We start from the raw sequence: 144,179 nt of genomic DNA on the forward strand, positions 1-144,179 counted from the left end.
CAATGTGAATTCTTGGTTTATGATTTTATGCTTAATATTGATTAAAATCCAACATCTTATTTTTTCTGAAAATTAAGGATCATATGAAAGTACACTACTTGCATTTAAAAAATAATACAAACTTTCATGATGATCATTTAAATAAAAATTCTTTATTTTGTGGTAGAAATTTCTGAGTTTCATGTTACCACCATCATGGATTGGAATTTTTTGTAGCAGCAGTGGTCATCCATGGATGTTGATAAATGGTTCAGCTTTCAAACTAAAGTAAGTTGTTTTTTAAATACTGCATAAGAAATACAAAAAGGAGACATTTAAACGAGTATTATGAATACATTTGTTTTAGTTGAATTATAAACTTGAAGAATGAAGTTCAAAGTTAATGAAATGTTGATATAAATATTAAAGAATGAATACCCAGTTTTCCTAATAACCAGTTCTTACTAATATTATGTGAAGAGTATCATTACCTATTTTCAAAATGTTTTCCTATTACGCTTATATGAAAAATGCTATTTATTGTTTCATGGATTGTCTCCATACACGATAACAACAAAATTATGCATTTTTCTTAGTTACAGAATAGCAGAACTATCATCTGATAAAGGTGACTGTGTTCTGCTACACCTATCTGGCCTCACATCATGGAGTTGTGGAGCTTCAAAAATATATAGTTGCAAACATAAGCTTTAGAGGTAAAATACCTGAGTTTGGATTCTGTCGGGTAACTTTATTTTTCTTGAAATGGAAATAGTATTATTTGCATAACTCTTTTTTTGCATAACTCTTAAAATGAATTATATTATTTGTTCTAATACTGAAAAATTCCTTAACAATTATTAGAGAATAATATACACATTCAAATGTACAGATATCATTAATTTTAGTTTCTGACTTTTGTTTTGTTCAACATTATGTTTGTGGCATTCAGCCTTTCTGACCAATCACATTGTGAGGCAAACCCACAGCGGCACAAAGTGAATTGGTGGTTGCCAAGTGTTGAAGAGAGGTGGGAATAAGAAATGACTGAAAATTGGCACACTATTTGGGGGCTGAACGTTTTCTAAATTTTGATCATGGTGACAGTTGCAAACTCTGGGAATATGCTAAAAATCACTGGTATATACGTACACTCTGAATGGATGAATTTTATGCTCTGTAAATTACACCTTAATAAAACAGTTAAAAACACTTGGGGTTATATTTGGGACAGCATTTAAAAATTAATTTATAAAGATTAGTCATTTTACAGTATTGATTATTCTAACTAATATCATGCTTTATCCTTCTATGTATTAAGTTTGCTTTAATTTATCTACTATATTTTTAATTTTCCTATATTGAAGTCCTACAGAAACATGGATATTTTATGGTCACAATTTTGTAAATGACATTTTTATTTTTTTTAATGTTTAGTAATTTTTGCTGCTTCAAACAGAAAAACACTTGAGCTTTGGGACAGCATGGATAGACCTGGAAAATATTATGCCAAGTGAAATAAGCCAATCTGCCCTAACTCGTTTGGCTCAGTGGATAGAGCGTCGGCCTGCAGACTCAAGGGCCCCAGGTTCGATTCTGGTCAAGGGCATGTACCTTGGTTGCGGGCACATACCCAGTAGGGAGTGTGCAGGAGGCAGCTGATCGATGTTTCTCTCTCATCGATGTTTCTAACTCTCTGTCCCTCTCCCTTCCTCTCTGTAAAAAATCAATAAAATATATAAAAAAAAGGAAATAAGCCAATCTGAGAAAAAGAATTATCACATGATCTCACTTATTTGTGGAGTCTAATGAACAAAATGAATTGATCAGCAAAATAAGACCCAAAGCATGGAGGCATGGAACAGACTGACATACCTTGATGTGGGGTTGGGGGAGACTAGAAGAGATAAACCAAAGAAGTTATATATTTATATGCATAGCTCGTGGACATGAGCAATAGGGTATTGAAGGCCTGGGGCGGGGGTAGGGGCAAGGAGAAGGGTGATAAAGGGAGAATGGGAGATACCTGTAATACTATCAAAAATAAAAGTATATTTTTAAAAAGACAATTGAGGTTTACATGTTGATCTTGTATCCATTGACTTCACTGATTTTTTCAATTTTATTAAATTTAGTGGAGTAACATTCATTAGTAAAATTACATAGGTTTCAAGTGTGTCCTATGATACATCATCTGTATATTTCATTGTGTGCCCACCACCCAAAATCAAATATTTCATCACCATACACTTGACCCTCTCTACTCTTCACTATCCCCCCGCACTCCCTTCGTTCTGGTAACCACCGTTCTGTTGTCTGTGTCTATGAGCTTTTGTTTTTTTGTTTGTCTTGTTTGTTCATTTGCTGCTTTCAGTTTTATATTCCACATATGGGTGAAATCATATGGTTATTGAATTTTTCTGTATGATTTATTTCACTTAACATGATATTTTCAAGATCCACCCATGTTGTTGTAATAAAATATACAGATGATGTATTATAGAATTGTACACTTGAAACCTATATACTTTTATTAATCAATGCCATCTTTATAAATTCAATAAAAACTTTAAAAATTACTTGTATACATGTATATAAGCCAAACCAATGGACATGGACAACAGGGGGATGGGAGCATGAGTGTGTGTGGGGGGGGGAGGTTGGGGGTTAATGGGGGGGATGAGGACACATTTGTAATACCTTAACTAATAATAATAAAAAAATAAAATAAAATAAGAAAAAAAATTAAAAATTAGATGTAAAAAGTAAAGGTTCTGCTCAACAAAGGTAGTTATCTACAAAATTAGAGAAAATATTTGCAGATCACATACATGGTAAGGAGTTAATATCCAAAACATACCAGGAACTCATACAACGCAATAGCATGAAAAAATAATCCTATTAAAAACGGGGAAAGGTCCCAAATAGACATTTTACCAAAGATATACAAATGGATAAAAGGTTCATGCAAAGGTGCTCACCATCACTAATCATCAGGGAAATACAAATCAAAACCTTAATAAGATATCAAATCACAAAAATACAAGAGATTACAAATGCTTGTGAGGATGTGGGGAAAAGGGGAGCCCTTGAGCACTGTTGGTGGGAATGTACACTAGAACTGCCATTATGGAAACCAGTATGGAGATTCCTCAAAAACTTAAAAATAGAGCTATCACTTCATACAACAATCCCACTTTTGAATATATATCCAAATTAAATGAAGTTAGGGTATCTGTACTCCCATGTTCATTACAGTATTATTCACAATAGCTAACATTTAAAGACAGCATAAGGGTCTACCAACAAATGAACGGACAAAGAAGATGTGGTATATTTAAATGTATGCAATGGATTACTATTCAGCCATGAGGAGAAAGAACTCTTGTCATTTTTTATCTTATTCTTTAAGTGCGGCTTATAATAGCCCTGTGAACAAAGCATTACTCATTACCTACTGTATTCTGAGAAGTATAAAAATGTGTGGTAAAAATATGGGGTCTTTAAACCTGTAATTTAATGACACAGAAGAACAGAAAAGGCAACACAAATAATTTTCCCTAAGTGATAATATACTTATTCAAGGAACTGAATAGAATTTTTATGAAAAAAAATGCCTACAGATATATTGAATAATAAATATGTGGCAACAGAGATAGCATTTCAAATCCTGAGAAAAGAATGGTCATTCAATAAAGGTGATGGGAAAAGTCATTACTCTGTGGAAAATATTGACTAGCAAAGATCTAATTATGAAAAAAGTCCTCACAAGTTTAATAGAAAATATAGTAAAATGCCTCAAGATCTTTAGTTAAGGATACATTTTTCAGTCAAATTCCAAAACAACCAAATTATAAATGAAAATAATGCAAGAAAATAAGTAATAAAAAAACACCATGATGCTAATAAAAATCTGAAGTCATCTGATTTGTATGTCATGAATGTGATTTACTTCAGAACAATTTTGAAAAGATTTATTATTTATATGACTGTTTATTTATAAATTCTAAGATAATACCATAGGGAAATTTTTTTCTTTTATTCCGTTATATGATATAGATTGATATTAAAAAACAAAAAACAAAAATTAAGTTGTCTAGCATGGGCTAAGTTAATGTAATGAAAACATTTCTTTGTGAAAGAAATTACATCTCAATAGAATTGCTTATTTTTAGAATTATAGAAAGTTTCAACTGAGATGGGGACGAGAAATTTCTCCACTACTAGCTCAGGAAATTATGCCAAACAATATTAGTTGGCAAGATGCTGACCTGTTCTACTTCCTGTTCCATCAAAGTATACATTTAAGATTTGTGGGATCTCTGTCATGTGTTCATCCTGTTACAATGTTCTAGTTGACACTGTACATGCCCCACCAGTGCATTATACCTAGCTGAATGTTCTGAATTAATATGTTAGGTTGTAATAAATAGATTCTAAATTCATATTTGTTAAAGTATGTTTACAGACTATTGGCTGTTATATTGCTCAACTTGTCACTTCTGATTCAGTATACCCATGCATATCCAGACTCAGCTCTATTTCTTCCAGTTCATTTTATTTATTTATTACTCATGTGAATTTTAGAATTTGCCTTTTGGGCATGTCCTTATTAAATTAAATACATTTACAGAAAAGTCGAGCTACAACAGTTTAATTTTTCAAAACCGTACATATTATGCTTTTATTTCTTGTCAACTATCCACAAACACTTCTGACCACGGTTTTAGTGTCACAACTTGGCGTGACCACCCTGCCAGGAGGACTGTTGCTCAAAGTTGCACTGTGGTCTCCTTACCTCCTCCCCTGATGGTAGCCACACAGGAAGGGCTGAACACATCATCAGCCATTTAAGTTAGATTGTATCATATTTGCCAAGAAGGCCAGTTGATTAGGCCTAGGTGGTATTCTCACTTAAGAAAAGTAATTTGTAAATAGTTTCTTGAGGTGATGGTGGTGGGTCACAAATGATTTGAAACCAGGCCTTTGGAAAATATGATTTTCTTTCCCTTGTAGTTTCAAGAGGTCAGATAAATATTCAAAAATGAGACCCATACATGTATTTTTAGTCAAGTTATTGTTTCTACATACATTCATTTTTGTTGGTTTTATTGCATTTGTTAGAAAGTATGTTTTCTGAAATCTATGTCATGTACTTTTGCAATTTGTATCACTGAAGCATCACTAATGTTCAGCAAATCCTCAATAGATGTCCCATTATGGCAGAGTGAGTATATGCTCACCACTGAGAAGGAAATTCTAATTTCTTTGTACATAGTATTTCTTTATACAAGTAAGGTTCATTTTTAATTCAACCCCTCCCTTTTAATTTTTTTTAAGTCAACATCTGGGACTCAGAATATGTTTCTCCCAGAATCCATAAAACTGGATCTCAACTAGCTTATTGTGGTGATCATTTCTCAATATATACCATTACACACACACACACACACACACACACACACACACACACACCCTTCATCAGAGAAGGAACAACCAGTTTCTTGTGAAAAATTTAGACATGTCCTGCCTGGGGCGGGGTGGGCGTGGGCCTGAAGGGGTCAATGGGGGAAAAAGTGAGATATGTAATACTTTCAACAATAAAGATTTAAAAATAAATAAGTAAATCACTTTGGCTTCAGGATTTTCTAAAAGACTGCTAATATCTTGAAGTAAAGAATGATGTTGCCATTTAGAACATTACTCACAGTGGGCAATACATGAAAACAATGAAAATGTCCTTTGATAGATGATTGGATTAAGAAATATGTATAATAAATAGAATACTACTCAGCCGTAAGAAAAGATTAAATACTACCATTTGGGACTGCCGGAGTCCAACCCCAGCAGGTCCAGGGGTCTCCAAAGGTGTGGATGGAGTCGGCGAAGAAGGAATGACATGGAGACAGCGTTCAGTTGATCAGCAGCCTAGCCAGGATCTCTAGCCAGGATCTCCAGCCAAGTTCTGGTCTGGATCTCCAGAGAGGTTCTGCTCTGGATCTCCAGCGAAGTTCTGGTTAGGATCTCCAGCCAGGTTCTGTGTCCATGTTCTCTTGCTAGGTTCTCCAGGTTCTCCAGCCAGGTTATGTAGCCATGTTCCCTCGCTAGGTTCTCCAGCCAGGTTCTGTCCAGGTTCTCCAGCCAGGTTCAGTCACCAGGTTCTAGTCAGGTTCTCTTACCAATTTCTGTAGTCAGGTTCAGTCCAGGATCTTTTGCCATGTTCTCTCGCTAGGTTCTGTCTCTAGGTTCTGAGGCCAGTTTCTGTCCGGGAACTTTTGCCATGTTCTCTCCAGCGAAGTTCTTCTGTCTCTAGAGAACGTTCTGTGTAGGTTCTGTGCCTAGGTTCCGTCTCTCAGTTCTGTGTTCTAAGTTCTGTGTTCTAAGTTCTGTGTCTTGCTGTCTTATTACATCTGTATTTATACCAGTTGATTCAATCCTATCAATCTCTATTACAAAGGTTAGGGCGTTTCTTATCTCCATTCCAGGGAGTAAAGATTATGTAGCTTAAGCATGATTGTTCGTAGTTAAAGTGATTAATTACCCACCTGGCACTAGTTAAGAGGTTTTATTCCCTCCCTAACTTCAGGGGAAAATCCCTACCTGGGGAAACAACCTTTCTCAGAGACCTTGGTTAAAACACATAGTGCCAAGAAGGTGAGCAAACATATTAAGAACATATATGCCAGGTCCCTTGAAATAGCAAGCATGGACCGGCTCCCGGCATGGGACAGCATAGAAAGACTCTGAGAATATTATACTAAGTGGAATAAATCAGTCAGAAAAAGCTAATAGCCATATGATTCCACTCCTATGTGGGATATAAAATGGAAACTCACAGACACAGACAACAGGGATGGGGGTTAATAAAGGATAAAGGAGGCCACGTTTATGGTGATAGAAGATTATTTGACTTGGGGTGGTGGGCACACAATGTAACACACAGATCATGTATCATAGAAATGTCCACTTGAAACTTATATAATCTTATTAATCAATGTCACCTCCATAAATTGACTTAAAAATAAAATAGTAAAAAAAAAATCACTCCCCCCAAAAAAACAATGAGGTTTATATAGATCAGCGATTTTCAACCAGTGTGTCTCAGCACCCACATTGGTGTGCTGCAAGAATTTTTTAAACATGCAATACCTATTTACGCAGGGGCACTGACCTCTTTTCCTGTAGATTGTAAAAAACAATGATAACAGCCAACACAATAGCCTTCCAGTGTGAATGAATCAAAATTACATCTATTTTTGTCAGATTGGCAAAAATATATATTTTTGGTATGTTGTGGAATTTTAGTAATTAGTCTGTATCTATCTGTGCCATGAGATGAAAAATGTTAAAAATCGCTGATATAGATCCTAGCACATATGCTAAAGATTGTTTTTATCATGAAAAGGTGTTGAATTATATAGTAAATGTGTTTTCCATGTTGATATATGCAAGTTCTTTCCATTTTTAATCTACTGTTTATAGAAAGTTACATTTAATAATTTTTCTTTCAATGAGAAAAAAAAACTCAATTTGGTCATCTATATTAGTTTTATATACACTGGTTTGGTTTAACATTGTTTTGGGATGTTACAATGGTTTTCATAAATGAGATTGACTTTCGTTTTCCTTTCTGAACATGTTCTCATCCTGAGTATCAAAGTAAATCTAATTTTAGTGAAAGAAATTTCAACTATTCATTTTCTCCCTACTGATTGGAAGAGTTTGTGTAAGTTATAATGATCTCTTTCTTGAAAATTCATTATTTCTCTCCTGTGGATACTATTTGCCTTTTGTGTTATCCATAAGCAAAATGTTTATGTAACCTACTGATTGCATAACAATTTTTTTAGCTTTATCAAACATTGCAGCATCAACTTGTGCCTGTGTTAACTTTATCTCACACGTAGTGTAAAAGTAAATATGGTCTATTTGTTCTATTAGCTGAAGTTGGTTGCATAAAATTATCTCATTGTTAAATAAAGTGTGTATTCACTGATTTAACTTTTGTTTTCATGAGCACATGTTTAGTGAGAGTTAATGTGAGTGACTGCATTTTTAGTTGTTTCCCTCAGCTTTCTTCTTCAAAGTGCCTATGTGTATTATTATTATAACGTTCACAAGAAGCTCCAATTATTTTGTAAATAAACTTTTTATTTCAGAATACCTTTAAATTTACAAAAAAATTGTAAAACTAGTACAGAAAGTTCTCATATACCCTATATACTCAGTTCCCCTTATTTATTAAGTTATATTAATACTAGAGGCCCGGTGCATGAAATTCGTGAACTGGGGGAGGGAGGAGTGTCCCTCAGCCTACCTGTAACCTTGCCAATCTGGGAACCCTCGGGGGATGTCCTATTGCCGGTTTAGGCCCGATCCCTGTGAATTCAGGCCTAAACCGGCAGTCAGACATCCCTCTCACAATCTGGGACTGCTGGCTTCTAATCGCTCACCTGCCTGCCTGCCCTAACCACTCCCCTGCCAACCTGGTTGATGCCTAACTGCTCCCCTGCCAGCCCGATCACCCTCAACTGCCCTCCCTTGCTGGCCTGGTCACCCATAACTGTCCTCCCCTGCTTGCCTGATTGCCCACAACTGCCATTCCCTGTAGGCTATCTTATGGCTGTGTGCGCCACCATCTTTGAAGGCGAACCAGTCAATTAGTATATTCTTTCCTTAATGGCTGTGGGCACTGCCATCTTTGAGGATGGGGTAGTCAATTAGCATATTCCCTCCTTATTGGCTGTGGGCTCTGCAATCTTTGCAACAGTGTAAGGGTCAATTAGCATATTCCTTCTTTATTAGATAAGATGGTACATTTGTCACAGAGAACTGATGATATTAATGCACTATTAATAAATAAAGAATGTACTTTATTCAGATTTTCTTAGTTTTTACATAATGTTATTTTTCGGTCCATTATCTCATCCATTACATTTAGTCATTATATCTCTTTAGGCTCCTTTATCTGTGATAGTTTCCTTATCATTTTATAAAGTAGCACAAATTATGAGTAGCTAAAAATCAGAACATTCAGACATTCATTATGTTCTTATTCTGCGTAAGATTTGGTGATATGGTTTTGAATAATAATGAGGAGTAATATAATAAGTGATGTTCACAAGAAAAAATAAGAAAAGGGACCAGAGATTGATCTGAGACACCCACCTATATAAAAAATGAAAATAATAATGGCCATAATTGACCATATGGCTAAGCAAATGATGATTTATCATAGAATTTTTATTTTGTATACATTTTACATTTTCAATGTTAGATCATGTATGGATACATATGTAGACATCTATACTAATAAAAGGCTAGGTGGTCCTCGCATCCTCACAGGTGATGTTGTCACAAGATGGTTACCACAAGATGGTCACCACAAGATGGCCACATTCACAGTGGAGGCAAAGCCCAGTGGCCACTCCACGTAGTGAGGCCGGGTTTCTGTGGGTCTGCGTGGCACGGAGAAGGCTGGTCCAGGCGTCTCTGCCACCTCACAGGGAGGAGGCTGGTCCTGGGGGAAGAGGAGGGTCACAGCAGGGAGGGCAGTTGTGGGTGATTGAGCCAGCAGGGAAGCAGTTAGTTGTCATCAGGCTGGCAGGAGAGTAGTGAAGGGGCGATCAGGCTGGCAGGCTGAAGCTGTTAGGGGCAATCAGTCAGGCAGGCAGGCAAAGGGTTAGGAGCCAGCCATCCCAGATTGTGGAGGGTGCAGGCCTGGCTGAGGAACACCCCCCTAACTGCAATACACAAATTTTGTGCACTGGGCTTCTAGTAAATATATGTCTTTGTGACTGTGCACATATTATATCTAATAAGGAGGGAATATGCTACTTGACTGCCCCGCCCTCAAAGATGGTGGTGCCCACAGCCAATAAGGAGGGAATATGCTAATTGACTGTCACGCTCTTAAAGATGGTGGCGCCCACAGCCACAAGATGGCAGTGCCCAGTCCCCTCAGCCCCGCCAGGGTGGCAGGCACTGCAAGGCCGGGCCCACCCCCAGTCTGGCCCAGCCACTCTGTGCACCTGACTCCAGAGTCTGCCAGTACCCTCAGCCCACCAGCTGCCCAGGGCTGGCCTGAGGCACAGGTAACCAGGGCAGGCTGAGGCTTGCTCTGCCAGGATTGGAAGCAGCAGGGGTGTGGTCGGGTGTTGCCTTCCCCTGATCGCCAGGTCACCTCTCGCCCCTGAAGTCTCCTGGACTGTGAGAGGGGGCAGGCCAGGCTGATGAACTCCTCTCTAGTGCATGAATTTTCATGTAAAATTATATAATTTGAATTTACATGACACAGCATACTTGATTCCACTCAAACTTATGTGCACAGGATGATTAAAAAGTTTAATTTTCTTTTCTGTTTTCTTTAACACAGTTAATTTACAACCATGTTTCATAACTTTTTACGTTTGATTCAGAAAGAGATTATGTAATCTTACCATCTGCTTCTCAAAACCTTGGGACACTTTTTATCACTGAATTCAACATTTATAAATCATAAAATGCTATTAGGACCTAATATTTGTTTCACCAAAAATCTTCTCTGTAGTGAAGAGACAGATGGGAGTACTATGATTTATGCTTTTTTTTTTTTCCAACAGGAAAGTGAGGTTAGAATAACTGTCAGTTTTTCTAAGTTGATTGAATATCTCTTCTTAAAGTTCTAAATTGGGAACTCAGGACATTGCACCACTTTCAATCTTTAACAAGAAGTGCCGGGGTCCAACCCCAGCAGGTCCAGGGGTTCCCAAAGGCATAGACGGAGTCGGTGAAGAAGGAAGGACACGGAGACAGTGTTCAGTTGATCGGCAGCCTAGCCAGGATCTCCAGCCAGGATCTCCAGCCAAGTTCTGGTCTGGATCTCCAGAGAGGTTCTGCTGTTTATTGTCTTGTTACATCCGTATTTATACCAGTTGATTTTAATCCTGTCAATTTCTATTCCAAAGGTTAGGGCGTTTCTTATCTCCATTCCAGGGAGTAAAGATTATGTAGCTTAAGCATGATTGTTTGTAGTTAAAGTGATTAACTACCCGCCTGGCACTTAGTTAAGGAGTTTCATCCCCTCCCTAACTTCAGGGAAAAATCCCTGCCTGGGGAAACAACCTTTCTCGGAGAGGTGACCTTGGTTAAAACACACAGCGCTAAGGGGAGCAAAAATATTAAGAACAGCATGCTATATACACCAGGTCCCTTGAAACATATGCCGTGCAGATGTTTCTATCCTGCAGCGACTGTGTGAAGCAGCAAGGATGGACCTCCTCCGGCAAAGAAGCATGACGATCCTTTTCTGATCAGGTACGTGTGCATGTGTGTTTGTGTGGTGTGTGTGTGTGTGTGTGTATTTCTAACATTATTATTCAAAAAAGGAGAAACTCTTGAGGTTTAAACCTCAAGAAAGTATTTCCAAAAATATTTACACAATAAAGTAATTTTAATTGTTTTTTAGGTGGTAATATAGAATTGCTCATGGCAAGGACTGCTATTACTTCCAAAGTGTAGTCTTTCTCACTTTATTCAATTATAGATAAGTAGGATATATTTTTTAAAGAATCAAAAGTTAAGATGAGCCTTTTCTCTAAACAAAACCAGAAGAATGACTCTTAACATTTGGGAATTTAAAAAAAAATGAATTTCAATTTGAATTTTCATCTTTATGAGTGTTGTGCTCTTATGCAAGGCACTCATCTTACATGATAGACAACTTTACTTACAAAATAAAATAAATTATATCTGTTGCTTTCAATTATCATGTTTAAATATGAAACTAGTTTATTTTTAAAATCTAAGCACTATGCATATTTATTAAATAGCTATTATTTTCCAAGAGTTCTTCTACACACTGAAAATGTTAGTAAACAAAGGCGAGATTATGTTTGTTAATGATAATGCTGATAATAACTTGTAAATAAGTAAAAAGATGATAGGGACAGAAGTTGAATTAATATGTACTAAGAAAAGACATTCAACAAAAATTCATTTACGTACCTTACCCAAATTTACCTTGCAAAGAAAGCAATTATCACCAAATAAAATAAATTTATACATATAAAACTATCATTCAATGTCAATGACGGGAACATTTTTAATTAAGTATCTTAAAGTAGGTGAATTTAAACGAACTCATATATTTTTCCACTTTAAAAATAATTGTTTTTTATTTTATAACAAAAATAAATTTAAAAATAATTTTACATTGTTTGATATGAGTCTTCATTTTCTTTCTTCCCTTTTTATAACTATATGCGGGAAATTTTTATGTATTCTCACTTCTCCCATAAAATAGATGATCACCTCACTGGAAGAAAACAGAAAGCAGTTTAATAAAGGTGAGATTTTATTTTATTCAGGAACGTTTGTACATAAAGACTTTGGATTCATCTCTGTGGTAGATAAACAGTCATAATTCGATGATGGGGCTGGTCTGAGATCAGTGGGCTCCGCACAGCATGGGTATGTACTAGTACTCTCCACATAAATATATAGTTTGGCCTGTGTGTAATTTCAATATACCCATAATTTGATATAAGCATGTAATGTGTAGAAAAGCAATTTATTCGTATTGACTTTTCATTTTATGTTCATTTTACATTATGTTAATATTATATTTTAAATCTAGTCTCAAAAGCTAGAAAGGTTTTTTTTCCTAGCCTGAAATAGTGACAGCATCACAATTTGTAGTTAAAAGAAATGAACTTAATCCAACTTTCAGCCGTCTCTAGTTTTGAGATCTGGGACAATCCCCTACCTCTCTGTAAATAAATTTTCTTTTCTGGGAAGTAGAGATATAAAACATATGACATTTATCTTAATAGATTTTATGATATTGAAATAAAATGACATGTATTTGAATGTGCTTCTAAAACTAAAAGTACTATAAATTACTCACAGTTGGTAACATTATATTAAACTAGGGGCCCAGCGCACAAAATTGTGTGCAGGTAGGGTCCCTAGGCATAGCCTGCAATCAGAGCCATCTTTTGCCTGCTCTCCAGTCCCCAGTCCTGCCCCACTGCCACCACCCACCCGGTTTCCCTTGCCAGTCCCCAGTCCTGCCCCGCTGCTGCCACCCACCCTGGCTCTCCGTGGTTCCCTATTCACCATCCAGTGATCTGAGCCTGCAGGCCAGGGAGAGGAACCAAGAGGTGATCAATGCACCTCATAGCGACTGTTAGAGCAGTTGATCTGGTCAGTATGCCTTTTTGGTCACTGGGCTGTTATTATCTAGGATAAGCAATAAATTATTGGCCACCTCTAAGATTCAATTTCTGAATTCATAAAATAATGCCTACTTTCTTCATATTTTTAATAATTAACTTACATATTATCTGTACAATGTTTTAGCTTAATTTTAGTTATAAAAAGTAATTCACATTAGCATTCTATATAAGAAAGACGTAATATGCAAATTGACCATCACTCCAACATACAAGATACCCACCACCATAAGGTCAAAGATGGCCACCACAAGATGGCCATCAGGGGAAGGCATTTGGGAGGGATCAGGCCTGAAAGGGAGGGCAGTTGGGGGCGATCAGGCCTGCAGGCAGAGGCTGTTAGGGGCAATCAGTCATATATATCCTATCTAATAAAAGACAAAAAGGGTAATTAACCATACCTCCACTATGCTTCCCATTGGTTAATCAGGATGATATGCAAATTAACTGACAACCAAGATGGCGGCTGGCAGCCAGGCAGCTGAAGCAAACAGGAGGCTTGCTTTCTCCAGTGATGGAGGAAGCCAAGATTCCCTGCCTGCCGTGGCCTGGCTCTGAGCTCCGGAAGCAACAATGTTTCAATTATAGAAGCTAAACAAACCCCAGATACCTGATTTCAGCCTGCCACGGCCTCAGAGCTGGAGCGAACAGGACAGCAACAATGTTTCAATTATAGAAGCCAAACAAACCCCAGATACCTGCTTTCAGCCAGCCGAGGCCTCAGAGCTGGAGTCGGCTCTCAGCTCCAGTGACAGCTATAGAAGGTAAATAAATCCCAGAATAAAAAAAAAAAGAAAAAAAGGAGAGGTTGGGAGCTTCAGTCACCTGCCAGCCTGAAAACAGCCCTCAGCCTCTCACCCAGACTTGCCAGACACCCCAGTGGGGACCCCTACCTTGAAGGGGGTGTGACCACCTGCAAACAGCCATCAGCCCCTCATCCAGGCTGGCCAGGCACCCAAGCGGGACCCCCACCCTGACCCGGGACACCCTTCAGGGTAAACCAGCCAGCCCCCAACCATGCACCAGGCCTCTATCTTATATAGTAAAAGGGTAATATGCAAACTGAACCTAACAGCAGAAAGACTAGGAATGACTGGTCACTATGACACACACTGACCACCAGGGGGCAGAGGCTCAATGCAGGAGCTGCCCTCTGGTGGTCAGGGCACTCTCACATGTGGGAGCTCTGCTCAGCTACAAGACAAGCTGATGGCTGCCAGTACAGCAGTGGTGGTGGGAGCCTCTCCTGCCTCCTCAGCAGGGCTAAGGATATCTGACTGCAGCTTAGGTCTGCTCCCCGCTGGAAAGTGGACATCCCCCGAGGGCTGCCAGGCTGTCAGAGGGATGTCTTTTTGCCTTCTTGGGCCCAATCCCCTGGGGAGCAGGCCTAAGCCAGCAAGTGGTCATCCCCCAAGGGGTCTCAGACTTCGAGAAGGCACAGGCCGGGTTGAGGGACCCTCCACCCTGAGTGCACAAATTTTTGTGCACTGGGCCTCTAATATATATATATATAAACTCCAGGCCTCTAATCTAATAAAAGAGAAACATGCAAATTGATCATATCTTCACTACACCCCAAGCCATGCCCACTAGCCAATCAGAGCAATTATATGCCAATTAACCCAACCAAGATGGCTTCCAGCAGCCATGGAGGTGGAACAAGCAGGAGGTTTGGCTGCCCTGGTCGGCTCTGGCCTCCACTGAAGGCAACAAAGTTTCCATTATAGAAGATAAATAAACCCCAGATACTTGCTTCCAGCCAGCCTCCACTGGGAGCTTGGGTAGCTGGAAGCTGTGGCAAGCCTGCAAACATCCATCAGCTCCTCACACAGACTGGCCAGGCACCCCAGCAGGACCACCCCCATTGTGAAGGGACTATGGTCAGCCTGAAAACTGCCATCAGCCCCTCACTCAGGCTGGTCATATCTTCATGGGGTGAGGGTCCACACTGGGGTCTTGGCAAGCCTGAAAGCAGCCATCAACCACTCACCCAGGCTGGCCAGGCACCCCAGCAGGACCACCCCCATCGTGAAGGGACTGTGGCCAACCTGTAAACAGCCATCAACCCCTCACCCAGGCTGGCCAGGCACCCCAGTGGGGAACCCCACACTAAAGAGGCTGTGGCCAGCCTGCAAACAGCCATCAGCTCCTCACCCAGGTTAACCAGGTACCCCAGGGGGGACCCCTAACCTGAATGGGCTGTGGCCAGCCTGCAAACAGCCATCATTCCCTCACCTAGGCTGGCCAGGCACCCCAGCGGGGACCCCCACCCTGAAGGGGCTGTGTCCAGCCTGCAAACAGCCATCAGTCACTCACCCAGGCTGGCCAGGCAACCCAGTGAGACCCCCACCATGATCTGAGAAACCCTTCAGGGAAAACCAGCTGGCCCCCACCATTCACCAGGCTTCTATCATATGAAATGGGGCCTTGACTTACAAGTGTCCTAATGAGTTTTTCGAGATATGAGCCATCTCTTGGCCGATTTTTTGCTTTGAATTGAGTTGCGAGCTAAAATTCGGGTTACAAGCCAGCTTCAGATACCCCACCGCTAGTTGGTGCAGCAAATGTCACAGTGATTTGACATAGGAGTAATTTGAGTTACGAGCTCCATCACAGAATGAATTAAACTCATAAGTCAAGGCTCCACTGTATAATAAAAGGGTAATATGCAAATTGACTGTAACAGCAGAACGACTGGGAATGACTGGTAACTATGACACCCACTGACCACCAGGGGGCAGACACTCAATGCAGGAGCTGCCCTTTGGTGGTCAGTGTGCTCCCACAGGGGGAGCTCTGCTCAGCCACAAGCCAGGCCAAAGGCTGCCAGTATAGCACTGGTGGTGGGAGCCTCTCTCGCCTCCTCAGCAGCATTAAGGATGTCTGACTACAGCTTAGGCCTGCTCCCCGCTGCCAATTGGGCATCCCCCGAGGGCTCCCGGGCTGCCAGAGGGATGTCTGACTGCCAGCTTAGACCCAATCCCCTTGGGGAGCGGGCCTTGGCCAGCAGGTGGTTATCCCCCGAGGGGTCCCAGACTGAACGAGGGCACAGGCCGGGCTGAGGGAAACCCCTCCCCAAGTGCACAAATTTTTGTGCATCAGGCCTCTAGTATCTATTAAGGAGGAGATATGCTAATTGCTACCTCACCCTCAAATATGGTGGAGCCCACAGCCAATACAAGATGGAAATGCCCAGTCCCCTCAGCCCCACCAGGGTGGCAGGCAGAGCAAGGCCGGGCCCACTTCCAGTCAGGCCCAGCCACTCTGTGCGCCTGCCTCCGGAGTCTGCCAGTACCCTCAGCCCATCAGCCTCCCAGGGCCGGCCTGAGGCACAGGCAAACCTCGGATAGCAGCAGACCAGCCACCCAGGGCTGAATTGAGGCACAGGTAACCAGGGCTGGCTGAGGCTTGCGCCTCGGGCAGTGGCCGCAAAAGAGGTGTGGTGAGGTGTCGCCTTCCCCTGATAGCCATGTCCCCTCCTGCCCCAGAGGTCTCCTGTACTATGAGAGGGGGTAGGCCGGGCTGAAGGACTCTGCTTCCAATGTATGAATTTTCATGCACTGGGCCTCTAGTATGTTTATATACATGAAAAATATCTATAAATCCAATTTACATGATAAAGCATACTTGATTCCACTAAAACTTATGTGCACAGGATGATTAAAAAGTTTAATTTTCTTTTCTGTTTTCTTTAATACGGTTAATTTACAACCATTTTTCATAACTTTTTACTTTTGATTCAGAAAGAGATTATGTAATCTTAGCATCTGCTTCTTAAAACTTTGGAACACTTTTTATCACTGAATTCAATATTTATAGGTCATAAAATACTGTTAGGACCTAATATTTATTTCACCAATTAGCAAAATCTTCTCTGTAGTGAAGAGACAGATGGGAGTACTATGATTTATGCTTTTTTTCTTTTCAACAGGAAAGTGAAGTTAGAACAACTGTCATTTTTTCTAAGTTGATTGAACATTTCCTGTTTCAGTTCTAAATTGGGAACTCAGGACATTGCACCACTTTCAATTTTCACAAGAAGCAGGACGATCCTTCTCTGATGAGGTGCGTGTTTTTGTGTGTGTGTGTCTGAATGTGCACGCGTGTGTGTGTATGTGCATGTATGTGTGCGTGTACGTTTATGTGTGTGTGTGTGTGTGTCTGTGTGTGTTTCTAACACTATTTTTTTAAAAAAGGAGAAACTCTTGAGGTTTAAACCTCAAAAAATATTTCCAAAAATATTTACACAACAAAGTAATTCTAATCGTTTCTTAGGTGTTAAAATTTCTGAAGGCAAGGAGTGGTATTACTTCCAAAGGGTACCCTTGCTCACTTTATTCAATTATAGATAAGTAAGATTCGTTTTTTTTAAAGAATCGAAAGTTAAGATGAGCCTTTTCTCTAAACAAAACCAGAAGAATGACTCTTAACATTTGGGAATTTAAAAAAAATAAATTTCAATTTGAATTTTCATCTTTATGAGTGTTGTTCTCTTATGCAAGGCACTCATCTTACATGATAGACAACTTTACTTATAAAATAAAATAAATTATATCTGTTGCTTTCAATTGTCATGTTTAAATATGAAACTAGTTTTATTTTTTAAATCTAAGCACTATGCATATTTATTAAGTTGCTATTTTTTTTTCCAAGAATTCATCTAGACACTGAAAATGTTAGTATTTAAACAAAGCTGAGATTACTTTGATAATGATAATGCTGATAATAACTTGTTGTAAATAAGAAAAGGGATGATAGGGGTGGAATTTGAATTAATATGTACAAAGAAAAGTAATTCAACAAAAATTCATTTAGGTATCTTACCCAAATTTACCTTGCAAGGAAAGCAATTATCACCAAATAAAATAAAATTGTAAATACAAAACTATCAGTCAATATCAGTGATGGGAACATTTTTATTAACTATCTTAAAGTAGGTGAATTTAAACAAAATATATTTTTCAACTTTAAAAATAATTGTTTTATATTTTATAACAAAAATAAATTTAAAAATAATTTTACATTGCTTGATATGAGTCTGCATTTTCATTCTTTCATATATATATATATATATATATATGCCATGGGGAAATTTTTCTATATACAACTTCTCCATCAAAATAGATGATCATCACACTGAAAGAAAACAGAAAGCAATTTAATAAAGGTGTGATTTTATTTTATTCAGGAACGTTTGTACATGAAGACTTTGGATTAATCTCTGTGGTAGATAAACAGTCATAATTCGATGATGGGGCTGGTCCGAGATCGGTGGGCTCCTCACAGCATGGGTATGTACTAGTACTCTCCACATAAATATATAGTTTGGCCTGTGTATAATTTCAATATACCCAGAATTTGATACAAACATGTAATGTGTAGAAAAGCAATTTATTCGTATTGACTTATGTTCATTTTATGTTCATTTTACATTATGTTAATATTATATTTTAAATCAAGTCTCAAAAGCTTGAAAGGTTTTTTGCCTAGCCTGAAATAGTGACAGCATCACAATTTGTAGTTAAAAGAAATGAATTTAGTCCAACTTTTAGCAGTCTCTAGATTTGAGATCTGGGACAATCCCCTACCTCTCTGTAAATAAATTTTCTTTTCTGGGAAGTAGAGATATAAAACATATGACATTTATCTTAATAGATTTTATGATATTCAAATAAAATGACATGTATTTGAATATGCTTCTAAAACTAAAAGTACTATAAATTACTCACAGTTGGTAACATTATATTGGACTAGGGGCCCAGCGCACAAAATTGTGTGCAGGTAGGGTCCCTAGGCATAGCCTACAATCAGAGCCATCTTCTGCCTGCTCGCCAGTCCCCAGTCCTGCCACCACCCACCCGGTTCCCCTTGCAAGTCCCTAGTCCTGCCCCCCTGCTGCCAACCACCCTGGTTCCCTGTGGTTCCCTATTCACCATCCAGTGATCTGAGCCTGCAGGCCAGGGGGAGGAACCAAGAGGTAATAAATGCACCTCATAGCGACTGGTAGAGGCGTTGATCTGGTCAGTATGCCATTATGGTCACTGGGCTGTTATTATCTAGGATAAGCAATAAATCATTGGCCACCTCTAAGATTCAATTTCTTCATTCATAAAATAATACCTACCTTCTTCATATCTACACTAATAAAAGACAAACATGTAAATTGACCATAACTTCACTATGCCTTAAGCCACACCCACCAGCCAATCAGAGCAACTATATGCAAATTAACCCAACCAAGATGGCGGCTGGCAGCTACAGAGCTGGAGCGAGAAGGAGGCTTGCTTGCTCCAGTGATGGAGGAAGCCAAGCTTCCCCGCCTACCACAGTCAGCTCTGAGCTCCACTGAAAGCAACAAAGTTTCAATTATAGAAGGTAAATAAATCCCAGATACCTGCTTTCAGCCAGCCATGACCACGGAGCTGGAGCGAGCAGGAGTGGGTTGCCCCTGGTGATGGAAGAATCCAAGCTTTTGCATGCCTTCGCTAAAGGCAACAAAGTTTCAATTATAGAAGGTAAATAAATCCCATAGTAAAAAAAGAAAAGTAAAGAAAAAAGGAGAGGCTGGGAGTTTACGTCACCAGGGGGCTTGGCCAGCCTGAAAACAGCCCTCAGCCTCTCACCCAGACTGTCCAGGCACCCCAGTTTTGGACCCCCCACCCTAAAGGGGTGTGACCAGCCTGAAAACAGCCATCAGCCCCTCACCCAAACCTCCATGAGGTAAGGGTCCCCACTGGGGTGGACATCCTCTGAGGGGTCCCACACTGCAAAAGGGCATAGGCACCCCCAGAGTGCACAAATTTTTGTGTACCGGGCCTCTAGTGTTTAATAATTAACTTACATATTATCTGTACAGCTTAATTTTAGTTATAAAAGGTAATTAACATTAACATTCTATATAATAAAGAGGTAATATGCAAATTGACCATCACTCCAACACACAAGATGGCCACCACCATATCGTCAAAGATGGCCACCACAAGATGGCCAGCAGGGGAGGGCAGTTGGAGGGAACCAGGCCTGCAGGGGAGGAAAGTTCGGGGGAACCAGGCCTGCCAGGATTGGGCCTAAATGGACAGTCAGACATCCCTCGAGGGGTCCCAGATTGAAGAGGGTGCAGGCTGGGCTGAGGGACAACCCCCCGCTCCCCCGTCATGCACTAATTTTGTGCACCAGGCCTCTAGTTTTATTTATAGAAGGCTTTTACATACTTAATAATTTTGACTACTTCAAGAATTACTTCTTTTTTTTTTGCTCATAAGCAAGATTTTTTGTCACTATCCTAAAGCTTTAGACTACTATTTTATTTTTTGTATATCCTTCACTATGAAGAAAATTAGACACACTAGCCTTTATTGTGGCTGACATTGTTGATACTAAGTGCATATTATTTTATTTCACTTTTAAAAATAGCCATACCAGGTTGTATTGACATCCTTTGTTCCTTCTTTCTTTTCTTTCATTTTTGTTCAATTTGTGAAGTTATTAACTTAGTAAATGGCCTTTGTAAAATAAACATGTCTAACTCCCTAAGTAAGGCACTGTCTTTTTCACTATACTGTGTCTTTATTTCAATGTTAAATTTTATTACACATTAAGAACTAACTAGTTTTAATAGCACATAGGATCTTCCTAAACATATTTTGCTATTGAATAAATATAATCTTATTTATACTACAAAGTGTAAAAATCATAATGAATTAACATAAAACAAACCTACATTGATGTTATACTTCAAAAAGAAATGGCAAGTTAAGGCTTATAAAAATTATAACCCAAGTGACAGAAAGGCCATGACTCATCCTGTCTAAATTGTTTTTCTCCAGAGACACATGAATCCCATAATTATAAATTTAAACTTGTAAATCATGCTGCTTCTACACCACGGGAGAAGAAAAGATCCACATTAATCACAAATACATGTGGAGAAAACTGTAAGTAATATGTTTCATTCATCATCTTGAGGTGAAAATTGGGAACTCTGTGGTTATCAGTGGTAAACATTCAGTATATTTTACCTTTATGAGAAAAGCAGAAGTGAGATTTAATTCTAATATAATATTGGAATATATAATAAAATGAGCAAAAACTATTGAGTTTAGAATTTTTCCATGCCTTAAAAATTATAAGATTATCATAATAATGACAATTGAGACAGCAATTTCTAAGGGATCACTGAACATTTAGCTGTAAGGAGGAGTAAATAGAAATGGAAAACAGAAAAGATATACAAAATATTCTTCAGTGTTATGTATTTAAAGAATATTGCAGCAAAGATTTCTGTGTGGTGAAGAAGATATGCTCTCTATCCTTTATCAAGGCAGAGTATGATTGAAAATGAAGCCTGAAATAGTTTACACAAAAAAAGAAAACAACAGACTAATCTCATTATAAATTTAAATTAAATCAGGGGTGGGGAACGTCGAGCCCACAGGCTACATAAGGCCTGAGAAATCATTTGGTCTGGGGTGACTCAATTAAATGTTTGATCAAATATAGCAGGGTACGTTTTAAGTTGATAATTTTGTATGGCCCGTGAATGATGTTGTAAATATCCAAATGGCCCTTGCTGAAAAAAAGGTTCCAGGCCCTGAATTAAATGTTAAAAAATAAATTATTATCAAATAGCAACACTTTCAAGAGTTAACTATAGAAATGAAAATGTGCTAGATGTAATAATCAAGGATTATAGATCATGTGCATAATGCTGAAAAGGTTTTGGATAAAAAATCAATACGAATTATTTTTTTAAATTAGTTTTTAGAGAGAGAAAGGGAGTGGGGAAGAGAGAAACATCCATGTGAGAGGGAAAGATTGATAGGTTGCCTCCTACACGCCCCCTAGTGGAGATCCAGCCTGAAACCTGGGAATGTGCCCTGACCAGGAAAAGACCTACAACCTTTTGGTGCACAGGGTGGCGCCCGCCCAACCAACTGAGCCACACCAGCCAGGGCTCAATATGAATTCTTAATTCAAAAGCACTTAACTTTTAAAATATATTTTATTGATTTTTTACAGAGAGGAAGGGAGAGGGATAGAGAGTTAGAAACATCGATGAGCGAGAAACATCAATCAGCTGCCTCCTACACACTCCCCACTGGGGATCTGCCCGCAACTAAGGTACATGCCCTTGACCGGAATTGAACCCGGGACCCTTGAGTCTGCAGGCCAATGCTCTATCCACTGAGCCAAACCGGTTAGGGCAAGAACTTAACTTTTAAAACCATTAGAACATAAGCCCTACTTTAAGATTTATGTTCAAAAGCTATCATTATACTTATTGATAAATGTTAATAGCATTTTCATTATAGTTAGAAAAAGGCAATAATTTTTATTATTATTATTGATTAACATTGATTGCTTTGTTGGTGCTAGCCAACATACATAACCAAGAAAATAAAAAAGCAAATAATCTGAAATTAGAATAAAAGGCAAAATTAATATTATTAGCAAAAAAATATATGATTTTAAATATTTTAAGAGCCTTTAAAAGCTTCATGCCAAAAAATTACAAACAGTAAGGAAATCTGATGTGTGGATTTGTTTAAAAATAATAGGTAAAAATTAACTGTCTACTAAACTACAAAAGTCAGGAAAATGTGATAAAAAGGAAAATGCCATATTTATAAGGCCAAAAATCAGAGATAAACAATTTAATGAAAAATACTGGAAGTAAATTTATTACTTTAAAATTGTACAAATGAACATAAAATAAGACATACATAATGGAAAAAGACACTATTCAAGGATAAAAGACAGTTTAAAGATGTAAGTTATCTCTCTATACATTTACTGTGATTCTGTTGAAATATATATTTAAAATTGGTTTCAGAGAGAGATGAAGAGGAAAGGAGAGAGAGTGGGAGAGAGGGAAAGAGAGATGCCAGGAGCCGGTCCATCCTTGCTGTTTCAAGGGACCTGGCGTCTATGGCATACTGTTCTTAATATGTTTGCTCACCTTCTTGGCGCTTTGTGTTTTAACCAAGGTCACCTCTTTGAGAAAGGTTGTTTCCCAGGTAGGGATTTTCCCCTGAAGTTAGGGAGGGAATAAAACCCCTTAACTAAGTGCCAGGTGGGTAGTTAATCACTTTAACTACGAACAATCATGCTTAAGCTACATAATCTTTACTCCCTGGAATGGAGATAAGAAACTCCCTAACCTTTGTAATAGAGATTGATAGGATTGGAATCAACTGGTATAAATACAGATTTAACAACACAGAACTTAGAAGACAGAACTTAGAAGACAGAACTTAGAAGACAGAATTTAGAAGACAGAACCAAGAAGACAGAACCTACACAGAACCTGGAGACAGAGGAACTTCGCTGGAGAGAACATGGCAAAAGATCCTGGACTGAACCTGACTACAGAAATTGGCAAGAGAACCTGACTAGAACCTGGTGACTGAACCTGGCTGGAGAACCTGGACAGAACCTGGCTGGAGAACCTAGCGAGGGAACATGGCTACAGAACCTGGCTGGAGAACCTAGCAAGAGAACATGGACACAGAACCTGGCTGGAGATCCTAACCAGAGCTTCGCTGGAGATCCAGACCAGAACTTGGCTGGAGATCCTGGCTAGAGATCCTGGCTAGGCTGCTGATCAACTGAACGCTGTCTCCATGTCATTCCTTCTTCGCCGACTCCGTCCACACCTTTGGGGACCCTTGGACCTGCTGGGGTTGGACCCCGGCAGAGAGAGAGAAAAGCAAAACATTGAGAAACATCCATCAGTTGCCTCCCATAGGCACCCAACTGGGATCAACACGAAACCATTTTGATGTATAGAGCAATGTTCAACCAACTGAGCAACCAGTGGGGCTAATGTACTATATTTTAACATAGTAGGTTCTTGAAAAGCTCATTTTAAGGTTTTTAAGGCATAATGAAGTGCAATGATTGATAATATATTTTTCAAAAAGAAATGTAATATAATATTGTGGACACTATAAGTACTCAAGTATACTATTAAAGAGGGATATTTTATATGTAGTTTGAGTGGAAAGACAGATTAGAGAATATAGGAAAAATTTAAACACATAAGAATGTATTATATGCTAAAGGTAATATTTCATATCAATGAGAATATATTGATTTATTCACTAAATAGGATTAGAAAAATTCAGTAACCATTTGGAAAATAAAATTTTTTATAAATTTGAGTTTCTACCTCATTTATTACACACACACATACACACACCAAATAGACCCAATTAAAAAAGGAAGCTATATAACTTATGATGGAAGCTTTATTTTATAAACTCAAAATAAACAAAGCATTTTATTAATATCAAACAAGATTAATGGTTTGAGCAAGTCAACTATTATCCATTTAAACACCCCTAAGTATCATAAGTTAAGTTAAAACAAAAATGAAATCTAAGATGAATATTGCAAAACATATGACAATAAATGAACTAATATTCTCAACTTAAAAGTGAGAAAAAACTTAATACAAATATGAGAAGTCTCAAAGAAATAAAATAAGCACATGACAATCATAATACAAGATGTGTAATCCTTTGTTGTCTTTTTATTTATAACAAGAAAAATGAAGTTATAAAACTTTAAATAATATTGCTCATCAGATTTATATATTTAAAATTCTAAATAATGTTTAATGCAGAAAAAAAGAGTGAGCAAAAAGGCTTTGAAATCTATATTTGGTACAACATTAGTTGATAGAGCCTCTTTGGACTGAAATTTTCAATCTTTTAAAAAATTTTTAAAAAATGTTCTGTGACTCAGTAATAATTCTTATGGAATTTTTCCTAGAGGGTTACTAAAACAGTTGCATGGGTGTGTATGAAATATTATGTATATAATTATTCCTTAGTGAAAACTAAGAAACAATTTAAATATGCATTGGAAAAATTTCAAAGTCTTTCAATAATAAGATTTTTGTCCATATAGCAATAAAACACAATGCAAGCAGCTATTTATAAAAATTTGACAGCTTCATAAGACATGATTAGAATAATGACTACGGTATTCTCTTAAGTAAAAATAATCATAGAATATTTTGTATAGTTTCTTAAATATATGTTTTTAAAAGGGGTTTAGAGAAACTGTCCATTTTTCTCACAGTTGGAAAGAATGCATTCTGTCTTCTGGCAGAATTCCAACTTAAACAACACACATATAATGCCTGCAATTTCTGTGCTTTCTTTTTTTAATACATAGGGATTTGGGATTGGTGTCACAGAAATTTAAAAAATGTAAATTTAACCATGAGTTATTCTGGGGAACTTGTAGAGAGAAATAGGAGAAAATAGTAGATTTTAAAATTTTATTTTTAATAATTTACAAAGTACTTCTTTTACCTGTCCTGAGAAAATATATGAGGAAAAAACACTAGTATCACTCCTACATAGAAAACACTCTAATGTCTACATTAAACATAAAAATACCAGAACCCTTTCTGCTTTTTCTCACTCTTTTTTCTTTAACAGCATCTGCATTTTTCCTTACCCGGTGCATTGCTGTAGCTCTGGGAATCCGTTTCATTGTAATGGTAACGATATGGAGTGCCATCATCATAAATTGTAAGTGATAACAGAGACATAGATAGCATTGTTGATCTAACGAATGTACTACATTACTTTGATTAATATTCAGCAGGACAGAAACATAAACTAGCAACATTTAATGTGCCTTTATATTTTAGCTATTAGTCCAGAAACTTGTCATATATTTTTATTTTTGCTTGAACTATGTCACAACACATAACTTTCCAATAATTATGATTATTTTAACAGCGTTATTCAACCAAGCAGTGCCAATTTCCTTGAACGGTAAGAGAAAGTTTTCTAATATCTGGAAGCACAAATTGCATGTATCTATGTATACAGGGGTTTAGGCATGTATCCAATGCTGCTGACAGAAAAGTTTATAAGAAAGATCATGTATTATAGAAATCTACACTTGAAACCTATATAATCTTATTAACCAATCTCACCCCAATAACTGTAATAAAAAGAAAATGTAAAAGAAAATGAATTCTGGTCCACAATTCACTATTCCACTTTATTTTATTTATTTTTTTAAAATATATTTTATTCATTTCTTACAGAGAGGAAGGGAGAGAGATAGAGAGTCAGAAACATCAATGAGAGAGAAACATGGATCAGCTGCCTCCTGCACACCCTTACTGGGTATGTGCCCGCAACCAAAGTACATGCCCTTGACTAGAATCGAACCTGGGACCTTTCAGTCCTCAGGCCAATGCTCTATCCACTGAGCAAAACCAGACAGGGCCAATACGGCTTTTTAAATTTTATTTTATTTTTTACAGTGAAGGAGTAATTTTAAAAAGTAGAAAACATAGTTTTGGCATATCTATCTATAAATATAGACATATGTCAGTGGGTATGACCATAATGGTCTAATATTTGGAATTGTAGAGTTAGAATAAAAAAAGTATTTACTCTGTCTCAAAAAAAAAAATCTAATATAATATTTAGACATGTGCAGAATTAGTAACATATTCTCACTTTCTAGAAAGTTACTGTGGCCCATGTCCTAAAAACTGGCTATGTTACGGAAACAACTGCTACAAGTTTTTTAATGAGAGCAAGAACTGGTTTCAGAGCCAAGCTTCCTGCATGTCTCAAAATTCTAGTCTCCTGAAGATATACAGCCAAGAGGACCAGGTAAAATATTGTTTTAATTCATCTGCCTATATTCAGTCCTACCATATGTGGCAACTCTCTGGAATATGAACCTGAATATTATATTGAAATATAATAGAGGCACAAGGCTCTGATACATCAACTCCATATTCTTCTATATTAAAAATAAAAAATCACAAAAATTTCAGGAATTATATAGTATATGTGTTGTTGAAGTTAGAATTCTGAAAGAGGACAGAATGCAGTTTCCTCAACTGTGGGGAAAATGATTAAATGATTTGTATTTAATCATAGCCTTGTATTTAATACAATTCTGAGAATTGACTTTATTTGTGATTTCCAATAGGATATCTTTAAATTGCTAAAGTCCTACCATTGGATGGGACTGAAAAAGAATTCCACAAACGGAAACTGGCAGTGGGAAGATGGCTCCATTCTGGCTTCTGATCAGTAAGTCTGTACCTATAGTAGGTCTCTAGTTGTGGATTTGCCTCTAAGCTATTCTTATGATCACTGAACCACCACATTTTCCTTGACACAATGCCAGGACATCCCATATGCCAGTGGTCGGCAAACTGCAGCTCGCGAGCCACATGTGGCTATTTGGCCCCTTGAGTGTGGCTCTTCCACAAAATACCGACTTCTGCGCATGGGCCACGAAGTTTCAATCTCACTGTATGTCCGTGTCTGCACATGGTATTCTGTGGTAGAGCCACACTCTAGGGGCCAAAGAGCTGCATGTGGCTCACCAGCTGCAGTTTGCCGACCACTGCCATATGCTAATAGTCAGTCCAAAACTGCCATATGCTAATTGAGTCAGGCCTAGATTTAGTACAGTGGGAAGCAGCCAGTACCCATAAAAATGAGTAAAATTAAGTGTTTGCTATGTGCTAAATACTGTGCAAGCTACTTGCTATGAACATATGTGTGCAAGACATTGTATGAGCAGAGGCTCTTCTTTTTCTTACATAAATACGCAGGAGAGAAACAGATGGGTCTTATAATAAATACTAGAGGTCGGGTGCACAAAAATTTGTGCACTCGGCTGAGTCCCTCAGCCTGGCCTGTGCCCTCTCGCAGTCTGGGACCCCTCAGGGGATGTCCACCTGCTGGCTTAGGTCCGCTCCCAGGGAGATCAGACCTAAGCTGGAAGTCAGACATCCCTCTGGCAGCCGGAGCTCTTGGGGGATGTCCACTTGCCAGCGGGAAGCAGGCGTAAGCTGCAGTCAGACATTCTTAGCACTGCTGAGGAGGCGGGAGAGGCTCCCACCACCACCGCTGTGCTGACAGCCTACAGCCTGGCTTGTGGCTGAGCAGGCTCCTTCTGTGGGAGTGCACTGACCACCAAGGGGCAGCTCCTGCATTGAGCGTCTGCACCCTGGTGGCCAGTGTGTCATAGGTGGCCAGTCATTCCCAGTTGTTCTGCTGTTGGGGTCAATTTGCATACTACCCTTTTATTATATAGGATAGAGGCCTGGTGCACGGGTGGAGCTGGCTGGTTTGCCCTGAAGGGTGTCCTGGATCATGGGAGGGTCCTCCTGGGGTGCCTAGCCAGCCTGGGTGAGGGGCTGATGGCTGTTTGCAGGCTGGCCACACCCCCAAGCAGCCCAAATTCCAGCCTCTCCTTTTTTTTCTTTATCTTTTTTTTCTGGGATTAATTTATCTTCTATAACTGAAACTTTGTAGCCTTGAGCAGAGTGGAGGGCCAGCCAAGGCAGGCGGGAAGCTTGGCTTCCTCTATCACCAGGGGCAATCCAAGCCTCCTGCTCTCTCCAGCTCCATGGCCAATGCCATCTTTGTGATGGTGTGATGGAGTAATGGTTAATTTGCATATTACTCTTTAATTAGATAGAATATGTTTAACTATTTAAGAGACTGCCAGACTGTTATCCAAAAGGCTTGTGCAATTTTACAATCCAATTAGCAGTGTGTGAGACTTAAGAGTTGCTCAACATCTTGGTCAATAATTGTTATGATCAGTTTCTTAAATTTTATCCATTCTAATGTGTATAGTGGTTTGAATTTTGCATTTTCTTCATGACTAATGATATTGAGCATCTTTTCTGTGCTAATTTAACATTCATCTTTCATTTTTTATTTAATTAATTTCTGCTCTGATCTTTATTATCTTCTAACTCAGGGCTAACTTTTCTTTCTCTAGTTTCTTATCACAAAAACTAACATATGGGTAGGATCCATATATTAGATATTTTCTAATCAAAGCATTCATGCTACTAATATTTGAGATGATTTTGCAGAATTCCCACATTTCTGAGCTATTTATTTTCATTTTCATTCATTCCAAAATAGTTCTAAATTCCCTTTTACATTGTTCTCTGATGCATGAAATTTTCAAGTGTTAGTTTATAACATTTGAGAATTTCCCAGAGATATTTGTTATCAATGTCTAATTCCATTTTGATCAACAAACATACTTTGTGACTTGAATCTACTTGCAATTATTGATATTGTTTTTTATGGATCGGACTCTGATCTAACTTTTTTTTAATGTTGACTCTATTACAGATGTTCCTCACTTTCTCTCCCTTTTCTTTTCTCCACCCTGCCTCCACCCCATCTAGGCGTTCATCACATTATTTTTCATGTCCATGGGTTAAGCCTATCTATACTAATAAAAACATAATATGCTAATTAAACTGGACAGCTGAATGACCTTCTGGACATCATTCCAGACATCCATCTGGACTAAGCCGAGGTGGCAGGGGCTGAGGCAGAGGGGGTTAGGGATGATCAGGCAGACAGGGGAGCAATTAGGGGCATCAGGCTGGTAGGCAGGCAGAGGCAGTTAGGGGTTATCAGGTAGACAGGCAGAGTGGTGAGGGGAATCAGGCAGGCAGGAGAGCTGTTAGGGGCATCATGCAGGCAGAGGCAGTGAGGGGTGATGAGGCAGGCAGGCAAGTGGATAGGGGCGATCAGTCAGGCAGGCAAGTGTTTAGGCGTGATCAGGCAGGCATGCAGAGGAGTCGGGGTGATCAGGCAGGCAGGCAGGCAGGCAGAATGATTAGGGGTGAACAGGCACAAGGCAGAGTGATTAGGGGCGATCAGGCAGGTAGGCAAGTGGTTGGGGCAATCAGGTAAGCAGGCAGGCAAGACGTTAGGAGACAGCAGTCCCAGATTGGGAGAGGGTGCAGGCTGAACTGAAGGACTCCCCCACTCCCCGTGCATGAATTTCATGCACCAGGCCTCTAGTATGTATATATATTCTTTGGTTGATCTCTTCCCATCCTCCCAATCTTCCTTCCCTCTGAGACCTGTCAGTCTGTTCTATTTATCCACACTTCACATACTATTTCTGAAATTTTGTATGGGTCCCTGTATAACTTAGAATTGATCTGTATGGATGACAAAAAAAGAGTTTGTTCTCTGGGACTACTAATAAGATTTTTTATCATTTTATCTCACTTTTATCCACTCTGCAAGTATAAAAATCCAGTTTGTAAATAAAACAACTAGCATACTAAACTTCTGTTTATGAATGTGACAAATACTGATTGAGTGCTACTCACTTTCCATAAACTATGCAGAGATAACTGCAGAGATCAATAGACCATAACTCTTTTAAAAGCTTCACACTTTAGTTAGAAATATAGTTAATATGTAAAGCCCATGTAACCCATATTCTGGCAGAAATGTGATGAGAATGGCATAGGTAAACAAACACAGAAATTAAAGAAACACATGAATAGAGTCAGATTAGAAAGAATGAGCTTCTAATGTGCATAGATTGAGACCAACTAAGAGCTGTTACCAAGTATACCTTAACTTTGTTCTCTGATAGTGGCTAGTTGTTTTTGTGTAGACAGAAATAATGATCTCTGTCTACACAAATCAGGCCACAGTCCTTTAGTGGTGTCAACTTCATATGGAAGTAAAATCGTCATTCTTTCCTCAGCCTTATCTTTCTACCTATTCCTGGCAGAAAACAAATCATTATTTATTACATTAACTATATAACTAAAAAAATACTGAAATCCTCGAGTAAAATAGATATACATGTATAATTATGCCTAACCACACACACACACACACACACACACACACACACACACACACACACCCTTATGTATGTATGTTTTGTATATACTGGAGGATTTTATAATAAAATTTTTAAAAGTAAAATTACACATATCTGAAGAATATTGTACATTTTTCACAAAACATGACATGGAATTCTAAATTTATTTCTAACCAAATATTTCTTTAAAAACATTTTAAAGCTTTTATTTCACACTAGAGGCCCAGTGCACAAATTTGTGCACCAGAGGAGACCCTCAGCCTGGCCTGCAGGATGGGGCTGAAACTGGCTCTGCAACATCCCCGAGGGGTTCCAGATTACAAGAGGGCACAGGTCAGGCCGAGGGAACTCACTGGTGAACAATCAAGGCTGGGGCAGGACGAAGGAGGTTGGTCAGCTGGGGAGGAACTGCGGGAGGGCTCCAGGGTGTGTCTGGCCCATCTCACTTTGTCCCGATTGGCCGGACTCCAGCAGCAAGCTAACCTACCGGTTAGAGCATCTGCCCCCTGGTGGTCAGTGCACATCATAGTGAGTGGTGAGTGGCCCTAGCATATCATTAGCATATTACTCTTTGATTGGTTGAATGGTCGACCAGACACCTGGACACAGCATATTAAGCTTTTATTATATAGGATGGGTACACATATAAAGAGATTCCAGACTTTCCACATTGACTAATTTCCAGTATATAAAAATAGTAGCACAGCCCTAACTGGTTTGGCTCAGTAGATAGAGAGTCAGCCTGCGGAGTGAAGGGTCCCAGGTTCAATTCCAGTCAAGGGCATGTACCTTGTTTGTGGGTGTGTGCAGGAGGCAGCTGATCAATGTTTCTCTTTGATCGATGTTTCTAACTCTCTATTCTTTCTCCCTTCTTCCTGTAAAAAAAATCAATAAAATATATTTTAAAAATAAAATAAAATAGTAGCACCTAATTTATAATAGAATGCAATTTTTACATTTATTACCTCAGTTGGTTATATTTTGCTTATCTATAAATTAAAAAGGCCAGGCATAGTTCTTAAATCTGCTATAATGATATTATTTCAGTACCTATACTTAAGTAAATAGTATTTAATTATTTTTCTGCATTAATGTAATCATACATGTAATTTCTTTTTTCTCTAATCTAGAATAACAATGGTTGACATGGCAAACGGAAGCTGTGCAGTTTACGGTTCAAGTTTTAAAGGTTACACAGAAAACTGTTTAACTCCAAACATATACATCTGCATGCAGAGGATTGTGTGAAGAGTTGATTTATAAAATATAAAGGATTTCAAAATAAAACGCCATTTTCTGACTTTCTTCATGAAGAAAACATTCAGAAGAAAATGCCACCAATATTTATTATATATTTTTTCATCTGACACGCCATAAGCCTTATATTTGCAGCAAATAAAAACTAACAATTAAATGATATATCTTCTGTAACAATGTTTCATTTATTTTTAAATTATTGAGTGATGAATAAATTCATTTTTAATTTTAATAAACTGTTGATAATACCTATGGTAGAAGTAAATTTTAAACTATGATTTAATATATTAAATATTCACAAATATTAAACTAATAAGGCTTTTAAAACTTTCAAACAATACATTTGAAAATTAAATACACTTAAAGCTGGATGAAAGGCATATGTGGATTTATTAAATTTGCTCTTTTTGAAGTATTTCTTAAAGTTAAAAATAATTCTGGAAAAGTTTCAATGTTTCCTCCTCTTTCTCTTTTTGTTAATTAAATTTATTGGGGTGACATAGAGCAATACAAGTATATAGGTTTCAAGTGTACAATTCTATGATACATCATCAATACATTGTATTATGTGCCCACCACCCAAAGTCAAATCTTCTTCCATCACACATTTGACCCCTTTTGCCCTTTACTACCTGCCACCCCCTTTCCTTCTGGTAGCCACCATACTGTTGTCTACATCTATGTGATTTTGTTTGTTTTTAGGTTTGTTCATTTGTTACTTTTGGTTTTGTATCCCACATATGGGTGATTCAATCTCCATATGTTGTCTTCTCACATAAACAATGACCAGGGTCTTCACAATTACCATCATATAACTGACCATTTTTCATATATTTGCAATGATTAGAGGCAATGTCAGGTTTTGTTAACTGGAGCCTAGAAGAGAAAAGAATTTCTATTTTTATTAAAAGTTATTCCATAGATCAATTCTATTCTTAAAGGTTATATGCATTAATCCTAACTGATAATAGACACACATGGTAATTGACCATACCTTCGCTATGCCTCCCGTTGGCTAATCAGCACAATATGCAAATTAACCACCAACAAAGATGGTGGTTAATTTGCATAAGTAGGCTGGCTCCAAGCGGCGGAGAGAAGACTGAAGGCGGCTCCGGCCGGAGCGAAAGCCTGGGTCCCGGGTGCCGGAGGAAAACCTGTGCTGGCAGCCAGGAGAAGGGAAGGCCTATTGTACGAATCTCTTCATGCAACAGGCCTCTAGTTGAAATATAAAGGAACATACATTTCTTTGGCAGATTTATGAATGTGTAAGTAATAAATAATATTTGTTCCATTCAACTCTTAAGGAAGGAAAATGGCAGAGTAAGGAACTCCAAAACACTGGTCCATTAATGCAATGATAAAGCTGACTATACCTTACTCAAAATTTTCAGAGATCTGGAATCTAATGAAAAAGTGACAACAAGCAAGTGCTTGTTAAAAGAAGAAAAAACCTTCTCTCTTTGGTAAGAGAGCATTTGTTTCATTCAAAGTAAATGAACCCAGGTCAGTGTTGCTCAGTTGGTTAGAGTGTTGCCCTGACACCAAACTGTGCAGGTTTCACTCCTGGTCAGAGGCAGCTGTCCAATATATCTCCTCTCTCTCTCTCTCTCTCTCCTTCCCTCTCTCTCTCTTTCTCTCTCTCTCTCCAAAAAAAAGTAAATAATGAGAGATACTAAAATTGTTTTAAATCCTGATTATTATCACCATTTGCTTGACATAAGAGTATCTTTTATATTTATCTTAATAACGTGGTAGGATGAATGGAGTACCTCCTACACAATAGCATTTTACTAAGAAAATTTAATAAGAGCAGTTTTCAAATTTTGTGTCAGGACTCCTTTCAACTATTAAAAATCATTCCAGAGACCAAAAGAAATTTTGTTATTTGGGATTTATCTATCCAAATTTATTATACTAAAAATTAATTCTGTTATAGTTACAAAGCATTCACTCTTGTATATGTAACAATGCGAAATACATGTACATTTTGTGTTAATATAAAAGTAATTATATTCCTTCCCAAAATGCTGCCAACATTTTCATATTTTTTAGTATATTTAGCAAATCTTTAATTGTCTAGCATAATTGACAAGTGAATTTTTATATTTGCTTCAGTGTTTAATCTTCTTTGATATAATGTTATAGAAATAAATCCATTCACTGATTAAAAAATGAAACTGAAAGAGAAAATCACATTTCAATATTATTTTGAACAGAGTTTTTTCTTCACAGTCCTCTCATAAGTGTCTTTGTACATTATGTAGTAAATTATTATGGTTCAGAGAAATAAAAAATAAGTCTATACCTAGAAAATCAGCTGGTTTCTACTAGGCTATAAACACTAGCCATCATACTAAACATCATTGTTATTCATTTCCAAAGGTCAAATATTTTAAGAGTTCTATGTGAGTTGGAGTAATCAGGTTTAATAGAAAACTTCAAATCGTGGAATTTAGCATCTAATTATATGCACACTAGATAATTAATTAATATTGCTATTCTGAGACTGGTGTTTTAAAATAGCTGGAAAAGCACAGCTGGTGGTTGAGGTCAAGGTTCAATTCCCAGTTAGGGCACATACCAGGATTGCTGGTTCAATTCCCAGTGTGGGGCGAGCAGGAGGCAGCCAATCAAGGAGTCTCTCTCATCAATAATGTTTCTGTCTCCCTCTCCCTTCCTCTCTGAAAACAATAAAAATATATTTAAAATAAACTAATCTGAAGATACTTACTTGTCCAAGGTAAAAGCTGAGCCATCCAGCCAAGCCCATTTCAGTTCACTGCTGTTGTAATATAAACTGATCTAAAACTTTCCTGCCCCAATATGACTTTCCTTCATTGAAAAATTTAGTACAAAATCCTGGATAGAATGAGAATGGGAAATAAAATAAATCTGATACCTTTGGTTGGTTGTCTATATATATAGAAATTAAAACTTTTATTTACTTCATTAAACACTAGAGGCCCGGTACACAAAAATTTGTGCAGTGGGGGGGAGGAGAGGGTGTCCCTCAGCCCAGCCTGTGCCCTCTTGCAGTCTGGGACCCCTCTGAGGATGACCACCTGCTGGCTTAGGCCCGCTCCCCAGGGGACTGGGCCTAAGCTGGCAGTCAGACATCCCTCTAGCAGCTCAGCAGCCCTCGGGGGATGTCCACTTTCCGGCAGGGAGCAGACTTAAGCTGCAGTCGGACATCCTTAGCGCTGCTGAGGAGGTAGGAGAGGCTCCTACCACCACCACTGTACTGGCAGCCATCAGCCTGGCTTGTGGCTGAGCAGAGCTCCCCATGTGAGAGCGCCCTGACCACCAGAGGGCAGCTCCTGCATTGAGCATCTGCCCCCTAGTGTTCAGTGTGTGTCATAGTGACCAGTCATTCCCAGCTTTTCTGCTGTTAAGGTCAGTTTGCATATTAGCCTTTTACTTATAGGATAGAGGCCTGGTGCATGGGTGGGGGTCAGCTGGTTTGCCCTGAATGGTGATCCGGATGAGGGTGGGGGTCCCGCTTGGGTGCCTGGCCAGCCTGGATGAGGGGATGATGGCTGTTTGCAGCTGATTGCACCCCCTTCAGGGTGGGGTCCCCACTGGGGTGCCTGGCCAGTCTGGGTGAGGGGCTGAGGGCCATTTTCAGGCTGGTGGGCGACCAAAGCTTCCAACCTCTCCTTTTATTTTATTCTGGGATTTATTTACCTTCTATGGCTGTCACTGGAGCTGAGAGCCGGCTCCAGCTCTGAGGCCTTTGCTGCTGAAAGCAGGTATCTGGGGTTTCTTTAGCTTCTATAATTGAAACACTGTTGCAGCTCTAGCTCTGAGACCTCAGCTGGCTGAAAGCAGATATCTGGGGTTTGTTTAGCTTCTATAATTGCAACATTGTTGCTTAGAGTGCAGCTTGGCTTCTTCCATCACTGGAGCAAGCAAATCTCGTGTTTGCTTCAGCAGCGTAGTTGCTGGCCGCCATCTTCGTTGGCAGTTAATTTGCATATCGCCCTGATTAGCCAATGAGAAGTGTATAAAGGTATGGTTAATTACTCTATTTGTCTTTTATTAGATAGGATTTTTATTTTTATCTGGAATTGTAACTCTATATTTAAAAAATGCTCTTGGGATTTTTTTGGAGACTCACTAATAATCAATAATTTATTCATTCATCAAACAACTATTATGGAGCCTTCATAATACTGTAATCATTGTGGTGCATATTGAGAATTGAAAGGCAGTAAGTAGACTTGTTACCTGTGAATTGAAGAAAGATACAAACCAATTAAGTAAGCCATTGCTACAAAAAAGGAAAGTACTGGATAAAATGAGAGGATTTAACAGGAACTCCTTTAGGACCAGGTGATCAAAATAAAAAGTTTTATATTGTAGACATTTTAGGATAAACCATAAAAGTAAATAGGCACTTATTAGGGTGAGGTTACAAAGGGTTGAGAAGAGGACAGTAAAATCATGAGAAGATTGAATTAAACTTTAACAAGTACATAAGTGAAGTATATTAAAATAAGTGGGTGAGGAAGTGGAAGTGATAAAAAATTATTGGTAACTAAGGAGGCTGGAGAAATAGGCAAGAGTTCAGACGGGAGTAAAGCCTGCACTAATATATGGCTTAACCCGGCAGTAGTTCTCAACCTTCTGGCCCTTTAAATACAGTTCCTCATGTTGTGACCCAACTGTAAAATTATTTTCGTTGCTACTTCATAACTGTAATGTTTCTCATCATAATGTAAATATCTGATATGCAGGATGGTCTTAGGCGACCCCTGTGAAAGGGTCTTTTGACCGCCAAAGGGGTCGTGACCCACAGGTTGAGAACCGCTGGCTTAGAGGCTTTAAAAGAGGCCCCAAGGAAGAGTTTCAAGAAAAGGGAACATTGGTTTGCACTGGGATGCGAAAGAAAAATATCCCTGTGCTTTCTGTCTGTCTTTGTGGCTACCCAGATTGAATAAGGGACTACATCTGCAAAAAAAAAAAAAAAGAAAAGAAAGAAAGAAAAGGGAGCAGCATAATCTGGTGTGTATCATGTGCCTTTCCCTGTGCTGAAACAGGGATATCAGAACAGACAAAACCTAAAGCCCAAGACATACCTCCTGGAGAAACTTACTAAAATTTAAGAAACAGAAATGTTTTTACCATTTCTTTTTCAGTATTTAGTTTAAGAAAACTTGAAGACCGAGTAGTACAATAAACTTCACAATTTCCCCAAGGACTTGGTTGTGTAGAAAGAGAGTAGCAGTTTTCCCCATGTTGGTGCCAGTTGTCCTCACAAGGGTGACATTCCCAACCTAAAGAAGAATTACAGTCAGTCTAAATGCCTCCTGTTAGTATACTTATATGTAGAAATATGGGTGTTTAAGTTGTGAAAAATAAGTTAAGAAGCAATACAGAAATTATATGACCAATTATATTCACCCATTTAAAACTGTTGTTCTGTTAACTAATGTGCATAATGCTAAGACATGACTATGCCATTGTAGTTTAATAGGACAATTATTACTATGTAAGCATTATTGACAACTTCCAAATTTAAGTGTATTTCTAGGAGATATATTTCTGGGTGTCTAACACTGCATGTTATGTGTGTAACATATTTAATTACTTAATTATTGTATATGTATAAATATATAAACACACAGATATTTTTATTTTCTAACTCTTAGGAAAGGTGACCTTATTCCTAATTACCATGAACTTTTGTCAGTAGTGGGGAAATCGCTGAATTTCCTGAAATCAATTCCTTCTGATCTGTTTCTTGACTGGAAGTGAGATTTCCTGAACATGGCTCTGTTTCTGAAGACAAAATCACAAATATCAGTGTGGTTTGCCACATGTGCCTGAAGATAAATGTGCTATTGCATAAGCACTTTATTTATTAGGTGACTACAAATACAGTGGGCCTTGACTTACGAGTGTCCCGACTAACGAGTTTTTTTTGAGATACCAGCCGTCTGTCGGCCGATTTTTTGCTTTGAGTTGCGAGATAAAATTCGGGTTACATACGAGCCAGCTTCAGATACCCCACCGCTAGTTGGCACAGCGAACATCACAGTGATTTGACATACGAGTAATTTGAGTTACGAGCTCGGTCACGGAATGAATTAAACTCGTAAGTCAAGGCCCCACTGTAGTAAAAATACATTAGCAATAATATTTAAAAGGCACAATATAATTGGAGGGAATACACAGACAAATTTAATAACAATAATACAATATTATGGGAAAATTAGCACAATATTGGTAAGATCACAGATTATAGAGAAATTGGTTCTGATAAGGAAACCCTGTGGGAGATTTCTCAGAAAAAGTAGTCCTGGTGTAGGTTTAAGTAAGAGAAAGAGATTAACTGGAAGAAAAAGAAAGAGGAGTTACTATTTCATGTGGATGGAATCTTATGAATGAAAGAACGAAGTGATGAAAGTTCAAGGTAAAGACATAGTAATTTGATGTGGTTCTGAAAATCACCTCTAGTACAGAGACAATAACATAAAAAAAAAAAAAAACCCAAAAAACGAAATGGTGCTGAGGATATTACCTTAGGAGATAAAAGACCATAACGAGATTCCTTTCCATGAGCAGTGAGCAAGCTGACTTCTTTTCTATCATAGAAACTTACTGTTTGTAGTTAAGATTCTAACAAACACAAGGAGCCCCAAGCAGATGACCCCCAGAACTGCTGAAAGTAACTTCCATGAAGACTGCTGGGCAGAATAGCCTTTAGAAAGAGGTCAGTAAGTTGCTTCTATATGCTTATTCACAGTTCTTTATTTTTTTCAGTTATAGTTTATTATCAGTATTATATTGTATTATTTCAAGTGTACGGCATTGTGGTTAGACAATCATATATTTTACAAAGTGCCCTCCGCCCCAATCCCTAATAATTCCAGTACCTACCTGACACCATACACAGTTATTACAATATTATTGACTATATTTCCTATGCTGTACTTTACTTCCCCAAAACTATTATATAATGACCAATCCCTTCACCTTTTTCATCCAGTTCCTTAACACCCTCCTCTCTGGCAACATTCAGCCTCTTCTCTGTATCTAGGAATCTTTTTCTGTTTTGTTTTTGAGTGTTTCATAGTGAAACTCCAAAGACATGTCTACAAGCCTTATCTGCCTGACAATTTATGTTGTAAAACTATTCTTGAGTTAATGGTCTTGATATTCATTTAAATATAAATGCAAGAATGAAATATCTATTCTCTTTTTAAAATAAAATGTTTAAAAGTTATATGCAATAATTTTATTCGATTAGAAAATTTGAGAAAAGATTAACAAGAAATAAAAAGCCAATTACTGCCCTAGCAGGTTTGGCTCAGTGTAGACAGTTGGCCTGTGGACTGAAGGGTCCTGGATTTACTCCTGGTTAAGGGAAGGTACCTCGGTTTCAGGCTCCTCTCTCTGTTCAAGAGCATGTGGAGGCAATCAATGGATTCACACAACTCAAGAGCAAAACAAATATGATTAAAAATTGGGCAGAAAATTGACATATGAAAAAATGCTCAATGTCACTTATCATCAAAGATATGTAAATTAAACTCACAATAAGATATCACCTCCAACCTGTCAGAATGGCTATCATCAATAAATCAACAAACAATAAGTGCTGGGAGAATGTGGAGAAAATGGAATCCTTATGCATTGTTGGTGGGAATGCAGACTGGTGCAGCCACTATGGGTTTTCCTCAAAAACTTAAAAATGGAACTGGCTTATGACCTGCAATTCCACTTCTGGGAATATATCCCAAAAAACACAAAACACTGGTTCAAAAGAGTATATGCACCCCTATGTTTATTGCAGTATTTACAATGGCCAAGATCTGGAAACAGCACAAGTGCCCATCAGCAGAGTGGATGAAAAAGCTGTGGTACATTAACACAATGGAGTATTCTTTGTCCATAAAAACAGGAAATCTTACCTATTATGACACATGGGTGTTCCTGGAGAGTATTACGCTAAGTGAAATAAGCCAGTCAGAAAAAGACAAATACCGTATGATCTCACTTATATGTGGAATCTAATGAACAAAATACACTGAAGAATAAAATAGAAACAGAGCCCTACTGGGTTTGGCTCAGTGGATTGAGCATCGACCTGCTGACTGAAGGGTCCCGGGTTTGATTCTTGTCAAGGGCATGTACCTATGTTGCAGGGTTGATTGCTGGCCATGGTTGGGGCACATGTGGGAGGCAACTAATCAATGTTTCTCTGTCACTTCGATGTTTCTCTCTGTCTCTCCCTTCAACTCTCTTTTAAAATCAATGGGGTGAAATATCATTGGGTGAGAATTATCTAAAAAACAAAACAAAATAGAAACAGAGACATGGACATATGGAACAGACTGACAGCTATCAGAGGGGAGAGGAGTAGAAGGATTAGAAGAAAGAGAGGGGATTAAGCAAAATATATATCCATATTTATGTATATCACAAAGTCACAGACAGCAGTGTGATGACAGCCAAAGGGAAAGAGGGTGGGGGTAGGTGGAAGTGGGCAAAGGGTGGGGGAAATGGGGACTGAAAGAGACTTTGCCTAGGGCAATGGGCTCATGAGGCAGTGTGCAGAGGATGCTTTTGACACTTGAAACTTGTATGCTTTTGTGAACCAATGTCAGCCCAACAAATTCAATAAAAATAAGAATGGAATAGAAAATATATCCCATAAACCATTTAAAAAATTGGGCAGAGGATCTGAATAGACATACAGGAAAGGAAACATACAGATGGCCAGGAGGTACCTGAAAGGGTACTCAGTCATGAGGGAAATGCAAATCAAAACCACAATGAGATATTACCTTATACCGGTTAGAATGGCTACTATGAAAAATAACAAATATTGGTGTGAATGTATAGAAAACTCAACCCTTGAGCACTGTTGGTGGGAATATAAATTGGTGCAGCTACTATGGAAAACAGTAAGGAGGTTCCTCAAAATGTTACAAATAGAACTACTATATGATCCAGCATGTATATGAACACATACAAACTCCAGTTATAAGTCATGAGGATGCAATGTACAGCATGGTGACTTCAGTTATTACTCTATTGCATACTTGAAAGGTGCTGAGGGAGTAAATCTTAAAAGTTCTCATCACATACACACAAAAAAAATTGGTAGGTACATTGATGGATGGTAACTAGAGTTATTGTGGTGATCATTTTGCAATATATACAAATATCAAATCACTATGTTGCACACATGAAACTAATTATATGTCCATTATATCTCAAAAGAAAGGAAAATCAACAACAAAAAAATGTACTGCATATTAATGCAGCCATCAAATCCATCACAGAACAAATAGCAAGCAGGAATGTGATACCATAGTCATCCTCAACCAACTATACTTGAGACCTTGATAGTTTTTCAATCTCATACATCTTGAGAAAAAGCATAATCCAGTTGTGGGTATTTTTTTTTCTGTTCATCAGATTATTTTTCACTTGATTCTTAGATTCACTTGTTGATAGATGCATATTTGTTGTTCATAATTTGTATCTTTACCTTTTTCTTCCTCTTCCTCTTCTTAAAGGATACCTTTCAGCATTTCATATAATCCTGGTTTGGTGGTGATGAACTCCTTTAGCTTTTCCTTATCTGTGAAGCTCTTTATCTGGCCTTGAATTCTGAATGATAGCTTTGCTGGATAAAGTAATCTTGGTTGTAGGTTCTTGGTATTCATCACTTTGAATATTTCTTGCCACTCCCTTCTGGCCTGCAAAGTTTCTGTTGAGAAATCAGCTGACAGTCATATGGGTATTCCCTTGTAGGTAACTGAGTTTCTTTCTCTTGCTGCTCTTAAGATTCTCTCTTTGTCTTTTGCTCTTGGCATTTTAATTATGATGTGTCTTGGTGTGGTCCTCTTTGGATTTCTTTTGTTTGGGGTTCTCTGCGCTTCTTGGACCTGTAAGTCTATTTCTTTCACCAGGTGGGGGAAGTTTTCTGTCATTATTTCTTCAAATAGGTTTTCAATATCTTGCTCTCTCTCTCATCTTCTGGCACCCCCATAATTCTGATGTTGGTACGCTTGAAGCTGTCCCAGTGGCTCCTTACACTATCTTCGTATTTTCGGATTCTTTTTTCATTTTGCTTTTCTGGTTGGGTGTTTTTTGCTTCTTCGCATTTCAAATCTTTGACTTGATTCTTGCGCTCCCCTGGTCTGCTGTTGGGAGTCTGTATAATATTCGTTATTTCAGTCGGTGTATGCTTAATTTCTAGTTGGTTCTTTATCACAACATTGAGGGTCTCATTAGATTTCTCAAGGATCTCATTAAGTTTATCGGCGGCTTCTAGACAGTTCTTGAGAGACCTTAAAAGTGTGGTTCTGAACTCTATATCTTCCATTGACAATTTTGTCCTGTTTCTTTGTCTCCGCATTTTGTGATGCTTCCTTGGTGCACCCCCTAGTGGTCTTTGTGCGCAGTCTTGTAGTTAAGCCTTGATTGTTGTAGCTAATACTAGGGGGGATTTGACCACCAGGCCAAGTGGCTGTGAGAATCAACTGTGTCTGCAGTAAGAGCCCAGTTGTGGGTTTTTTTTCAAATGTATTTTTATTGATTTCAGAGAGGAAGAGAGAGGGAGAGAGAGTTAGAAACACCAATGCTGAGAGAGAGTCAGTGAATGGCTGCCTCCTGCACACCTGCTACTAGGAATCCAGTCTGCAACCTGGGCATCTGCCCTTCACCAGAATCGAACCAGGCAATCGCTCTATCCATGAGCAAAACCAGTTAGGGCCATACTCCAGTTTTTACATGTGGTACTTGAGGCATATAAAACATGAAAGCAGTATATAGAGATTAAAAGTTTAAATAATTCATTTAAGTTAATTTGTCTGTACTAAGCACAAAATTGTTCAGACATGTACTTATTTACACCAGTGAAAATCTAAAGAGTTAGGTATCCAAGAGGATGATTGCATAAAAGATTAAGTATGCATCATTGTACTATTTACATAAGTTAAAATAAGGAAATAAACAACATTCTATTGACACTATTGCCCCTAACACATGTCATACATGACTAATAAATAATGAAAATAAAATTGTAGAGATAAAATAGAAACATACTAATGGTAAAATGTTGAGTGAAAAATATAGTTTTTGCTCAGCCTGGGTTGCTCAATGGATGATCATCAACATATTAACCAGGAGGGCACATGCCCAGGTTACAGGTTCAATCCCCAGTGTGTTGCATTCAGAAGGCAGCCGATCAATGATTCTCTCTCATTATTGATGCTTCTATCTCTCTGCCTTTTCCTTCCTCTCTGCGATCAATAAAAATATTTTTAAATATATATTTTATGTATTTGGTAATGGCAGGTGTAATTTTTATTTATTTTTCAATTACAGTTGACATTCAGTATTATTTTGTGTTAGTTTCAAATGTACAGCATGGTTGTTAGACAATCACATACTTTACAAAGTGATCCCACTGATATTTCAAGTACCTGACACCATACATAGTTATTACAATATTATGGACTGTATTCCCAATGATGTACTTTGCAACCCTGTGACTATTTTGTAACTGCCAATTTGTACTTCTCAATCCCTTCTTCTTTGTCATCCAGTCACCCAGCCTCCTTCCTCTCTGTCAACCATCAGTATGTTTTCTGTATCTATGAGTCTATTTCTATTTTGTTTGTTCATTTATTTTGTTCTTTAGAGTCCACATGTAAGTGAAATCATATGGTATTTGTCTTTCTCTGGAAGGTAGAATTTTTAAAATTAAGTAACCACAAATTCATAGAAGGTATGAATCAATGATTAATTTTCTTTATTTCTTAAATATTTAGTATTGGGAAAGTTTATCTTGACAAGATTAGATATGGTAAATTAAATAACCTTGTACAAAATGTTTTTGCCACTTGAAATGCATTTATTTAATCTAGAGCTAAGGCCATGTTGGACAGTGTATCATATATTTGCCATAATCCACAATCAAAGATTAGGGAGGTTATAGTTTCATTTGTGTGCAATTTTTTGCATTTGTCATGTTCAATTTCAGGCATATAGCAGATACTGCTTTTAAGTATCAAGTAAAACAATAAAAGTGAGAAAGCTACACACCTCGATGTTCAGAACACATGATCACTTTGGTTTCAGCGTAGACTGGTGCCCTTCTCTGCAGCTGGGATGAAGAAGAAACTCGCACCTCAAAGTAAGTCACGGCTTCTTCTCCTATTTCTGAAAAACAAACGTATGGAAAATAACATGAAAGCTTCTTATGACTTCCTTGGGCATAGAAGTGCCATAACTAAAATAAATGGTTCACAAAGAAGTTATCTTGATAATAGTAAAACCTAATAAATAATTTGGAGTTTCTTTCAATTTAGAGAATATTTTTAAGAACAGATGATCAGCCCTACCCAGTTTGGCTCAGTGGATAGAGCGTTGGCCTGCAGACTCAATGCTCTCAAGTTCAATTCTGGTCAAGGTCGTGTGCCTTGGTTGTGGGCCCATACCCAGTGGGGAGTGTGCAAGAGGAGGCTGATCGATGTTTCTCTTTCATCGATGTTTCTAACTCTCTATCCCTCTCCCTTCTTCTCTGCAAAGAATAAATAAAATATATATTTTTTAAAAAGAACAGATGATCATAAAGTTCAAAAACTATTTAGAAACAAATTTTTAAGGCATATCATTTTTTTATTACATTCAAGTTAAATATTTTTCTGAAATTTCAAATTACCAATTTCCAAATTGATGACATAAGTTGAATTAATGCTTGTCATTACATAACAAATAAAATATTTTTTAAAGCCTATCTATAAAAAATGTCCCAACTACTCTTACAGACCTTTATACTTCTCGTTAAAATCTTCTCTCTTTTTAGTATAAATTTATTTGCCTGTATTACTCCATTATCATCAGGTAATTATTTAAAATATGACTTAAATTCTACCTATGTCAAGAAAACTTTTCAGATCTTTCAGTAAGAATTTATCATGTCTTCGCACAAATTATCCTTTATAACACTTTTTTTTAAACCCATCATCACCTTTTGTTTTTGTTTATGCTGCTATTTCCTCACAAAGACACACTATGGTTGCAGAAATCACATCTTAATAATTTTGTTATTAATGCCATTATTTGTTAGGTTCCTTTATGCACTTTATAATTCCAACAACTTGACTTTGATACCAAACTGAATATTTTGTACATCAAATACATTGAACCTAAAAAGGAATCTTAAAATTTTAAAGGGAGCTTTGCATATGTTTCAGTACCTAAATAGTCTATGGCTATTCCATGTACTATTGAATGTACAAATCTAACAGTAAGTTTTCTGAACTTCTTTCCAGTATAATTTTGGGTTTCTTTATATTCTTTAAATATCTTTCCATATAGAATTAAGAATTTCCTTCCAAGTATTTCTAATGATCTTATTTCCAATGGTTATCATAATCAAGAAAATATATTTAAGTCTGTTCTAATCTGCCTTCCTACCATCTGTTTCTTTATCAATCAATCTATAGATCTTTCATCTATCTGAATATGTACCTTCTTACTGATAAATATCACTTTCCATGTTCTATTAAAATTATTTTGATCAAATTTTATTTAATAATTTTTATAATAATATATAGAAAGTAAAATACATTAATATCATAAAAAGTACCTGCTTTTTAGAGGAAGATGCGAGGATCTTTGTAGAATACATATTTTCCTGGGAAGAAGATTATAATTCTTGGGAAGAAGTCTGAATATAAGAATTCTTGATGACCCTTGGTATAAAATCCAACCCAGAATATAAGGAAAAGACAATAAATACATAGTATAATGTCTTTCTTTTGTCCTATACACAAAATAATATGTGAGAACAGAGTCTGAAAATAAGTGTTCTCATGATGCAACCACACAGGAAGTCCTTCTATCTAAAAACATCACCAGATTCGGGGCCTTTTATCAGTGTGAACTTTAGTAGCATCAAAATATGGTATGTTTTCAGTAATGATCAATATGGTTTACTCAACTGGATATTAAGACTTAAAAAATACAGATTTTTTTCAATTAGGAAAGTGACTCACTTTCACCAACACCCGCTTTTAAGTTTTCTGCAATGTATCTTATCAACTGTTTGGCTACAATAGCACATCAAAATTTTGCTAATAAATGTGCATAATTTATCACAGTCTATTATATTTCCTTTGTTTTATAGAATCATTTGGCATTTAAATTTTCAATGGAATTAAAAGTATCAGTCTTACCTATAAGCTGAGCTTGTAAAATTGAGTAGGAGTTAACTAAAGGGAGAAATAAGTAGAAAAAGTTTGGTAAGCAAAAGAAATAGCGTTTGCAAATTTCCTAAGCCAGGAATGAACATATGGGTAAAGTTTTGACACACAAAGTTGTGTAACCATCACAAGTGAAATAAATTTATCTGTCACCCATACACAGGATGGGACAAAATAGGCTTTCAGTTGTGAGTATGCAAAACACAGAGCTTATTCTTTTTAAAAAATATATTTTAGAATAATTTTGTTGAGTTTTTATTATCCCTTGTGTATTGGTGGAGTTATTTTTCGTATTTATTCCTAAATATTTCATTGTATTTATTATTATGTAAATAGGGTTTTCATCTTTTGTCTTCTAGTTGGTTTTATTTCTGTAAACTAATGCTATCTATTTTGTATATTTATTTCACAACCTGATAATTTGCTAAATTACTTATTATTTGAGCTGAATTTATCACTGATTCTCTCATATAATTTTCATACATTATCATGCCTTGTGGAAATAAAGAGTTTTTATTCCATTTTTATATTTTTATTTAGTTTTTCTAGCCTAGTTACATTGGCGAACATGACCAGAACAATGTTAATGAGTAGTGGAGATAATTGGCATTAATGCCATTTTCTTACTCTAATGCAATATCTCAAAGATTTTTCTGCAAAGTAGAACACTAGCTTTAGAATGCACACACACACACACACACACACACACACACACACAACATACATCTACATAAAGTGTATGTATGTACTTAATTCAGATAAAGTATGCAGATATTTTTACTTTTCTTGAGTTTCATATAAATACGTAAATATTAATTGTATGTAAATATATAAATAAATAAAGATCAATATATCTATTGAATAATGTTTGTAGGTGCTTCAGGTGCATTTGAAAAGGAGTTATATTTCTTATTATCAGTATATACTGGTCAATATATATCCAGAATATCTACCACACTGAAAATATTACTAAGATTATTTATAACATAACTTATTTTTGTCCAAATTTTCTGTCTTGTATTGAGATTGGCCTGTTAAAATCACCATTTTTTCTAGTTCAAAATGTTTTTATTATCCCCAATAAAACCCCAATAAGCAGTACTCTTCATTCTCCCTTCCTTCCTGGCAAACAGTAACCTGTTTTCTGTGGATTTACTTATTCAGAATCCTATATAATAAAGAGGTAATATGCATATTGACCATCACTCCAACACACAAGATGGCGGACCCCATTTGGTTAACGATGGCCACCAAAAGATGGCCAACAGGGAAGGGCAGTTGTGGGTGATCAGGCTAATAAGGGGAGGGCAGTTGGGGGCAACTAGGCCTACAGGAGAGGTCAGTTAGGGGTGACCAGGCTGGCAGGTAAGGGCAGTTAGGGACAATGAGGCCTACAGGGGAGGGCAGTTAGGTGTGACCAGGCCTGCAGGGGAGGGTAGTTAGGAGGGACCAGGCCTGCAGGGGAGGGTAGTTAGGAGGGACCAGGCCTGCAGGTGAGGACAATTGGGTGTGACCAAGCCTGTAGGGGAGAGCAGTTGGGAGGGACCAGGCCTGCAAGGGCAGACAGTTGGGGGTGACCGGGATGTCAGGGGAGGACAGTTGGGGTCTATCAGGCAGGCAGGAGAGCCTGATCAATGCCTAACTGCTATTGATCAGGCTGGCACAGGAGTGGTTAGGGGGTGATCAGGCTGGAATGCAGAGCCGATTAGGGGCAGTCAGTCAGGCAGGCAGGTGAGCAGTATGGGGCCAGCAGTCCTGGATTGTGAGGGATCCCAGATTGGAGAAGGTGCAGGCTGGGCTGAGGGACACCCACCCAATGCATGAATTTCATGCACCGGGCCTCTAGTTCTCTATAATAAAAGGCTAATCTGAAAATGGACTGAACAGTTGAATGACTGGTCACTATGACACACACTGACCACAAGAGGGCAGACGCTCAACACAGAAGCTGCCCCCTGGTGGTCAGTGCGCTCCCACAGGGGGAGCAACACTCAGCCAGAAGCCGGGTTCAAGGCAGTGGAGCTCAGCGGCAGTGCTGGGAGCGCTAAGGATATGTGACTGCTGGCTGAGGGAGCAGGCCTAAGCCAGCAGTTGGACATTCCCTGAGGGCTCCCAGACTGTGAGAAGGTGCAGCTAGGCGGAGTGACCCTCCTTTCACCCCCAGTGTATGAAATGTTATTTATGTAATTATTCCTTAGTGAAAACTAAGAAACAATTTAAATATACATTGGAAAAAATTCAAAGTCTATCAATAATAAGATTTTTAGTCATATACCAATAAAACACAATGCAAGCAGCTATTTATAAAAATTTGAAAACTTTATAAGACATGATTAGAATGACCAAAGGATATTTTCTTAAGTAAAAATAATCATAGGATATTTTGTATAGTTTATTAAATATATGTTTTTAAAATTAATTTAGGGAAACTGTCCATTTTTCTCACAGTTGGAAAGAATGCATTCTGTCTTCTGGCAGAATTCCAACTTAAACAATACACATATAGTACCTGCGATTTTTGTGCTTTCTTTTTTAATACAGAGGCATTTGTGGTTGGTGTCTCAGAAATTTTAAAAAATGGAAATTTAACCATGAGTTATTCTGGGGAACTTGCAGAAAGAGAAATAGGAGAAAATAGTAGATTTTAAAATCTTATTTTTAATAATTTACAAAGTACTAATTTTACCTGCAGAGAAAAATATATGAAGAAAAAAACACTAGTATCACTCCTACATAGAAAACACTCTCACGTCTACATTAAACATAAAAATACCAGAACCCTTTCTGCTTTTTCTCACTCATTTTTCTTTAACAGCATCTGCATTTTTCCTTACCCGGTGCATTGCTGTAGCTCTGGGAATCCGTTTCATTGTAATGGTAATGATATGGAGTGCCATCATCATAAATTGTGAGTGATAACAGAGACATAGATAGCATTGCTGATCTAACGAACATAATACATTACTTTGATTAATATTCAGCAGGACAGAAACTAGCAACATTTCATGTGTCTTTATATTTTAGCTATTAGTCCAGAAATATGTCACTTATTTTTATTTTTGCTTGAACTATGTCACAACACATAACTTTCTAATAATTGTGATTATTTTAACAGCATTATTCAACCAAGCAGTGCCAATTTCCTTGAAAGGCAAGAGAAAGTTTTCTAATATTTTGAAGCACAAGTTTCATGTATCTGTGTATACAGGGGTTTAGGCATGTATCCAGTGCTGCTGACAGGAAAGTTTATAAGACAGATCATTTATTATAGAAATCTACACTTGAAACCTATATAATCTTATTAACCAATCTCATCCTAATAACTGTAATAAAAAGAAAATGCAGCCCAAACTGGTTTGGCTCAGTGGATAGAGCGTCGGCCTGCGGACTGAAAGGTCCCAGGTTTGATTCCGGTCAAGGGCAGGTACCTTGGTTGCGGGCATATCTCCAGTAGAAGTTGTGCAGGAGGCAGCTGATCAATGTTTCTCTATCATTGATGTCTCTACCTCTCTATCCCTCTCCCTTCCTCTCTGTAAAAAATCAATAAAATATATTTTTAAAAAAAGAAAATGTAAAAGAAAATGAATTCTTGTATGCAATTCACTATTGCTTTTTAAATTTTATTTTATTGTTTACAATGAAGGAGTAATTGTAATAAGTAGAAAAAATAGTTTTGGCATATCTATCTATACATATGTAGAGGTATGTCAGTGGGTCTGATCATAATGGTCTAATATTTGGAATTGTAGAGTTAGAATAAAAAAACTATTTACCCTGCCTCGAAAAAAAAATCTGATATAATGTTCAGACATGTGCAGAATTAATAACATATTCTCCCTTTCTAGAAAGTTACTGTGGCCCATGTCCTAAAAACTGTCTGTTATAGAAACAGCTGCTACCAATTTTTTAATGAGAGCAAGAACTGGTTTCAGAGCCAAGCTTCCTGCATGTCTCAAAATTCTAGTCTCCTGAAGATATACAGCCAAGAGGACCAGGTAAAATATTGTTTTAATTCATCTGCCTATATTCAGTCCTACCATATGTGGCAACTCTCTGGAATATGAACCTGAAATATAATAGAGGCACAAGGCTCTGATACATCAACTCCATATTCTTCTGTATTAAAAATAAAAAATCACAAAAATTGCAGGAATTATATTGTATATGTGTTGTTGAAGTTAGAATTCTGAAAGAGGACAGAATGCAGTTTCCTCAACTGTGGGGAAAATGATTAAATGATTATAGCCTTGTATTTAATACAATTCTGAGAATTGACTTTATTTATGATTTCCAATAGGATATCTTTAAATTGCTAAAGTCCTACCATTGGATGGGACTAAAAAAGAATTCCACAAACGGAAACTGGCAGTGGGAAGATGGCTCCATTCTGGCTTCTGATCAGTAAGTCTGTACCTACAGTAGGTCTCTTGTTGTGGACTTGCCTCTAAGCTATTCCTGTGATCACTGAACCACCACATTTTCCTTGACACAATGCCAGGACATCCCATATGCTAATAGAGTCAGTCCAAAACTCTTAGGGCCTAGATTTAGTACTTTGGGAAGCAGCCAGTACCCATAAAAGTGAGTAAAATTAAGTGTTTGCTATGTGCTAAATACTGTGCAAGCTACTTGCTATGAACATATGTGTGCAAGACTTTGTATGAGCGTCGGCTCTCCTTTTTCTCTTACATAAATACCTAGGAGAGCAACAGATGAACCTTATAATAAGTATATGTTTAACTATTTAAGGGACTGCCAGACTATTATCCAAAAGGCTTGTGCAAGTTTGCAATCCCACTAGCAGTGTGTGACTTAGGAGTTGCTCAACATCTTGGTCAATACTTGTTACGATCAGTTTCTTAAATTTTATCCATTCTAATGTGTATAGTGGTATCTCATTGTGATTTAAATTTGCATTATCTTCATGACTAATGGTATTGAACATCTTTTCAGTGCTTATTTAACATTAATGTTTCAATTTTTATTTAATTAATTTATGCTCTGATTTTTTTAAATTCTTTATTAGTTAAGGTATTACAAATGTGTCTTTATCCGCCCCCCTATTAACCCCCCCCCCCCCACATTCATGCTCTCATCCCCCTGTAGTCCATGTCCATTGGTTTGGCTTATATGCATGCATACAAGTCCTTCGGTTGATCTCTTCCCCTTACCTGCTCCCTCCCCTACTTTCCCTTTGGGGATTGATAGTCTGATCGCTGTTTCTCTGTCTTTGGATCTGTCCCTGTTTATCAGTCTATGTTGTTCTCTATAATCCACAAATGAGTGAGATCATGTGGTATTTATCTTTCTCTGACTGGCTTATTTCACTTAGCATAATGCTCTCCAGTTCCATCCATGCTGTTGCAAAAGGTAAGAGATCCTTTTTTACCTCAGCATAGTATTCTTATTATCTTCTCACTCAGGGTTAAATTTTCTTTCTCTAGTTTCTTATCACAAAAACTAATATATGGATAGGAAACTTTTCTTCTTTTCTAATCAAAGCATTCATGCTATTAATATTTGAGATTATATTTGGCATCATTCCACATGTATGAACTATTTATTTTCATTCCAAAATAGTTTCTAAATTCCCTTTTACATTGTTTTTGATGCAGGAAATTTTCAGGTGTTAGTTTATAACTTTTGAGAATTTCCCAGAGGTATTTCTATTATCAATGTCTAATTCCATTTTGATCAACAAACATACTTTGTGACTTGAATATACTTGAACTTACTGATATTGGTTTTTATGGGTCAGACTATGGTCTATCTTTTTTTTAAGGTTGACTCTATTACAGATGTCCCCCCATTTTCTCTTCCTTTTCCTCCCTCCACCCTGCCCCCACCCCACCTGGGCCTTCATCACATTATTTTCTGTGTCCATAGGTTATGCCTACCTATAGTAATAAAAGTATAATATGCTAATTAAACTGAGAGCCAAACAACCGTCCAGATGTCATTCTCGGCATCCTTCTGGACTAAGCTTAAGGGGGCAGGGGCTGAGGCAGAGGTGGTTAGGGACAATCAGGCAGACAAGGGAGCAGTTAGGGGCATCAGGCAAGCAGGCAGGCAGAGGAAGTTAGGGGTGATCAGGCAGACAGGCAGAGTGGTGAGGGGCATCAGGCAGACAGTGGAGCAGTTAGGGGCATCATGCATGCAGAGGCAGTGAGGGCTGAGCAAGCAGGCTGGCAAATGGATAGGGGCAATCAGTCAGCCAGGCAAGTGGTTAGGGAGATCAGGTAAGCAGGCAAGTGTTTAGGCGTGATCAGGTAGGCATGCAGAGTGGTCAGGGGTGATCAGGCAGGCAGAGTGGTTAGGGATGAACAGGCACTAAGGCAGAGCGTTTAGGGGCGATCAGGCAGGCAGGCGAGTGTTTGAGGCAATCAGGCAGGCGGCCAGCTGTTAGTAGGCAGCAGTTCCAGATTGCAAGAGGGTGCAGGCCGAACTGAGGGACTCCCCCAATCCCCGTGCATGAATTGCGTGCACCGGGCCTCCCTCTAGTATGTACAGTGGGGCCTTGACTTACGAGTTTAATTCATTCTGCGATGGAGCTTGTAACTCTAATTACTCGTATGTCAAATCAAAAAGTGAATGAGTGAGACACGTGAAGCTGGGCTGATGTTGTGGCGTTCACTGTGACGTTCGCTGCGCCAACTAGCGGTGGGGTATCTGAAGCTGGCTCATAACCCGAATTTTAGCTCGCAACTCAAAGCAAAAAATCGGCCAAGAGATGGCTCGTATCTCAAAAAACTCATTAGTCGGGACACTCGTAAGTCAAGTCCCCACTGCATATATATTCTTTGGTTGATATCTTCCCATCCTCCCAACCTTCTTGCCCTTTGAGATCTGTCAGTCTTTTCCATTTATCCGTACCTCTCGTCCTATTTCTGAAATTTTGTATGTGTCCCTGGATAACTTAGAATTGATCTGTATGGATGAGATGTCACTTTTGACAAAAAAGAGTTTGTTCTCTGGGAATACTAATAAGATTTTGTATCATATTACCTCACTTTATCCACTCTGCAAGTATAAAAGTTCAGTTTCTAAATAAAACAACTAGCATGCTAAACTTGTGGTTATGAATGTAACAAATACTGACTGAGTGCTACTCGATTTCCATAAACTATGCAGAGATAACTACAGAGATCAATAGACCATAACTCTTTTAAAAGCTTCACACTTTAGTTAGAATATAATTATGAATGAATAAGTAAAGTCCATGTAATCCATATTCTGTCAGAAATGTGATGAGAATGGCATAGGAAAACAAACACAGAAATTAAAGAAACACATGAAGAGTTAGATTAGAAAGAATGAGTTTCTAATGTGCATAGATTGAGACCAACTAATAGCTGTTACAAAATATATCTTCTTTTTTTTCTCTTATAGTGGCTGGTTGTTTCTGTGTAGACAGAAATAATGATCTCTTCCTTTATAATATGTATACATATAATCAGGCCACAGTCCTTTATTGGTGTCAATTTCGTATGAAAGTAGAATCATCATTCTTTCCTCAGCCTTATCTTTCCTACCTGTTCCTGGCAGAAAACAAATCAGAATTTATTACATTACTTATATAACTCAAAAATACTCAAATTCTTGAGTTAAATAGATATACATGTATAATTATGCCTAACCACATACATACATACACACCCTTATGTATGTGTGTATATACTGGAGGATTTTATAATAAAAATTTATAATTTTTTTTAATATATTTTTATTGATTAAGATATTACCACGTTACCCTCTACCCCCCCCTCCCCCCCGCTCATGCCCTCAACCCCCCCCGCCCCCCGTTGTCCATGTCCATTGGTTAGGGCTATATGCCTGCATGTAAGTCCTTTGGTTGATCTTTCCCCCTTACCCCCACCCTCCCCTACCTTCCCTCCAAAGCCCGACAGTCCAATCAATGCCTCTCCATATCTGGATCAGTCCTTGTTCATCAGTTTATGTTGTTCATTATATTCCACAAATGAGTGAGATCATGTGGTATTTATCCGCTCTCCAGTTCCATCCATGCTGTAGCAAATGGTAAGACTTCCTTTTTCTTCTTCCTCTTCTTAAAGAATACCTTTCAGCATTTCATATAATGCTGGTTTGGTGGTGATGAACTCCTTTAGCTTTTTCTTATCCGTGAAGCTCTTTCTCTGACCTTCTATTCTGAATGATAGCTTTGCTGGATAAAGTAATCTTGGTTGCAGGTTCATGCTATTCATCACTTTGAATATTTCTTGCCACTCCCTTCTGGCCTGCATGGTTTCTGTTGAGAAATCAGCTGACAGTCGTATGGGTACTCCCTTGTAGGTAACTGAGTTTCTTTCTCTTGCTGCTTTTAAGATTCTCTCTTTGTCTTTTGCTCTTGGCATTTTAATTATGATGTGTCTTGGTGTGGTCCTCTTTGGATTCCTTTTGTTTGGGGTTCTCTACGCTTCCTGGACTTGGAAGTCTATTTCTTTCACCAGGTGGGGGAAGTTTTCTGTCATTATTTCTTCAAATAGGTTTTCAATTTCTTGCCCTCTCTCTCCTTCTGGTACCCCTATAATTCTGATGTTGGTAGGCTTGAAGTTGTCCCAGAGGCTCCTTACACTATCTTCATATTTTTGGAATCTCTTTTCTTTTTTCTTTTTCAGTTGGGTATTTTTTGTTTTTTTGTATTTCAAATCTTTGACTTGATTTTTGGGATCCTCTTGTCTGCTGTTGGATCTCCGTAGATTATTCTTTATTTCAGTCAGTGTATGCTTAATTTCTAGTTAGTCCTTTTTCATGTCCTCCATGGTCTCACTATACTTATTGAGGGACTCATTAAATTTATCGGCGGTTTCCATAAAATTCTTGAAAAACCTTATAAATGTGGCCTTGAACTCTATATCCAGTCGTTTGCCTTCCTCCATTTCTGCCATTTGTGACCTGTTTCTTTGTCTCTGCATTTTGGCTGCTTCCCTGTGTTGATAGAGTGGCTTTGTGTGCTAGGTGTCCTGTAGGGCCCAGTGGCTCAGCCTCCCCAGTTACCTGAGGTGGACACTCTTGGTGCACCCCTCGTGGGCTTTGTGCACAGTCTTGTTGTAGCTATGCCTTGGTTGTTGTAGGATCACTGGGAGGAATTGACCTCCAGGGCAATTGGCAGCGAGAATCAGCTGTGTCTGCAGTGGGAGAACTTCTGTGCTGAAGACACCCTTCTGGGGCAAGACTTGCTTCAGTGGGGCTTTGGTGCTCACTGAGTCTGCTCCCTGAGTGTGTCCCTTATGGATCTGAGGAGTTGTGATCTGGATGGTTCCCCTCTGACCACTGGGTACAGTGGCTCTTGGATCTAAGGAGGTGCTAATTTAGCCTCTGCCTGAGGTTACACAGCAGGAACTACGAAGAGAACTGCAGATTCCCCTTCCTTTTTTTTGGAGTTTGGAAGTGCCCTGATGATGCTCAGCTGTGTAGCATTGCAAGCCGCTGTGGGGCCTTGGGCCTTCTCTTGGAAGCTCTGGGTCTATCTGGCCCGGCTGCAGTTAGGTAATTACAGGTTGCAAATGGCCGGGGCATTCATATGCAAAAGCCTCTGCCGCAGCCTGGGCGGGGCGGGGTCTCAAGGAATCAAAGGGCAGAGAAAGCAGCTATGGCGGAGCCTCAGCCCTGCCCGAAGGAGTCCCGAGTCCCAGTGTCCCGGCAACGGCTGCAAGCACCTCTGAGGGAAAGCCGCTCTCAAGCTCGCCCGCTGCCAGAGAGTACAGTATCTCCCCGTATGAGTCCTGGGTCCCCAGAGACTTCCCGGAACCGGATTTCAGAGCCGTCGGGAGCTTGCGTCTCCCTCCGGATTCAAAAAGACAGCCGCGTCCTCAGGTGCCAGACCCTTTCCGCGCGCGAGCCCCCGCACCTCCGCACTCCACCTCCGCAGCTCCTCCCGCTCGCAGTGTGCTTTTCTTTCCTTCTAGTTGTAGAATTTACACTCAGCCAGCCCTCCTGTAGTTCTGGATGATGTCCACCTTGTGTTTTTGATGCATTTATCGATTGTTGTGGGAAGCAGCAATTTCCCGGTGTTTATCTATGCCGCCATCTTAGTTTCCTCCAAAAATTTATAATTTTTAAATTAAAAAAAATTAAATTTTTTAAAGTAAAATTGCATATATCTGAAGAATATTGTACATTTTTCACAAAACATGACAAGAAATTCTGAATTTATTTCTAACCAAATAATTCTTTAAAAACATGTTAAAGCTTTTATTTCACACTAGACGCTCACTGCACAAATTTGTGCACCAGAGAAGTTTCTCAGCCTGGCCTGTGGGATAGGGCTGAAACTGGCTCTGCAACATCCCCAAGGGTTCCGGATTACAAGAGGGTGCAGGTCAGGCTGAAGGACCCCAGTGGTGCACAATCAGGGTCAGGGAGGGAAGCAGGAGGTTGGCCAGCTGGGGAGAGACTCCAAGAGGACTGCAGGGTGTGTCTGACCTGTCTTGCTCAGTCCCAATCAGCCTGACCCCAGCAGCAAGCTGACCTACCGGTTAGAGCATCTGCCCCCTGGTGGTCAGTGCACGTCATAGCGAGCGGTTGAGTGGCTTAGCATATCATTAGCATATTACGCTTTGATTGGTTGAATGGCTGACTGGACAACCAGACACTTAGCATATTAGGCTTTTATTATATAGGATGGGTACACATATAAAAAGATTCCAGACTTTCTACATTGACTAATTTCCAGTATATAAAAGTAGTAGCACCTAATTTATAATAGAATGCAATTTTTACTTTTATTATCTGAGTTGGCTATATTTCTCTTATCTATAAATAAAAAGGCCAGGCATCTTCCTTAAATCTGCTACCGTGATATTATTTCAGTACCTATATTTAAGTAAGTAGTATTTAATTTTTTTCTGCATTAATGTAATCATACATGTAATTTGTTTTTCTCTCTAATCTAGAATAACAATAGTTGACAATTTACTGTGCAGTTTACGGCTCAAGTTTTAAAGGTTACACAAAAACTGTTTAACTCCAAACCCATACATCTGCATGCAGAGGATTGTGTGAAGAGTTTGTTATTTATAAAATATAAAGGATTTCAAAATAAAAACGCTATTCTCTGACTTTCTTCATGAAGAAAACTTCCAGAAGAAAATGCCACCAATATTTATTATATATTTTTTCATCTGACAGGCCGTAAACCTTATACTTGCAGCAAATAAAAACTAACAATTCAATATTTATCTTCTGTAACAATGTTTCATTTATTTTTAAATTATTGAGTGATGAATAAATTCATTTTTAAGTTTAATAAACTGTTAATAATACTTATGGTAAAACTAAATTTTAAACTATGATTTTATTAAATATTCACAAATATTAAGCTAATAAGCCTTTTAAAACTTTCAAACACAATACATTTAAAAATTAAATACACTTAAAGCTGGATGAAGGGTATATGTGGGTTTATTAAATTTCTATTTTTGAAGTATTTCTTAATGTTAAAAATAATCCTGGAAAAGTTTCAATGTTTACACCTCTTTCTCTTTTTGTTAATTCAATGTATTGGGGTAACATAGAGTAATACAATTATGTAGGTTTCATGTGTACAATTCTATGATGCATCATCAATACATTGTATTATGTGCCCACCACCCAAAGTCAAATCTTCTTCCATCACATATTTGACCCTCTCTGCCCTTTACTACCCCCCCCCCTTTCCTTCTGGTAGCCACCATACTGTTGTCTACATCTATGTGATTTTGTTTGTTTTTCAGGTTTGTTCATTTGTTGCTTTTGGTTTTATATCCTGCATATGAGTGATTTAATCTCCATATGCTGTCTTCTTACATATACAATAACCAGGGTCTTTACAATTTCCATCAAATAACTGACCATTGTTTATATATTTGCAATGATTAGAGGCAATGTCAGGTTTTGTTAACTGGAGCCTAGAAGAGAAAAGAATTTCTATTTTTACTAAAATTTATTTCATAGATCAATTCTATTCTTAAAGGTTACTATGCATTAATTGAAATATAAAGGAACATACATTTCTTTGGCAGATTTATTCATATGTAAATAATAAATAATATTTGTTCCATTCAACTCTTAAGGAAGGAAAATGGCAGAGTAAGGAACTCCAAAACACTTGTCCATTAATACAATGATAAAGCTGACTATACCTGACTCAAAATTTTCAGAGATCTGGAATCTAATAAAAAAAAAAGTGACAACACGTAAGTGCTTGCTTAATGAAGAAAAAAGCTTCTATCTTTTGGTGAGAGGGCATTTGTTTCATTCACAGTAAAGGAACCCAGGTCAGTGTTGCTCAGTTGGTTAGAGTGTTGTGCCTGACACCAAAACTTTGCAGGTTTCACTCCTGGTCAGAGGCAGCTGATCGATATATCTCTTCTCTCTCTCTCTCTCTCTCTCTCTCTCTCTCTCTCTCTCTCTCTCTCTCTCTCCCTCTCTCTCTCCTTGGTGAGGATTTAAAAAACAAGGAAATGAAAGAGGGATGCTAAAATTGTTTTTAGTCCTGATCATTATCCCCATGTGCGTGACAAAATAGAATCTTTTATATTTATCTTAATAACATGGTAGGATGAATGGAGTGCCTCCTACACATTAGCATTTTAATAAGAAAATCGGTGCTATAAGAGCAGTTTTCAAATTTTGTGTCCGGATTCCTTTCAACTATTAAAAATCATTCCAGAGACCCAAAGAAATTTTGTTATTTGAGATACATCTATCCAAATTTGTCATATTAAGAATTAATTCTGTTATAGTGAAAAAGATTCACTCACTTACATGTAACAATACTAAATACATGTACATTTTGTGTTAATATAAAAATAATTATATTCCCTCCCCAAATAGTGCCAACATTGTCATCTATACTAATAAAAGGGTAATATGCTAATTAGGCCAGGAAACCTTCTGAGAGGCCTTCCAGACAAAGCCATGGTGGCGGGGCTGAGGCAAAGGAGGTCAAGCCAGCAGGGGAGGGCAGTTGGGGGCCACGAGGTCAGCAGGCGAGTACAGTTGAGGGCGATCAGCCTGGCAGGGAAGGAAGTCGGGGATGAGCAGGCTGGCAGGTGGGAAATTTGGGGGTGATTAGGCCTGCGGTGGAGGGAAGCTGGGGGTGAGCAGGTCAGCAGGGGGAGCAGTAGGGGGCAAGCAAGCTAGCAGGGGGGGCAATTGGAAGCAAGAAGGACAGTGTGGGGGGCAGTTGGGGGCAATTAGGCCAGAGGGGGGGCATTTGGGGGCGATCAGGCCAGCAGGGGATAAGGTGGGGGTGAGCTGGCTGGCAGGGGGGCCCAGCTGTGGTCAAGCAGGCCAGTGGGGAAGGGCAGTTGGGGACAATCAGGCCAGCAAGAGGGGGGCAGTGGAGGGCCATGAAACTGGCAGGGAAGGGCAGTTGGGGACCATGAGACTGTTTGGAGAGGGAAGTTGGGGCCATTAGGCTGGCAAGGGGGGCAGTTGGGGTGAGCAGGCCAGCAGGGGGGCAGTTGGGGGCAAGTTGGCTGGCAGGAGGGGCAGTTGGGAGCAAGCAGGCCAGCAGTTGGGGGGCAGTTTGGGTCAATCAGGCCGGCGGGGAGGGCAGTTGTGGGCAAGCATGTCGGCAGTTGGGGGCATTTGGGGTTGATCAGGCCACGAGGGGGGGGTAGTTGGGGGCGAGCAGGCTGGCAGGGAGGCCCCATTGGCAATGAGCAGGCCAGCAGGGTGGCCCAGCAGGGGAGGGCAGTTGGGGGTGCTCAGGCTGGCAGCAGGGGAAGTTGGGGGTGAAAAGGCCAGTGGGGAGGGCAGTTGGAGGCAAGCAGGTTGGTAGGCAGAGTGGTTAGAGGCAATCAGGCTAGCAGAAAGGTGAACGGTTGGGAGCCAGCAGTCTAGGATTGTGAGAGGGATGTCCGACTGCCAGTTTAGGCCCAATCCCACTGAACCAGCAGTTGGACATCCCCCGAGGGGTCCCAGATTGGAGACGGTGCAGGCCGGGCTGAGGGACACCCCCCGACCCATGCACTAATTTCACGCACCAGGCCACTAATATTTTTATAGTTTACAAATCTTCAATTGTCTAGCATAATTGACAAGTGAATTTTTATATTTGTTCAGTGTTTAATCTTCTTTGATATATTATGTTATAATGTTTCTTAAGAAAAAATGAAACTGAATGAGAAAATCACATTTCAATATTATTTTGAACATAGTTTTTCCTTCATAGTCCTCTCATAAGTGTCTTTGGACATTATGTAGTAAATTATTATGGTCCAGAGAAATAAAAATTAAGTCAATACCTAGAAAATCAGCTGGTTTCTATTGGGGTGTAAATCATTAGCCACCATACTAAACATCATTGTTATGCATTTCTAAAGGTCAAATATATTAAGAGTTCTATGTGAGTTGGAGTAATCAGTTAAGGTTTAATAAAAAACTTCACATCGTGGAATTTAACATCTAATTATATGCACACTAGATAATTAGGTAATATTGCTATTCTGGGACTGGTGTTTTAAAACAGCCAGAACAGCACAGCTGGTGTGGCTTGGTGGTTGAGGTAAAGGTTCGATTCCCGGTCAGGGCACATACCAGGATTGCTGGCTCAATCTCCAGTGTGGGGCAAGCAGGAGGCAGCCAATCAAGGAGTCTCTCTCATCATTGATGTTTCTCTCTGTCCCTCTCCCTTCCTCTCTGAAAACAATAAAAATATATTTAAAAATAGACTAATAGGAAGATACTTACTTGTCCAAGGTAAAAGCTGAGCCATCTTGCCAAACCCATTTCCGTTCACTGCAGTTGTAATATAAACTGATCCAAAACTTTCCTGCCCCAATATGACATTGCTTCATTGAAAAATTTTTTACAAAATCCTGGAAAGAATGAGAACAGGAAATAAACAAATCTGATATCTTTGATTGGTTGTCAATATATATAGAAATTAAAACTTTCATTTACATTATGAAACATTTTTATTTTTTATCTGAAACAATAACTATAGTAAAAAATACTCTTGGGATTTTTTGACAACTCACTAATAACCAATAATGTATTCATTCATCAAACAACTATTATGGAGTCCTCATAGTACTGTGAACATTGTGCTGCATATTGAGAATTGAAAGGCAGTAAATAGACTTGATCCTTGTGAATTTAAGAAAGATGCAAACCAATTAAGTAAGCCATTGCTACAAAAGGAAAAGTACCGGATAAAACGAGAGTACTTAACAGAAACTCCTTTAGGACCAGGTGATCAAAATAAATTTTTTAATACTATAGATATTTTAGAATAAACCATAAAAGTAAATAGGCACTTATTAGGGTGAGGTTACAAAGGGTTGAGAAGAGGACAGTAAAATTGTGAGAAAATTGAATTAAACTTTAATAAGTACATAAGTGGAGTATCTACTAGTATATATATGTAAAAAGCCAGGGAACGGAACACCATAACAACCTGAACGACCAGTCGCTATGAAGCCCAGTGTGGCCAGTGAACTGGCCTGATCAGTGGGTGGGCCAGCTGGCCAACCTCCAGCGGCCCCTCTGCCCAGCCAGACACCCCTGATGCCCCTTGCACCCCAATAGGGGGTGGGGCCGGCCAGCCACCACGCACAGCCCATCCCCAAAGCTGGCTCCACCCCTGATAAGCCCCCACCACCCCAATCATCCCAAGGCCCCTCCTTCCAGCCAGCTCCCCGCCACCGATTGCTCCCTCACCTCAATTGGGGGTGAGGCTGTCTGGCCAGCCTCCTAAGGACCCTCCCCCAGCTGCTAACCCCCAATTGGCCCCCTCACCCCATTCTGGGGCAGGGCCCACTGGCCAATCGCCTGAGGCTCCCTCCCTCCCCCCCTCCCCCAACAGCCAGCCCAGCCCTGATTGGGCTGTGATCAGGGTGTGCCCGGCCAACCTCCCGTCGTCTCCTCCTACCAACAGGCTTGGCCAGCCCCAATTCACGGATTGGGGCTGGGCCAGCCAGACCTCACCCATGCACAAATTGATGCACTGGGCCTCTAGTGTTAAAATAAGTGGGTAAGGAAGTGGAAATGATAAAAAGTTATTGGTATCTAGGAGGCTGTAGAGATAGGCAAGAGTTCAGAGGTGAATAAAACTTGCAGGAATATATGGCTTAGGGCAGTGGTTCTCAACCTTCTGGCCCTTTAAATACAGTTCCTCATGTTGTGACCCAACCATAAAATTATTTTCGTTGCTACTTCATAACTGTAATGTTGTTACTGTTATGAATCGTAATGTAAGTATCTGATATGCAGGATGGTTTTAGGCGACCCCTGTGAAAGGGTCGTTCGACCGCCAAAGGGGTTGTGACCCACAGGTTGAGAACCGCTGGCTTAGGGGCGTTAAACTAGGTCCTGAGGAAGAGTTTCAAGAAAAGGGAGCAGCATAATCTGGTGTGTATCATGTGCCTTTCCTTGGGCTGAAGCAGGGATATCAGAACAGACAAAGCCTAAAGGCCAAGAAATACCTCCTGGAGAAACTTACTAAAAGTTGAGAAACATATACTTGTTTTTACCATTTCTTTCTCAGTATTTAGTTTAAGAAAACTTGAAGACCGAGTAGTACAATAAACTTCACAATTTCTCCAAGGACTTGGTTGTGCGGAAAAAGAGTAGCAGTTTTCCCCATGTTGGTGCCAGTTGTCCTCACAAGGGTGACATTTCCAACCTAAAGAAGAATTACAGTCAGTCTAAATGCCTCCTGTTAGTACATTTATATGTAGAAATGTGGGTGTTTAAATTGTAAAAAATAAGTTAAGAAGCAATACAGAAATTATATGACCAATTATATTCACCCATTTAAAACTGCTGCTCTGTTAACTAATGTGCATAATGCTGACATGATTTATGCCATGGTAATTTAATAGGACAATTATTACTATTAAGCATTATTGACAACTTCCAAATTTAAGTGGATTTTTAGCAAATATGTTTCCGGGTATCTGACACTACATGATATGTGTGTAATATATTTAAATACTTAATAATTATATATGCATATAAATAAACAGAGATATTTTTATTTTCTAACTCGGGAAAGGTGATCTAGTTCCTAATTACCTTGAACTTTTGTTGGCAGTGGGGGAAACCCTGAATTTCCTGAAATCAGTTCCATCTGGTCTGTTTCCTGACGGGAGGTGAGATTTCCTGACCATGGCTCTGTTTCTGAAGACAAAATCACAAATATCAGTGTGGTTTGTCATACGTACCTGAAGATAAATGTGCCATTGCATAAGCACTTTATTTGTTATGTGACTACAAATAGTAAAATTTCATTAACAAAGATATCTAAAAGACAATATATTGAAGGGGATACACAGACAAATCTAATAATAATACTACAAGTCTGATTGGAAAATTAGCATAATATCAGTGAGATCACAGATTATAGAGAAATTGATTCTGATAATAAAACCTGTAGGAGAGTTCTCAGAAAAAGTAGTCCTGGTGTAAGTTTAAGAGAAATAGGTTAACAAGCAGCAAAAAAAGAGGAGTTGGTATTTCACGTGGATGGAATCATATGAATGAAAGGACAAAGTAATGAAAGTTCAAGGTAAAGACATAGTAATTTGATGTAGTTCTTAAAATCAGCTCTAATACAGAGACGATAACAACAAAAAACAAAATGGTGCTGAGAATATTACTTTAGGAAATAAAAAGCCATAACGAGATTCCTTTCCATGAGCAGTGAGCAAGCTGACTTCTTTTCTCTCATAGAGACTTACTCTTTGTAGTTAAGATTCCAACAAACACAAGCAGCACTAAGCAGATGATCCCCAGAACCGCTGAAAGTAACTTCCATGAAGACTGCGGGACAGAATAGCCTTGAGAAAGAGATCAGTAAATTGGTTCAACATTAGCTACTATATGCTTATTCACAGTTCTTTAATTTTTTTTTCAGTTATAGTTTACATTGAGTATAATTTCGTATTAATTTCAGGTGTAAGGCATTGTGATTAGACAATCATATACTTTACAAAGTGCCCCCCCGCCCTCAATAATTCCAGTACCTACCTGGCACCATACATAGTTATTACAATATTATTGACTATATTTCCTATGCTGGAATAAATGTCCTCTGGTTTGGGGAAAAAAAAAAGGGAAAGAAATCCAACCACTAAGTGTTTCACTCAGAAGCATACCACCATCATTTTTCTTGACTGTGTCTATTTTACCTAATTAAAGCCGTTTTTACTGCTTACCAGGCCATGACATTTCTAATAAATGTTTTTAAGTTAACTGCATAATATTCACTCTCATGTATATATCATAATTTTTTACAACTTTTCTCTTTTCAGACATTGAGGTAATTTCTGTAGGTACAATTCAGTCCCTATCACAATGGAATTTTTTACAGAAGTAGAACAAGCAATCCTAGAATTAGTATAAAGCCACAAAAGATCCCAAATAGGCAAAGCAATCTTTTTTTTAATATGTTTTCATTGATTTTAGAAAGAGAGGCAGGGAGAAGGAGAGAGAGAGAGAAACATTGATGTGAGAGAGAAAGATCAATCACTCTACTAGGGATCAAAACCACAACCTGGGTACGTGCTCTGACTGGGCATCAAATTAGCCACCATTCAGTGCATGAGACAAAACTCAACCAATTGAACCACAACATCCAGGGGTAGGCAAAGCAATCTTGAGAAAAGGCAAAAAGTTGTAGGCATCGAGCTTCCTGATTTCAAACTATAATACAAAGCTATAGTAATCAAAACAGTATGGCACTAGCATTAAAAAAGATACATAGATCAGTGGAACAGAATAGAGTTCCCCAAAATAAACCCATCTGCTTATGGTCATTTAATATATGATGAAGAAACCAAAAATATGCAATGAGGAGTAGTCTTTTCAATAAATGGTGCTAGGAAAACGAGACAGCAATATGTGAAAGAATGAAACTGAAGCACTATCTTATACCATATACTACAGCTACTACCAGCGACTACACAGCCAAGAAAACCACCAACAAATTGAAAAGGGAACCACCTATTATGGGAGAAAATATTTGCAAAGTATATATCAGGTAAAATATATAAAGAATTCATACAACTCAAGAGCAAAACAAACATGATTAAAAATTGGGCAGAAAATAGACATGAAAAAATGCTCAATGTCACTGATCATCAAAGAGATGTAAATTAAAAACATGAGATATCACCTACCACTTGTCAGAATGGCTATCATCAATAAATCAACAAACAACTGCTGGGAGAATGTGGAGAAAAGGGAACCCTCATGCATTGTTTGTGGGAATGCAGACTGGTGCAGCCACTGTAGAAAACAGTATGGAGTTTTCTCAAAAAATTAAAAATGGAACTGGCTTATGACCAGCAATTTCACTTCTAGGAATATATCCCAAGAAATACAAAACACTGGTTCAAAAGAATATATGTACCCCTATGTTTATTGCAGCATTATTTATAACTAGAGGCCCGGTGCACAAAAATTTGTGCACTCGGGGAGGGGGTGTGGAGGAGGGGTCCTTCAGCCCGGCCTGTGCCCTCTCGCAGTCTGGGACCCCTCGGGAGATAACGACCTGCTGGTTTAGGCCTGCTCCCGGGTGGCAGAGGGCAGGCCCAATCCCTAGGTGCAGCCCCTGGTCAGGCTCAAAGCAGGGCCAATTGGGGAGCTAGGGCGCTGCCCCCTGCCATGCACAGAGCAGGGCGGATCGGGAGGTTGCGATGCCACCCTCAGTCATGCTCAGGGTAGGGCCGATTGGGGAGTTGGGGCACCACCCTCTGTCACGCACAGAGCAGGGCGGATCAGGGGGTTGGGGCGCCACCCTCTATCACCCACAGAGCAGGGCCAATCAGGGGGTTGGGGCGCCACCACTGTAACACTCAGGGCAGGGCCGATGGGGAAGTTATGGCTCTACCCCATTACACACAGAGCAGGACCCGTGGGGTGGGAGGGTTGGGGCGCCGCAACCTGTCACACACAAAGCTGCAGGGTGAATAGGGGTTTGGCGAGCTCCCCCCTAACAGGCACAGAGCAGGGCTGATCAGAGGGTTGGGGCGCCTTCCCCTGTCACAAACAGATCAGGGCAGATAGGGAGGTTGTGGCCCCGCCCCCTGTCACACACAGAGCTGCAGGGCGATCAGGGGGTTTGGACGCTGCCCCCTGTCACTCTGATCCCGGTGCTGGGAGGCATATTACCCTGTTGATGTATAGAATAGAGGCCTGGTGCACGGGTGGGGGCTGGCTGGTTTGCCCTGAAGGGTGTCCTGGATCAGGGTGGGGGTCCCCACTGGGGTGCCTGGCCAGCCTGGGTGAGGGGATGATGGCTGTTTGCAGCTGGTCACACACCCTTCAGGGTGGGGGTCCCCACTGGGGTGCCTGGCCAGCCTGGGTGAGGGGCTGAGGGCTGTTTTTAGGCTGGTGGGTGACGGAAGCTCCCAACCACTCCTTTTTTTCTTTTTTCTTTTTTTTTTTATTCTGGGCCAGCTTTAGCTCTGAGGCTCCAGCTCTTAGGCCTCTGCTGCTGAAAGAAGGTATCTGGTTTGTTCCGGTTCTATAATCGAAACTCTGTATCAACTCCAGCTCTGAGATCCCGGCTTGCTGAAAGCAAGTTTCTGGGGTTTTGTTTAACGTCTATATTTGTAACTATGTTTCAAACTGCAGGCTCAGAGGCCAGCAAGGCAGGCGGGGAACGTTGCAGTCCTCCGTCACTGAAGCAAGCAAGCCTCATGTTCAGTTTAAGCTGCCTGGCTGCCGGCCGCCATCTTGGCTGGCAGTTAATTTGCATATCGCCCTGATTAGCCAATGGGAAGGGTAGCGGTCGTACGCTAATTACCATGTTTCTCTTTTATTAGATAGGATAGCCAAGATCTGGAAACAGCAGAGTGGATGGGAAAAGCTGTGATACATTAACACAATGGAATATTCTTTGGCCATAAAAAAGGAAATCTGAAGAGCATTATGCTAAGTGAAATAAGCCAGTCAATGAAAGAAAAATACCACATGATCTCACTCATTTATGGATAATAAGTACCATTTTAAACTGATGAACAAAAACAGATACAGATGCAGAGCAGCCTCGAACAGACTGCCAAACTACAGCTGGAAGTCTAGGGAGGGTTGAGGGGCGGAAGGGGGCAGTAAGAGATCAACCGAAGGACTTGTATGCATGCATATAAGCATAACCAATGGACATAAGACACTGGGGGGTAGGGGTGGCTAGGGGATTGTCAAGGGTGGGGGGAAGGAGACATATGTAATACTCTTTATAATACCTTAAGCAATTAAAAAAAAGAATTATAAAAAAGGAAATCTTACCTTTTATGACACATGGGTGGTCCTGGAGAGTACAGTGGGGCCTTGACTTACTAGTTTAATTCGTTCCGTGACGGAGCTCGTAACTCAAATTACTCATATGTCAAATCAATTTTCACCATTACAATGAATTGAAATGCCATTAATCCGTTCCCGACACCCAAAAAACACCGCAATTGTTTTGTTAAATGTTTTTAAATAAGAAAAATGTATTAAAAATAACGAATATTGTATAAAAACACAATACTGAACAATGGAATGTAGTGCAATAAACTTGTTTTATTAAGTTTAATGTACAGCATTTACCTTGGAGATCAAACGACTTAAAGATGCTGATGGAGTTGGAGGGGAAAGGCTGAACTGAATAACTGAATAACTGAATCTTATTTGCTGATTTTTGCCCTTTTCGCCACGCTTTCATCACTTTCATCTACAGGAGTTTTCGAGAAAAACCTGTCCAATGAGATCTGTTTCATCCTCCCTTTCAGAATATTTCTGAACTGAGTTAGGCAAGTGTCATTAAATAGCTCCATCGCACGCCCAGTTGCAATTTTTTCTGGATGTTTCTTTTGAATAAAGTCTGAAAGTTTCTCCCACATTCCCAGCATTTCCTTTATCTCACTTATAGAGTTAACCTCCTCCCCCTCCTCCTCCTCCTCCTCCTCCTCCTCCACCTCTGTGTCATCTATTTCCTGCAAAACCCTGGTGTGCTGCTGCGTCTGTGGCTCCTTTAGCCCCTGCGCTGTCAGTTCCTCGGAGTGCTCCTGGATGAGCTCGTTGAGGTCACCTTCCTTTACATCCACGCTCGCTGCCTCACCATGTCTGACAGCGGAGTGAATGCTGGTCCTCTTTTTAAAATTTTCGAACCAGCCCCGACTGGCTTTAAACCGCTCGCCCGATGCCTCGTCCACTGAAGTGCCTGGGGCCTGCTGCAGCAAATCAGCATAAATAGCTCGTGCCTTCTCGCAGATTATAGCCTTCATCACGTATCTCCTGCGAGCTGCTTCTCCGTTAACCACACCATTAGCAACTTTTCCATATTTTCATGGATAGATGTCCGCTGTTTAGAAATTATTTTGTAATAATTTGTAGCCTGTATCGACTCCTTCTGCTTCAGTATGGTGCAGATCGTAGAAGTGCTACGCTCGTACTGCTTCGCCAAGTCGATTACACGCACACCTTGGTCATGTTTTTCGATAATTTCTTTCTTTAAGTCAATGCACATCATCCGCTTCTTCTTCTCAGCACTGTCCTTCGCACTTACTTTCTTCAGATCCATGGTTGAAAAAACGAAGTTTTGCAAAATAACTGCAAGCACAAATGCGAGCACAACACTGATGCTTCAACTAAGAGCTAACCGCCTAAAGTGAACGAGTGAGACACGTGATGCTGGGCTGATGTTGTGGCGTTCATTGTGATGTTCGCTGAGCCAGCTAGTGGTGGGGTATCTGAAGCTGGCTCATAACCCGAATTTTAACTTGCAACTCAAAGCAAAAAATCAGCTGAGAGACGGCTCGTATGTCGAAAAACTCGTTAGTCAGGACACTCATAAGTCAAGGCCCCACTATATTATGCTAAGTGAAATAGCATAGCCAGTCAGAAAAAGACAAATACCATATGATCTCACTTCTATGTGTGGAATAAAAATAAAAATAAAAAACCTGAGCTTGCAAAGTAGGGGATAAAGGAAGTGGGTAAAATGGATGAAGGGGATGAACATGTACAAACTCCAGGTATAAGTCATGAGGATGTAATGTACAGCATGGTGACTCTATTGCATACTTGAAAGTGTTGAGAGAGTAAATCTTAAAAGTTCTCATCCCATACTCAAAAAATTTTGTAACTACAGTGATGGATGGTAACTAGGCAGTGGTTCTCAACCTTCTGGCCCTTTAAATACAGTTCCTCATGCTGTGACCCAACCACAAAATTATTTTCGTTGCTACTTCATAACTGTAATGTTACTACTGTTATGAATCACAATGTAAATATCTGATATGCAGGATGGTCTTAGGCGACCCCTGTGAAAGGGTCGTTCGACCTCCAAAGGGGTCGCGACCCACAGGTTGAGAACAACTGAACTAGAGTTACTGTGGTGATCATTTTGCAATATATACAACATCAAATCACTATGTTGTACACATGAAACTAATTATGTGTCCTTTATCTATACTAATAAAAGCCTATGTGGTTGTCACGCCCTCTTGCAATGATGCCCTCGCAGAAATGAGCGAACACCAGGAGGCTGCGTGAGCAGCAGGTGTGCACTGTTGGTCAGGGCTGCGTGCGCACAAGGGTGGAGGGGGGCTTGATGCTGTGTGCGCGACACAGAGGCAGGTCCCGTGGCTCCCTGCAGTGCGGCCAGGAGTCTTGCAGCTCTGCGCAGCGCAGAGGTGGGACCCCCAGCTCCAGCCTACCTCTTCGGGGCAATCCATCAAGGAGCCCCGGATGGGTGGGCAGAGCATGCCTCTTTGGGGTGATCAATGGTGGGGCTCCTGCACTGGGAGAGGGCACAGGCCAGGCTGAGGGACTATGCGCCCCGCTCCCCCACCCCCGGAGCACACAAATTTCATGCACTCGGCTTCTAGTAGCTCAATAAAAAAGTAAAAACATCAAAAAATTGTACTGCATATTAATTGCAGCCATCAATTCCATCACAGAAGAAGTAGCAAGCAGGAATGTGAGACCATAGTCATCTTCAACCTTAATATACTTGAGACCTTGATAGGTTTTCAATCTCACGTATCTTGAGAAAAAGCATACTCCAGTTGTGGGGTGCTTTTTTTCATGTATTTTTATTACTTTTAGAGGGGAAGGGAGAGGGAGAGAGATTTAGAAACACCAATGATGAGAGAGAATCAGTGATGGGCTGCCACTTGCACACCCATTACTGGGAATCGAGCCTGCAACTTGGGCATCTGCCCTTGACCAGAATCGAACCAGGCCAATGCTCTATCCATGAGCCAAATCAGCTAGGGCCATACTCCAGTTTTTACATGTGGTACTTAAAGCTTATAAAACATGAAAGCAGTATACAGAGATTAAAAGTTTAAATAATTCATTTTAATTAATTTATCTGCACTAAGCATAAAATTATTCAGACATTTAGTTATTTACACCAGTGAAAATCTAAAGAATTAGATATCCAAAAGGGTGATTGCATCAAAAGTTTAAATATGCATCATTGTACTATTTATATAAGTTAAAATATGGAAACAAACAACATTCAGTTGACACTATTGCCCCTCACACATGTCATACATGGCTAATAAAGAATGAAAATAAAATGTAGTGATAAAATAGAAACAAACTAATGGTAAAATATAGAGTGAAAATATATTTTATGCTCAGCCGAGATTGTCCAGTGGTTGAGCATCAACCTATGAACCAGGAGGTCATGGGTTTAATACCCAGTCAGGGCACATGCCCAGGTTACAGGCTCAATCCCCAGTGTGGAGCAATCAGGAGGCAGCCGATCAATGATTCTCTCTCATCATTGATGCTTCTATCTCTCTGCATTTCCCTTCCTCTCTGAAATCAATAAAAATATTTTAAATATATTTTATGTATTTGATAATGGCAGATGTAATTTTTCTTTATTCTTCAATTACAATTGACATTCAGTATTATTTAGAGTAGTTCAGGTTTACAGCATGGTTGTTAGACAATCACATACTTTACAAAGTGGTCCCACTGATATTTCAAGTACCTGACACCATACACAGTTATTACAATATTATGGACTGTATTCCGTATGATGTACTTTGCAACCCTGTGACCATTTTTTAACTACCAATTTGTACTTTTCAATCCCTTCTCCTTTGTCATCCAGTCCCCCAGCCTCCTTCCCCTCTGTCAACCATCAGTATGTTTTCTGTATCTATGAGTCTATTTCTATTTTGTTTGTTCATTTATTTTGTTCTTTAGAGTCCACATGTAAGTGAAATCATACGGTATTTGTCTTTCTCTGGAAGGTAGAATTTTTAAAATTAAGTAACCACAAATTCATAGAAGGTATGAATCAATGATTAATTTTCTTTATTTCTTAAATATTTTGTATTGTGAATGTTTATCTTGACAAGATTAGATATGGTAAATTAAATAACCTTGTACAAAATGTTTTTGCTCATTTGAAATGCATTTCTTTAATCCAGAGCAAAGGTCCTGTTGGACAGTGTATTATATATTGGCCATAATCCACAGTCAAAGATTGAGGAGGTTATAGTTTCATTTGTGTGCAAATTTTTGCATTTGTCACGTCTACTTTCAGACATATATCAGACACTGTTTTTAAGTATCACGTAAAACAATAAAATAAAAGTGAGAAAGCTACACACCTCGATGTTCAGAACTCACGATCCTTTTGTTTTCAGAGTAGTCAGGTGCCCTCCTCCGCTCCTGAGATGAAGGATGAACTCGCACCTCAGAGTAAGTCACGGCTTCTCCCATCTCTGAAAATCATAAACATATGGAAGATAACAGGAAAGCTTTCTTATGACTTCCTTGGCCATAGAAGTTCCATAACTAAAATACATGGTTCATAAAGATGTTATCTGGATTACAGTTAAACCTAATAAATAATTTGGAGTTTCTTTTAATGTAGAGAATATTTTTAAGAATAGATGATCATTAAAGTGCACAAACGATTTAGAACAAATTGTTAGGGCATAGCATCTTTTATTACATTCAACTTAAATATTTTTCTTAAATTACAAATTACAAACTTACAAATTGATGACATATGTTAAATTAATTCTTGTCATTACATAATGGATAAAATATTTTTTTAAGCCAGGCTATAGAAAATCTCCCAATTTCACTTACGGACCATCATACTTCTGCCTGTATTCCTCCATTATCATCAGGTAATTATTTAAAATATGACTTAAATTCTACCTCTGTCAAGAAAATTTTTCAGATCTTTCAGTAAGAATTTATCACGTCTTCCTATGAACTCTCGTTTATAACACTTTTCTTTAAACCCATTATCATCTTTTGTTTTGTTTTTGCTGCTATTTCCTCACTAGGACACACTATGATTGCAGAAGTCACGTCTTAATAATTTTGTTATTAATGCCATTATTTGTTAGGTTCATTTATGCACTTTATAATTCCAACAACTTGACTTTGATGCCAAACTGAATATTTTATACATCAAATACATTCAATCTAAAAAGGAATCTTAAAATTTTAAAGAAAGCTTTGCATATGTTTCAGTACCTAAATAGTCTATGGCTATTCCATGTACTATTGAATGTACAAATCTAACAGTAAGTTTTCTGAACTTCTTTCCGGTTGAATTTTGTATTTCCTTATTTTCTTTAAATATCTTTCTATATAGAATTAAGAATTTCCTTTCAAGTGTTTCTAATGATCTTATTTAGAATGGTTATAGTAATCAAGAAAATATATTTAAGTCTGTTCTAATCTGCCTTCCTACCATCTGTTTCCTTATCAATCCATCTATAGATCTTTCATCTATCTGAATATGTACCTTCTTATTGATATATATCACTCTCCATGTTCTATTAAAATTATTTTGATCAAATTTTATTTAATAATTTTTATAATAATATATAAAAAATAAAATACATTAATATTATGAAAAGTACCTGTTTTTTAGAAGAAGATGCGAGGATCTTTGCAGAATGCGTATTTTCCTGGGAAGAAGATTATAATTCTTGGGAAGAAGTCTGAATATAAGAATACTTGATGACCCTTGGTATAAAATCCAACCCAGAATATAAAGAGAAGACAATAAATACATAGTATAATGCCTTTTTTTGTCCTATACACGAAATAATAAGTGAGAACAGAGTCTGAAAATAAGTGTTCTCACGATGCAACCACACAGGAAGCCCTTCTATCTAAAAACATCACCAGATTCAGGGCCTTTTATCAGTCTGAACTTTAGGAGCATCAAAATACCTGGTATGTTTTCAGTAATGATCAATATGGTTCACTCAATTCTTGGATTTTAAAACTTAAAAAATACAGATTTTTTTAAATTAGGAAAGTAATTCACTTTCGCCAATACCCCCTTTTAAGTTTTCTGCAATGTATCTTATCAACTGTTTGGCTACAATAGTACATCAAAATGCTGCTAATGGATGTGCACAATTTATTACAGTCTATTATATTTCCTTTGTTTTATAGCATCATGTGTCATTTAAATTTTCAATGGAAATAAAAGTATCTGTCTTACCTACAAGCTTAGCTTGGAAAGGTGACTAGGTGTTAACTAGAGAGTGGAGTAATGGGGAAAGCTTGGTAAGCAAAGGAAATAGCATTTGCACATTTCCTAAGCCAGGAATGAACATATGGGTAAAGTTTTGGCATACAGACAAAGTTGTGAAACCATCACACTGAAATAAATGTATCTGTCTCCCATACACAGGATGTGGCAAAAACAGGCTTTCAGTTGTGAGTATGCAAAACACAGAGCTTATTCTTTACGCATGCATATAAGCATAAGCAATGGATGTGGACAACAGGGGGTGAGGGTGAGGGCAGGATTGGGAGGATGAGGGGACATTGGGGGACACATTTGTAATATCTTAATCAATAAAGAAAAACATTAAAAAATATATTTCAAAATCTTTTGTTCAGTTTTTATTATCCCTTGTGTATTGGTGGAATTATTTTTTGTATTTGTTCCTAAATATATTATTATATTTACTATTATACAAATAAGGCTTTCATCCATTGTCTTCTAATTGGTTTTATTTCTGTAAAATAAAGCTATTTATTATAGTATATTAATTTCACAACCCGTTAATTTGCTAAGTGACTTATTATTTGAGCTGGGTTTATCACTGGCTCTCATATTATTTTCATACATTATCATGCCTTGTGGAAATAAAAAGTATTTATTCCATTTATATATTTTTTTTCTAGCCTAGTTACATTGGTGAACATGACCAGAACAATATTAATGAGGAGTGGAGATAATTAGCATCAATGCCATTTTCTTACTCTAATGCAATAGCTCAAGGATTTTTTACAAAGTAGAACACTGGCTTTAGAATGCACATACACACACACACACACACACACACACACACACACACACATTAACCTATAGTATATATATACTTTATTCAGTTAAACTATCCACATATTTTTACTTTTCTTGAGTTTCATATTATATGTAAATATTAATTGTATGTAAATATATAAATAAATAAAGATCAATATATCTATTGAATAATGTTTGTAGATGCTTCAGGTGCATTTGAAAAGGAGGTATATTTCTTATTATCAATATATACTGGTCAATATACTCTGTATGTCCAGAATATCTACCTCACTGAAAATATTACTAAGATTATTTATAACATAACTTATTTTTGTCCAAATTTTCTGTCTTGTATTGAGAGTAGACTGTTAAAATCATCACTTTTTCTAGTTCAAAATGTGTTTATTATCCCCAATAAAACCCCAATAAGCAGTACTCTTCATTCTCCCTTCCTTCCTGGCAACCAGTAATTTGTTTTCTGTAACTGAATTTACCTATTCAGAATCTAATCTAATAAAAGAGAAACGGGCAAACTGACCACACCTCCGCTACGCCCCCAAGCCATGCCCACCAGCCAATCAGAGTGACTATATGCAAATTAACCCAACCAAGATGGCAGCTGACAGCAATGGAGCTGGAGCAAGCAGGAGGCTTGGTTTCCCTGGCAATGGAGGAAGCCAAGCTTCCCACCTGCCCTGGCTGGTTGTGGCCTCTGCTCAAGGCAACAAAGTTTCAATTATAGAAGATAAATAAATCCCAGATACCTGCTTCCAGCCAGCCTCCACTGGGAGATTGGGTGGCTGGGGGCTGTGGCCAGCCTGCAAACAGCCATCAGCCCCTCACCCTGGATAGCCACACCCTCATGGGATGAGGGTCCCACTGGGGGGGTTGGCCAGCCTGCAAATAGCCATCAGCCACTCACCCAGGCTGGCCATACCCTCATGGGGTGAAGTTCCCCACTGGGGTCTTGGACAGCCTGCAAACAGCCATCAGCCCCTCACCCAGGCCCACCAGACACCCCAGCGGGACCCCCACTCTGATCCGGGACACTCTTCAGGGCAAATCTGCTGGCCCCCACCCATGCACCAGGACTTATCCTATATAATAAAATGGTAATATGGAAATTGACCCTAACAGCAGAATGACTGAGACTCTCAATGCAGGAGCTGCCCCCTGGTGGTCAGTGTGCTCCCACAGGGTGAGCTCTGCTCAGCCACAAGCCAGGCTGATGGCTGCCAGTACAGCGGTGGTGGTGGGAGCCTCTCCTGCCTTCTCAGCAACGCTAAGGATGTCTGACTGCAGCTTAGGCCTGCTCCCCACTGGCAAGTGGACATCCCCCGAGGGCTCCCAGCTGCCAGAGGGATGTCTGACTGCCAGCTTAGGCCCAGTCCCCCAGGGAGCGGGCCTAAGCCAGCAGGTGGTCATCCCCTGAGGGGTCCCATACTGCAAGAGGGCACAGGCCGGGCTGAGGGGACCCCCCCCCCCAAGTGCACAAATTTTTGTGCACTGGGCCTCTAGTCCTATATAATAAAAGGCTAATCTGTAAATGGACCGAATGGCAAAATGACTGGTCACTATGATGCACACTGACCACCAGTGGGCAGACACTCAACACAGAAACTGCCCCCTGGTGGTCAGTGCCCTCCCACAGGGGGAGTGCCACTCAGCCAGAAGCAGGGCTATGGCTGGCTAGCACAGCAGCAGTGGCAGGAGTGCTAAGGATGTCCGACTACAGGCTTAGGGAGCAGGCTTAAGCCGGCAGTTGGACATTCCCCAAGGGCTCCCAGACTGTGAGAGGGTGCAGGCTAGGCTGAGGGATCCCGCCCCCAAGTGCACAAATTTTGTGCACCAGGCCTCTTAGTATTTCATAGAAACAGAATCATGCTGTATAGCATGGGGCAAAAGTAGGTCCACACTTGGGAGTACGTGAAACAGAGTTTTTCTTGTATTATTATTTTTTATTATTGTATTTATTTTCCATATGAACAACTGTAAACCTACTTTTTCCCCACCCTGTTGTATTTAACCTTTTGGTATCTTTCTCAGAAACGTAATGTTTTCTAAGGTTCATTCATATACTAGCATCTATCAGTACTTCATTCCTTTTTATGACTGAATGATATTCCATTGTGTGGATATGGCACACTTTATCCATCCATTGATGAACATTCAGTATGTTTCTACCTTTTGTCAACTGTGAGTAGTGCTTCTTTTCAGTGTACAAGTGAATAATGTTTGTGTATAAGTATTTGTTTGAGTATCTGTTTTTAGTTCTTTTGGATATTTATGAATGTGCTACTATCTGCTTTTTCATGCATCTCATCTTTTTTTTTTATTGTACAAATAGCCACTGTTATCTACTGGATAGATTCCTAACATTTTAACCTGCATGGTAGTAATAAATTTTAACATTATCAAGTGTCTTTCCTCCCTCTGTTTAATTCTCTATAGGTACACTTGTTTGACTAGTATCGGGATTGCAACCTACCGTATACTTACTTATTGTTTCTACTTGCCTCAGAAATCGCTGTTCATCACTTTACTTTTAGCATTCTATTACTTTCCCGAGTTTGAGCAACTCCTGGTTGATTTCTGCCTTTCTTTTAGATTTTGCAGCTCTGTTCTTTTTATGACTCTATGAGGATATCTGAATTAATGTGCAGTGCTATGCGACAGTTTTCTTCAGCTTTGTGGTTGTTTTCTCTTTTAGGTGCAAGGCTGTTCTTAGGTAGAGAGTATCCTATTCACATTCTTGAACTGTTAAAAAGAGGTTTTATAGAAATGTAGTCTTCTTTAAAAAGCAATGATTTATTTGATGGCTGAGATTCCCAGTCAGAGAGCTTCCTCTTCTGTCAGATCTGCCCTGTTCTGTGCAGTTTCCTTTATGGAGGTGCTGGTATGGAGCTGGGGAAGGAAAAGGAACACCTTTTTTTCTCTTTTATGACTTTAGGATTCTTTTTTTTTTTTTTGACTTTAGGATTCTTAAGTCCTCCAAATTATTTATTGGCTTTTACACTCACATCGATAAGATGCAACACTCCTTTCTTACATGCTTCTCCTACAGAGAAAATCTTTTTTTCCAATTTCTCACTTCTTGTCTTACATTGCAAACCCTGCCTCACTTATAAACTACCAAATTCCAAACGATGTTAAGTATTTTGGAATTTATTGCAGTTTTATCTTCCTGACTGGATTACATCTGGGCTTCATCTATGTCCTCTGCTTCTCTTTGTAATAGGATATTTTAAGAACTACCCTTTACCCCACAGCATCGACATTCAGTAGCAAGTGTTCTGTTAATCTGTTTTCTCTGCTTACACATCATTTGTGGTGTTCTTTGTCACTGGAAGGCCTCAAAGGGCATGAGTCTTATGTAGTTTTCTTTGACTCCTTATTGATTTTATGGAACTGGGGGAGACAGGAGGGACATTTGGAATCAAGCAACCATCTCCGCAATATGAAATTGGAGGTTTAGCTAGTACATTTGTTAAAGTACCCTTTCTTTTAGATTCTTACTCTAAAATATATTTGCTACTCTTAACCAGTAAAATCTTGTATGGAAGACTCGTAAGTTCTCAGTGAATAAGCATTCTAAAATATGAATCTGTGGGGATAGTGTTTGCCATGGACACATTTGCCTTATTGTTATTTATGTAGCATTTTAACAAATAGCTATAGCCCATAATGGCTGAAAAAAATGAAAGTCTAACCATTTTAATGCTGGACCAAGTAAAAGCATACAGAGAAAGAGTATCACATTGGATTTTACAGTATAAGTTGCATAGTAGCCAGAAGCATCCCAAAGAATGTGGTTCAGAAAATCTTGGCCAGTAATCAGAAAATATTGGAAGTGCTAGTTAGTGCCATATAGAGATGTTGTACGCTGTTGTTTAAAATGGCAACCGCTCTATCAGTCATAAATGGAATCCCGCCACAGTTTCTTCCACTTACACATGGTAATATTTTGTCTTCACTAAAATTCAGTTAACATGAGTTTGATTGCAATCCAAATTCATTTTTATATAAATTAGAAATAGAGTGACTAAATATTTTTATGTTATATCCCTTAAGGATATAAATATGTATATATACATAGTTATAAATATGTAATATGCTTATTTATAATTGTACTTCTAAGAAAAATGAATTAGCAGAGTGATGCCAGCAAGATGACAGATAAGGAAGCTCTTGAGCTCACTTCCAAGTAAAAAAATACCGATTCAACAATAATTCGTGGTCAAATTCTCCTTGTGAGAAATTCAGACACCAGTTGAGAGGCTCTTGCACCTTGTATGAGTGCAAAGCTTCCACTTTAAAGCCAGTTGGGAAAATTGAGACATACTCTTGTCATAATCTCTACCCCCTGCACAGCACCATGGAATCAGGAAGAAACTCCCAGCTCCCAACATTCTCTTGGGAGGGAAGACATAGACTGAGTGTCCAATGCCCCACCTTTACAAAGGGCCACCCAAAAGGCAGTCTTCTGTCTTCTACCCAAAGGTGTTTAGACTGAAATAATGGATAACACTATGTGTTGGCAAGGATATAGAACACATTCACATCAATTATGGTAAGATCATAAATAATTTATATATATATATATATATATATATATATATATATATATATATATATGGCATCATCTAATAGAACTAAATATATGCCAGCTTACAACTTAGAAATGTAACTCCTAGGCATATATTAAAGATAATTGCAGGCATGTTTCTAACAAAGAGATATACAAAAATGTCCATGGTAATTTTATTCATAATGGTCAAAAAGTAGGGGGGGGGGAGTTGAACAGCATTAGAATATATAGGAAAATTGTGGCATAGTCTTATTAATTCTACATAACAATAAAAAACAATGAGCTACCTTTACACACACACACACACACACACACACACACACACACACACACACACACAAATGAATAAATCTCACAGCCATAATGCCCTGTGAGAGAAGCCACAGATACATATAGTAAACTTCTGTTCATACTGAATTCAAGATTAGGCTAAACCAGTGATGGTGAACCTTTTGAGCTCGGCGTGTCAGCATTTTGAAAAACCCTAACTTAACTCTGGTGCCATGTTACATATAGAAATTTTTTGATATTTGCAACCATAGTAAAACAAAGATTTATATTTTTTATATTTATTTTATATATTTAAATGCCATTTAACAAAGAAAAATCAACCAAAAAAATGAGTTCGCGTGTCACCTCTGACACGCGTGTCATAGGTTCGCCATCACTGGGCTAAACCAATGCCTTTAGGAATTAGAGTAGTGATTCTCTTGGAGAAGAGTCAGTATCACTTAGCAAGTAGCATGAGAGAGTCTTTGTTAGTCAATATTTTAGTCTAGTAGCATTTTCATCAGCTATTTCAACCTAGTAGCATTTGGACATGGGTAAAAAAATCAAATGTAAATTTAACAGATATATTTTATGCACATTTATTCTCAATTAAAAATATAAAAAGAGGTAAGCTGTAATCAATAAAATATTTGGTATTTACTAGAGGATCATGAAGAAAACTTCTATGACAACAGTTTGTGGAGCAGGTATATTGAGGACCCAGTCCAATAACAGGAGGTAGACAGGGGCCATTAAAAGGGTATTTTCAAAGAGATCAAAGTGACACTCGTGGATAATATAATATTATTAAATATCTTTAAAAGTTTCAGTTTGACAGAGAATAGGATTTTAATTTCAAAAGGGTGATAACAACAGAACCTCAAAAACGATACAATGTTAGTTTACCGTTGGGGTCTGAAATATCCTTTGTTCATAGGGTCATTATGAGAAAAAAAATTGTATTCGCTAACTACTATATACAAAAACTTAACCCCAAATTTTTCAGCTTAAAACCAACAAAATATATCATTATATTGCACAGTTTCTATGGATTAGGAATTCAGGAGCTGCTGAGTGAGGTCAAACTGGCTCAAGATCTGTTATGAGGTTGCTGGGAAAAGGTAGGCTGGGTTGCAATCATCAGAAGACTTAACACTGGCTGGAAAAGCTGCTTCCAGGAAGGTTCACTTACATGGCTGTCAGCAAGAAGCTTAATATTTTGCTGGCTGTTCATAGGACTCTTAAATCCCACACTTCATGGACCTCTCCAAAGTCTCTCATAACGTGGTTTCTGAATTCTCTCAAGTGACCTGAGAAAGCACAAGGCAGAAGCCACACTGTCTTTTATCATGTATCCTCAAACATGGCATATGACCTATGCCATATTCTATTGGTGACACTGACCAACACCAACACAATGTATTTGATTTTTCCATAAGGGTTGAATTCCACAAGGCAAAGGTCATTAAAAATATGTAGGAAGCTAACTACAAAGGTCCAAACTTTGGCTCCAAATGATTTATGTCCTTCCTACATGTAAAAAATGGGCAGAAGACCTGAATAGTTATTTCTCCAAAGAGGACATACAAATGGCCAAGAGATATTTGAAAACATGCTCAAAGTCACTGATCATCAGAGAAATGCAAATTAAAACCACAATGACATAACACCTCACATATGTCAGAATGGCTTTCATGAAAGCATCAACAAATGACAAGTGCTGGAGAGGATGTGGAGATAAGGGAACATTTGTGCACTGCTGGTGGGACTGCAGATAGGTGCAGCCACTGTGGAAAACAGTACAGAGTTTCCTCAAAAAAATGGAACTTCTGTATGACCCAGCAATCCCACTTCTAGGAATATATCCCCCCCACAAAAACAAACAAACAAACAAAAAACACCAATCAGAAAGGATATATGCACCCCTACGTTCACAGCAGCATTGTTTACAACTAGAGACCCGATGCACAAAATTCATGCAAGGGTCTCAACTCTCGCAGCTGCAGTGGCTTGCCTCGGCCCTCGCAGCCCCAGCTTCATCCAAAAGGTTGTCTGGAAGGACATCTGGAAGGTTGTTCAGCTGTCCAGTCTAACTAGCATATTATGCTTTCATTATTATAGATAGCTAAAATTTGGAATAGCCCAAATGCCCATCAGTAAATGAATGGATTAAAAAAAGTTGTGGAATACTATGCAGATATAAAAAAGAGGGATCTGTTACTCTTTGGGACAGCATGGATGGACCTGGGAAATATTATACTATATGAAATAAGCCAATCTGATAAAGACAAGTATCAGGTAATCGCACTTATTTGTGGAATCTAATGAACAAAATGAATTGACCAACAAAATAAGACCCGAAGCATGTAAGCATGTAACAGACTGGCATACTTTGATGTGGGGTTGGGGGGACGAGAAGAGATAAACCAAAAAATTTATGTACTTGTATGCCTATGAACATGGGCAATAGGGTAGTGAATACCAGGGGCGGGGGGGTGGTAGGAGCGGGGAGAATGGGGATAAATGGGAGAAAATGGGAGATACCTGTTATACTATAAACAATAATTTCTTTTTAAGGTTAGAAAACAAAGTTGGTAATTTTATAATCATATTCTTCATATTTATGTCATATAATATCCCAGAGTGTTGACAACAACCAATTAATTATAAAATCAATTATAAAATCAATTATAAAATCAATTATAAAGTTGCTTAGTTGGATCATTGAATAAAAATAATGACTCATTATTTCTCTTTTGATTTATCTCTAAAGTATCTTTTGTACTTTATCTGGACTCTATCTTGATTTTTATTCTTATAATATAAATCTTTGAGAAATTATATGTAGGTTCCATAATGATTGTTTCAAGGTATAGGAAATTGGTGAGTTATTAGTTCAAATATAACCATTCATTTACTATCTGATTAAAGACTTGTTTCAAAGTATTCAGTTTACCTAAATAGTATATTTTCTTAGGTCAAAAAATATATAGGAAACCAGAATTAAATACATACCAATTCATCTCCATTTTGCAACTAAAGTAGCCTGGAATTTTGAGAAGCACAGAATTCCTTCTTCCCACCCAAGTTTTCAATTCATTAGAAATGAAGTAACAGATACATTGGTATCCATTCCACTTTTGTTGGCAAGAACAGCAGCCAGAGCCTATGAGAAAAAATAAAGCATGACTGATAGCATTGAAGATTCAATATAATCACTGCTATTTACTCATTCAAAAATAATTTGCTATTTATTCTTTTTTCAATAGCCCAAGTGACCAGCAATAGATGAATGGATAGAAAAACTATGGTACATTTACACAATGGAATACAGCCATAAAAGAAAAGAAACAAAATCTTACCTTTTGTGATAGCCTGGATGGACCTGGAGAGTATTAAGCTAAGTGCAATAAGCCAGTCAGAGAAAGAAAAATTCCATATGATCTCACTTATATATGAAATCTAATGAAGAAAATAAACTAATAAAATAAAAACAGACATATTAGGTCAGAGGGGAGTGGTATGGAAGTTGGGTGTAAAAGTTCAAAGAGTTAATAAAGAACCAACTCACTGACAGACAATAGTATAGTGATTACCTGAGGGAAATGGGGGTGGGGGAAGGCAGAAGAGAGTAAAGGAGGGATAAATAGTGATGGAAAAGACATGACTTAAAATGGTGAAACACAATACAATATAGAGATGATGTATTATAAAATTGTACACCCTAAACCTATATAATTGATTAACCAATGTCACTTTAATAAATTCAATTTTTAAAAATCTACTACTGCTCTGGCCAGTGTGGCTCAGTTGGTTGGAGCATCGTCTTGTACACTGAAAGGTCTTGGGTTTGGTTCCCAGTCAGGGCATATATCTAGGTTGCGAGTTCAGTCCCAGGTTGGGGAGCATACAGGAGGCAACTGATAGATGTTTCTCTTTTTCTCTCTCTAAAATCAATAAACATATCCTTGGTTGAAGATTTTTTAAAAGAATCTATTAATACACCACAATTTCAGGATAGTAAGTGAACAAGTCAGACTTAAACTTTTTCCTCATGGGGATTATATCCTAGAGATAGAATCAGAATTCTTTGATTTCCAATCATTTTACTGATGAGAGAAATAAGGCAGAGCTAGATACTTGACCAACGTCACTAGGTTTGAGACCAAGGCTGTCTTTCTCCAGAGCATGCGCAAAGTATTTCAAAGCAAGCCTATGTCTCTGTCCATGTTTTGTGATTTTGACTTCTTTAACAGAGTGATTGGTATGTCTATCAGATTGTATGCTTCTGATCTCTTGCCTCATTAACCCTGCGATAGAAGGTGAATATAAACAATGTAGAAACAGAGTGACTTCCTATTTCTGTCACACACACACACACACACACACACACACACACACACACGCGCATATACCCCTGTGTTCTACAATTGCCTCAGATGGTCTTTGACCACACTAAAGTGCTTCATTTATTTGAGCTTTAAAAGCTTTTCACACTGTAGCCCTAGCCAGTTTTGTTCAGTGGGTAGAGCATCAGCCTGCAGATTAAAAGATCCCAGGTTCAATTCTGGTCAAGGACACATGCCCAGGGTTGCTGGCTCCATCCCCAGTAGGGGGCTTGCAGGAGGCATCCAATCAGTGATTCTCTCTCATCATCGTTGTTGTTTCTATCTCTCTCTCCCTCTCCCTTCCTCTCTGAAATCAATATATATATATTTATTTATTAAAAAAGCTTTTAACACTGTATTCTCCAATGTTCTTTTCCTTTCAAGTCCTTTGAACATGTCTTCAGACACTCTATTATCCTTATTTTTACTAGTATGTTAATTATCATACTTTTTACTGTGTTATTCAGATAAAATACTGATAGTTGAATTTACACTTCTGTTCTTGGAAGAATAACTTTATTAGTATGGAATTAAAATGTGGGACAGATAATCAGAATAAAATTCTTGAGAGTAGGGACCTTGATCTCTGAGTAAGTATCTGGAAATACAATCTACCATTCATCCACATATAAAGCAGGTTCCCAAATAAGTTTTTTCTTATTTATACTGTTTATTTTTAAGCATTGAAATATTACCATAGATGAACTTTCTTTGTTAAAGACAGTCTTTTCAACCAAAAAAAAATGAAAAAGAAAAACAAAACACAAGGAATGCGATTTTATTTTTCAGTTTCCATGAAAAGTTTTCCATGAAAAGTTTCCCATCTTTTTATGCAAAGTGTACATGGTTCTGATTTAAATTAACCACCAAAACTGATAAAATTTAAATTCTAACCAGAGAATGTAAACATAAAAATTCATTCATCCAGACTTTATGTAAATCCATTCTGAGAGAGGTGATGGATCAATAATCATTTGCCAACTTGAAGTCTATTTGTTTTTAGTTTTCTTGTTGGACATCACTGAAGTAGCAAAAACTGCATAATTTTGCTTTTGTTGCCCCATGTAAAATTGCCTTAAGTAAATAGAATTTTAAGAATTTGCTCACAGATTTAGTTTTGAGATTATACAAATTTGTGACACAATCCGTAACAGGGTGACCTTCGTTTGTAAGTTATTCAAAGTTTTCAGAATCATGTTTGGTGAGACTTATCTAAAACATTCTCTTCTTTTTTCATCTTAGTTCACTGACTTAGAAATAAAAATTCATCAAGGAGTGTTCAATTCAAGAACCTTAGACTCAAGTCACAAAAAAAGATAACTAAACACACACATCTACGCACTCACAGAAAAGTTGTATATAAAATACTCCCTTTAATTCCTTCTGAACTGCCAACCTGGTTGGTTCTTTGAGTCCTTCTTGTATATAGGCACTTAAATAGTGTTTGTGCCAACGTCCCTACCACTTATTGCCACTTGGAGTAGTGGTTATTATTGAATCACCCACACCCCTCATTATATGTGGTGAACTCTAGCCAACCAGTATCTGTGAATTTTTTTCTCCTAGAATAGCTGAAAGCTTTCCTGATCCCACACATGGCAGTTTGGACGTAATGAAATATTATCAACTGGATGAGCTTCAACCAACAAGTATCAGGATTTGGTGCAGTTGAGCCCTTAGTCCTTACAAAAGACAAGTCTGAATACGGGGGTTTGTTCCATTCCCCAGTCATCAACTGTGTGAACTTCCTGTTTCCTATGCTAGTAGCTACATTCAGAGAGCAAGCTTTATTGTATTCCACCTGCCCTTTCCTATATTAACACTCTCTTTCTGACCTTTATCAACTGCACATCCAAATAAAATTTTCACTCAAAATCATTCTCGGGGTCTGCTGCCAAGGGAACCCAGACTGAAATTTCACTGAAATGTTCCAATTCAGTTATGTGTTTAGTTTTGGAATGTTCGGTATCTTTCCAGAAAATGCATCTCTCTGAGCAGGATTTCCTCTCTCTCAGTGGCCATTGGAGGTAACCACACTTTTATCTCCACTGTAATTTACTATAGTCCTTGTTCAAAGCAAAGAATGACTCCATTAACTACAACATTCAGACCAAAACAAGGAGGTAGGGAATATAAACTAATGTCATGTGAACAGTGAGGTCTTTTGTCTGCTTAGCAATTTCTAACTGAGATATTGCAGAACATATGTAATAGTATACATGCTAAGAGCCCCAAATTAGAAATTCATTTTGATCTCACTACTTTGAAAATGCATGCATTCTGAGTTGAAGGAAAATTGCTAGCATCAGGCTGCAACTTATTCTCCTCATAAGGGAGAGGGAAGACTCCATGAGAAAGGCAGAAAAAAGGATTCTGGACTGACAAATTCTCCAGTGAACATACTAATGATAAAACTGCTAGCAAAGACTGGTGGGTTCCGCTTGTCCAAATCCTGATCTATTGACTATTTTATCAGGATGTATTAGAATGTCTAAAACTATTCATGGCCAAAACAAAAGATAGGACTAGAATCTGTGGGTTTCCAACTTCCTGGAAAATGTTGCATAAACTATATAGCCATCTGAGTATAAAACAGAGATGTATCCTGACCTCCAGGCACTGCCTTTTATGTACATGATGCACTCACAACCTTCCATGAGAGACCTCATTTGGTATTCAGTGAGTCTGGAATAGAGTGTGTCCTAAGGTGGAAAGAAGGGCCTGGGGGATGCATGCAGGCCTGGACCTCTCACTGCTTTGTCCGCACCTCACGAGTATTTATCATTGAAATTTCTAGCAAAGGTTGACACTGAGTAAAATCTCCGAGAATGCTTGTGAGTCGGATTTAACAAGCTAATCCTTTGTGTTACTTTCTTGAGGAATTGGTAACTTCCGTCCACATAGGTCATGAGAAATATACATACTCTTTCATGGCCATAATCATAGAGCCCTTAGCACCCATCTTCACTTGCAGCTGAGTTATCATGGCCCTGGGAATGTCTGTTGTACCAGGCAGATCTCTGCATCTCTGTGCCTGGAGCCTTCATCTCCCCCTAGATCTGTTAGAAGCTTAGCAGCCTTCACACCAATGAATCTCAAGACTTGATAGGTAAGTATCACAGCTCCTTTTGCCTCTCTACTATGCAGGGACTTTTGAAGATGCATGTTTTAAAAAAGCAATGTGTGAAAAAGGTATTCCTCTTTCTTAATATGAGGCTACAAAAAACTTTCCTGCCATGGAGAAAGAAGAGTAAGCTAATGGAATGATGGAGGAGTGTGAAAGATCGAAAAGAGAGGTCAGAGTGGCAGGATTGATGCTACTGATGGGAGTGGGGGAGACATACTGTGAAAAGAGAAAATGCATTAGGTGACACTCAAGTAACACTCAAATCCGCATGTCCCTTCATCAAAACCTTGAATCACAATGGGAAGAGACTTTGTGATTCGGAAAAAAAAATCCCGAAACATCCAGGGGAAAAAAACTTATCTTCCATGTGAGAGATTATCATGTACTTTCTGCCTTCAAGGCATATTCTAGCTGTTCTTGTCATTATCTGGAGGTAACTTTTGGTAGGAAGAGTTGGCATCATCCTGTTTAACACCATCAGACAACATTGTTTCTTGCAATTTCCAATAATCCTTGTAAGACCTCATGAAAAAAGTAATAATAGTAATTAGGAAATTAAAGAACAGGCTGGAACCCTTGGTCAGGGAGAACACTGTTTCTGAAACTTGGTCTGGTTAGACAAAAGAAGTCCAAGATTCATCCTTGGCTGGAAATAATAAAACACCCTCTCTACACTTTTACAGAGGAAGCTGATAAAAGTAGGAAACCCAGAATGAGAATTTTTGCCCTTTGGGGCCAACCAGGGTAAGAATAGTAGGAGAAAGAATTGTTGATTTTAAAATAAGTAATTCTGTATTATGGATTTTTAAAGCATATGCATGGTTCCCTTTGGCAAAAAAAAGATAATAAAATCAAATAAAATTAAATTTCCAAGAAGTATAATTTATGTTATTTTAGACTTTAAATATTTTGAAATATGGTTTTTATATTCTGCATCTATTATTACTTAACTTAATTTTAATATATATATATATATATATATATATATATATATATATATATCACTTTATTCTAAAGTAAAATGGTTTTGGTTTGATGGTCAGATTGTCCTTATACCTGAAAATATAAATGAAGGTGTTCCATTATCCTGCATTCATCCATTCCAAGGTAAAATAGTGAAGTCAAGTCATATGCACCTCAATTTGGATTTTCAGTGTTTGAAAGATACAATTAAATGCAAAATAAGAATATCAATTCAATTTTCTTAAGATATATGTGCAACATTATCATAAAAGTGAGTTTTACAACTCATGATATTTAGGGAACATATTTTCTGAATTAATCAGGAAAAAAAGGACAAGTGAGTAACTCCTTTACTGAGAAACGTAAGTTAAAAAAAAAAAACAAGAGAAAAAGTAAAAAAAAATACTGAACAAAAGTGACCAGGGCACAGATTTTGTTTCTCTTGAGAAAATATGAAAGCAATCACTTTGTGAACCATGGTTTCAAAGTAAGAGGCTCAAATTACATGTAGTAAATTCAGAAATTTTAAAAAAATAATTTTTATTTTTATTTAAAGTAGAAAACTAAATTGAATCACTACCAATATGAATGGTTTAAAATTTATTTATATGACTAGAGGCCTGGTGCATGAAATTCGTGCACGGGGTGGGGGTGTCCCTCAGCCCAGCCTGCACCCTCTCCAATCTGGTGGGATCTGGCCTAAATGCGCAGTCGGACATACCGCTCACAATCTGGGACTGCTGGCTCCCAACCGCTCACCTGCCTGCCTGATTGACCCTAACTGCTTCTGCCTGTCAGCCTGATCACCCCCTAACCACTCCCCTGCCAGCCTGATCAACACCTAACTGCTCCCCCGTAGGCCTGGTCACCCCCAACTGTCCTCATTAATTCCTGGTCCCTCCCAAGTGCCCTCCCCTGTTGGCCTGATCACCCACAACTGCCCTCCCCTGCTGGCCATCTTGTGGCGGCCATCTTTGACCACATAGGGGCTGCCATCTTGTGTGTTGGAGTGATAGGCAATTTACATATTTCTCTTTTATTAGATAGGATATTTGCTACAATGAGATAAAATACACTTTGACGTGTTTCTCTGGCTTCTAGTGGCAGATTAATGAGCATGGTTTGTTGAAATGTAAGAACTTCTGTCTTCAGTAATATAAGTATTGAGTTTTTCCTGAGAAAACAGCTAAATAAGCTCTTTCTTTCAAATATAATTGTTTTGGCTTCATCACTTTCCTCACTCCCTGCATTGTACAGGATAATGAAATAGTGTGTGTGTGTGTGTGTGTGTGTGTGTGTGTGTGTGTGTGTGTGTGTACACACCAGCCTACACATGAACAGATGTTAAAACACATATGGCACAAAAACATTTTCATCCTTTGAGCCTACTAAGGTAATCTGGATAGAGATAAATTATTATTGTTTCCTTTGTTTTCTTGTCTCAAATTTCACACTCTGAGATCTTACTGGTAGTGCAATTCTATGAACCTTGAATTGCTTGCTGAGACCTTTGCTTAAACTCAGAAAAAACAGAGGAAGAGTCGAACTATGAGACACTTAAATTATGCGAGAAAGCAGAGCCATCCTCCCAGAATTGGTTGCTAAGAGTCTGACCCAGTTCAAAGATGGTAGGGAGTTCCTAAAGTCCCACTTGAGAACAGAGTCAGACACAGGAAATGAATCCCTCTCCTTGCTGCCCTGATGACACAAGATTTGTTTATATACTTTTGTTTGTGCAACTCTGCACACCTAGCATTTTAAATGAAGTGAATGTATTCCATCAGACTCAGCCATTTATCCTCATCCACCAAATTAAAGTAAGTGAATAATCACATGGCTCATTTCTCTTTCACTCTCTTTTTTTCTTCTTTATTATTACTTTTTCCACATTCAGTTATAGAGAACAAATAACCAGCAAACTGCACTTTTCTTAGGAGTGGTCAGAACTTAAATGTTTTAAGTCACACATCTTTCCTAAGTAATTAGAGATTCCATCTCAAGAAATCTTTATGGGTATGTTCTATAGTTTATGTAGTCAGCACAGGTTTTGAATTCATCCATAGCAACAACTTCCTTCTTAAAACAATGGATTAATTTTTATTTTTATACCTCCTACATGTTATTTCAGAGACATAGAAAAGGCTAATTAATTTAAACCAAATGAAAGTGATGAGTTAATATTGTTATGATTTGACTTTGTTGAGTAAAGCAATGGAGACAAACGAAATTTTACCCTGTCTTGAATGAAGCTAGGTGTTAGAAATATGATGGCCTACTTTATCTCTAATTACCTAAAGGACAAAACATGAACCTATTAAATTTATTTAAATGATACATCAAATGGTAATACTATTGAATATATATATTTTATTTATGATTTAGACTATTTCATTTTCACAGAAACACAGGCATCTATAGCCTAATATTTAATAAACTAGAGGCCCAGTGCACAAAATTTGTGCATAGGGGGGTTTTCCGCAGCCCGGCCTGCACCCTCTCCAACCTGGGACTCCTCAGGGGATGTCCGCCTGCCAGTAAATCAGCAGTCGGACATTCTTCTCACAATCCGGGAATGCTGGCTCCTAACCACTCACCTGCCTGCCTGCCTGATCACCCCTAACCAACTTGCCTGCTGGCCTGATTGACCCTAACTGCCCTCTCCTGCCAGCCTGATCACCCCTAACTGCCCTCCCCTGCCAGCCTGATTGCCCCTAACTGCCCTCCCCTGCCAGCCTGATTGCCCCTAACCGCCTCTGCCATGGCCCCTGCCACTGTGGCTTTGTCCAGAAGGATGTCTGGAAGATGTCTGGTCTAATTAGCATATTACCCTTTTATTAGTACAGGTGACCTATTTTTATTTCTTATAAATTTACCCAAGTGTGTTATAACCTTTTTCCAAAAACTTGAATTTTATGCTATTCATATAATTTCTGAAGACACTTATGTCAGTTTTATATTGAGTATTTCAAAGAAAAGTAGTAACCAGATAATTTGTTCAAAAGTCCATTCAATATCAAACAAATTACAAGTGTTCAGCTTAGCCCTGGCCAGTGTGCCTCAGTGGATAGAGCATCAGCCTGCACACCAAAAGGTCATGAGGTTTGATTCTCGGTCAAGGGAACGAATCTGGGTTGCAAATTTGATCCCAGGTGCCAGTAGGAGCACGTGTAGGAGACAATCAATCAATGTGCCTCTCTCACATCGATGTTTCTCGCTTCCCCTCCCTCCCTTTCTTCTACTCTTCCTAAAAACTAATGGACAAAATATCTTCAGGTTAGAATTAACAACAACCAAAAAAATGTGTTCAGCTTAATTTTGAAATATTTTTCAATGGCCCCCAAAGGTGATATTATGATACTTGGTTTGAGAAAATATTGACTCATCTCTGCTCTGAAATACACTGGAACTCTGGCAATCACAGAGAACCCAGCTAATGATTAAAATTTGTGTATCATTAGAAAGGAGGTAATACTTGAATCTGTCCCCAGTCCACTCTGGAATGGAACAGAGTCACCAAACAAGGAGATACATCCTCAGAAAGAAATGAAGAAAAAGGACTCATATTAAAATTAAAGTTTGAGCAAGATTGTGTTAGGCTTGGAAATATACAACTGTGGTTACTATAAAGTGAGAAATGGATACCAGACCTGCCTCATATCAAAACCTATTTAAGATAAAATATCCAACAAACATTGTCTCTTCTAACCCTTTTGAATAAAATATAATTTATATATTAAAAACATAAAGTTTAATAACCATCAGATTCAAAACCCATGCAACTAAAACCCATGTCAAGAAATAGAAAATTTCCAGGGTCACCAAGATCTTTCCTCCTTTAAATTTCCAGTTATCATCTTATTTCTCTTTCCATACATACCACCATCTTTACCTTTCATATGATCTTCACGTCTAATGTGAACTATAGTTTAGTTTTGCCTGATTTTGAAGTTTGTATAATAAGAACAATGTAATATAAACTCTTTTGTGTCTATCTTATCTTCCTTGTGTTCTTGTAAAGGACATCCAAGGACTCATCTTCATCTTCTTGACAAAAACTAGGCTTGATGTAAATTACTGTGGCTGATGAATAAGACAAATGATGGATGTTAATCAGTTGGGGCCCAATTTGGATATTGGAATGGGACCAACTTTACTGAAAACAAAATGAAGAGTAATGACTATATAAAGGAAATTTTTAGGCATGAAACTTCTAGGAGGATGAACCTTGGGAAATTGTTGACTTCTTTCAGTAATATTTTATTTGCTTTTGTATGTTTCCTTTTGTTTTTTAAGATAGGTCTTTATGAGTGAGTCTACCACTAAGTCCAACAAATATCAGTTTCAAAGAACAAACACTTTATATCACATATTTTCTGAGGGTTGGGAATCCTTGAACAACTCAGGATGGATGTGACTCAAGTTTTCTCATTAGGTGAATGTCAAGATAGTTGGGGCTCTGTTATCTGAAGGCTTGAGTAGAGCTGGAAAATTGGCTTGCAAGACATACTCATTACATAGCTGCTAGAAATAAACTATATTTCTTTTTAAATTGAATTTATTGGGGTTACCTTGGTTAACAAAACCATATAAGTTTCAAGTGTACAGTTCAACAAAGAGGTTTTAGCTCCTTGTCACATGGTCTTTTCAACAGGGCTGCTCCTGATATGATGGCTGGCATTCCCATATCAAGTGACCTGAAAGAGAAAAAGAAGGAAGAAGCTGCCGGGGTCCAACCCCAGCGGGTCCAGGGGTCCCCAAAGGTGTGGACGGAGTCAGCGAAGAAGGAAGGACACGGAGACAGTCTTCAGTTGATCAGCAGCCTAGCCAGGATCTCCAGCCAAGTTCTGGTCTGGATCTCCAGAGAAGTTCTGGTTAGGATCTCCAGCCAGGTTCTGTAGTCATGTTCCCTCGCTAGGTTCTCCAGCCAGGTTCTGTCCAGGTTCTCCAGCCAGGTTCAGTTACCAGGTTCTAGTCAGGTTCTCTTGCCAATTTCTGTAGTCAGGTTCAGTCCAGGATCTTTTGCCATGTTCTGTCTCTAGGTTCTGTCTCTAGGTTCTGAGGCCAGTTTCTGTCCAGGAACTTTTGCCATGTTCTCTCCAGCGAAGTTCTTCTGTCTCTAGAGAACGTTCTGTGTAGGTTCTGTGCCTAGGTTCTGTCTCTCCTCGTTCTGTCTTCTTACATCTGTATTTATACCAGTTGATTCCAATCCTATCAATCTCTATTTCAAAGGTTAGGGCGTTTCTTATCTCCATTCCAGGAAGTAAAGATTATGTAGCTTAAGCATGATTGTTCGTAGTTAGAGTGATTAATTACCCGCCTGGCACTTAGTTAAGAGGTTTTATTCCCTCCCTAACTTCAGGGAAAAATCCCTACCTGGGGAAACAACCTTTCTCAGAGACCTTGGTTAAAACACATAGTGCCAAGAAGGTGAGCAAACATATTAAGAACAGTATGCCATATATGCCAGGTCCCTTGAAACAGCAAGCATGGACCAGCTCCCGGCAAGAAGCCACACCACCTTTTATGAACGAGACACAGAAGCGGCATACTATCATTTCTACTATCTTTCACTGGTCACACATATCAACTGTGAGACTATGTAGAAGGAATTTATACAAAGTTACGTGAATTTGAAAGTGGGAATCAATGGTGAACATCTAGCATTTGGCTATAATGCACACTTTATGGATTTTCACCTTTATAATAAACAAAGACTGATAATATAAGACACACCTCTTTGAGACCTGTAAAGCTTATAAATACATTTACAATTGTTACTATGTGACCTAAGAAAGGACAAGGCAATGTAGAGAGTAGGGTTGGTGCCTATATAATCTCATTTCACGTACCTTGACATGAATTGGAAAACTATGGCCTGTGGAGCAAATTTGTCCCACCATTTATTTTTCTAAATAAAATTCCCTGTAACACAGCTAAACCATTCATTTACATACTATCTATGTTTTCTTTTTGCACTGCAATGGCAGAGTTTCAACAGAGACTGGCCCACAAAGCTAAAAACATTTATGATTCATTTTTTATAAAATCCTTTGAGGATATAAAGAGAAAAAATTCAAAAACTTCCTCCTCACAGCTTTCAGAATGGCAATGGAGAGCAGTGGCCTCTGGGAGCTGAGGGCCTCAGTCTCACAATCACAAGGAACTAAATTATGCCAACAGCCTGAATGAGCTTGGAATAGAATGCTGAGTTTCAAATGAGAAGGCAGGGTGGTGAAAACCTTGGTTCTAATCTAGGCTTCTGAAACCACAGATAAGGAAACAACTAAGCCATGCCCAATTCCTGATCCAAAGATAATACCAGGTAATAAACATGTACTGTTTCAAGTTCCTAAACTTCTCATAAGTTGTCATGAACTAACACATAGCATGTAGTATATACTCTCAGGGTTACATATTTAGGGTTCCAGGATAAAATTAAGGAAGTCTACACGGACTTTTGCCATATTATTTTGTGTGTTTCTTAGACATTTCCTCACCCTTTCCCCTTTGTTTTACTTCTAACACTGAGATAGTCACTCAACTAAATCTTTCCATGTGCATAATCCCATTAAAAAAAAATAGAGAACAAAAGAAAAAAATAAAGTGTCTGTCCCCAGAGACTATATTAGACATCTCATGTCAGAGGGAAAAAAAAATACTTAGTAGAAAGACCTTTATGTAAAAGAAGTCTCTCCCATCCCAAAGATTATAAAGATGCTTTCAGGATGAAGGAAAGCAGAATGCAGGGAAGAGTGGAAGGAATAATATTAAACATGAAATGGATCACATGGTGAAGGCCTGAGTATGACTAATATAAGGGGACCATGCTGTGAGAGAGACACACGCCATGGGTGACAAGAATCCTCCATTCAATCCAGGACTTTCCATTGGAATACTCAGAAATTATATGGAAGCTGAAAAACCTCAGAGCTATAATTGGGAGGCAACAGTAATTTTCTTCTCCCAGTAGAGACAAATTTTGACATAGATTAATCTCTGCAATTAGACATCATCTATCATATTTATCATCTTGTGCTTCCTCACTGCTCCTGCAACTGTGATGAAAGTTCCCAAGCTCTCAGAAAAAAAGGCAGATTGGGCTCTGCACACCTCATAGGTCAGCGGTTCTCAACCTGTGGGTCGCGACCGCTTTGGGGGTCGAACGACCCTTTCACAGGGGTAGCCTAAGACCATCAGAAAACACATATATAATTACATATTGTTTTGTGATTAATCACTATGCTTTAATTATGTTCAATTTGTAACAATGAAATTGGGGGTCACCACAATATGAGGAACTGTATTAAAGGGTCGCGGCATTAGGAAGGTTGAGAACCACTGTCATAGGTGATGATGTGCAACTAGCAATTTGAACCTACATTTGGATGTGGGTAAATGAAAGCAGTTGACATTCATCCTGGATAGAAATTATGAAAATGGAACATCCTTGGTTCATTGCAGAGGAAATCACTCTCAGCAAGAAAACAAACAAAAGAAACAAGAATCCCAAAGGAAATTGCTTCATGGGAGGAGAACAAGGAGATGGGAGAGTTGGAACAGAAAACTACTCATTTAATTATAATCTTATTTGTACTGTTTTTTAAATTGAATTTAAAGTGTATTGTTTGAAAATCATGTGGACAATAAAGCCAAAACATAAAATATCCAGGAAGAACAATGTGTGTTCACTTAGTTCCAGTTAAACATTTGAAAAATGTTTTAGTCTGTCCTGTGTTGTTGTTTTTTCATAATATAACTTAAGTGTATTTTTCCTAAGTAAATCTTTATACATGAAAGTCAATAGTTCAGCTTTTAGTCTTATTATATTTATATAATGACAAATAAAAGATTCTTTCTTCTTCCTGGCTCATCATATATTAAAAATCAATTTGAGTTCTTAATTATTATTATTTAATTGAAATATAAAATTAATAAATACATAGACATGTCAATAAAAATTTCTAAATATGTCTATACAACAATTAACCAAAAAGAAAGGAAATTGGATTCTGAAATCAGTAAGACTGTAAAAACTTCATCCAGATCTCAGGACTTGGACCTCATTGTGTTCCTAGCCCTTCTATGACACATTCGGAAACCCCTCTATAAAATGGTTCACTTCCTCTTCCACAAAAAAAAGGGGGAACTGTTCATATTTTACACATAACTTTTACAAAAAGTTTCTTGGGATTGGTTAGAGATTAAGATCTTCAATGCATGTGAAAATCTTTTATTGGTTGATAAGAAAGAGTGAAGTAAAGAAAGAGGTATTATTAACGTATGTGATCAGGACTTGGAGTCACTTTACCCTTGCAAATTCTGAAAGCAATCAAACAGGAATCACATATTTGACCAAAGACGTAAAATCTTCTTACAGAACTCAGGAGCATCAAGAGAAAACACAAATGTGTGCCTCTCTGGAGCTGGAAGATACACCTGAGGAAACTTATATGGCACTTTCAACTGTACATTAACACATGTAGAAGTGTAGGTATCCAGGAAGAACTACCAGAAACATGAGATGAAGATGGGAGTTCCCAATATAGTACTCCACACAAAGGTCTGAGATGATGTTGGTGTATATTATTTAATGTAAATTGTTTTATTTAAATTTCTGCAGAGAAAATTTACCAGGATGTATACATGACAATATTGACCATATGCACTAAATCAAAATATTTATAAAATTATTTACCTGAGGTTTTATAATTTTATTTATACAATGCATGCATTTCATCAATTTTAAAACACATGTTTTCAAATATATGAAAATTGCATGATAAGATGTAATATGAAAAATTTTACAGATCTCAGAAATAGATAATTAGTATTGATGCAAGAGGTAGACTTACCATTCTTAGTAATACTGGACCTTCATTTCCCACCCTTCTGCCCTAAGCAACACCTAAATATGCTGTTTTTTACAGATATAATAATTTTCATCTGTGCAGTGTTCTTGCAAAACAGTATTGGGTGAGTTATACATCATGCAGTTTCCTGCATTTACACGTTCAGTGAATGCAAATCTGTAATGAAAAATAAAATGTTATATAGAAAAAGAAAATGAAAATGTCCTATCTGAAATAAAAGATATATTTGCTAATTAGGAAGACAAATCAGAACATAAAAGTGTCGTTGTATGATGCTACAAATATCATGTTTGTGAGTGGAAGCAATATTCCAAGATTACAATATACAGAAAATAAACTCAGATTATATAAAACATGGGAGGAAGCTGAAAATATTGGGTCCCACCAGAAAAAAAAAAAAAAGAATGGCTATCCTGCTTTTCTTGGACAGTTTATGTGTGAGAGGGCAGCTTTTTATCTCTTATGTTGTTGCTAATTATCTGCTCATACAAGTTCTGGTACAAAGGTAAAAAGAAAAGTCAAAACCTATTTTATGGTCCACAGTCCAGTAACTTCATGTCACTTGAACATTTACTTGGATGTTCTAGATAAGGGTAAAACTGTTGTTCTCTTGTACCTAATCTCTTTTCTGTATTCTCATGCTCCAAAAAGGTTTATCCTAGCTACAGTGTTCCTGGAATTTATATTCTCTGAGTACTAAGGATAAACCCATAAAGAACAGGAAAGGCTTGACCATCAGAAACTTACAGATCTTTGGAGAAAGCAGAGCCATCCTCCCACAACCAGGCATGATGTTGGTCAGAGTAAGAGATTCCAATCCAGTAAAAACGTCTACTGTATTGTATAAACTGCTGCTTTGAAACAGAGACAAATATATTAATCTAATTTGACTCTACTCTACAAATAAAGTACTTTCAAGAAAGTTAGTGTCCAGAATCATATCCAGACTCTAAATCAATCAAACTGAAATCATTTTAAAAGTCTAGAACAGGGAGAAAATGGCGGAGGTATAAACGGACGTGTCCTGTGCCCTGTCCTGGAGCAGATAAGGGTGAGCAGCTGAAACGGGTAACATACAGCCCGAATAGGCAGAGGATTTTCAGCTGAGAGACTGTCTGAAGCTGGGAAAGACCGAGAACCCCCAGAAACAAAAGGACGGTTGGAGACTGTGGCTGAAACCTCTCTCGGTGCGCCAGCTAAGCAGCGGAGACTGCGCCATCTTGGGTAGCTGTTGCCAGCGTCCAGAGATCAGCTTCTAACCTGGAAACAGGGGATCTCAAGCAGCGTGACTGTGTGAACTCAGATGAGCACTGCTTCTTCTCACGGAAAGGTTAGACTTCCCCTAAAGGTGCAGTTTGCAGTTCGGGTTGGAGGGAGGGCTGAGCTCGCAGGCGCGAGGCGAAATCTGCGCCCCACAGAGTCCGCGGCCATTGGGACCAGCGTGACCTGTGAGTGGGGAGGGGCCCCACAGGGCTGCTGGCAGAAGGGAATGCTAAAAATAAGCCCATAGCTGGACTGGATGTAAAAAAGCAGCCTTGGACTTTGCCAGTGTCCCGGCTGCTTGGTGCCAGGGGCGAGTGGGCGCGCGGAGACTGTGCACAGACTTGGAAGGTGGAGGCTTGCGAATTCACACAGAGTATCAGGCTCTTGTTACAGTTCCCCTTAGATCTGTGCATTTGATTATTAAACCCAGTGCATAGGATTCCCCAGTTGGGGTCATTCGCACAGCCTGTAGGGGAAAGTTCTTTTTGGGGAGCCTGGGAAACAGAGCGGGCAGTAACCATTAAAAGAACCAGCTCTGGGCAGTGGACTTTCCCAAATCAGTTTCAAGTACCATAGAGGGGAAAAAACCCTACTGATAGAGAGGACTTATAACCTTGGAGGTCAATCCAGACACACTGCCACCCAGAGGCAGAGCCACGAACTGTCTCTTCTGTGATCACAAATAAAGGTAGTCTGGTAAACAAATACAACCTGCCTTAAAATCAGGACTGTGGTTTAGGGCACGGAGGGACAGTGTATCGCAGGGAAATTCAACACTCTCCTGAATGCCTGGCAGGACTAAGGCGTGCCAAAAAGAAGAGTAGAAGATCTGAAGCACCTTCACTACTGCATATTTTTATATTTTTTTTTAATTCTTTTTTCACCATTTCATTAAGAACCTATTTTATTATTTTTTGTTTTTTTTTTCATCACTTGATTTTACCTTTTTAATTACCACATTTTTAACCAGTATTATTGCTATCATTTTACCATTTTTTCAAGTGTCATTTTATTTTTTATTTTTTTTATTTTTCTTTATTTTATTTTGGGATTAGTGTTCTACACTCTGTTTTCATCATTCCTTTAGCATCATTTCTCTCTATCTCACATTTACCCTTAAGCCAAAACTCTCTTCCTCACTTTTCCCCTTTTGCTGTCCTGTTTCTCTTACCCTATTCCTGCTTTAGATTTTCCCTATTCCTTCTTTTTACCCACTGTCTAAATTTCACCCTACTTATATATCTAATTTCCAATCCCTTGCTCTAAATCCATATACACCTCTCTCTTATCTTTCTTCACTATCCAATTTTTTTCTCTCTCTCTCTGTTGTTTTGCCAGTGTTTGCTTGATTTTGAGTATATTAGGTTTTTTTATGCTTGTTTGGGAGATTGTTTTGCTTTTCATTTTCATTTTTCTGTTTTGCTTATTTTTTCTATCTCTGGTTATTTTTGTGCTTCTGTTTTCCCTTGCCTTGCTTGATATTAGTGGTTGTTTGTAGTTTGCATTAATCTCCAGGGATCTGCTGCTGGAATTCATTGAGATTAGTTGCGGTTCTCTTAGAGTTTTCTCCCCATACAAATAGCCTCTTCCCCTCTTATTTTTTTTATTTTTTATTTTTTGTCTGTTTGTTTTTTTCTTCTCTCCCTTTTCCCAATCTCATTTCAGCACTCCTTTTTGTTTTTTCTTTTTCTCTTTAATCTTTTTCTCTTTTTTCTTCTTTATCCCCTAATTCTCTTCGCTACGGTGGTCACCTTTATTTGGAGTTATTAATATCGTGAATACATTTTGCTCAGTGCCTTGTACGTTGTGCCTTGTTGTGTTGTATTTTGTGCCTTTAAATCAATGCAGCAGAGAGAGAACTACATAACGAAACACCTGGAGAAGAGAGATCATGGTGAAACAAAGAACCAACCCACATATGAAAGAAAAACAGGCATCATCAGAAAAGGAAGTAAACGAAATGGAGGCAATGGAGGCAAGCAACCTGTCAGAGAAAGAATTCAGAGAAATGGCCATAAGGTGGATGAAAAAAATGGAAGACAAATTCAACAATATATGTAGGAACCAAGAGGAAATGAAGAAGAACCAAGAGGAAATGAAGAGAAACCAAGAAGAAATGAAAAATGACATCACTGCTATAAAGAACTCAATAGAAAGCATCAACAGTAGACTAGAAGAAGCAGAGGACTGCATCAGCGAGCTAGAAGACAAGGTAGAAAAAAATACCCAAACAGAACAGCTTCTAGAAAAAAAAATTAAAAAGCAGGAGGAGAGCCTAAGAGAACTCTGGGACAATGCTAAACGAAAAAACATCCGAATAATAGGGGTGCCAGATGGAGAGGAAACTGAGCAAGGAATAGAAAACTTGTTTGAAAAAATAGTAACAGAAAATTTCCCTGATATAGGGAAGAAAAAACTCACACAAATCCAAGAAGCTCACAGAGTCCCAAACAAAATGAACCCGAAAAGACCGACGCCAAGGCACATAATAATTAAATTGGAAAACACCAACGACAAAGCAAGAATCTTAAAAGCAGCCAGAGAGAGAAAGAAAGTTACCTACAAAGGATCCCCCATCAGAGTAGCGACCAATTTCTCAACAGAAACACATCAGGCAAGAAGGGAATGGAATGAAATATACAAAGTCATGCAAAGGAAGGGTCTGAATCCAAGAATACTGTACCCAGTGAGGCTATCAATCAAAATTGAGGGTCAAATCAGGAGCTTCACAGACAAAAACGGTCTACGGGAGTTTATTACAACCAAGCCAGCAATGCAAGAAATGCTAAAGGGTCTGCTGTAAACAGAAAAAATAGGAAACAAAGAAGGAACGCAGCGGTAAAGAACAAAAATGGCGACTAACAAGTTTCTATCAATAATAACTTTAAATGTAAAAGGATTAAATTCCCCAGTCAAAAGGCATAGGGTAAATGAGTGGATTAGAAAACATGACCCATATATCTGCTGTCTACAGGAAACCCACCTCAGAAAAAGAGACGCACACAGACTGATGGTGAAGGGATGGAAAAAGGTTTTTCAGGCCAATGGAAGTGAAAAAAAAGCCGGGGTAGCAATACTTATATCTGACAAATTAGATCTCAAACTGAAGGACATAAAAAGAGATAAAGAAGGCCACTTCATAATACTAAAGGGAGCAGTCCAACAAGAAGAAATAACTCTGGTAAATATATATGCACCCAATATAGGAGCACCCAAATACGTAAGAAATCTTCTGGAGAAGATCAAGGGAGAGATTGACAGCAATACAATCATAGTAGGGGACCTTAACACCCCATTATCACCACTGGACAAATCCTCTAAACAGAAACTCAGCAAAGAAACATCAATCCTAAATGACTCACTAGATCAGACGGTATTAATTGACATCTTCAGAACATTTCACCCCAAAGCCACAGAATATACATTCTCCTCAAGTGCACATTTGTCATCTTCAAAGATAGACCATATATTGGGTCACAGACAAAGTCTCTTCAAATTCAAGAAAATTGAAATCATATCAAGCATCTTCTCAAACCACAAAGGCATAAAACTGGAAATCAACTACAACAAAAACAATCCAGAAAAATCAAACACATGGAGACTAAATAGCATGCTATTAAACAACGACTGGGTTACCAGTGAGATCAAAGAAGAAATAAAAAACATCATGGCAACAAATGACAATGAAAACACAACAATCCAAAACCTATGGGACACAGCAAAAGCAGTCTTGAGAGGAAAGCTCTACAAGCCTACTGCAAGAAACAAGAAACAATGAGAATAAATGACCTAACTCTACAACTCAAAGAGTTAGAAAGAGAGCAACAAAAAAAGCCCACTGTAAACAGAAGGAAGGAAATAACAAAGATCAGAGTGGAGATAAATGACATAGAGACCAAAAAAAACAATACAAAAGATCAACAAAACCAAGAGCTGGTTCTTTGAAAGGATAAACAAGATTGATACACCTCTAGCCAGGCTCACCAAGAAACAAAGAGAGAGGACCCAAATACACAAAATCAGATATGAAAGAGGAGAAATAACAACAGACCCCATAGAAATACAAAGGATTGTTAGAAAATACTATGACCAACTCTACTCCAACACACTAGACAACCTGGAGGAAATGGACATATTCCTAGAAAAATACAACCTTCCAAAACTTAACCAGGAAGAATCTAAAAATCTCAATAGGCCAATAACTATGGAGGAAATCGAAGCAGTAATCAAAAAGCTTCCAGCAAACAAAAGCCCGGGGCCAGATGGCTTCACAGGGGAGTTTTACCAAACAATCAAGGAAGACCTAAAACCTATCCTCCTCAGACTATGTCAAAAGATCCAAGAGGGCTGAAACCAGTTCGGCTCAGTGGATAGAGCGTCGGCCTGCAGACTGAGGGGTCCCAGGTTCGATTCCGGTCAAGGGCATGTACCTGGGTTGCGGGCACATCCCCAGTGGGGGATGTGCAGGAGGCAGCTGATCGGTGTTTCTCTCTCATCGATGTTTCTCACTCTCTATCTCTCTCCCTTCCTCTCTGTAAAAAATCAATAAAATATATTTAAAAAAAAAAAAAAAGATCCAAGAAGAAGGAACACTTCCCAGCTCATTCTATGAAGCCAACATCACCCTAATCCCAAAACCAGATAAAGACAATACAATGAAAGAGAATTATACGCCAATATCCCTCATGAACATAGATGCCAAAATCCTCAACAAAATCCTAGCAAATCGGATCCAGCAGTACATCAAAAAGATTATACACCATGACCAAGTAGGATTTATCCCAGGGATGCAAGGATGGTACAATATCCGCAAATCAATAAATGTGATACATCACATAAACAAATTGAGAGAAAAAAACCACATAGTCATATCAATTGATGCGGAAAAAGCATTTGACAAAATCCAACACCCTTTCTTGATAAAAACTCTCAGCAAGATAGGAATTGAGGGATCATACCTCAACATAATAAAAGCCATATATGACAAACCCACAGCCAACATCATACTCAATGGGCAAAAACTAAAACCATTCCCCCTAAAAACAGGAACAAGACAGGGATGCCCCCTCTCACCACTCCTGTTCAACATAGTACTGGAAGTACTAGCCATTGCAATCAGACAAGAAGAAGAAATAAAAGGCATCCAGATTGGAAAAGAAGAAGTAAAACTGTCCTTATTTGCAGATGACATGATACTGTACATACAGAACCCTAAAGACTCCATCAAAAAATTATTAGACTTAATAAATGAATTCGGCAATGTAGCAGGATACAAAATTAATGCTAAGAAATCCATGGCATTTCTTTACACCAATAGTGAACTTACAGAAAGTGAAACTATAGAAGCAATCCCATTTACCATTGCACAAAAAAAATTAAAATACCTAGGAATAAACTTAACTAAGGAGGTAAAAGACTTATATGCCAAAAACTACAGGACACTGAAAAAAGAGATAGAGGAAGACATAAACAGATGGAAGAATATACCGTGTTCATGGATTGGTAAAATCAACATCATCAAAATGTCCATACTACCCAAAGCAATTTATAGATTCAATGCAATCCCCATTAAATTACCAACAGCATATTTCACAAATCTAGAACAAACGTTCCAAAAATTCATCTGGAATAAAAAAAGACCCCGAATAGCTGCAGTGATCCTGAGAAAGAACAAAGTAGGTGGGATCTCAATACCAGATATCAAACTGTATTACAAAGCCACTGTTCTTAAAACAGCTTGGTACTGGCACAAGAACAGACATATAGATCAATGGAATAGAATAGGGACCCCAGAAATCGACCCAAACCACTATGCCCAATTAATATTCGACAAAGGAGGCAAGAGCATACAATGGAGTCAAGACAGTCTCTTCAATAAATGGTGTTGGGAAAATTGGACAGATACATGCAAAAAGATGAAACTAGACCACCAACTCACACCATACACAAAAATAAACTCAAAATGGATAAAAGACTTAAACATAAGACAGGAAACCATAAAAATACTAAAGGAATCCACAGGCAGCGAAATCGCAAACATATGCCCAAGGAATTTCTTCTCTGATAATGCTCCTAGGGCAATGGAAACTAAAGAGAAAATAAACAAATGGGACTACATCAAAATAAAAAGCTTTTGCACAGCAAAGGAAACCATCAACAAAACAACAAGAAGACCCACACATGGGAGAACATATTTGCCAATGATACCACCGATAAGGGTTTAATTTCCAACATTTACAGGGATCTCATGAAACTTAACAAAAGGAAGATAAACAATCCAATAAAAAAATGGGCAACGGACCTAGATAGACACTTTTTGAAAGAGGACATACAGAAGGCCGAAAGACATATGAAAACATGCTCAAAGTCACTAATTATACGAGAGATGCAAATCAAAACGACAATGCGTTATCATCTCACACCTGTCAGAATGGCTATCATCAACAAATCAACAAACAACAAGTGTTGGAGAGGATGTGGAGAAAAAGGAACTCTTCTGCACTGCTGGTGGGAATGCAGACTGGTGCAGCCACTGTGGAGAACAGTATGGAGCTACCTCAAAAAACTAAAAATGGAACTCTCATTTGACCCAGTGATCCCACTACTAGGAATATATCCCAAGAAACCAGAAAAGCCAATCAGAAAGGATATATGCACTCCTATGTTCATAGCAGCACAATTCACCATAGCTAAGATTTGGAAACAGCCTAAGTGCCCATCAGCAGATGAATGGATTAGAAAACTGTGGTACATCTACACAATGGAATACTATGCTGCGGTAAAAAAAAAAAAAAAAAGGAACTCTTGCCTTTTGCAACAGCATGGATGGAACTGGAGAGCGTTATGCTAAGTGAAATAAGCCAGTCAGAGAAAGATAAATACCACATGATCTCACTCATTTGTGGATTATGGAGAACATAGACTGATGAAAAGGGACAGACCCAAAGACTGAGAAACAGCGATCGGGCTATCAATCCCCAGAAGGAAAGTAGGGGAGGGCGGGGGTAAGGGGAAGAGATCAACCGAAGGACTTGTATACATGTATATAAGCCAAACCAATGGACATGGACAACAGGGGGATGGGAGCATGAGTGTGCGGGGCGGGGGTGGGGTGGGGGAGGGGGAGGTTGGGGGTTAAAGGGGGGGATGAGGACACATTTGTAATACCTTAACTAATAATAATAAAAAAAAGTCTAGAACAGTAAGTATGGTCATGTCTCATAATGTTCTCGAATATGAGGTCCATTCATTCACGGAGAAAGAAAATATCACAAATCTCAATTCTTGAATGAATGGAAAACTTTATAAAGGGGTTAGATTTTCATGGAACAGTTCCTTCACAAACGATCAACCATAAAATTTGATCCCAAGTCAAAAGCATCTTGAGGAATAATTTGTCAGATAGAACCTTTTCGTCCTATACTCCCCACAAGTTCCTCATGCAACTGAAGAACTATTTCACTTGTCTTAAGAGTTGGATAACTATTATAATCATGCTCTCATATTCATTCCTTCTTATATCCCAGAATAATCGCAACGGCTATATAATTACAAAAATTATATGTTCAATTAAAACTAAAAATTGAAAACTTGCTTAATTGGTTCTTTGAATAAAAATGACCATTTCTTCTTTGATTTCTCTCTAAAATGCTTCTTGTACTTTATCTGGCATCTATCTTAATTTTTATTCCTATAATATAAATTTTTGAGAAATTTTGTGTTGGTTTTATAATGATTGTTCTAAGGAATAAAAAATTAATAAGTCATTATTAGGTCAAATATAACCATCCATTTACTATCTGAGAAGGCTTGAATCAAAGTAATCAGCTTATTTAGATAATATGTTATCCTAAGCCAAAGACAATATAAAAAAACAAAATGAAACACATGCCAGATCGTCTTTGTTTTTCAACTGAAGTAGACTGGAATTCTGAGAAGCACAGAAATTTCTACTTTCTGCCCAAGTTTTTTTTTCATTGGAAATGAAGTAACATTTGCATTGGTACCCAATCCACTTTTCTTGGCAAAAATAGCCGCCAGAGCCTAAAAGAAAAAAATAAAACTTGACTGATGACATTGGAGATTCAATTTTTTTAAGCACTATTTACTCATTCAAAAATCATTTTATTTTTTTCTACAAATATTTTTGAGAGACTACTTTAGAGGATAGTCATGTGAATGAATCATGGGCATTATATTCTAGAGATAGCATCAGAATTACCAATCTGTTATTAATCATATTTAATGCTAGTTTGGGTAAATATACATAAGAAATTCAGTATGTTAAAATATCCTATAGTAGAGTGTAGGAAGTGACCCCAAAGTTGAGCTCTGCTGTCTAGATAGGATTAATTAGATGGAAGAGATATTTATGGGAGAAAGACATTTTAACATATTTCCTGAGTCAGAAATAAATATGGTACATTGGGAGAATTATAATATATATTTTAGATATTTTATCTTCAAATTGAAGATAAATAAAGCAATTAGTTTGAAGACCAATCATACAGTTAACTGGTAATAGTGCCTTGAACATTTTATCCTCAGCGATAGGTGTAATGATACATGGTATGTACTCAAATCTTTGCCAAGTGAATGGTGCTCAAATTATAGAGTAGAATGGTCATTACATGGGGAGGGGATGGGGGTAAATGGAGAGAAGTTGGAAATAAACTTCCAGTTAGAAGGTCAGTGTTCTGAGGGTCCACGGAATAACATTGGGATTATTTAACAATACTGTATTGTACACTTGTAAGTTGCTAAAGGGTAGATGTTAAATGTCCTCAGGACAAAAAGGAAATGCAATTATGTGATATGATGGAGGTATTAGCTAGAGCTAGAGTCATCATCATATTATAATATATAAGTGTATCAATATCAACACATTGTATATTTTAAACTTATACTAGTACAATGTTATATATCAATTATATCGCAATAAAGCTGGAAAATACCTCAAGAAGAAAAAGATAAATAAAGTACTATTTGATCATAGAAGATGATGAGACAACTTGGAGAGAATTTGGAAAAATGCATTAAAAAAATTGGACTCAGAGTTGGCTTACAATGTAAAAGTAGGTTCAGATTTATAGAAATCTCTGCACTATATTCTGAGTCATGTAAGAATTGAAGCAAAGCTAAAGGGATATATAAATATAAGTTATGAGCAAACACTGGTAGATAATAAGGATTAGCTGTAATATGTACTATAATTTTTTTTGATTTGTTATTTAAATATTAGCACTCATACAGGAAAACCATGTCATTTCAGGCCAATATTTTCCTTATTACTTAAATATATAAATGATGCACATTCAATGTACTAATAATTTAATAATTCTTACATTAGAGAACAAAGAAATGAGACTATTCTACAATTAGCAGATAAACTTCTATTTTACTAAGTGTAATATTCCATCACACTTCTGTGCGAGAAAAACAAGAAACTATTTCATGCTCTATCAAAACTAATATTTTCCAAATTATGGAACCTACCTTTCTGAGGTTCCATGGTGGTGGGTCCTGGAGATGGTGTTGGCTGAATACTTTGTTTAGTAAGTGCTGTGAGAAATAATTAGAAATTTACTTAATTAGGTACAGGTTTGTAAAATAGAACAATATCATACATTAGTAAAATGAAATATTTCTTATTGAATGGCTTCATTCCAGTCTTGGTCTTTATATCTACTTGCCTAGAAAAGCTTACCATTTTTCAACACAATTCCCAAAGTAGCCATCAGCACAAGGCACGTTACTCCTAAGACCCCAGAAATCAACCTCCACGGAGTGCTCTGAAAAGCTGTAGAGAAAGGGAGGTAGAGTGATGAGTTTAATAACAAACACAGAAGCTAAAGTGCTTATATGCAGAAACTAGAGAGGGAATCCAAAAATTTATTCGATTTGAAAACCCAACTATCTTGCCAATGAAACATTGAAAAATGAAGACATCCCATTGAGAATTCCACCCAAAAGTAAATAATTTACATGATGTACTTTATTCTTTAGGAAGGTTACCCATATCTTTTCTTCTTTACCAGCTCTTTCTCAGAAAGTGGATTCAACATTTATTTTTAATTTGGCGAAGAAGCCCAGAGATCTGGAGTAAGAAGAAATGAACAGGCACCCAGCTCTGTTTTATGGGCTTACAAAACAAACATTAACTTAAATTTTCTCAACAAAAAATCACAAGATAGTAGTATGATTCCCATTAGGTAGATGAGAAAATTTAGAACTTATTATTAATATTATTTTCTCAAGATATCAAAACTAGCAAGTACCCAAGTCAGAAATCAAACGAAAGTTTGTCTAGGACCATAATCTTTATTTTATATATTCTGTCATTGTCACAACATACTTGGGAGCGTGTCCTTTTGAGACTACTCTGAGAAAGGTCAGGTGCTCCTAGATTTGTAGAGATTTGACAGGGAAGAAAAGACATTGGAGTATCTGGATCAAAGCATGTTCAATACATGGGGAGCTGGGTTTATATCACATTGGATTATGATGCATAAGCAACAATTTTTTACAAGAACATTATATTACCTAATACCTCATATTCCTTGCTTATAACCATTTTCCCTACAACAATTCAACATTAGGAGATTCTGCATTAACATCAGCACACTCCTAAAATGTTGTCATTAACAACAGACCAATGTGTCAAACTGTCAATCTGGTTGGTGTTTGGACTTCACAACCCAAATGGCAAAGTTTTAAAACAGCACTTGTAAGCACTGTATCTTAAATTTTTGGCATTCTCTATTTTACTAGAAAATGTTGCTCATAATTTAACCAGGAAAATTCAGTTCTCATTTAGAATTTAGAGCTTTCCCTGCCATTAGTCACTTTTTAAACCTGTTGGGAAAGCTTCACAAAATCATTTCCAAGTTACAGAATGAAGAGTCAGAGAAGTAAAATTAAATGGGAAAGGCTGATACACGGGAAGCCTAACATTTTCCATATTATTTTCTTACAGCATGCCCTGAAATGAGCTATACCCACAAGACATGGTTTCCATTTATATTTACTTCTAAATTTTTCATTCAGGCTGACATACCTGCCATGAGAAATGTTGTTCCAGTGTGGACACAGATAAGTCACGATGTTTGTTTGTTTAAGAAGAACGGTGTTGAATCACAGAATTGAGCTGAAGGCTCAGAACCTGAAAGTTGTGTATGAAGAAATTCAAAAGGAAAAGGAAAAGAAAAAAAATTGTGTATTTTAGTGATATTCTTGGTGTTCCGGAAACCACAATACAGGAAATTGTCACTACACTTGTGTAATGCAAATTCTCTGACAATCAGAAGGAAAAAAAAGTAAAAGATTTTTTTAACGTTTGAACAGGGATCATCTTTTAAAAATATGGGGAAAATGGGAAAAAAAGATGGGCAAACCAAAGGAAAATTTGCTTAGTATAATAAAGTGCCACAAGAATTTTCTCCTTTAAAAAATACCACATGATCTCACTCATTTATGGATAATAGAGACCATTATAAACTTTTGAACAATAATAGATACAGAGGCAGAGCTGCCTCAAACAGATTGTCAAACTGCAGCGGGAAGGCCGGGGAGGGTTGGGGGGCAGGAGGGAGGGGGGTAAGAGATCAACCAAAGGACTTGTATGCATGTATATAAGCATAACCAATGGACATAACACACTGGGGGATAGGGGAGGCTAGGGGACTGTCTAGGGCGGGGGGGGGGGGGGAGAAATGGACACATATGTAATACCCTTTGTATTACTTTAAGCAATAAAAAAAAAAAAGAATTTTCTCCTTTAAATAATGATAAACATTTATAATTTACCTGTGTTGAACACAGATTCAATTACTTGGCATATATTAGCACATTTGTTTCTGAATATTGCTTAATAATAAAGATACATAAACATACTTATTTTTCTGATGAGAAAATGAAGGCAGAACTAAAGACATGACCAAGGTCATTAAGTTTGACTATCTTTCTCCAGAGCACACATGCAATGTATTTCAAGTCAGACCTATCCCTCTGTGTCTATGTTTTGAGGTTTTGATTTCTTTTCTTTAGCACAGAGTGGTTGCTATTTCCATCTCTCATTGTGTGCTTCTGATCCCTGCCTCATTAACCCACGTATGGAAGGTGAAGGTCAAAAAGGTAGAACCAGAGTGATTTTCCATTACTGTTCCATCCATGCTCGCGTGCGCGCGTGCACGCACACACACACACACACACACACACACACACACCTATGTTCTGCAACAGCCTCTGTTGGTCTATGCCCACCCTTCAGTGGCTCATTCAGGTGAGCCCCAAAGCTTTTTTCAACATTTAACTCTCCATTGTTCAGTTCCATTCAAGTTCTTTGAACTGCAGCTGCTTTATTACCCTTATTTGTACTGTATTTAAGTATTATATTTTTACTGGGTTCTCTCACTCAGATAGCATACTGATAGCTCAGTTTACAAGTTTTTCTCTTCAGAAGAATAACGTTATTAGTGGGAAATTCAAATGTGGGACAAATGGGTGAATAAAAATCTGAAGAGTAGAGACTTTTGAGAGTGGGTGGGTGGGTGGGTGGCTGAGAAGAGATCAGCCAAACATGGACACAGATAATAGTGTGGTAAAGGCCTGGGGAGGAGGGTGGGGGCAGGCTAAAAAGGATCAATCAGGGTCCTATATAATAAAAGGCTAATATGCAAATCGACTGAACTGCTGAATGACCAGTCACTATGATGCACACTGACCACCAGGGGCAGATGCCCAATGCAGAAGCTGACCTCTGGTCAGTGCACTCCCACAGGGGGAGTGCTGCTCAGCCAGAAGCTGGGCTCACGGCTGGCAAGGGCAGTGGCGAATGCAGTGGCGGTGGCAGGAGCCTCTCCTGGCTCTGTGGCAGCGCTAAAAATGTCTGACTGACAGCTTAGGCCTGCCAAAGTCAGCAGTCGGACATCCCCCCAAGAGGTCCCAGACTGCAAGAGCATGCAGGCTGGGCTGAGGGACCCCCTCCAAGTGCACAAATTCTGTACACCAGTCCTCTAGTATATAATAATTACAACAATTAAGATTTTTTAAAAAATAATAGAGACCTTGCTCTGTAATTAAATATCTAGAAATGCAATCTAATATTTACCATCAAATGAAGCAGACTCTCATATAAGTTTCTTGTTGTTTATAATTTTTATTTCAAGCATTATAGTAGTAGCATATATGAAACTCATTGTAAGAGATGGGCTACTCAACAACCAAAAAACAAACAAAACAAAAAACAAGGAATGTGATTTTAGTTTCCATGAGTTAAGTTTTCCATCTGTTTAATTTGCATTGTGTGCATAAAGATGCTGTCACTGAACCATGAAATTGCTAAAATTTTAATTCTTGCCTGAGGTTGTAAGCATGAAAATTCTTCATCCACATTTTATGCAAATTCAAGCTAAGAAAGGTAATTTAAAAGTGATCCTTTGTCTACTTGAAGTCTATTCAATTTTACTTTTAATTAAATTTATTGGAGTGACATTGGTAAATAAAATTATGTAGATTTCAAGAGTAAAATCCTATGATACAGAATCTGTATATCATATGGTGTTTATCACCCCAAGTTAAAATTCCTCTGATCCCCTTTACTACCTCCTCAAACCCTTTCCCTCTGGTAACCACAACACTGTTATTTATGTCTATGAATTTTAGTTTGCGTTTTTCGTTTTTTCACTTGTTACTTTCAGTTTTATGTTCCACATAAGGGTGAAATCCTTTGTTTCTTGACTTTTTCTATCTGACTAATTTCACTTAACATGTTATTCTCAAGATCCATCCATGTTGTCACAAATGGTAGTATTTTATCTTTCTTATGACTGATTTTAGTGCTTGAAATATACAATTACATGTAAAATAAGAATATTTCTCCAAGCCCTAGCCTTTTTAGCTCAGTGGATAGAGCGTTGGCCTGCAGACCAAAGGGTCCTAGGTTCAATTCTGGTCAAGGACATGTACCTCGGTTGCAGGCTCCCCCCTGGCCTGGGCCCTGGTCAGGGTGCATGCAGGAGGCAACAAATTGATGCGTTTCTCTCACATTGATATTTCTCTCTTCCACTCTCTCTAAAAATAAATGGAAAAATATCTTCAGAAGGGATTTAAAAAAATATCTCTCTCCAAGTCTTTTTAATATATCTGTATAACATTATCATAAAAGTGAGTTTTGTATGACACATGATGTTTAGAAAAAGTGTTTTCTGGATTAATCAGGAGGGAAAAGGACAAATGAGTGACTCCTTTACTGAGATTTATAAGCAAAAATACCCAAGAAAAAGTAAAAAGTGATGAATTAAAGTAACAAGGGTATAGATTATGTTTCTTTGGGGAAAATCTGGAAGCAATCACTGTGTGAACATGGTTTCAAAGCAAAAGGTTCAAATTATATTTAATAAAATACAATAAAATCAGAAATTTTAAAAATATGTTTTATTTATATTTCAAGTAGGGACACAAATTTAATCTGTAACAATAAAAGTGGTTTAAAATGTATTTGTGTAATGTTTGTTACAATAAGATAAACACAATACATTTAAACATACTTTCTCCTATTAACCTCTTTTTTCACTTTTTGTTTGGAAATGAATGAAGATTGACAGAAAGTTACAGAAATAATGCAGCAGAGAGAGCTACCTTGTACCTTTCACTTAGTCTTCTCCAATCATGATATCTTACTTAGAGTATGTTATCAAACCCAAGACATTGACATTAATTCACAGGCTTTATTCAGATTTTACCATTTTTATAAGCACCCATTTGCTTTTAAATTATTGTAACCACTGCCACATGAACTCTGTTTTTATATTCTAGAAAATAATTACCAACAATTATTTTGTTACTCAGAAGTATGGTTGTTAAGGAAAAGGCAAGATATATAACGAAACTTTTTCTGTGTTTACCAACTTTCATTTTATTGAGTTGGTTCCATAGAGGAGAATTTTAACCTTTATTGAGTACATCATTACATGCCTATTGTAGTGCTTAATGTAAATACCTTATTAAGTACATGAGCACACATTAAGTGTATCAGTACATTTAATCCTAGTGAAGTATTTTGGCATTTCACTATTTTACTGACAAAGAAATGTATTAATGCACAGAAATTCTCTTATGTGCAATACTTTAATTTGCAGATGACAAAGGTATACCTAGCAACAGGAAATCCTTACATGTCTCCCACATCTGAATATCCTTGTCCTAGAAACAAAAATCCTGACATTCTCTTAAATTGAGTAACCAGTGTCTTATTGGTCATTCAGTTCCACGGATGGGCCTTTTCTTGATTAGGATTTTTCTTTATGGCTCTCTAAGGAATAGAGAGAATCACCTTGCAGCTCTAGTCAAGTAAGGAAATATTTGCTATTGCTAGGTGCTTATTTTCATTTCCTTTGCAACACATTATCTTAATTGATCTCTGACATGTTACCCAATATCTTTGCAACTATAATATGGGATTTAGATACTGCATTGTTTGTTTTACAAGTATAGTAGCATTTCACAGTTGCAATTTTAACTGACATTTACAAATTCACGCATGGATATTGACCAGAGACATCACACAAAAAGCATGAAATGTACCAAGAGAACTGCTTTCCATAAAAAAAAAAAAAAAAAAAAAAGCAGACAAACAAGAAATAAAACAAAAGCAGCACCAATTCTGACTGCAGTTCAAGAACGGTTTAATCAGAATCAAATGTGAAAGTTTTGGATGAATTTAGATCTTTCTCAGCACTTGACTCTGCCTAATAGCTACTTTATAAAATGAAATGTCTACACAGAAAAAGAAGCATCGAATAAGGGTGATCTAATTGGTGATGCACATTTTGGAAAAAGCACTGGCATTCTCAGATTGTTTAGGGCAGAGATTTTCAACCTTTTTCATCTCGTGGCACACACAAACTAATTACTAAAATTCTGTGGCACGCCAAAAAATATATTTTTTGGCAATCTGACAAAAAAAATAGGTATCATTTTGATTCATTCACATCAGAAAACTGTTGTGTTGACTGTTGTCATTTTTTTCATTTGACAATCTAAGGGAAAAGAGGTCAGTGCACCCTAATAGTCAGGTATTGCACGTTTTTAAAAGTCTTGTGGCACACAGGTTGAACATCACTGGTTTCGGGTAAGGAGAAGTTTATAAAACCAGAGTGAAGAAAACGTACAATTTGTTTCAAAATTTCTTAATTTTGGCCCTAGAGCTCATCTCCTATATAATAAGTCCCAGCATGTGAGACTTAGGTGTAGACATCTCACCTCGGAGCTGCAAAGAGCTGGCTGGCTGCAGCTGCGGCTTGTCAATCCTCATGTAGCTGGAAACAGTGTCTCTGTGGTGAGCTGTTGGGTAGGCCGTTGGGTTCTCACTCTCAAACTGTGACAACTTGGTCACTCCTTGAACTTTAAAGCTCAACTATTTTTACTAAATATCCTTAAAGTGGCACTGAGCCCCTTTCTTGGCCTGTATGCAAAAATAGCTACAGTGTAAAGCTCAAGGGTCAGCATCTGTTGATGAAATTTGGGCATAAAGAAGAAGAAACAAGGGAAGTAAAAGGATTCTGTAGGAAGAGTAAGTCGCATCAGTACCCAAGAAGCAGGTTATTCAGATCAGTAAAAATCTTTCAGTCCAGAAAACTCACCTTTTAATTTTTGTACGTAACTCTTATCTGGTGAGTGTCAATCAAATTCACACATTACCAAGTTCCCGCATCCTGAAATAAATCTGAGAAAAAAAGAATCATAAAGGATTATTGTTCAAATTTTATGTTTTCTCATTATTTAGTAGAAAAGTAGTCTATAATTTATTATACTCCATCATTATGTATGAAACAGGAAGACAATTTTGGGGGGATTACTATATACCAGTGTTGTGTTGGATATTTTAATCTTCATAACCTATGTTATTAATACTATTGTTTCTTAAATTTCATAGTTGAAGACACAGAATATTATAGAGGAAATGTGATTAAAGTTAAGTAGCTAGCAGTGGCTGAGCTGAGCATCACTAAGGTTGTCTACCTCTATAGAAAAATATTTAGGGATATGTTTAACATAATTCTAAGGGAATATATCATTTTGCCTCCTTTATCTTGGTAATTTTTAGTACTTGTTTATTTATATACTAGAGACCCAGTGCACAAAATTCATGCATGGGCCGGGGGTCCCTCAGCCCGGCCTACACCCTCTCCTGTCTAGCACCCCTTTGGGGATGTCCAACTGCCAGCAATCGGACATCCCTCTTGCAATCCATGACCGCTGGCTCCATAACCACAGATGGTTTATTAGATCAAGCATGTCAAACTCAAAGGCTAACATAGGCCAAATAAACAAGGTTTAAGTTTATGTGGGCTGCAAAAAAATAAAAGCTTCAATTTTCATAGAAATGTAGGTATATTTCGATAGAGACATGCTGAATACAAAAGGCTGAAATAAATGAGTAATTGCTAACATAAAATAATAGAACATTTTAATAAAAATTAATATTTTTCTTGAACATACACTTACCAGACACTGAATAGCTACAAATTAATAAGCGTGACAGAAATAAACCTATTTTTCTTGTTCTCCAAAAGCGAAATATTTCTTGTTGCACTCACCAAACAAGTCAGTCCAAGATTAATGACATGGCAATCAGCTGCTAAAATATTCTCTGCTAGTATTAGTGGAGAGAAATGGTGTGCCTGCATGTAAGGTGTGTAAGGGAAATGAATGCAACACAATTATAGTAATCAGTCATTAGTAAATGTTGTAGTTATTAGTAATTATGTATAAGAGGATATTGTAAAAATTAAGTTATGAAATTCTTATTAAAACGTTTCTTACGTACTGTTATATTGGCTGGGCCGCAAAAATTTTTATTGTGGGCTGCATGCAGCCCACCGGCTGTGAGTTTGACATGCTTGTATTAAATGTATATTATATGACAGTTACATATGTCCAGCAATATACCTATGTCAATGCATACACATTTGATTAGGTATTGCTGGATTGTCTTATGGAGGTAAAAACACAGATGTGGATAATTAAACCAAGTTGTCACCATAATGTTATATAAGAGTGGCTTTTTTACATCTTAGCAAGCTTTTAGTTATATGCTTTATTTTTGGTTTCCCTGTTTTCATGTCTCCTGGTTTCAATGAATTATACTTTAATTTTTAAATATCTATTTATAAACACTAATATCAATTTGTGAATTTTATGATGCTTTCAGATATAAAATAATTCATGTGAAAAAGATATTGACAGCAAGGTTGCTGATCCTTTTTAGAATTTATTTGGATTTCTTTGAAGTTAGATTTGAGAAGAGGGGGAGATTTTATCTTGCTACCTCCTTCTGCTGTTTGTGTGTTTATATGTGTGTGAGGGTGTGTGTGATGTGTGTGGTGGGAGAGGTGAGAAAACTTTGACCAGAGAGACGTAAGTGCAAAATAAACATTATAATTTTGCCATAGCAATGAAAAGATATTTACTATTCACTGTAAGTGAGCATTATTGTTAAGCAGGTAGGACAAGGATCTCAAGGTCTCAACAATTCTTACTAAATGCTATTTTGCAATGTTGAAATGTAGCATTGTATTTTACAGATCAGATATAAACAAGATGAACCCAAACTGGGATAAATGTAGCCAGCTGCAAACTTTCTATTGTAATGATGTTTGTAATTAGATTATTAAGATTTTTTCCCACTATTATGGTAACAAACATCAATACTGGCTTTGAAAGCATTTCAGACTAAAATTAATCTATTTAAGAAATGATTGCTGGTTACCTACTAAGTGCCAGACACAAAAAAAGAAGCAAAACCCCTGTTTTGTGGTGGTTTTATTCTATGACCAGAGCCCAGTATTAAGACCATGCATATGTACAAGAGTTTATCAGAAGGAGAGACATAAAAAAGGAGGATTTGAAAGACTGGGAAAGTATGATGTGTGATAAAATGTTAAATCTGATGGTGAAGCCTCACTGTGAGAAAGAGAACCGCATGCGGACGTGAAGGGTGACTGGCGGGGAGAGAAGCACCAAGTGCTCTGCGGCTCCCACGCTGAGGAGAAAGACTCATTTGGCTTCTTTTGAAACAGACCTCAAATGTTACTGAGAATTGTATATGCCAACCCTAGACGGGCTTTCTTACACTAAACCTGGCTAAACCAAGACCAAATGTGCCAGGAGCCAGTCCAAAGGTTGTTTCCCCAAGTATGGAGAACATGCCTGCTTTTAAAAAATAAAAAAGGGGGAATTTGCCGGGAGCCAGTCCAAAGGTTGTTTCCCCAAGTATGGATTTTCCCCTGAAGTTAGGGAGGGAATAAAACCTCTTAACTAAGTGCCAGGCGGGTAATTAATCACTTTAACTATGAACAATCATGCTTAAGCTACATAATCTTTACTCCCTGGAATGGAGATAAGAAACGCCCTAACCTTTGGAATAGAGATTGATAGGATCAACTGAACGCTGTCTCTGTGTCATTCCTTCTTCACCGACTCCATCCACACCTTTGGGGACCCCTGGACCTGCTGGGGTTGGACCCCGGCACGAATGGCCAAAACTCAGTCAAGAATCCTGAAATATTTTATTTTTATTAGAGATTGTAATGTAGATTTTTACTTTGTTTCCAAATCAGATGAACCTACTTTTAATGAGAACTATTCAACATCTGTACACTATTACAGATGTCCCCATTTCTCACTCTTTGCTTCCCTCCACCCAGTCCTCACTGTACTTTCCCTCTGGCCATTAAAACACTGTTGTCTGTGTCTACGAGTTACATATATATGTTTTTTGGCTAATTCACCTTCTTTCATCCAATCCTCCATCCACCGTCCCCTCTGACAACAAGTGCTGGCGAGGATGTGGAGAAAAGGGAGCCCTAGTGCACTGTTGGTGGGAAAGCAGACTGGTGCAACCACTGTAGAAAACAGTATGGAGTGTCCTCAAAATATTAAAAATGGAACTGCTTTTGGCCCAGCGATCCCACTTCTGGGAATATATCCTAAGAATCCCGAAACACAAATTCAAAAGAATAAATGCACCCCTGTGTTTACAGCTGTGTTATTAAAAATAATCAAGATCTGGAAATAGCCCAAGTGCCCATCAACAGATGAGTGGATAAAAAAATCTGTGGTACATTTACACAATGGAATTCTGCACGGCCATACAAAAGAAGGAACTCTTCCCTTTTACAACAGCATGGATGGACCTGAAGATGATTATGCAAAGTGAACTGACCCAGAGAAAGACAAATACCATATTAGTTCACTCATGTGAAATCTAATGAACAAAATAAACTGTACTCAAGCTTTTTGACAGGAAATACATCCAACAACTTTCTAGTAACAAAATATCACAAAAAAATAAAAATGAATCATTGTGGAGGAGGGGTGAACTACAATTGATATATTTCTAAACTTTTAAAAAAAATTTTGTGAGCTTATTTGAGCCAAACTGATGACAATTGCCAGAAAGCAAAATCTCAATGGATTGGGATACTGCTCTGGAGAATGGTGGGTTTGTACCTTGTTTTCATAAATTATCATCAAAGGGGAAGATGTAAGTGGGTTACATGAAATCCATTGGTGATAGATTAAGAAGGTGGGACAAAGCAAAGTGGGGAAACCTCTGGGATTGGATAAAAATGAAATGATGGACATATGCTTCTTTTACATAGATTGATAGAGGATAGTTAACATAGTTAACAGTTACGATGAACATGATAACAATAACAATGAAGGAATACCCAGACATTTCAAAGGTATCGTATCTTAGATGCAAAAAGACAATAGGCTCAGTAAAGTTCAAGGTTGATCTTTGTCAGGAAAAATACTGGCCTAGGACATGACTACCCACTATAAACTGATTTTAGTTAAATATTTAATTTCAGACCATCCTTTGTGGTTACTTTAGGTCTTTGAGCTTGTGTACAACCACCATGCAGGCCTTCCCTGAACTAGTCAGGTTAGCATGAGGCCTTTTTTTTTCCATCCATATATCCCCCTTTTGGTCATAAATCAATCCATAGGATGCATTGATGACCAAACTTTAGGTTGAATAATGGAGTCACACGGTACAAGGAAGGCTCATTCCTAGGAAGTCTCCGTGTCAGTATTTGTCTTGCTGAACAGGGTAGACCACTGGGGATAGGGCAAGACCATAGCCTTCGATGGGATTCAAGATCGATTTTTTTTTTTTTTTAAAAGGCGGGTAAATGGGAGGCAGTCAGAGCCTATATGTCCTTGTTAAAAAGTATTTTGGATCATTTCTAATTTTTGAGCCACCATGATCTGAGTCTTTTTGCTCTTTGTCTTAAGTTTTGTCTTTCTGAATCTAATATAACATTTACATATCAGGAACAAAAGTAACAATACTAAACCAATAACACCGATTAGGAACAGAAAATGTCAAATATTAGACAAGGAAAGGTCTGAGGGGAACAAGGATCCCAGCCAACCAAAAACCCCTTTACATGTATCATCCTAATTATTTCTAAACTTTTGTCAATTTTTATTTCACATTAAGCTAAACATGCAGGTACAATATCCTTATAAGAACAAAAGTTCATAGCCACAAGGATGATAAAGTTTCACTCAGGAGTACTGCCTACAAAAGTGGTAAAGGACGGATTAGGGCAGCGTATCCATACCTGAAATACAAAGAAAGGGAAGTTTATTCCCATGTTAACCCCCTTCCCACTTCCCAGATGAGATATTTTCAGATATTCCTGACGGAGGTCCGACATGCCTCTCTGGGAGGCCCGGGCTACTTGTCCCTTGCCCTGACTGAAGAGCTCACCAGGACTCTAGGAGTCACTGTTCTAGCACTAACAGAAATTCCAAGAGATATAAGAGAGTGGCTGCCCATGAACAAGAACTGGGTCAGTGTCCTCTAATTTCAGGGCTGGCATATGATGAAAACACAAACACACATGAACAAAGGTATGAGTGGCCTTCCTGGTATGATCACCCCATGCCATGTTGAAGCACAAAAGTGAATCCATATTAAAGCCCATACAGTTGTGTGCCTTGTCCATCCACCTTCGCGAGCTTGGGAAGTATTCTGTGAAACACAAGCAATGTCTGTAGTGGCCACTATTAAATGCATCTGCATGCTGGCAGGGACAGCAATGCACTGGGCTCGGATGACAATGTCCAGCGGAACTGGAGCTACGGTGATCCTTTCTCATTAAGGACATGGTGTCTTCAGTCAGGTGCCAAGTGGAATCTTGAAATAAATTTTCAGGGTCTCCTTTGTTCTACTTCCTCCTTTAAAACATATCATTTTGGAAGAACTAATCTTTCCTCTTGTGGACATGGTATTGGCTCTTCCAACTGTTTCCATAGCTGAGATTTCAAACAAATTTATTGCCTCAAATGTCTATTTTTCAGAGATCCTCTGGTCTATGATTCTGTAGTCCCAAGATATGATTCCTATGATCACCTGTCACTGACCATCCCATTCTGCTGAATGCTCCCCCAAAAGGAAATGCCTCCCATTTTCAAACAGGATGCAAAAACAAACAAACAAACAAACAAACAAAAAACCCACACTGGTTTCACTTCCAAAAGGCCACACCTCAGGAAAGAGTAGCTTCTGTCCCATGTTTGGCACTAACTGTTCAGTAAGGAAATAGGCTAAACACCACAAATGGTCTACGATACGACTCAAAGAAACTCAGGGATAATAGGATGCACATGGTGCCTCTGACCCTGGCCATCTAGCATGCATGGCAAGGCACAGCTAAAGCCACTGTAGACGGTGCTGTAGGAATGCAACCCTGATGCATAGAGAAGTTGAAAGTGTCAGGAAGCATCTAACCTGAACCACATCCACCAGGGGCATCCAGTAGGCTGTCACTCAAAAAAAGTAATAACTTAAAAAAGAGTGGACAATAAAAAAAAAATCTTTTGTCTCAGATATAAAAGAAATGCATTACAAAATATTAGAGAAACACATCAAAAAGTTACATTAAAACTTTTGAGGTGACAAATTAGAGTTCATTATAAATTTCTTCTCACATATCAGTTTATATCATTTTGAATATTTTTCAACCCCAAATTTAACCTTTGATATATAAAATCACTGTTTTGCATTTTGCTCTTTGAAAACTCCTAAGTCATGGAAGAAATAAGCTATTATGATTTATACATTAAAATGTTTATTCTTAGGGTAAGAATAACTTGTGAGACTAGTATAATGTATAAACATGCAAAGTATATAATACCTAATAACTTCTCAGAAAATCTATGGTATATATACATATATATATACATATATGTATATATATATGCACATATATGATATATATGCATAGAAGTATATATACATATATGTATATATGTATAAAGATTTATGATATATATTAGATGTGTTCATATATGCACGCAAACATGACTTCATATGTTGGAGACTATTAATTATAGTATATCTGAAGATTAAACTTTACTGGAAATGATGTCTGAATTCTGATATGGCCCTGACTCTTTTGGTCAGACCTCATCAACAGCTCAATGTACTCTGTGTGGGTAAAAGGTCTACTGCACAGAACAAAATATTTCCAACCACAGGCCTACTCAATGCTGCTTGAAATAACTTTAACACCTACAGTAGCCTTGATATGACCATACGATTTGAGGGATGAGGTGAATGGGTATTGGACAGAGAAAATAGCATGCGTTATAAAAAGAAAAGAAAAAAGACCAAGAAGCTACAGCAAAGCAATTTACCTGGTCAAGGAATGAAAGATAAAGATTAAGAAAGAGAAAGGCCAAAAGGGAGGTGTACACCCTAGCTGTGGGTGGTCATTATCGCTTTAACAATCATTGTCTGCATCATTATTGTTCAGACAAACATGACCACAGGAAATCACACTAAATTCAAAGTCGCAACAGCTTTTACCCCTGAGAGAGGAAAAGCACAGAGAAAAGCTAGTCAAACAAAGAAAAACAACATGAGGATCATAAATCATTAGCTAGACTGTAAAGACTGGAGTTAAATTCATATGAGGACTTCTTTTACCCTCACATCTACAATGCGGCCTTACATCTCACAGCTTTGGCACCATTTGTACAGCTTCTGCCCCCAAATATTTTAGAGTCTGGTTCGTTCATTTCATTCAGGTCTCCAAATGTCACCCCTGTGACTACTCTTTTGATCACTTTTTCTAAATGTGAAATGATGCCCACATCATTCCATATGACCTTCAATATTTCCTACAACAGATAAGCCAAAGTTCCCTTATAAAACCAATAACTAAAACTCAAAATCTAAAATGACACGATATTGTAAATGTACTGCTATATGTGAACTTTATAGTAAGTGTATTTTTATTTGATATTTTTGACTTTATGGAGAACATACTGTTTATTACATAATGCTGAGATTTACCAGGATTATAGACAATGTTAAAGGAACCAGAAAATTAGATTTTAATAAATACAGTGAACAGAATAGTGACATATAATCATCAGAGGACTTGATTCTCAAATCAACAAGAATACTAGATAGATAACCAAAAAGATTAAAACTAAAAGAGGTTATAGATTATTGATATTTTTTAGAGAATTTAGATAACATAGATATATTTGTATGGTAATAATTGTTACTCAGGATTCCAAAATCCTATTCATATATCCAAAACAATTTAGATTCAAGGTTTTATTAATTTAGTTTCAAGGTTTCTCTGAATTTCCCTTTAAACCTGAATGTAATTTTGTCCTTTACCTGCTTTCCTTGTATCTATAATAATATATGCAATTTCATATAATTCTATTTTTCAGTCATATTCAGTCACAAGAACATGTCATTTCAGCAATTCAAATTTCCAATTTGACTATATTTTAAGGCCACGTGGGAAATCCAACCTATTCTCTTTACCTCAAGATTCTTACCTTCGTCACTTCTGCAAAGTCCTTTTTGCCATACAAGGCACTATTTACAGTATCTAATGATTGTGACCTGGATATTTCCCGGGCATTATCCAGCCTACCACAAAATCCAGGATGCCTCCAGGTGCTCCCTTCCCTTGGGGGCCCCTTTTAGCCCACAAGAAATACTTAGACATAGTTGATCCCAGTATTGCAGACATGTGATATGTTCCCAGTGGAGCTTCCACTACTCTATCACCATAGGCTGCTCTGGTGGGCATAATCATGGTATCTTTTATTTATAAAGTCACTCCCACACCCATCCTCCATGCTTCTTGGCTACATTCTGTGGTCTTGGAAGCAAAACTCTAACTAAGTCCCTCAGGCTTCCTTGCCCTCTGGCCTCTGGCTGGTGTCAGCCATTGGAAGGCATTGGCAGCAGATCAGAAGGTAAGAGGAGAAAGCAGCCAGTTTACGTCTCCAGATCCCAGCAGTGACTGGAATCTCTCCTATGAGTTCTTGGCATCTTCTGACACTTGCAGTGGATCACAATGTGATCATTGTCCTATGATGTCCTGCACAACATTGCCCAGAGTCTATGTAGCTTAAAATCTATTTGATTTATTGCATTTAATAAGAAATTAAAAAAAAAAGAGTCCTGAGAAAGTTCTGTGGTATGTTTCTAGAATATTGGCTGCTAAAACTATATTTGCTCCATTATTACTAAATAAATAAACCATCTATCTTTTGACATGGCCAATGTTGTTTTTTGGTCTTGTTTTTGTTTTCAGAAAGAATACTAAATTTTCTTCTGCACTTAATCCAGTGGTTATTTTTAATTTAAGCATCATGCATCTGGTCAACACACTAAGTAAGCAAAGGTGTTGCTGACATATCCACTCACTGTGCACTCCTCTGTGCAGTGTATTTCCAACCACAGTGTTGCCAGCACTTAAAATGGCTTTTAGCACTTAGACCACTTGATATTATTGTAATAATTCTTAGGAATCTAGGAAGAGGTGGGGTGTTATTGCAAAGGAGAATTAAATTTCTGATAAAAAAAAATAAGTTCCTACTGTAGAAGATATTGGAAGCAAAACCTGTGTAACTGGCTAAGAAACAGTAGGTTTAGTTTAAAGGAAGAGAATGAAATAAAAACTGAGACTTACAAACGTGGATGAGGGGATTACTACCACTTTAACTGTGACATTAGTGTCATTTATCAGTTGGACATGCAGGGTCACAGCTAATAGAAACACAAAACAATGTGGGATAATATGAGGCTGGAGAATCTTTGATGTAATAAGAACAAGAAATAAGATGAGGATGAAAAATTCACTGATGCAAGTCATTCATATAACTATATAAATATCAGAGTCCTGTTTTAAACGTGTATTTCTTGGAGCCTTTTCTCTTGCTCTGGTATTTTTAAGTGACATATTTTGTAAACAGAAATAATGGGCCAGTAAGTGCATATGAATTTTAGTCATACTGCCTTTATATGTAAAACAGAATCTTTTAAAATCTTGAACTTTTTAAAAAGTAAAATATGATAGGATGAGAAACTCTACAGAAAACACATTCAGGCACTCATATTGAAGGAACAGAAATGTAGACCACAATAAAAAATAATTTCTGATGTAATAAGTGAGTATACCAATATTTGCAGAACATATTAAAAAAGCAATTTATTTTTAGCATTCAGTAGCAAAAACTCTGTCCTTTTAGTGGCCATTTTAGTAAGAATATAATTTAAAACTAATGAATTATTTTTCAAATAGTACCAAGGGTTATTAAATCTATAATTATAATGAAACACAGCCTATATGGAATGCACAAGAGAAGCAACAATGTCAGAAAATGAAGAGAAATCAAGATAGCTCTGATTCAGGGATTGTTTCTATATATATGTATATTGTATGGACCAAAAGAAGCCAGTCAGAGAAAGACAAATACCATACGATTTTACTTATATGTGGAATCTAATGAACAAAACAAACAAAATAGAAACAGATTCATAGATACAGATTGGTAATTGTTAGAGGGGAAGGTTGTTGGGGTGCTGAGTGAAAAAAGGTGAAGGGATTAGGCCAAAATAAACACACACAAAAAAAAACACACACAAAACACCCAAAAACTCAGTCACAGACAACAGTATGGTGATTACCAGAGGGAAAAGGGTGGTGGTGGCAGGTAAAAAAGGACAAAGAGGAGATAAATGGTAACAGAAGGAGACTTAACTTTGGATGATGAACACACAATACAATATACAGATGATGTATTATAGAATGGTACATCTGAAACTTATGTATTTTTATTAACGAATGTCACCTCCATAAATTCAATAAAAATTATAAATAAATAAATAAATGAGGAAGTAAGCAAGATAGAGTCAGACATTTATTTTGTGTCTTTTTGAGAAGACCATACCAAAACTCAACAATACCAATACCTGTGGATAGTAGGGAGCATGGAGATCCAGCAAATGCCTTAATTTTAGCCATTTTGAGTGGTGTTACAATAAAATGTGCACCATTATTAGACTGAAAATGGTCTGGAAAGCTCACAACCTGACACTGATCATTTTTAGGGGCCAAAATATTGTGGCCAGGGTTGGTTAATCAGACTGGAATAGTTAACACTATTGCCTGGGAAAGGGCTGACAGCAATGAAGCACCATTGATAACTCCAATAAGAGGTAATATGTCTGATGTAGTGAATCTTCCAGGAATGGATGGGGCCATGCCTCCAACAGTAAACAGCAGGATCAACTTAGACAGGAGTCACATGTGTGGCATGCAGTGGCAGCCTCTAAATCAGGACTCCTATATCACAGGACTCCCCTGACTGCATGGTATTGTCATGTCCAGTATGATGGTGGATCCAGGCAGCAATGGTAGCAAGCAGACAGTGCAGACTCAATCAATAACTTTATGCTGATCATTCTCATCAGAGAATGTGGACATCTACATGAGAGACACAGACAGTTAAATCAGTAGCTTTCTAGCTTTTGGCTCAGGAGAGAAATATCTTATTATCTGCCAAAGTAGGTGTCCCAATTTAGGCATCACGGGTAGGCCACTGGCAACAATCTACCTATAAGTCAATAAAGAAAAAACATGAGATTTATCCAAAGGAATATTGGCTAAAGCTGTGAGAATGGCTTTGAGTTCTGCCAACTGAATGTAGTGACCATGTGGATTTTTGGTTCTGCACAGCTGGCAGTGTGCCAAAACAGTACATCTGTGTCAGATTTCAAATAGTTAAGTTATCAGTAAACCAGACCCAAGTATTTAAGGGGCCTCTGAAACTCAAGAGACCGACTGAGCCCATCACTTTTCCGCAGGTGGTGGAGCTGGGGATAAAACTTCTGCCAAAGGGACGGGAGCTACTTTTTCAGGTAAAGAAAAGACATTGCTAGAACCAGGCCATCTCTGCTCTTGAAAAAAACAATCCCATTTAACCAAGAAAGCTTGTTGTGTCCTTCTCACGCTGTTGTTGATTCCAAGTTATGTCACTTCGTAATGGAAATGTCAGGCCAAGGAGTCACAAGGCCCCATTGTTCATGTTCTGTTCTTTAGAGAAAACTTGATTGAGGGCCAATTAGTAACTGTCTAGACTCTATCCAAAGAAATGTCCTAGGTTGCCATGTTAAGGAGATAACCAATTTCTATCCTTAAGGGACACTTTCAGGTGAAGGCTTTCTTCCTTTGTTAGAAGACTCCTTCATACAATCATCAATTATAGAAAGTTGTATTCCCAGAGGATATTAAGATTATTAAGCCACAAAGGTGAAAAGCATGCTACAACTTGCCAGACTATTACCAACAACCACTAAAAGTACTCTGATTTGCAGGTTAATCCATCAAATAGTACACCCAATATTTTCTCCAGCACCTAGTAAGATTCTAGGCTTTCTTGTTGGAGATGGGAGTGAAGGTGAAGAGACGGCAGTGTTTCTTTGACTTCTGGGGAAGTTAATTATTATGAATCAACCCATGTACTAATAGTCCCAGTAAACTTTACTTGGAGAGCAAACTCCTGAACTCTGTAGGGGTTAATCTCCCCTGCCCTTACTGGCTGAGGTATAATACCATTGTTAGCCAGGCCTGATGAGACCAAGGGTTCTGACTTTCCAAGTAATAGAGAATTATCTATATAGTGAATGCTTTGGACATGGGTGACTGTATCAAACAGAGCCTTCCTATATACTAAAGGCCTGGTGCATGAATTTGTGCCTGGGTGGGGTCCAGCCAGCCCACCCTGATGGGGGTCCATCGGTCTGTGCTGGCAGGGGAAAGGGGCCACAGGTGGTTGGCCGACCAGCCCCGCCCCCAATCAGGGTGTTGGGGGCCAATTGGGACCTGGATCAGGCTGGTTGGCTGCTGCAGTGTGCATCGTAGCCACCAGTTGTTCTGATTGTTCTGCTGTTCTGGTCACTGGGCTTTTATATATATAGATAATTTACTAGGTAATAATTTATAAACAAAGAATATTTTATTTGGTTTCTGTGTTAGAGAATTTCATGAAGAGACATTTTTTTGGGAGAGGGAGGATATTTACTAATATGTCTTTCAAACTAAAGCCACTCATATTAAATGGACTCTGAATATTTAAAGATTCTGATTTTTTATACACATAGGAATCCACAATGAGTAGGCATTTGCTATGGTTATGCAGAGATATGTAAGTTTTGTGTTATTTAATTTACATTTTTGTCTATTTTTATTTGACTTTGGTTTTAGTATGGATAGACAGAAATTTGCTTAAATTAATATTGTAAATTTGGCAGAAAATGCTTCCAATTGGCATAATTTAACAAAAAGAAGAACTGGAAGAGTGAACATAAAAGTCAGAGGTAAAAGTCTAAAGCCATTATATTGAATATTTTTTTAAGGTATATTTTGATACATCAAACTACATTTCTGTCCATACTAAAGGACCTGAGATATGGCTAAGGAGTGCTTAGCAGTATTTCTGATGGTCTGGATTTGATGTACCATTGGCAAAGCTAAGGTGGTGGTCAAAGATATATGCTCTTGAATATAGAAATATCCTAATTAGTGTGAACTTTGTAAAACCAATGAATTGTGTGTCATAGATATCACCAAGAGAAAAAGGATTAAAATTAACAATCTATATGAAACTCTGGACAATTCCCTCTCTGTACTCCTAGCTTTCTTAGGGAGTGGTCAATAAAACACCTATCTCGGTTATCACCTATTGCACTTGCTTATGCTACAGATCCCTTTACCTTCACTCAGATTTAATTGATTCACAGATTTTGTATTGGAACATGGGAATCTGATTTTGGGGCATGTAACCCAGGAAATTCTAAAAATAATTAAGATTGAGAAGCACTTTTCTGCTTCTGTAAACTTTCACTTACGTTCAATGAATGTTAACATGATTTTCTCACATGAGACCAGTCAACACAGATTAGGCACCATCCTTTTTTTTTTTCAAATCGACATTTATTTTCTAAATCTGGCAACCCTAATTACTGTCTTAGGATAGGGCAAATTTAAGCCAAATCAACTTCCTTCAGATTACTGAAAGGAAAATGTTCTTCCTGAAATAGCTTCCCTGAAGCCAGGCTTCCTAGCAACTTTTCAGGCTGCGTTAACAACTGCTCTCTGGTTAAAAAGATCACCAGGTGCCTAGCAGGCCTGGCTCAGTGGTTGAGTGTTAACCTATGAAGCAGGAGGTCATGGTTCGATTCCTGGTCAGAGCACATCTGTGGGTTCGATTCCAAGTGGGGGGCCTGCAGTAGGCAGTGGATCAATGATTCTCTATTATAATTGATGTTTCTATCTCTCTCTTTCCCTTCCTCTCTGAAATCAATATATAGATTTTAAAAGAGATAGAGACAATAAATTAATTGGAAGACATTTTTGAAACCTTTCTTCAAAATACAGTATATAAAGACAGAAATTATTAGAAAGAAATTAAACATGAAGCAATTTATATAAATATCTAAAGGCAGCATTCCAGAAAGAGTGAAGAGATAAAGGGGTGGATGTGGTCTCTGTTAAATTAATAACAAAGACTTTTTATGCCCTAACCGGTTTGGCTCAGTTGATAGAGCGTCGGCTTGCGGACTGAAGGGTCCCAGGTTTGATTCTGGTCAAGGGCATGTAACTTGGTTGTGGGCACATCCCCAGTGGGGGTTGTGCAGGAGGCAGCTGATTGATGTTTCTCTCATCAATGTTTCTAACTCTCTATCCCTCTCCCTTCCTCTCTGTAAAAAATCAATAAAAAATATATTTGAAGAAAGAAGACTTTTTTAATCCAGTGGTAATGAGACATCAACCCACAGATTTAGGAAGACTAATTAACATTAATCCGGGGTGGGGTGGAAAAGTACACATTATAGTAAAAACCAAAGAAAACCAAGAACAATAATAAATTTCCAAAATCAGCACTAAGGAAAAGGTAATTACTACAAAGAAGCATCTGATTTTTTTTAATTAAATATTTATTGTTCAGATTATTACATTTGTTCCTCTTTTTTCCCCCCATAACTCCCCTCCTCCCAGTTCCCACCCCACCCTCCGCCCTCACTCCCCACCCACTGTCCTCATCCATAGGTACACGATTTTTGTTCAGTCTCTTCCTGCATCCCCCACATCCCTTTCCCCTGAAGAATAGTCAGTCCATTCCCTTTCTATGCCCCTGATTATATTATAATCACCAGTTCATTCTATTCATCAGATTATTTATTCACTTGATTTTTAGATTCACTTGTTGATAGATGTGTATTTGTTGTTCATAGTTTGTATCTTTACCTTTTTCTTCCTCTTCCTCTTCTTAAAGGATACCTTTCAGCATTTCATATAATACTGGTTTGGTGGTGATGAACTCCTTTAGCTTTTTCTTATCTGTGAAGCTCTTTATCTGACCTTCTATTCTGAATGATAGCTTTGCTGGATAAAGTAATCTTGGTTGTAGGTTCTTGCTATTCATCACTTTGAATATTTCTTGCCAGTCCCTTCTGGCCTGCAAAGTTTCTGTTGAGAAATCAGCTGACAGTCATATGGGTACTCCCTTGTAGGTAACTGACTGTCTTTCTCTTGCTGCTTTTAAAAGTCTCCCTTTGTCTTTTGCTCTTGGCATTTTAATTATGATGTGTCTTGGTGTGGTCCTCTTTGGATTCCTTTTGTTTGGGGTTCTCTGTGCTTCCTGGACTTGTAAGTCTATTTCTCTCACCAGGTGGGGGAAGTTTTCTGTCATTATTTCTTCAAATAGGTTTTTAATATCTTGCTCTCTCTCTTCTTCTGGCACCCCTATAATTCTGATGTTGGTACGCTTGAAGCTGTCCCAGAGGCTCCTTACACTATCTTCATATTTTTGGATTCTTTTTTCATTTTGCTTTTCCGGTTGGGTGTTTTTTGCTTCTTCGTATTTCAAATCGTTGACTTGATTCTTGCAATCCTCTAGTCTGCTGTTGGGAGTCTGTATAATATTCTTTATTTCAGTCAGTGTATGCTTAATTTCCAGTTGGTCCTTTATCATAACATCGAGGGTCTGACTAGATTTCTTGAGGATCTCACTACATCTATCGGCGATCTCACCAGTCTTTTCAAGGGTCTTACTAAATTTATCGGCGGCTTCTAGAAAGTTCTTGAAAAACCTTAAAAGTGTGGTTTTGAACTCTATATCCAGTAGTTTGCTTTCCTCCATTTCTGTCATTTGTGTCCTTTTTCTTTGTCTCTGCATTTTTTATGCTTCCCTGTGTTGATAAAGTGGTTTTCTGTGCTAAGTGTCCTCTAGGGCCCAGTGATTCATCCTCCCCAATTACCTGAGGAGGACACTCTTGGTGCACCCCCTTGTGGTCTTTTTGCACAGTCTTGTTGTAGTTAAGCCTTGATTGTTGTAGTTAACACTGGGAGGGAATGACCTCCAGGCCAAATGGCTGTGAGAATCAGTTGTGTCTGCAGTGGGAGAACTTCTGTGCTGGAGACACCCCTCCGGGGCAAGACTTGCTGCAATGGGGCTTTGGTGCTCACTGGGTCTGCCCCCTGAGTGTGTCCTTTAAAGGTCTGAGAAGCTGCAAACTGGATGGTCCCACTCTGACCACTGGGCACACTCGCTCCTGGATCTCTAGGGAGGTGCTAATCTAGCCTTTGCCTGAGGCTACCCAGCAAAAGCCTCCGTGCAGGGCTTGGGCGGGGCGGGTCCCACGGGATCAACAGGTCTGAGCGAGCAGTTATGGCTGCTCTCAGTCCTGCCCTCAGAGGCTCTGCTTCTCAGTGTCCTGGTAATCGCTGCAAGCACCTTGGAGAGAAAGCTGCCCTTGAGTTCCGACCTATGCCAGACAGTCCTGCTTCTCCTGTATGAGTCTGGGTCCCCAGAGACTCGCCTGGAACTGGAGCTCAGAGCCTGAGACTCCCTCCTGATTGAAAAAGACAACCATGCCCTCAGCCGCCAGCCCGCTCTGCGTGCGCCTCTGTACCTTTGTATTTTACTTCCGCACTGCACCTCTTCTGAGTCTTGGTATGCTTTTCTCTTTCCTTCTAGTTGTAGAATTTCCACTCAGCCAGCCTTCCTGTGGTTCTGGATGATGTCCGTTCCATCTTTTAGTTGTATTTTTGAAGTGGTTGTGCGAGGCAGCAAACTCCAGTGTTTACCTATGCTGCCATCTTGGTTTCTCAGCATCTGATTTTTTATTATTTTTTTTTCATCTTTTTTTAAAAAATTTAATATATCAGAGCTATGTTAAAATTTCCACACATAATTGAGTTTTGTTATTGCTCCTTTCACATATACCATTTATAAGTTATATTAAAATATTATATTAAAATTTTGATACATTCCTGTTGAATTGAAACCTTTATTATTAGTAGTAAACCCACCTAAATACTACATTTTATGTGAAAGTGCATTTTCTCATATATTAAGACCTATGTTTTCTTTGATTTCATGTATTTGCATTATATTACATATATTAATCTTTTATTTTAACCATTGCACATTCTTACCTATTAGATATCACTTTGATAAATAACACATAACATTTAAATTGTTTTAATAAAACCTGTGTGATAATTATCTTTTTACTGGTACATTTAGAGGGTTCATATTTACTGTTGATATATTTTATTTCTAATCTGTTTCATAATTTTGTGCTTTCTATTTGTCCTACCTATTCTTGGGTTTCCCTCCCTTCTTTCTTGTTTCTTTTGGATTTATTTATTTTTCTCAATTTATGTTTTCTTCTAAAATTTTTGAGGTTATATTTTTCACCTTTTAGCACTTCCTTTCAAATTTAATGCAGGTGTACTGAAATTATTGATGTCTGAAATTGACCAATATCTTTACCCTTTTCCTAAACAATATGAGACCCAAGAGCACTACGGTTTCTCACTCAAATTATACTGTATACTTTTGGTTTGAAGTTTATTCCTATTGATCAAAGGTGAAGGGAGGGGGCCCTGAGGTCACTGTGGTGTATATATCTCATAGCAAACATTAGATTGAAGATAAAATCTCACATCTGAATAATTTAATCCTTTCAATGATAATAAATTATGGTCATTAAAATAGTAACACAAAAATATGTAAACCACATATGTAAAGTAAAAATTTATCAAGTTAATCACTTAACCATTTTTACATTGCAATCTTAAAATACCAGATTAGATGCATATTATACTACAAGCACATACATAACAACATTTTTCTACCAAATATAATGTAAAATCATAGTATGCAATAACTTGTACCCATTTCCCCACTTAATATACTATGAAAAATTATCCATCAAAACTTGCTGAATTCTCTCATCTATATTTAATGACTATATAAGTTTTATTTTAAGAACCCATTATAATTTATTTTATCAACTAATTTTTTGATAGTTGAATTGTTTCTTTTACTTTTCTATAGAAAACATTCATTGGTCACTTAGACAATAAAAAAAGTTTTGAATAATTATGTTAACAGTAGCTATATTGAGGAAAAGTTTGTATGTCATTTTTATTTTCTATAGGATATGTTCTCATATTGTTTGAATTATTTATAATGGTCATGGATATTTAAAACAACAAAAATATTTCTAAGAATTAGTATCTGTTATAATCTTATAACTTATGATCTTATAATAAGTATATCATTTAAAAATATTTCAGCCTTCATTGTTTATTTATTGTTTTTGAAAAATGACAAGGCAGAGAAGAAGTCATGGGTATAATTTTAAAGTATAACTTTGTAAATAAAGATGTATTTCATTACACATAGAAGACTAACATTAAATCTGTAGGTGATAAGTTACATTGTCTTTTACTTTCTTAAGTGGGAGCAGTAGTTTACATATTAAACTCAGGGGGAACATCCTGTCTGATGTTTCAATAGTAAGAGATCTGCTTTCTTGGTCCTGTCTCATTCTGGCCCTCTGCTCATCACCTGGTCCATGCAGTCTAACCTACTAGTAAACTATGGAACCAAAGTCGCCGGCACAGTGCAGCTCCAACCTTGACTTTCATCCTTCGCCAGTGGAATTTCATGAAATAACCACAGGTAAAATCAAATACTGCTATTATTACTAATTCCTTTATGTGATAGAAAAATAAGATTATAAACAACAAAGTTCATGGCCAAATACTTTTAGGAGATGAAAACATTTTATCTCCAGAGATGAATTTAAGATTTTCATTAATAAATTGAAGGGGATTTAAATTTCAGACAATCATTATTTGGTGCAAAAATATTTACAATGGGCTTGGATTTACCAATTTTGGGGAAAATGTTATGGACTGGGTGGACTGGGTGGCTGTGACTTCTGCTTCACTTTCACTGAAGGAATGCATGCACTATGTTGCAAAGAGAATTTATCTACCTATTGAGAATTAGATTATTTTTTACCATGCTTCTTTAAGATTAAATTCAAGTTTAGAAGAAACAAACTTATTTTAGGTGTTTAAAATAATTTTTATATCTCTACTCTTGCTTCTGCAACCGTTACTTCTGATGCTATTGGCCATTATATTTGTACAATTACTATTTCACACAGCTACTACTATTGGTACTACAAAAATAACTTATTGCATAATTACTGTTTTAAGCACTATGTTCTTGACTTTATATACATTAATGTAATCTTCAGAGTATATCTATGAATGAATATAGTTGTTATCATTTTATAGATTAAAAAAACTAAGAATTATTTTTTAAAACCTGGTACATTTTACAAAGCAACTACTTGATTGACCCAATCCTAAAACTTTCCTATAATCATAAAATAGGGCAATTTTTGTTCATTTCTAACATGATTTTCAATTATATATTTATTTGTCATGTACATATATATTAATTATAGTTATTGCCTGCATTTTTCTTACATATTTCCTAGAGCTTTGTGAGGAAGGAGTAACATATGCAGAACTCAAAATTGATCGTTCTTCAAATATTCAGAGGAACAAAATAACTAGGACTTTGAAGACAAAAGGTAAAAAACCTTTAAAACTCTAGATTCCCTTTTTTTTGCTTGAATATTTTAATGAACTAATCATAACAACAAATATTCCTGGACTAATCTCTGAATCAAAATTTATCTCTTTTTTTTAAATATATTTTATTGATTTTTTACAGAGAGGAAGGGAGAGGGATAGAGAGTTAGAAACATCGATGAGAGAGAAACATCCATCAGCTGCCTCTTGCACACACCCTCCTGGGGATGTGCCCGCAACCAAGGTACATGCTCTTGACTGGAATCGAACCCGGGACCCTTCAGTCCGCAGGCCAACACTCTATCCACTGAGCCAAACTGGTTAGGGCCAAAATTCATCTTTTATACCTGCACTATTTAACTGGTCATATTGACCTAAAGTGCTGTGTTAATAACAAATGAGAATGAACAACAAACTTCAGATGGCCAGAGTGGCTTAGAATTATGTACCATGGACATAGAACAAAGACTGTTTCATATCTAATTTCACTGTTTGATATTTTAGTCTTACAAAATGTAAATGTTCCTTTAATGCCTTCGTATTTCTAAAAACAACATGGAGTTAATGAGGTATTTCATGGTAAATGGACTTTTATTAAGACTGTCACAGAATATCTGTCTGGGCCAATAGTTAATATAGGTGTTTTATTTTTACATAATTCTGTTACAAAATGGAAGAAATCATTCCTTAAAATTTGGGGGAGGGTTATAAATTAAATTCCTAGTAAGATTTCTGAAGTGCTTTTTTAAAATATATTTCTTTATTGATTTCAGAGAGGAAGGGAGAAGGAGAGAGATAGAAACATCAATGATGAGAGAGAATCATTGATTGGCTGCCTCCTGCACATCCCACACTGGGGATGGAGCCTGCAATCCAGGCATGTGCCCTTGGCCGGATTAGTCGGCAGGTCGACGCTCTATCCACTAAGCCAAGCCAGCTTTTTTGTAGTATTTGAAAGATTTCTTTAATACTACCAGTTGATAGTTTACAAATAACCCATCTACGCTAATAAAAGACAAAGATGCTAATTGACCATACCTTCACTACGCCCACCAGCCAATCAGAAGAGTATGTAAATTAACCCAACAAAGATGGCCATTAAATTTGCATACTGCAGGGGGGGGCAGGCAGCACCAGATGCACCCTGTGGGATCCAGGCTGCAGATCAGGAACCGGGGAGGTGGGGTGGGCAGCGCCAGATGCCACCCAGGGAGGCAGAGTCAGCAATCACCCCAGCCAGAATCCTGAGACCTGGGCAGGGGTGGAGCAGGCCATCGAAGTGGGCTGGGGGTCCCCTGCCCAGGCCTAATGCCCAGCCAGAGACCTGAGGCCTGGGAAGGGGCAGAGCCGGCAATAGCCCAGGGCTGGGGTTCCCCTGCCCAGGCCTAATGCCCTTGCCAGAGGCCTGAGACCTGGGCAGGGGCGAAGCTTGCAATCGGAGCGGGCTGCAGGTCCCCTGCCCAGGCCTAAGGCCCAGGCCAGAGGTCTTAGGCCTGGGCAGGCAATCGGAGTAGACTGGGGGTCCCCTGCCCAGGCCTAACACCCCTCTGGCCTGGGCAGGGGAGGAGCCTGCGATTGGAGTGGGCTAGGGGTCCCCTGCCCAGGCCTAATGCCCCGGCCAGAAGCCTGAGGCCTGGACTTGGGGGGAGCCAGTGATCGCACAGGTCTGGGGGTCCCTTGCCCAGGCCTAATGCTTGGCCTAAGGCCTTAGGCCTGGGCAGGGGCTGAGCCAGGGATCAGTGCGAACTGCAGAGGAAACACCTTTTCTGACCGCTCATTGGTTAAGCTCCCTGTATGGCACTGGTAATGTACTTAGTAACTTGGGTAATAAGAATCCAAGAAGGTGATGTAAGGTTTTTCCACCACACTCCTGGAGAAAAAAACAAAAGTCTGCTGCTGGAGGGGCTAAGAAATATCATATCCTGCCCTAGCCGGTTTGGCTCAGTAGATAATGCCTTGGCCTGCCTACCACAGGGTCTGAGTTCAATTCTGACCAAGGGGATGTACCTAGGTTACAGGCTCTTCCCTGGCTGGGGCCCAGGTCAGCTCTCATGCTGGAGGCAACCAATCAAAGTGTTCCTCTCACTTTGATGTTTCTCTCTGTCTTTCCCTTTCTCTTCCACATTCTATAAAAATCAATGGAAACATATCCTCAGGTGAAGATAAAAAAGATAGTAAAGAAATGTCATATCCTATGAAAGACACATCTTGAAAATACCTAAAGAAAGATGTCATTTTTTTTTATGGTGAAGGGATTGGAGTCCATGTTGATGAAAACACCTTGGTGGCTTCGGTGACTGGCAGTGGCTGCAGCAGCGGGATGATGGGGCTGGTGCCTTCCTCTGATCAGCCTGGTTGCCTCTCACAAAGGGAGGCCAGACTGTGGCTTAGGCCGGCTCCCCAAGGGGGGCAGGGAGCGGGCCTAAGCCGTCAGTAGGACATCCCCTGAGGGCTCCCAGTATGTGAGAGGGGGCAGGCTGGGCTGAGGGACCACCCCCCCCCAGTGCACAAATTTTGTGCACCGGGCCCCTAGTTCTTACATAAAAATATTTTTATCTTCCCTAGCTATTGCCAAATCTGCAAAATAATTGTTAGAGTTCAACTCATAGGCAAGGGTATATTTCCCCACAATGTGTTGTTTCCATAAGCTTAGATTTCAGTCCAATTCAAGTGGGTTGAATATTCCTGACCAAAGTTTGTTCTAATTCCAACTCCTAAATCTTTCTTCCATTGATCATTTTAGTAGCCACTTCTCTCTCTTTGAACAGAGTCTCCATGCTGCCTTGCTGCAATGATATTTGCCTTCCTTTATTTAATTGCTGTGGTGATAGCTGCGGTTATGATAGCTAAGGGTAAGTATTTTTTAGAGCTATTAAATTCATTTGTTTTAAATTACTAGATTATAATTTTTAAAAGCCTTCCAAATTTATGCTAGGGATTTTCTCAAGGTATTTTTTTCTCATTTGTTATTTTAATAATATAAGAGTAATTTTATCAGAAGGAACCTTGAAGGGGTTAATGGGGGGAAAATGAGGAGCTATGTAATACTTTCAACAATGAAGATTTTTTTTAAGGAGTAATTTTATAAATACAATTTTTTAGCTTGAATTTTCAATAATAACTTTGGCCCAGGTCTTATCAAAGAAATCAGTAGATAAATGGATGTTTTGATAAAAAATGGAAAATAGCCCGACTGGTTTGGCTCAGTGGATAGAGCGTTGGCCTGAGGACTGAAGGGTCCCAGGATCAATTCCGGTCAAGGGCATGTACCTTGGTTGCGGGCACATCCCCAGTGGGGGGTGTGCAGGAGGCAGCTGATGGATGTTTCTAACTCTCTATCCCTCTCCTTTCCTCTCTGTAAAAAATCAATAAAATATATTTTTAAAAAAAGAAAATAATAGCAGCATTCTATATTTTAGCATAGTGTTATTGATATTAGATTCACCAGCTTTGAGATGTTATAAAACAAGAATGTATTTATAGAATTCATGATGGGACAAATAAAAATTAAGTGTATGAGGATTAAGTCAAATAATTTAAAAGATAATTTAATAAAGGATAGAAAACCTGGAAAGATGGTGGGCATGTGTTTATCAAAAATTAAACAAAATGATCAGGATTTAGAATGAGTATATACATTGCTTGAACTATATTCTATAGAAAAATAACTAATAAAAAATGTTCACCTAAATAGATACTTGACTAATCTTTTTTAAATATGTTTTTTATTGAATTTTAGAGAGAGGAAGGGAGAGAGAAGCATTAATGTGGGAAAGCATAGATTTTCTATATCTCGACCAGGAATTGAACCCACAATCTGGGTATGTACCCCAACCAGGAATTGAACCAATGACTTTTTGGTGCATGGGACAATGCTCAACCAACTGAGCCACACCAGCCAGGACTTGAATGATAATTTTCTAAGGATGAACTTTAAAGTGTCTTAGTAACAAAAATTGACCCCTAGATAAATTGTTTAGTAGCTAGCAAAAGATTGAAGATTCCTACCCAAATCAGTAAGATGAGCATAGCATTATTCCAAATTATTTCCCTATCCAGGAAAACATTTTAGGACAATATCACTTACAAACATAGAAGCAAAATTCCTTTATTAAAGAGGTAACATATTACACTACTGTGCTAAAAGAATGCTACATAATGACCAAATTCTGATTAAAATCGGGGATGGGTTTGGACGTTTATCAAGAGATTTGTCAATATAGAGGACAAAAAGAAATAGCTATAAGTAAAGGAAAACATTTAACCTGACTAAGATTATTTGTGACAACTTTCAGCAAATATTATCTTTCATAGTGAAAACTTAGAATCATTTTCAATAGAATCAGGAAGACAAAAATGATTGATGTAACTCCTCTTGTTCAACATTTCTTTGGATGTCCCAGCCAAAGAAAAGCAATAATATAAGAAAACCTATTTAGATATAACATAAATATTAAAAAAATAAACACTGAAGTTATCCCTAGATAGTGTGCTTTCTTATCCAGATATTATAAGAAAATATGCTGGGGGAAAAAAACAATTAGAATAAAAAACACTTTAATAAGGAAGCTGAATAAAAAGCTGACAGAGTTATAATATACACCAGTGAGTTATATATTAACATTCAATATTTAGGTCCATATTTAAGCCTCTTATTGACAGTTCTGCTTAGATAGCTTAAAAAAACACCTAGCACACAACATTTCCAAACAGATTCTATCTTCTCAACCCTAATCCTTACCAATATCAAGAAAAAATCAGATACTTTAATATGGTTGTCTTTCTTGGTACTTGATGTCTAGTGAAATGAACCGAAGAGTCATCTGTGATATCTGCCGCTGACTATCTCAACTTAGTGAATTACTACACTTCTCTAAATTTGCATTGCAACCCATCTAATACAAGACAATAAACTCTCTCACCTTTATTCACTATCTTAACTACATTCACCTTTGACTTCTTCAAATCAATTTCCAGAGTAACCTCTTCAAAATATAAATTTGATAAACTCACCAAACCTTTACTGTCAGCTTCTTAATACTCTCAATCCAATATATTTAAAACTCCTTAGCATGGCTTATGAGGTCCTTCCTTACTTGGTGCATGGCTTTCTACCCAGCTAGTACCACATACGTTCTCCCTCTCTATGGACCCATCATAGTTGTTGTCCTTTAGTTCCCTGAATGGCTCATGATTAGAGTCACCATATAACATCATAAAAAAACAAGGATAACTTTCAGAATGAGAGCAGATGGTGTTAATAATTATTCTGGGGCAACAAGCACAGGTCTGGACTCCTCTGGGCAGGTTGGTATGAACTGTCACTTGCTGCAGATCCCCCTTGCTGCAGAGCAAATACATAGACTGTTCCTTTCACCTGAAGCATCTCCCCTTCTATGTTTCCCAGGTGACTAAGTCCTAGAGTAATCATTAAACACAGAATAATTAATATTATGCTATGACTAGGCCAAATTTCTCTGTTACAATGGCTTGTGTTCTCCTCATTTTTAGCATTTGTCAGTGTCATCTGTTTCATTATTTGGTGGTTATTTACTCAATATTGTTTTTCCCACTAGGTTGTTAGCTTCAATAGAACAGAGCTCATGTCTGTATTTGCTCTACATTTTATCTTTTCCCTTTGAATACTATACTGACACATTATGGGCACTTAGTGAATTTTTTTGATTAAATAAATTCATACACCTAATAATACGCCTAATAATGTTTATGGCTTATATGAAAGAGATTATAATATACTAGTGGCCTGGGGCAAGAAAATTCATGCACTGGAGGGGGGCCCCTCAGCCCGGCCTGCCCCCTCTCACAGTCCGGGAGCCCTCAGGGGTGGGAGGTGACCCGGCGATCAGGGGAAGGCAATGCCCCATCACACCTCTGCTGCTGCCACTGCTGGCAGCGCAAGCCTCAGCCGGCCATGGTTACCTGAGCCTCAGGCGGCTGGGGGGCTGAGGGGACTGGGGGACTCTGGAGGCAGGCACATGGAGCCACCCCGGTGGATCTGAGGGAACTGGGCGCCACCATCTTGTAGCTATGAGCACCACCATCTTTGAGGGCATGGCAGTCAATTAGCATATTCCCTCCTCATTGGCTGTGGGTGCTGCCATCTTTGAGGGCGGAGCAGTCAATTAGCATATTCCCTCCTTATTGGCTGTGGGCACCGCTATATTTGTGATGGTGTGAGGGTCAATTAGCATATTCCCTCTTTATTATATGGGATACTTTGTTAAAAGGCACAGAGAAGAGCATCAGTTAAATATATATTAGATATGCCTTGATGGAAAGACTAATACTTTGAAGATGATAACACTATTATGAATTCATCAAAGATTTACGTGATAACCAAAACAAGTGTATTTCATAATAAATAAGTTCATTATAAATTATAAATAAATTATACTTAAAAGTAAAAACTTATAAGATTAACAAAATACATATGAAAATATATTAACAAGAGAAGTAGGGATCTAGCCTTTCCAGGTATCTAAATAGTCTATAAAACTACAAGTTATTTCTCATTATAGTACTGGTGTAATATCAACCAAAATAAAACAGACTGGATGGCATGGCTTAATTGGTTTAGTGTCACCCCATCCACAGAGGTCACTGGTTTGATTCCCAGTCAGGGCACATGCCTGGGTTTCAGGCACAATCCCCAGTAGGGGGCATGCAGGAGGGAGCCTATCAGTGATTCTCTATCATCATTGATGTTTTGATCTCTAATCGGTGTTTCTCTCTCCCTTCCTCTCTCTCTAAAAATCAACAAAAACATATTTTAAAAAATAATAAAAATAAAACAGACTAATAATAACACTATATGCATGTGTGTATCCATGGTGTATATATACTTAGTATATAATATAGTAAGTAGTCTCCTTAAAATGACAGACATTTAGCAATAGAAATGTGGAAATTGGGTATTCATATACAACTGATGTATGAAATTATTAAATTTATTTTTAAAATAAATAAATTATATATATATATATATATATATATATATATATATATATATATATATATATATACACACACACACACTAGAGGCCCGGTGCACAAAAATTTGTGCACTAGGGGGCGAAAGGGGGGTCCCTCAGCCCGGCCTGTGCCCTCTCACAGTCTGGGACCCCTCGGGAGATAACGCCCTGCTGGCTTAGTCCTGCTCCCATGTGGCAGAGGACAGGCCCAATCCCTAGGTGCAGCCCCTGGTCAGGCTCAGAGCAGGGCCGATTGGGGAGTTGGGGCACTGCCTCCTGTCACACTGAAGGCAGGGTCGATGAGGAGGTTGCAGCGCCATGCCCTATCACGAAAAGAACAGGGCCCATCAGGGGGGTTGGGGCTCCGTACCCTGTCACGCACAGCGCAGGGTTGATCAGGGGGTTGGGGAGCTCCCCCCTGTCACTCACAGAGTAGGGTCGATAGGGGAGTTGGGGCACCGCCCCCTGTCACACACAGAGCAGGGCAGATCAGGGGGTTGGGGCACTCCCCCCTGTCACACACAGAGCTGCAGGGTGATCAGGGGGTTAGGGAGCTCCCCCGTATCAGCACAGAGCAGGGCTGATCAGGAAGTTGGGGCTCCTTCCCCTGTCAGGAACAGAGCAGGGCGGATAGGGAGGTTGTGGCCCCGCCGCCTGTCACACACAGAGCCGCAGGGCGATCAGGGGTTTGGGGAGCTCCCCCCTGTCATGCTGATCCCGGTGCTGGGAGGCATATTACCCTTTTACTATATAGGATAGAGGCCTGGTACATGGGTGGGGCTGGCTGGTTTGCCCTGAAGGGTGTCCTGGATCAGGGTGGGGGTCCCCACTGGGATGCCTGGCCAGCCTAGGTGAGGGGATGATGACTGTTTGCAGCTGGTCACACACCCTTCAGGGTGGGGGTCCCCACTAGGGTGCCTGGCCAGCCTGGGTGAGGGGATGATGACTGTTTGCAGCTGGTCACACACCCTTCAGGGTGGGGGTCCCCACTAGGGTGCCTGGCCAGTCTGGGTGAGGGGCTGAGGGCTGTTTTCAGCCTGGCGGGTGACTGAAGCTCCCAACCGCTCCTTTTTCCTTTTTTTTTTTTTTTTATTCTGGGCCAGCTTTAGCTCTGAGGCTCCAGCTCTTAGGCCTCTGCTCCTGAAAGCAGGTATCTGGTTTGTTTCAGTTCTATAATCGAAACAATGTATAACTCCAGCTCTGAGATCCCGGCTCGCTCAAAGCAGGTTTCTGGGGTTTTGTTTAGCTTCTATATTCATTACAATGTTTCTTAAACTGCAAGCTCAGAGGCCGGCAAGGCAGGCGGGGAACGTTGGAGTCCTCCGTCACTGAAGCAAGCAAGCCTCATGTTAGTTTCAAGCTGCCTGGCTGCAGGCCACCATCTTGACTGGCAGTTAATTTGCATATCTCGCTGAGTAGCCAATGGGAAGGGTAGTGGTTGTACGCCAATTACCATGTTTCTCTTTTATTTGATAGGATATATATACACACACACACACACATACAAGTACATACACATATATAAAACCACACAAAGAAGTAAAAAAAAGCAACACAATACTGTGTTCATGTGGAAACAAGTGTCAATAATCTGTTAATGTGGAAGATGGTGGAAATAAAGAGAATTTACACAAGCATATAGTAATTTGAAAACAATCAAAAAGTGCTTAATAGTAATTTTTTTTTCTGAAGTAAGTGGTATTAAAGGGACCATGAATGGGAGTGGAAGTCTTTTCTACCTTTTATATATATCTATAATAATAAAAGGGTAAATGCCAATTAACCAGACATCATTCCAGACATCATTCTGGACTCAGCCTGGTCCGGAGGAAAGCCCAGGTCCTGGGTGCCTGCTGGCGGCTGGAGCAAAGCCGGGTTCCGGGTGCCAGAGGGAAGCCAGTGCTGGCAGCCAGGGGAAGGAAGGTCTACTCTTGCACTAATTTTGTGCATCAGGCGAATATATATATATATACACACATGTATATACACACACACATATATATATATATGTTCATGTTTTTGCTAAAATAAATTTATTAGTTGTTTAAAAGAAGACAGCATTATATTCTAGAAATAAAGAGGTTATATTTGGATATGACACATAGGATAGTAATATCAAAATCAAACATAACCTTAGCTATTTTGGCTCAGTGGATAGAGCATCGGCCTGTGGACTGAAAGGTTCAATTCTGGTCAAGGGCACATGCCTAGGTTGCGGGCTAGATCCCCAGTAGGGATGTGCAGGAGGCAACTAATCAGTGATTCTCTATCATCAGTGATGTTTCCCTCTTTCCCTCTCCCTTCCTCTCTGAAATCAATAAAAATATATTTTTTAAAAAATTAATTAAAAAAATAAAATATAGCCTAGAATTCTAATGGATACTTCTCTATGATGCTGTGCTGTTACAACCTATTTTAAAATTATTGCTAAGTAGAGAAGACTATTTTATTGTGAAGAACAGGCTGTGTTGTAGTGCTGCCCATATTATTTTTATTAGCACACCTTGATAAAGTCTTGCGCACACCAATATAACTTAAAGTGTCGAACACTTACTTGTTAATAAAATGAATCAGTGCAATATCCTAATAAACTGTTAGCAAACTTTGTCTTAATAAGTGAGAGAGGAAAGAGAAACGATTGAACAAACAGAAGTATTTCCCTGTGTCAAGTAAGCTAACCTTATTGTAAATTAACAGTTAGAGGAAAGATCTTCCTGGGTAGTATGGCCATAGTATAAATGAGCCAGGGATGAGTAAACAAGTGGCAGAAAAGGAGGGAAAATTCTGTAAACAAACAAGACAGTTTT

At 38.2% G+C, this 144,179-nt stretch overlaps 4 protein-coding genes, 1 long non-coding RNA gene and 2 pseudogenes across 8 annotated transcripts in view; 4 read left to right on the top strand and 3 right to left on the bottom strand.

The window, feature by feature from the left end:
- LOC118651023 (NKG2-A/NKG2-B type II integral membrane protein-like) overlaps nt 1–693 on the top strand; it is a 192,203-nt gene extending 191,510 nt beyond the window's left edge. For both annotated transcript variants that reach the window (XM_036299725.1, XM_036299726.1), the window contains 2 exons: nt 167–267; nt 582–693. In XM_036299725.1, coding sequence (XP_036155618.1) covers nt 167–267; nt 582–693 — 213 coding nt within the window. The remainder of the gene's footprint in view (nt 1–166; nt 268–581) is intronic.
- Nucleotides 694–17,125: 16,432 nt separating this feature from the next.
- On the top strand, nt 17,126–32,291 carry LOC118652017 (NKG2-D type II integral membrane protein). Its single transcript, XM_036301799.1, has 8 exons — nt 17,126–17,258; nt 18,382–18,484; nt 21,020–21,127; nt 25,646–25,738; nt 25,952–25,987; nt 26,694–26,845; nt 27,171–27,274; nt 31,991–32,291. The coding sequence occupies exons 2-8, from the start codon at nt 18,442–18,444 to the stop codon at nt 32,106–32,108; spliced, it is 654 nt and encodes a 217-aa protein (XP_036157692.1). The 5' UTR covers nt 17,126–17,258; nt 18,382–18,441; the 3' UTR covers nt 32,109–32,291.
- A 4,698-nt stretch (nt 32,292–36,989) lies between these two features.
- On the top strand, nt 36,990–37,072 carry LOC118652319 (annotated as a pseudogene).
- A 725-nt stretch (nt 37,073–37,797) lies between these two features.
- LOC118649731 lies at nt 37,798–45,904 on the bottom strand. Its single transcript, XR_004965721.1, has 3 exons — nt 45,736–45,904; nt 44,187–44,303; nt 37,798–37,901 (listed from the first exon to the last, which is right to left on the bottom strand). It is a non-coding gene; the product is annotated as an uncharacterized LOC118649731 (long non-coding RNA).
- Nucleotides 45,905–47,594: 1,690 nt separating this feature from the next.
- Nucleotides 47,595–57,373, top strand: LOC118650726 (annotated as a pseudogene).
- A 399-nt stretch (nt 57,374–57,772) lies between these two features.
- LOC118651281 (C-type lectin domain family 1 member A-like) lies at nt 57,773–73,475 on the bottom strand. Its single transcript, XM_036300274.1, has 7 exons — nt 73,204–73,475; nt 71,929–72,042; nt 64,042–64,140; nt 63,377–63,481; nt 62,833–62,984; nt 61,049–61,176; nt 57,773–58,257 (listed from the first exon to the last, which is right to left on the bottom strand). The coding sequence occupies exons 2-7, from the start codon at nt 72,038–72,040 to the stop codon at nt 58,131–58,133; spliced, it is 723 nt and encodes a 240-aa protein (XP_036156167.1). The 5' UTR covers nt 72,041–72,042; nt 73,204–73,475; the 3' UTR covers nt 57,773–58,130.
- Nucleotides 73,476–92,503: 19,028 nt separating this feature from the next.
- On the bottom strand, nt 92,504–114,439 carry LOC118652014 (natural killer cells antigen CD94-like). 3 transcript variants are annotated; one of them, XR_004966404.1, is made up of 7 exons: nt 109,135–109,266; nt 107,785–107,877; nt 107,574–107,639; nt 105,970–106,121; nt 97,563–97,666; nt 96,798–96,971; nt 92,504–92,639 (listed from the first exon to the last, which is right to left on the bottom strand). XR_004966404.1 is itself a non-coding variant. In XM_036301795.1 (7 exons), exons 2-7 carry the CDS (start codon nt 109,139–109,141, stop codon nt 96,851–96,853), a joined length of 543 nt encoding a protein of 180 aa, XP_036157688.1. In that variant the 5' UTR covers nt 109,142–109,239; nt 114,339–114,439; the 3' UTR covers nt 95,944–96,850. The 3 variants fall into 3 exon arrangements, 2 of the variants coding, with proteins under 2 accessions (XP_036157688.1, XP_036157687.1); XM_036301795.1 differs by lacking the exon at nt 92,504–92,639 and adding an exon at nt 114,339–114,439 and having other exon boundaries at nt 95,944–96,971; nt 109,135–109,239; XM_036301794.1 differs by lacking the exon at nt 92,504–92,639 and having other exon boundaries at nt 95,944–96,971.
- Between the last annotated feature and the right edge of the window lie 29,740 nt (nt 114,440–144,179).

The sequence above is a fragment of the Myotis myotis genome, unplaced genomic scaffold, assembly GCF_014108235.1.
Source record: "Myotis myotis isolate mMyoMyo1 unplaced genomic scaffold, mMyoMyo1.p scaffold_m19_p_3, whole genome shotgun sequence".
Taxonomy (NCBI): domain Eukaryota; kingdom Metazoa; phylum Chordata; class Mammalia; order Chiroptera; family Vespertilionidae; genus Myotis; species Myotis myotis.

Coding starts and splice junctions, on each gene's coding strand:
- LOC118652017 (XM_036301799.1), top strand. CDS start 18,442: ATGATGGGGCTGGTCCGAGATCGGTGGGCTCCTCACAGCATGG. Junction 18,485..21,019: donor GTGGGCTCCTCACAGCATGG/GTATGTACTAGT, acceptor GTTTTTCTCCAG/AGACACATGAATCCCATAAT. Junction 25,988..26,693: donor AGTGCCAATTTCCTTGAACG/GTAAGAGAAAGT, acceptor CTCACTTTCTAG/AAAGTTACTGTGGCCCATGT.
- LOC118651281 (XM_036300274.1), bottom strand. CDS start 72,040: ATGGGAGAAGCCGTGACTTACTCTGAGGTGCGAGTTCATCCTTCATCT. Junction 63,482..64,041: donor TGGAATCTTAACTACAAAGA/GTAAGTCTCTAT, acceptor TTTTGTCTTCAG/AAACAGAGCCATGGTCAGGA. Junction 58,258..61,048: donor TCAGCTTTTACCTTGGACAA/GTAAGTATCTTC, acceptor TTTCTCTTCTAG/GCTCCAGTTAACAAAACCTG.
- LOC118652014 (XM_036301795.1), bottom strand. Junction 97,667..105,969: donor TGAAAAACAAAGACGATCTG/GCATGTGTTTCA, acceptor GTTTCAAAGCAG/CAGTTTATACAATACAGTAG. Junction 96,972..97,562: donor TCTGCTTTCTCCAAAGATCT/GTAAGTTTCTGA, acceptor TTTTCATTACAG/ATTTGCATTCACTGAACGTG.